The sequence below is a fragment of the Gossypium raimondii genome, chromosome 2 (assembly GCF_025698545.1).
Source record: "Gossypium raimondii isolate GPD5lz chromosome 2, ASM2569854v1, whole genome shotgun sequence".
In the NCBI taxonomy this organism is placed as follows: domain Eukaryota; kingdom Viridiplantae; phylum Streptophyta; class Magnoliopsida; order Malvales; family Malvaceae; genus Gossypium; species Gossypium raimondii.
Genome location: NC_068566.1, coordinates 46,365,509 through 46,509,687, shown reverse-complemented (window position 1 = coordinate 46,509,687; position 144,179 = coordinate 46,365,509). Strand labels below are relative to the sequence as shown.

At 32.5% G+C, this 144,179-nt stretch overlaps 9 protein-coding genes and 1 long non-coding RNA gene across 17 annotated transcripts; 5 read left to right on the top strand and 5 right to left on the bottom strand.

Annotated features, from left to right (window-relative positions):
- Window positions 1-2,859: 2,859 nt before the first annotated feature.
- On the top strand, window positions 2,860-4,924 carry LOC105789220 (hypothetical protein). The gene is made up of 2 exons (XM_012616497.2): window positions 2,860-2,953; window positions 4,121-4,924. Exon 2 carries the CDS (start codon window positions 4,133-4,135, stop codon window positions 4,673-4,675), a length of 543 nt encoding a protein of 180 aa, XP_012471951.1. The 5' UTR covers window positions 2,860-2,953; window positions 4,121-4,132; the 3' UTR covers window positions 4,676-4,924.
- A 9,678-nt stretch (window positions 4,925-14,602) lies between these two features.
- LOC105789219 (hypothetical protein) lies at window positions 14,603-15,269 on the bottom strand. Its single transcript, XM_012616495.2, has 2 exons — window positions 15,102-15,269; window positions 14,603-15,021 (listed from the first exon to the last, which is right to left on the bottom strand). The coding sequence occupies exons 1-2, from the start codon at window positions 15,203-15,205 to the stop codon at window positions 14,802-14,804; spliced, it is 324 nt and encodes a 107-aa protein (XP_012471949.1). The 5' UTR covers window positions 15,206-15,269; the 3' UTR covers window positions 14,603-14,801.
- Window positions 15,270-35,315: 20,046 nt separating this feature from the next.
- Window positions 35,316-36,902, top strand: LOC105789216 (zinc finger A20 and AN1 domain-containing stress-associated protein 1). Its single transcript, XM_012616494.2, has 2 exons — window positions 35,316-35,597; window positions 36,032-36,902. The coding sequence occupies exon 2, from the start codon at window positions 36,073-36,075 to the stop codon at window positions 36,571-36,573; it is 501 nt and encodes a 166-aa protein (XP_012471948.1). The 5' UTR covers window positions 35,316-35,597; window positions 36,032-36,072; the 3' UTR covers window positions 36,574-36,902.
- A 7,281-nt stretch (window positions 36,903-44,183) lies between these two features.
- On the bottom strand, window positions 44,184-45,637 carry LOC105789215 (AT-hook motif nuclear-localized protein 26). Its single transcript, XM_012616493.2, has one exon. It carries the CDS (start codon window positions 45,285-45,287, stop codon window positions 44,358-44,360), a length of 930 nt encoding a protein of 309 aa, XP_012471947.1. The 5' UTR covers window positions 45,288-45,637; the 3' UTR covers window positions 44,184-44,357.
- An 8,066-nt stretch (window positions 45,638-53,703) lies between these two features.
- LOC105789213 (putative disease resistance protein RGA3) lies at window positions 53,704-60,336 on the bottom strand. Of its 5 annotated transcripts, none has more exons than XM_052627684.1 (5): window positions 60,139-60,336; window positions 55,153-60,059; window positions 54,896-54,970; window positions 54,600-54,713; window positions 53,704-53,961 (listed from the first exon to the last, which is right to left on the bottom strand). In XM_052627684.1, exon 2 carries the CDS (start codon window positions 59,891-59,893, stop codon window positions 55,556-55,558), a length of 4,338 nt encoding a protein of 1,445 aa, XP_052483644.1. In that variant the 5' UTR covers window positions 59,894-60,059; window positions 60,139-60,336; the 3' UTR covers window positions 53,704-53,961; window positions 54,600-54,713; window positions 54,896-54,970; window positions 55,153-55,555. The 5 variants fall into 5 exon arrangements, with proteins under 5 accessions (XP_052483644.1, XP_052483642.1, XP_052483643.1 ...); XM_052627682.1 differs by having other exon boundaries at window positions 54,600-54,636; XM_052627683.1 differs by having other exon boundaries at window positions 53,704-54,713.
- Window positions 60,337-81,885: 21,549 nt separating this feature from the next.
- LOC105789217 (putative disease resistance protein RGA3) lies at window positions 81,886-86,137 on the bottom strand. Of its 4 annotated transcripts, XM_052627676.1 has the most exons (3): window positions 85,986-86,127; window positions 85,587-85,911; window positions 81,886-85,294 (listed from the first exon to the last, which is right to left on the bottom strand). In XM_052627676.1, exon 3 carries the CDS (start codon window positions 84,732-84,734, stop codon window positions 83,733-83,735), a length of 1,002 nt encoding a protein of 333 aa, XP_052483636.1. In that variant the 5' UTR covers window positions 84,735-85,294; window positions 85,587-85,911; window positions 85,986-86,127; the 3' UTR covers window positions 81,886-83,732. The 4 variants fall into 4 exon arrangements, with proteins under 4 accessions (XP_052483636.1, XP_052483638.1, XP_052483639.1 ...); XM_052627678.1 differs by having other exon boundaries at window positions 81,886-85,911; window positions 86,011-86,137; XM_052627679.1 differs by having other exon boundaries at window positions 81,886-85,911.
- Window positions 86,138-90,596: 4,459 nt separating this feature from the next.
- LOC128039268 (putative disease resistance protein RGA3) lies at window positions 90,597-95,994 on the bottom strand. Its single transcript, XM_052627675.1, has 3 exons — window positions 91,699-95,994; window positions 91,504-91,563; window positions 90,597-90,921 (listed from the first exon to the last, which is right to left on the bottom strand). Exons 1-2 carry the CDS (start codon window positions 95,925-95,927, stop codon window positions 91,557-91,559), a joined length of 4,236 nt encoding a protein of 1,411 aa, XP_052483635.1. The 5' UTR covers window positions 95,928-95,994; the 3' UTR covers window positions 90,597-90,921; window positions 91,504-91,556.
- Window positions 95,995-119,789: 23,795 nt separating this feature from the next.
- On the top strand, window positions 119,790-120,675 carry LOC128039267 (uncharacterized). Its single transcript, XR_008193784.1, has 2 exons — window positions 119,790-119,930; window positions 120,243-120,675. It is a non-coding gene; the product is annotated as an uncharacterized LOC128039267 (long non-coding RNA).
- A 12,727-nt stretch (window positions 120,676-133,402) lies between these two features.
- Window positions 133,403-135,847, top strand: LOC105789211 (protein DETOXIFICATION 56). The gene has a single exon (XM_012616490.2). The coding sequence runs from the start codon at window positions 133,844-133,846 to the stop codon at window positions 135,341-135,343; it is 1,500 nt and encodes a 499-aa protein (XP_012471944.1). The 5' UTR covers window positions 133,403-133,843; the 3' UTR covers window positions 135,344-135,847.
- A 4,127-nt stretch (window positions 135,848-139,974) lies between these two features.
- Window positions 139,975-141,892, top strand: LOC105789210 (protein DETOXIFICATION 56-like). The gene has a single exon (XM_012616488.2). It carries the CDS (start codon window positions 140,172-140,174, stop codon window positions 141,765-141,767), a length of 1,596 nt encoding a protein of 531 aa, XP_012471942.1. The 5' UTR covers window positions 139,975-140,171; the 3' UTR covers window positions 141,768-141,892.
- Window positions 141,893-144,179: the final 2,287 nt, after the last annotated feature.

Genomic DNA, 144,179 nt, shown 5'->3' with positions numbered 1-144,179 from the left:
ATTTAAATTATTAAGTATATTTTCATTATATGTTCATAACATAAAAATTTAATCATTATATTATCCGATACAAATTTTAATTATACTTTTTAATGCATGTAACCTTCCTATTTTTTTATTTGAAATATAAAATAATTTTATGTTTATTTAAATTATTTTACTTATATTATAGGAATTTTGACAATAAAATTTTGATTTTATAAAATTTTTGCGTCTACAACTTTACTTATTTAATATTAAAACTTTTATATCGTTATGAGAAATTTATATATAGTTTTCAATATTTATATGATATATAATATTCAATTTTATTATTTTCTTACTCAAATTAATTGTTTATCACTAAATCAAGTAAGTTTAAATAATAAACAATTTACTTGTCCAAAACCTAGTCTATCTTCTAAGAAATATGAATTTTTTAAAAATAAAATATATTATATAAGTATTTCAATATAAATTTACTTTTACTTCAAATATATATAATTCTCACCTTAACAAAAGTTGTGACTTTCCCCTACATAAAACCAAATATTGAAATGCAAGATTCTCATACTCTTTTTTGTCGTGCTTAAAATGATCACTTCCTCAAGATTGATTACGATTTGCTACCTAATTCAATAGTATATCCAATTTGGTACCTAAATTTGTCAATGTTATACAAATTACCTTACAATATTAATGGTGTTAGTTTTTTACGAGAGGACAAAAATAACTAATGTTTGACCAGCATGTGACAGATGATATGAAATTTAATGGTGGGAATAATTATATTTATTTGGAGTTTCCTTTATTTCATTAAATAATATGCTCAAATTTTACTCCTCATTGGAGCTAAATTTAATTTGACTGTTAATGGCAAAAATGATTCAAGAGGGATTATATGCTTAAAGTATGCTTGACCTTTACAAAACCCTCAGTTCAACAAAAATATCATTAGAGGAAATCCATATTAAAAAGTTGTGCTTTGAGTTATGCTTGATGAACAAATATTAAAGAAGAAAACAATAGTTCGAAAATCTCAAAATAAAATATTTTTTATGTTAAATTAAAAATAAATTAAACTAAAAGTAATTAAACATTTAAAATACAAAAAAATTCATACCATCTACCATATATCGGCCATACTTTAATTATTTTTACTACTTTATAAAAATATAACATTATTAGTATATTGAAATAATTTATATTAAATCAAAATAAATATACTGAACTAAGCTTTCAACAAAAAGAAAAGAGTACCAAGCAGTACTGAGAGTGTCTTTTAACACATTTAACTTTCAAGTACAATCAAATAATTAAGAAAATTAAAAAACCTTTGAGCAAGATGAAGGACCACTGTTCCATATATCAACAGTTGGCTATAAGAATGATAAGATATTGCCACACAAAATTTTTGTAGAATGATCTTTTGTGCAAAACAAGTGGCTAAGTATCCATAGCTTGAGCACATATGACATGATTTGGTGTTGAGCACTCCCTCCATTGATGTTTCTTTTTAATGTACTTTACACCTTGTCACCATTAATGGGGAGCTTTAAGGAAATTAAGAAAACTGTTCAAAAGCAAGCTGTCAGCACTCACCACCAATTGCTTTAATGCCATTTGTAAACAAGAACTTGATCATGGTGTTTTCTTTTAATTAACCATTTAGCTTTAACGTTGGTTTTTAGTGCTTTAAATGAAATTATTATCTAATTCAGTTTATATAGCCTAACAACCCCAATATGTATATTTATGTGTGAGGGAAATGGGGTGCATCCCCATTCTCAACAAAGCAAAAGTAGACTGTTGGCAAAATAAGGCATTAACACATGCTATGTGTTTTAATTTGTGACAGTGTTGGAAGAAAATGGTTGAAGTTGTAATCATGAGTTTCTCATTTGGTCATTTCCCTTGGTTGAAAAAAAAGGGATTGATAAGTGTTATAGCCATTGAGTTCACCTGCTCATTATTAGAGCATTATATGGTTGCATCAAACTGAGTTCGGGTCGGACTTAAGTATCATATTTATACATTTTATATTTATTCAAGCCTGACTCAAAATATACACTTAAAATTTTGTATAAGTCTACTCATATTTCTAAATAGTTAACTGATACTCATATTATTTTTATTAAATTTTAAAAATATTTATATTATTCTTAATTTAATATTTAATAAATTTATATATTTTTCATTTATTAGAATTTTATATACGTATCTTAACTTTTTAAATATTTACATGATAGTATTATATATTACTATAGATTTAGTTTTTATGTATTATAAATTTTAATATATATAACATAATATAATATATTATAAACATATAAAATTAGTCGGATCAAGTTAAATGACTGATTCATATTTTATTACCTAAATCTATTTTGTGAACATCATTTCTAAATATTGCCACCCAACCCAAACTTCGAAAAAAACTCAATTATGTGAGGATGTAAAAGAAGTCATCAAGGAGGCCATCAAAAACATGAAATCTGAGAGTAATGCCACTACTAATGTTTCTGACCCAAGTCCTATACTCAATTAGATGCATTCTTTTGGAGAGATCTAATTGATTTTTTCTTAAAAGAAATTTAATGAAGCCAAAAACACAAAATCAGAGAATAATGTCACTACTAACTAAGTAATTATTATCTTTTTTATACTTTGTTGCTCGGAGTAGGATGAGTTTTGGAGAGGCTTAATTGATTTTTTTTTTTTTTTAAATTAAGGAGTCTTTAGATGTGAAGCCAAAATCATACTAAAGGTTGAGGGTCTTTATTGGATTTGGGCTTGTATAATTTACCCAATAAGCATAAAACCCAACTTTAGGCCCTTCACTCCTTAATTACGAAGAACCTTGATTTCAACCACATCAGATATCTCCAGCACTAAAAACTGCACCGTTTTATTCCTTCCTAAACCGCTGAACACTCTTCCTTTGTTGGGTTTTCTCGCGCAGATCGAGCTCGAGGTAAGACTCCATGGCTTAGTTTCACAATAATCAATGATTCCTTAATTCCTTTTGCCTCTCTTTACAATTCTTTCATTTGAATCTTAGCCTTTACTGTATCTCTCTTTTATATGCTGTCTTTGTGTGGAATTTATGGAGGTTCATAGAGTAAATTGGTACAATGAATTGGTTTCTGAATTGGGATTTTTTGTTTTTTTTTCTTCCAATTAATAGAACGATTTTGGATGCTCAGTTCATAATGGGTTAGGGTTTCTTTGTCTTTGTTATAATTTATTCGTTTGGTTAGCCAAAACAGTTGATTAATTGGAGTAGCTAAGGAATATTGCATTGCTTGGCATCAAGAATGTACAATTTGCTTATCAATGGTCTCTTTAATCTTCAATCTTTTAACTAGCATAGATTCCCATTGTGAACCCTTCTTTAGTATCTAAGCTGTGACTTCTAGTTTGCTGGAACCTATGTTTCTCGTCGGTGAATGCACTTGACAGGTCCTATAATCTAAGATCAAATTAGTCATTCTACTATTTTACGAGTCAATTTAGTTCTTATACTATTAATGGTATCAAATAAGGCCAAATTTCAACACTGTTAACATTTATCCTTCAAAAATTCATTTACTGTTTAACAAGTTATATTTTGAAAACTTTTTAAAAATTCATTTTTTAAATAGTAAATGTTAATTCTGTTCCGATTTGACCTTATTTGTTTCTTTTTAATTGTACGAGAATTAAATTGATCCATTTAATAGTAGAGGGACTAAATTGATTCTGTCCCTATAGTAGAGGGGTTTTGCAAGTACTTTCACCTTTTCGTTAGTCTTTGTTTTCCGTTGGCCAACTGTTATTTTCGATCATAGATTCACATCTGTATACTAATTTTAATAATAAGAATTGATTTCCGGGTACTTTCCGTGTGTTGTAGGATGGATGAACTTTTTTGATAAATCACCCTAGGTCTTGTTTGTGGTTTATGTTATCCTTTTATTGTTCTCTGGTCTATAGCTGAGTTAGATGTGTGTTTTTGTGCTATTTTGGATGAGTTATTGTTGCTTCTTTTGCCTACTGCGTTGAGATAGTATCCTGATGAACTTGCTTTTGGAAATTATTGGATGGTAAGAATTGCCTACTGCGTGTTTTATTGTTGACGCTGTCAGGTATTGTGTCTCAGGTTGATTGCACCATGCATGATTTTTCAATCCAGATTAGTTCCAACCTTATCAACCGGCTTACTGAAGATGATGAGAAACTGAAGAAAAGAACAAAGAAAACTAAACCCCGAGTGCCTCGAGAGCCTCGACAACCACAAACAAAGGTAGATCAGAAGCAAATACCTGATGATTCTGAAAAACAGAACAAGACTACAGGCTCAGGATGGCCAGTTCCACCTCCTATGTTTCTACCGTTAAACCAACCTCCTTACTCTGCAACTGCAGAGTTAGAAGCGATTCAATCTGTCGTTAAAGAGAGTGAAAATGTTGTTGAGAAGTTGCGGAAGCAGGAGGACAAAATGGTGCAAGAAGTAACCCAAAGAGCTAAGGATCTCCATGAGAAAGAGTTCAAGATTCCAGAACAGAAACCTATGCCTTGTTTAGTTGAGAACAATGCTTGCATGGAATGCTACAAGGAGAATGTCAAAGACGTTACCAAATGCGCTCCTCTTGCTCAAAAATACGCGGATTGTGCTCGCCGAGTTCGGCAGCTAGTGAAATCATCTGGTAAGTAAAGACTCTGATAGTGACTAATTTTCATGTCATGCAAAGAGTGAAATCCATTTTGCCAGTTTGAGTGAAACTTGAATTTTGACAATGCAAATAAAGTTGTAGAAAACAAAAACAACTAAATTGTTCATCACCCTTACTGGGTTACATTTTGTGCCCTTTGGCCTTTTGTCTTCTGATTTTGTTATAATCTTGCGTTTCTCTTTAAACTCTTTGTTAATTCAAATAATTCAAAAGTGACATGATTTCCACCATTTGCACTTTGGTTAATGTTTTGTTCATTGTCTTTTCCTTAGCAAACATTAATAACTGTATTCATGGTTCAACAACTACCAACAATTCTTTAAGATTTGTATATATACATTTATTTAGGATTATATCACCAAAATCATCTCTAAGTTTTAAATTTTCCAATGGGCTAATGTCACAGTTGGTCCTTGAACTTTCATCCAATATGCAATTTGGTACTTGTAGGATAATGCAATTCAGCGCACTCAAACTCACGTCCTCCTTCATTGGCAACAATGCTCGTGCCAATTGAGCTAAGATTCAATTGACAATTTAATTCCATTTTATATTACAACATACCCTGCATTTGCTTCTTAATCGAAGTAAAAATAACCAAAATTAATTCTATACAAGTCAAAATTATTAACAAAATAAAATCACTTTGACAGTTGCAAATTGTTGTGTTCTAATTGTTGTACGAATAGAGAATGAAATAACTTTATGGGACACAGTCAAAGTTACTAACATTGGAATAGGCTACCTAATTCTATAAAATTATATGTTGAAACAGGCCCCCAAAATGAAAAGAAGAAAGAGGATAATTACAAAAGGAATTGGGAGATATTGGAACATTCATGGCCACTCTATCTGGTCCAAGTAATATAGCACAGATGTTTTCTGCAGTAGACACTGACTCCATTAGCACAACAAATTTAGATCATATATTGCACTAAAATAGGATAAAATTTTGCATTGGTTAAAAAAATAACTGAAAATGTAAGTTTAAAAAAAGTTCTAAAGGCAGAATATAAATAGCAAATATAAAGTTTTATCTGAGACTCAAACAAGTAGCTTATGATTATAAGAAGGATTAAGAAAGAAATGCAATATTTAGTGTCAAAAGATGCAGAGTTGTGGTTTAAGATATTGAACTTACATTTTGCCATTAAAACTTACTTGTGGAATGTGGGAAATCTCGAACCATTCAGGGCCAACATTGGCACATCTTGCTTCTAATTGAGGACAATGTGAAATATGAATTTCTTTTAATTTGGAGAGGTTGTGCATAACATCGTCAGAAGGCAGATATATGAGCTTATCGGATGAACTCATTTACAGACGAATAGAGAAGTGAGATTGCCCAACCACTCTGGCAAGGCTTCTATTCCTTTAATCCGTTTCTGATCTTGCTTAAAATTTCACATTCAAAAATACTTTGCTTTTCAAGAGAAGAACATTGTCCTGTCAATGGAGCACTTTTCAACCAAGGACAACCTGAAATATCCAGCCTCTCTAAGCGGGGAAACATGGTCGCATTTGTTGCTTTCATTGCAATCCATTCTTCTAGACTTTCCATCCCCTCTAAGGTGAATTCTTTCAATGCAGGAAACACCCTTATCACCTCATTCATACCATCAGTACTTCCACTGAAATAAAATTCATTACCCGTGTGTTTCACATTCGTTAAGTTTTCCAACTTAAGAAATTGGAGATTATGCAATTGGCCCAAAGGTGGAAGACTTTCACAGTTGATGCAATTGATAAATTCCAACTCTATCAAATTGTCAAGCAACAATAAACCAGTATTAGAATTACCAACAGGTCTGAACATCCATGAGGGAAAGGTTTGCAAATTTGTGTGGGGTTGGAGACCTTCCATCACTTCCTTATCATTATCGTTACCCCAGCTCCATTCAAATATCACCTTGCATAATTTATCTTTACAATGCATATTTGCTCTATTAGCATCTTGTTTGTCTATAACATCTTCAAGATTGGATATCCTTAATTCTCCACTAAGTTCGTTTAGGGATCCCAGCTCCTTAACTCGATGTCCCTTTTTCGAACCCACAAAAAATATGGGCAATGTTGAAGACAAGTTAGGTTTCCAATCATAGCTGGCTGGTGTTCTTGTTTATCAAAATGCAAGTGCATAAAGCTTATCAAATTTCTCAATCCATCAGGAAGTGTGCAGATTGTAAAGCTTGGTTGTGGACTCAGGAAGTGCATTGATAGAAGTATTTGAGATGTCCAAATACCTCAAGTGCTAAAATTCTCCGAGGAAAGTTGGTAACTCAAGAATATTATAATCATCAATAAACTTAGGACTCTCAAGCTTGTGAAGGTTCTTGATAGTTTATTAAACACATAAATCTCTGAAAACAATGAGTGCAATTTTGGAGCAACCATTGTTAAAATTTCTGGTAAGATTCCCCATCACAACCAATATTTAGATGATGAATATAAGAAAGTTCATTTGTGGTGAAACTGGAATTTTTTTGAAAAATCGAAGTATCAAACTTTGACACAGACAAAGCTTTTTAACTTTTTTCATAGACATTCTATGATATTGTCCTTGTTAACTTGATTTTAATGCATTTTCATCTTTAAGAGCTCAAAATACTTGATTTTATTCAGTATTTGGATTATGGGGAGTTAATTACTAATAAAGGGGGATTTATGTTCATCGATCTTTTATGTCTTGATTTTATTCAGTATTTTTAGATGCAATTGTAATGATAGTTGCAACTTGAGGCCTAGCTAGATTAAACCAAAATTTGCCTTATTTAAGTTGATAATCTTTTGAGCCAAAATAAGTTGGGCCTTAAAGTGATGATCCTTGTAAAACATATATGGCCCATCTATGATGATTACTGGTGTAAAATTTAATCTTAAAAGATTGGATTAAAGTGTTTCAATGCAATTTAAGTTTGTTGATCGAGATCGGATCATATTGACTTAGGAAATATCTCGAAAATCTCATTATTTATTCCAGCTTTTATTAGCATAATTAGAGACCTTTTTGTAAGGCTATTTATGGGGGAATTTGATTTGTAAGTTGAGCAAGCCAAAACTCATATATGATAGGCTTGTGCTAGGTAAATATGAGAAAACGAACATGTTTTTATTTTGTGCATTTTATAATTAAATTTAAGTGATTCATTTGATTTACAATTAAGCTTTCAAAAGAAAAGTGAGAGTGATCGGATTTGTGTATGAGGATGAGGTGATTGCATGGAAAGTGTGTAGAACTTAAATCATTATCCGTGCATAAGAGGAATTTGAACTATGTAACCAAACTTTTTTTTTATGTTCATTGTTATTTTTTTATACTTGCCACTCGATCTATTTGCAACTTACCTAATATCTGAACTTGTATCTACTAGCAAAAATCAACTTTTCTTTCAATGTGGTTGCTTCCGAGGAAACAACATTGCATGTTTTGAGGGATTGCCATGTTGGAAGGGCTCCGTAGATCAAGCTCAAACCAAAAAATGCCAAACACGGGTTCTTGATCTCTACTCTTAGATAACTGATAACATTGGCAATGTTTTCAATCTCCAAGTTGATGATACAAAATAGAGTACAACTTTTGGTTTAATTTGCTGGAGACTATGGAAGAATTGAAATTGTATAGTGTTTGGGATTGACAGTCACGACATTGACATATTACTTGCTTAAAGCCTAAGGTGGGCACGAACTATTAAACTGAACAAGAGACTGGCTTTTTCCAATCCTAAAAGAAGCATTCACAACATTGGTCTGAGAACTCCTGGAGCTGACTGGATAAAGTTAATCACAACAGGCAGTGATGACTTGCTCCCATTTTTTCTTGAATTAGATTGCTTTGCATCAGAAAATCACCCTACAGCTTAATTACTAGCAATCAGACTGCTTTGCATAATGGACTTCGCATGCTGGAAGCTTCCCAAATACTAAGAGAAGCAGATTTTCCCATGCTTGTTGCCGAATGACTATAGTTTTGAGTTTGGATCCGTGAATTTGTTAACCGACTAGTTTGACTTGTGCCTCTCATGGTGGGGTTAAATTACAATTTCAATTACTGCCATTAACATGTGACAGCCGCAATTCCTTGTCTGGCTATAATATCTGATTTTGAGTGGTCTTCTGCATTAACATTGAGATATCTTTGAAGAATGCTAAATTGCAATCATGAGAGCTTTTGACAGAAAATGAAATAAATAAAGGAAGAACCGATGTTTAAGAACAATAAGAAGAAACAAGGATATAGCAAATAATTAAGGATGATGAAGGGAGTTAGGCCTTCTATTTGCAGCAGCATGTCACCAAAGATTTAAGCTAAAGAATCCATCAAGGTCGATTGAGTGCTGAGCCTTTTGTTGGTTGGGGCGCCTACTATTGCTGACCTTTGCATTAATTTTAAACTATTCTTTTCTTCGATTCTTATCCTTAGTTTTCTTCTTGATTAGGAACTAGGAAGGAATCTATTTTAAATTATCAACATGCCACTTGCTTTGAAGGGTTTGAATCTTCTAATGCAACAGGCACAATAATAATAAAACAAAACAGCTATTTTTATGTACTTGTTATATTATGCATCATAAATAATTATCAAAGAAATTTATTTATCAATTCTTGTTACAAAATTTTCTATACAATTCACACATCTTTGACGGGAACATACCACGAGTGGACAATTCCTTAAGTCATGACCAATAAACCAAATGTACTACGGCAAAATATATATGTAACAGCGGAAATAGCGGCACTTTTAATGGAAGTGCCGCAAGTGTTTAGATTTTGCGAGCCACAAAAGGTTAATTTTAGTGACGTTTTAAAGCAAAACTCCATTAAACTAACGTGCCAATAATATTTTTTTTGGCAACAAAGAGGGAAATACAGCATTTAGTATAAGAATTAGTGGCGTTTTACGATAAAAGCGCCACTAATGATGAGTGCTAAACCAAAAACCGCCACAAACTTTTAGGGATTTTTTAAAAAAGAATTTGAAATTAAAAACGCTGGTATGTTAAAAAAGTTGCACTATGGTATTGTAGTAAATTAGAATTTTGATTCTTAATTGGTACGTGGATAATGTTATTAATTTTTACTGTAAATTATTATAATAGGTGTTTTTTTCTATTTTATATATTATTTTTAGGGTATTTATTTGGTACATGTAGTGAAATTTTTAACTTTTCCAGTGAGTTGAGATTTTGTCATATATCTTTTTTTTTAATTTTAAATACAACTTAAGGATACATGACATAATTTCAACCTTAATTATGGAGTTAAAAGTTCCACCGCAGATTAACCAAATAATTATACTTATTTTATTATCATTGTTAAAATGTTATACGTTAGTGTACTAATTATGATGTTAGTCTTTTTCCTAATGTTAGTAGTTTAAAATTTTAAGCCTCAATTCACAAACAACCAATTTATCGACTTAGTCCATTATAATGTATCAATTACAATCATTGATGTGTTATGTTTCAATAGAAGGATCCTATTAGCATAATTTTTTAGGAATGATTTCACTTCAAAAGAAATGAAAAATAAGATTCATAGGAAAATCCGAGCTAGAAATATTGTTGAAATATTTGAACTTGTTGCAATATGATAAGGGAAGTGTTCATTTCCTTCACCACTGTGGTAAAATAACAACTTGTCGTATTTAGAAGATTGTCAATTTATTGAACCAAATCTTAGGGTTGTGCTAATATCGTTAAATGATTCAATCCCATCAATGGAGATCAATTCACTTACAAAAACATATCTAGAAGATCGGATTGGATCGTTTATCGAATCCCTTAGATCAAGGAAGTTGGATTGGATCAAAACTTAAAGACTTACCTGCCAACCATCTATTTTACTTTGGTCATTAATATTATATTGAATTAGGTTATTTTAGCTGATTTTTACGGATTAGATCGTGATTTATCTTCATTATGTTAGCAAGTCTTGAAAGCCTTATATAATTGAGATACTTGTATAGGTTGATGTACTAATTTTTTTAGAGCACTTATCTGTTCGATGAGGAACATTGTTTTGCGAGAGTGTTTGTGATTGTAAAACCTTTATGTGGTGAGAGATCTACTTTTTGAAGTACAAGAGTGCTTCACTTAGAATTAGGATCATTGGTTGTATTTGTTTTTGGAGTCATCTCACTAAGCTAGGCTCCGCAAACATAAGAAAACCAAACTATGTGAACAACTTTGTTGTCCCTTGCTTTCATTATGCTTATCGTAGTTATTGCAAAAGTGCCCACTTCCGCAATCACTTCTACTTATACTTGGTTTCTTGTAAACTTAGCAACTATTTTAGGTCAACAACTGGTATCCCACTTAACACAACTAGTGGAAATTCCTAGTGTTGCTAACTACAAGATATGGAAGGATTATCAACATATTGTCACCCAATGTTGGAGATTAGTCATTATGTCTACTAGAAGGCACGCATGAAAGTCTACATTAAATCCATTGATGAAAAGGTTTGCCACTCAATCTTATTGGATAGGAGCCTCCTATGATTGACATTGAAATTGGAAAAGTGGCTAAACCCAAGGTAGAATGGACAACTGAAAGGGAATAACTTGCTAATGCCAACTTCAGAGCATTGTATTCCATCATTTGTAGAGCAGTTCTGCAAGAATTCAAGAATATTGCAAAGTGCATGATTGCCAAAACAACTTATGATATTCTATAGACTACCCATGAAAGAACTACCACATTCAAGTAATAAAAAATGTAGATACTAACCTCAAGCTTTGAGAGTTTGAGGATGCAAAAATCAGAGACCATAAGGGAATTCTACACAAAACTCTACAATTTGTCAAATAAGACATTTACTCTAGGAGAAGAATATTCCAATACCAAACTAGTTAGAAAGGTGTTGAGATCTCTACCTAAGAGATTCTCTATTAAGGTCACCACTAAAGACCTTGAAAGCCTAGAAATCGATGAACTCATTAGTTCTCTACAAACTTTCAAAATGAACTTTGATGAGGTCAAACGTAGTAGGACAAAGAATGAGAGAAATATAGCTCTCCAAGTGGGAGAGGAAGTGCCAACTTCCCACAACACTATAATTGAAGAACTTCAAGTTCAAATTACATTACTCACATATAATTTCAACAAGGCTTTTAAGAAGCAATCAAAGGGGATGGAGAAGTTCAAATCTAGCACGAATGCACTCAAAAACAAATCTAACAAGGTGATCATCAGAGAAGAATTTGAAAAAAAAAAAAAAGAATAAAGGTTTTCAGTGCCATAAGTGTCAAGAACATGGTCACATCCAGTCCAAGTGTAGTAACACTCTAAAGAAGAAGAAGTCACTATGTGTGACCCAAAATGATAAAGACTCATCTAGCAACTTAGATTTAGATGAAGACTACCTCAACAACTATATGGTTTTTACATCTAGTACAGTTAAAGGATTTGAAGTTGATTTAGATGAAGACTCTAATGGTGGATCTAATGAGGAATTCTTGAAGACTTACAAGATCATGTTTGGCAAATGGGAGCAAGTATGAGATATAAATACCTTACTGTTAAAAGAAAATGGTCAATTGAGAAAGGAGAATGCAAGGTTGGTAAAGCAAATCAAAGCTAAAGAATCACTCCTTACTGAAGAGCTTGACAATCTAGTAAAGACTCAGAAGAAGCTTGTTGCAGCCAAGCTTATGCTAGAGAGATTAAATTTCAACAGTAGCAAGCTTGATGAAATTCTTGCTATCGAGAGGAGAGGTCCAAGCAAATGAAGGATTGATTGTGTAGACAAGGGAAATGTTGTTATCAAAAGTCCCATTATTTTTGTGAAAGCTTCAAATTTTAGATAATCTAGAAAATGTTTGAAACTTGTGTTGATCAAGAATAATAAAAAGGTAATGACTCCCCAAGACGTAATCTATCATTGTTGTGGTCTCCCTAGACATACTAGACCCCGATGTTTCAAAATGCTACATGATATGAAGTGGAGACATGCAGTTCCGCGAAAGTGCCCACTTCTCATGGCACATTGCTTGTAATGAATCAGAAAGATGTTCTTTATTTTGGTACCAATCTGATACTTGGTGTAGTAAAAAGAAAAGTTCAATTTCCATACCTACAATAGAGATGGAGTACTTAGTTATAAGAAGTTGTTGTACTCAGCTCTTATGGATGAAACAAATGTTAGAAGGAGATTTGTCTCCAATTGCAACTATCTATTGTGACAACTCCAACACAATCAATATCTCCAAAAACTTAGTGTTGCATTCTAGAATCAAGCAGATTAATATAAGACATTGTTTCTTAAGGGAGTTGATAAAAGGTGGAGCTATTTAATTGAAGCATACTCCTAAAAAAACAATTGGCATGTTTGTTCACTAAGAGTCGATGCACATCAAAACTCCTATCTTTATGCCATTTTGTATTTTGGAGTATTTTAAAATTCCTTTAATGTCTTTTGGAGGGATTATTATTGCATTAATTGAGTTTTACTTTACCTCAACTACCCTAAAAGAAAATCCCTCTCTACATATTTTTTTGTTAAATTCTTACTCAAACCTTCTCAAAGAATTCTTCAAGCCCCTTTACAATTTTAGTAATGGCAAGAGTAAAACAAACTAAGACTCTTCTCCATCTACCTCAGTCAAAAGCTCTTAAGTAAAATCTCTCATCGTAACCATTAGTGCATAAAACCCAAGTGAAGTGCTCTATGGAATAGGGAACAAGCATTGTTGATCTTGTAGTTGTTGAATCATTTGCCATACCACCATCAGTCCCAACTACTCATTTTGACTTACTTGAAGGTATGGGCACAAATCCTCAAGAGCCTTTAGTTGATGACTTTGTTGATCTTGCTTATTACTCTTCATTTGAAGGAACCACTACCGAGGATCAAAATCTCTAAGAGATGGGTGAACAAGAGATTTTGTCAATTTACTTAGATTCTTTAAGAGAAAAAGTTATTTTTTTATAAGAATGTTGAGGAGATTGATTGCTTGATTGAATAAGGATCTCAAGATCAGGTGATAGATAAGATCATTGAGGGTTTGAAACAAAAGAATCCTCAAAGTGAGGAAGCTCCTAAGGTTCAAAAATCCCTGAGAAAGTGTCTCAAATAAATATTCAAAAAGGTTAGGATGTTGTTGATGAATTTAAGAAAGTTGCTGAAGAACCTGAAGAAAGTGTAACTTTAATTGCAACTGTCATTGTAACTAAACAATTTACTAGAGTAGTAGGAACAAAACTAGTGGAAGAAGCTTCTGCTCGAATGAAGACTGCATATAAACAAAGGCACTAGCCATTCCTAATGAAGTTGATGTCCCACTATCTACATTTGTACCTCAAGTTATAAGAAAAAGGACAAAGAGTCCAAATGTACCCCTTCCTTCCAAAGATCGAAACAAGTGACTAAAAAGGATTGGTGCTACGGAATTACCGACTTCACTCCTGAGCCAGAAAAGCCAAAGTTCTCGTACAATTCTTGCAAGAGAAGAATGGAGATTATGGCACAAAAGGACTTTACTAATTATGAGAAGAAAATCAAGAAGAAAGGATTTTAGAAGCACAATATTGATGTGATCTTAGAGTCTCAAAGCCTATTACATTGTTGCCTTTGTAAAGGCTTATGTCAAGGTTGTTGTTCTTGCTTCTGCTATAGATGATAATGCCTTGATGATTCTATTCATTGTGAAATATGTTTAAGGGGAGTTTTATTTCGAACTCCATTCATTCTTTTTCTTGAGAAAGTTTGTTACAAATTAAAATTGCAAAATAATTACTTTTATGCAATGTGATTTCGGATTGGCCTGGTTCGGATGTCTCATTAGTAATAACATGCTTTAAGATGGTTAATAATAGTGTTTGAACGTGGAACCTAACAATTCTCCCTTGAATTCCTCTTTTCCATGCTGAAAAAAGATAGCAAAATATATGCAAACATGACCATCAAGATTTTTTGTGAAACTTTTCAAATCCCATCATTTAATTTATCTTAATTAGAAGTTAAAACAAAACGTCATATGCTACAATTTTCCAGATTGCTAACAGACATCATCAAAGAAAAGGCAAAGGAAGCTTTAAAGAGACTAAAAGGGTATATATATAGTAGATAGAGAAGAGGGTTCGGATTGTTGTTTCTTGAAACCTCATATCAGTGTTTTTGCAGAAGAACCAAAAGGGTAGTGGAAAAACGATCCAAATGAGGAACCTTGTTCTGAAGCTCAGACATTAAAGCCAAGTTCTCTTGATGTAGAAGATTAGCTCTCTCCCTTAACTTCTCATTCTCTTCTATAATGCTTCGATTCTCCAAATACAGCTTCAAGTTCATTAGTTCCATGTCTTTCTTCACATCTTCTTCTTCACACCTTTTCCTGCACATATTTTGCATTGTTAAACAAACATATAGATTTTGCATGCATAGATGTAAAGTGAAACATATATATAAACCAACCTGGAAAGCCTGTAGATTTGAACTTTACTTTGTTTTGATCTATGCCTTCTCTTTGAAGAAACTAAGATGGGATGAGATGGGCTCCAAGTCATGTTGTTACACATCTTTGTATGATAACTTTTTTTTTTCTTTTGTACTGAAGAAACAAGATGAAGAAAATGGATGGTGATAGTGCCATATATATATAAGCTCCTACAAATATAGTTGGGTTCATGGGTTGTTTGTGACTAGCTTTTCACCATGTGGTGGGGTATGTAAATGAGAGAAAGGGAGAAAAAAGAGAGAGGGTGGGGAGGATTTTCTCTATTTAGTCCTAATGATGGCAACGAGAGACATGATTGCAAACAATAAATTAAAAAACCCCAAAACTAAGTTGATGGAAGGTTCTATGCTTCTCAGTACTCTATCCCCAGGCCTTGATTCCATAATTATCTTTCTTAATTAAGATAGAAAGCAAAGTTTAAATTCTCAAATCAAATAGCTTGGCCTATAGACAAGTAATTTTAAGTATTTAAATATGTGACTAATCCTAGTAATATTGTTTTTTTTTTTAAATTATAATCATATTGGGAGGCATCACAGTGTACACATGTGAAATATCTTCCAAATGGACAGAACCCCACAGCATTCTGACATGGCTATACATTCAACTTATAGATTAAGAGAAATTCTTGCATTTCCCATGTGCCCATCAAAATAGTGTCCCATGATCTTTGTTTTCCGACTGATTGAACCGCCCCTGTTTGAAACAATCATCTTTTACCTAATTGCTGGTATTAATTTATAATCAAATATTTTAATTGAGTTTTTAATAGATTTTTCCATCAACATGAAGCATATTTACACAAACTTGTACCCTGCTTCATTACCAGTTTAGATCTCACATAAAAAGAAAATAGCCCACACATAAGGTAGGCTTCTACATTTTTTTTCTATAGATTATATTCGAACTTACAATTATATAGGGTATACAGGGAAAAGCTAGGATATTTTGTTATGGGCCGAATAAAATTATTTTTTTTGGGGTCGCATGAATTTTTTAATAAAATAACCTTAAATTGATTTATAAAAAATTTGAAAAGATTAAAAAAATTAACAAAGCTCTCGTTTGCCTCTAGATTTGTCCTTTTGTCCTTGAGGGTAAACGCAGAGGCGAAATAATAAATATTTTTAGGAGAACGAAATTAAATTATAAATTTTACGATGAAAAAAATATAATTTTATTATTTTAATAGCTTGTATATTTATAATTTTTAAAGAATTAAATCGGAGAGGCTAAAGTACAATTTTAACTTTACTAATTTAAAATTTTAAAAAATTTAAAGAGCGTAAATAAAAATTTTTCCATCTTAAGGGGAGCGGGCCCCTGCCTATCCCTTTAGTTTCACTCTGGGTATACAAGTGTTTAAAATATACTCCATGTGTTTAATTTATTTCTATATGAAAATCGAACAAACATGTAATGCCCTAATTGACTGATAGATTGACAGAAAAAATTTATTGATAAAAATTAATATTTTAAAGAATTAATTAGAACAGTTTGAAATGTGATATCAATTTATAATCTAACATATAATTTTGAGATGTTTGATGCAATTAACTTAATTGTTTTTTTTCCTTAATTTATTGCCCATAATTCTAAGTGCATAATGTACTCGAGGAGATAAATAAATTGGGGGAAGATAGTTCAAGTAGCACAATTATTAATGGACAGCTGAAACCCCAAATGATATATGTAATAAATTGCCATTGTTATATTTTTCTAGCAAGCTATCTGCACTTCCATAGATTACTGTTCTTTTATTATTTTTCTGCTTCTAAGGCAAACTTGATGTAAAGTTCTCTCATTGTTAGAAATTGAAGCTGTCAATTTGCCATCATTTTAAACCATAAATCAATAGTTGGTCAGTGAGACATATTAGCTAGCTGGCTAAATAATTACAGCCTTCACTTGCAAAACTCTATCATTAAATTTGCCAATTGCAAGTAGTTTTTTTTTTTTCACCTTTAAAAGATGGAGGATGTGATTAATTAGTAATTAAACTTGGGGTTACAATATGCGGGTTAATTTAGGCTAAGTACAAGGGCCTCTTTCCTCCGTGGCATCACCTTGCTCCTTTTTAGGGACCCCATCAGCTTGAGAATTATATGACTATAGTTAAAGGTAATGGGTTTTAGAGGTTTGTGGACCATTAGAAGAAAGAAGGTGGCATTGGCATCTTCAAATTCATGCTTTCCCTCTCCCACTTCTTTTTTATATCTCTCATGATACTTGTTTTGAACACATATTTCTAAGAGTCAAACCTCATATTGAAGGCCTGAGAAAAGTTAACCCCCACCCTTCCTCAAATCCCCCATTCACCTATAAATTTTTCTCAACATTTCATGATAGATGATCATGATATTATGTTTGTATTCTTACAATTATCAAATAGGCATAGTACCAATGTATTTATAAAATGAGAAGAGGTAATTTTGTGTGTAGCCGCCATTTTTTTACAATAATGGATCTCTAAATTTAATCCTTTTTCCCTAAAAGTTTTAAAAAAAAAAACAATGATAACTGACGAATTTTAATTTTAGTTTCACCTAATTTGATTTTATTATAAAACAAAACAATTTAATTTAAATTCGAGCAAAAAGATAAATTAAACATGAAAAAAAACAATCCAAAACAACCAGACTCAAAATGATTTGGACCGGTAATGACCCCACTCAAAAACCCAAACCTCAAATAATTTTAATACAACTCAAATTTAAAATGACCCAAACCTGAAATCAGTATGAATTGAAATGAACTAAAACCATTTAAAATTCGAATTGACTCGATCCAGATTGATTCAATACAAAATTAATCCAACTCACTAATTTCACGTAATAAATCACAAGCATATTATAAAATCAAGCTTAATGGTTTAAAACCCACTCCAACATTAAAAAAATAAATTAAACTTTTTTTACCCTCAATTAAGTACTCAAACAATGAAAATGTTAATTGATAGGCAACTTCTCCATTTTTGGGTCTATTTGTACCATGTTGTAAAAACTCTGACGTGCCATTTTTTTACATGAAAAATTTTAAGAAATATTAAAATTTTATAAATTATAATAAATATTATAAAGCCAATGAAAAATATTACGAAATTCAAAAAATTTGCAAAATTATGAAAAATAAATTTATTTAAAATTAAAAAAAATAAAATGGTAAAATTTAAAAACATTAAAATTCATTTAAAGTTATTTAAAAATTCAAAAAAACTATAAAAAAAATTTTAAGAATAAAAAAATTATAACAATTACAACAGAAAATCTCCTCTTGGTCATCGTCGTTGTCAACTCAATAGCCTCTCCTCCCACGTCAAATCATCGGCAGCATGCACCAACTCTTGAATCGAAGTTAGCCTAGGACTGGTAATGGTGCTTATGGTTTCTTTCCTTCTTCGATTGTCGCCTTTTTCGACTAGCCATGATTTTCCTTCGATTTAATGATCAACGAAACCACGAAATTAAGCCAAGGGTCCGGGTTGAATTGGTAGAAATTGGTTTATAGTCTAGATGTAGATTAAAGATGAATGAATTCGAATTTTGAATAAAGTTTTTATAGTGTTTTTTTAGAAATTTTTAATATTTTTAGAAATATTAATTTTAAATTCATTTTATTAGTTTTATACTTTTTAAATAACTTTATAATTTTTTTAAATTTGAATTCTTTATAAAATTATAATTATTTGAATTCCTTAAAAAATTAAATTTTAAATTTTAATGATTATTTATAATTTTTGGAAGAAATATTTCATGTAAAAATTTAAAAAAATAATAAAAATACGTGACAAAAATAAAAAATAATTATTAACAATTAATATTATCGAATGAATTTAATTGATACATTTTCATTTTTGTTAAATAGAAAATAAAAAAACTTAACTAATATTTAAAAAAAAATAGAGGGAAAAGAGTGTGATCTGTCATGGTAGACTTTGTGAAGTGCTCATAGTTTTGCTGCTATTTGGCAATTATCACATAAACCGACACTCAAGATTTATGAAGATGACACCTCAATGATCTTTTGACTTATGCTGCTGCTTTATCATATGGTTGATGAATTTGGATACTAACAACAATATCAATCATATTATTCTTCACATTTGCCATTGCAACGATTTTGTGAACTGATAATTAATTAAAGACCCACACTATAATCAATGGATTTGAAACTGAAATTCTCGTTTGGTGAAAAAGAAAACCCAGTTAGGAGATGGCATCATTAATCCCCTCTTCTTACTTTATGTAGGAGAAATGGATTCAAATTTTTTTGATTAAATGAACTTAATTATTTATGGGCTTCCTTTTTTTTTCTCTTTCTTCAACACATTAAATGATGCCTAAAGCAATGGAAGATGTTAATTAAAAGAACATTGAAATACTCTAATCAGATAGCTAAGGTCGTTCATTCATAAAAGTTTTGGGTTGGATTTTTTAAGTTTGAAATTTATTTCAAGTTTAATTCATTTTGATTTCAAACTATTTTAATTGTAGTTTATTTCGAGTTAAAAAATTTTAAATTTAAATTTTTTATCATATCGAATTTGAAAATATCCAAATTTAAATTTTTTGAGTTTATACTTCACATTTGAATTTATTTTATTAATTTTAATAATATCGATAATGAAAATATACATGTAGATAGTATATTAAGAGAAATAAAGATAATGATTCAATTTTGAACTCTAAAAAGGTAGAGAGGCAAGTGAAGAAATGAGAGTACTAGACATACTCATGACCTTCACTTATTTCTTCATTTACTACAACTACTAAAATTGGTGATGAATTTGAGGCAAATATCATAGATACAATAGTCAACAATAAAATCAATACATATGCATATCTCCATTCTTCTAAAATTTCATATTCTTTTTTTTTTCTTATTCTTCTTTCTCTTCGAGTACATGCTGCCTTAAAAATTGTACCCTCCATTGTTTTTTAACGTATTTTGCTCGATCCCACACATGAGTCAATCATGGTGGCTGCCTATTTAATCCCACGTCTAGGGGTCCATCTCTCCCCTTCCACTTGATCATCCAAATCTCATCAATTGCTTGTCAAATCCATCCAAAAAAAACACCCAATTTTTTTCTCTCTCTATGCTATTGCACTGCAATCGATTGCTCTCTTTGGTATTGGTGTATGCATATTCATCATCAACATCATCATCTCTCCCATCTAGAGATATAGCCAAACCAAAGCATATTATCATATAACATCATAGTCAAGACATCATGGATTTGCCATCTTGATACTTGGGGAAAAAAAATTTGGAGGTTGTGTCTTGTTTGTCAACTTGAGTATTATGATATTTTCTTGTGAAAACATTATGCAATATTTTCGTCTTCTTACGCTATGCATTTGTCATAGTTGCTTTCACATATATCTCAACATATATATTTAAGGTATCTGAATTAGGGATCAAATATGCTTATAGTATATGATGAGAATTAATTAAGGATAAAATAAATTGTCTACGTAATCTCCATTATCAGAGCTCTCCTGGTTAAGGGTCAGAAACAATAGAGATTGGCAATTTCCAATGCACAATATTGATGATGTCAAGTTATGGGGCTGCTGAAAAACTCGAAATATTATTGCACACAACTTTTGTAACAGCATTTGTTTCAGTCAAACAAAAAAGGATTGCTATTGCTGTAGATTTCCTGTTCTTTTCAAAAGAAACAAAAGAATGCATGTTTATTAATTGATAATCAACGGCCCAAAAGGTGCAACTCCTATAGATGAAGCAACACGGCAATGGATAACCATTTAAATTAACCAACGACATCTAACGACAAATAGGTGATAGAGTCAATCCGGAAGAAATAGTTTTTGATGACACATACACCTGCCAACCAGGCAATGATCCCCATGAATACCCCAAAACAGCAAAATGGGGATAAAGGTACTAGATTTCCCATAAGAGGTATTAACTCTAGAATCACTGTTACTCTACTAGCCATTAATGTCTCTAATCTACCATCATCTAAATTTTACAGAGAGAACATCTTGAAGTAAAAGCTGCGACATCCCCCATAGTTCTTCCTTTGTCTTTGAAGGCCTAAAGCCTCTATCAGTGCAACAATCATCTTTAGCCATCCTTCTCAAAGAGACTAAAACATTTGATGTCGTCTATGAGAATCCTAAATAAAAAGCCATGGATTCTTGTAACATTCCTTACCTGACTCGGTCCCCATGTTTGAGCTACAATCGTTGTCGGAGTAATTACAAACATATAACCTTCCAACCAAAGCATAATACATACACACATAATCATATCAAACCATAGTCATGTTGTACAACCTTTCTCAAGTCTTATACGAACCTACATATGCTCTATAGTAAACTCAAGATCAAACTAGGACCAATTTGAAACATTTCAAAATTTCAAGTCGACGTCGTGACATGAGAGAGTTCCTCATCACAACGTGATATACTGACTTGGTCTCATTGTGACGACGGGATTCCTCATCATGTTGTGGCCTGAAGTCCAAAGCTCATCGCAACGACCATCGCCCGACATCGTGATGTGGACTATTTTTTTGTACATTTTAGGCCATTTGGTACCTATCTCTTAGCCATCTTTAATTTACAATTTTGGTGCATATGTACACAACCTTACCTGCACAAAAATATACCAAAATACATTCCAAACATTGCATTTAACTATTTTCCAATCAACCAATCCAATATACCATATGTACAAGCCCATTTGCCCGGGTCCAACAAATAAAACAAAAAATACCCAAAACCCAATAACCCCAAAACCTCAGCCCAATTCCAAACCCACCTAGACCTAGCCCAAACCCAAAGCCCAGTACCCAATAGGCCCAACGTCCCCCCAAAAAATCTGCCTAGGGTTTCAGAAACTGAAACCCTAGGCGCCGCCTCTAGGGTCTTTGACCCTTGGCCTTCTGACGCCATCACGGTCACGTCGCCACCGCCATGGTCACGTCAACCCCTCCACTTGCACCGCCAGACCTGCAAACAAGCAAGAAACAGCAACAATAGCAGAAACAGTAGCACAACCAGCTATAAAAAGCCAACAATATGTATTTTTTTTGGGTTCCTTTTTTGAGATTTCTGTAAGAACACTTTAAAAAAAATAATAGAAAAAAATATTCAAGGTGATTCTTTGGTCCTTCGATTTTATAGATTTTTTTCCTTTTTTTTTTGTGTTGATTATTTTCTTACACATATACATAAACAAAAGTAGCAAATAAAAAAGAAAAAAAAAGGGACTTACCGGACGACCGCAACCTCGCCGTTGGAGGCCTTCTTTTCCGCGTCCGATTCGGGCCTAAAGAGGGATTGAAGACCTTTTTTCTTTAGTCTCGCAGGTCGAGAGAGCTCGGCTCTCAAGGACGCCTTTCGGCGAAGGCTAAAAAAGCCCATTTTGTGCCTCGCCGGTCTTGGGTCACGGCGGCGGCGATTAAGGCCGGCCAAAGAGAAACCGAGAGAGAGGGAGAGAGCCTTCTCTCTGTTTTTAAAAAATATGTTGAAACTGTTTTTTTATTTTATTTTTAATATTTATATCAAATTAAAAACGGCGCCGTTTTGAGCCCCCCGTGACCCGCGTGGTGACCCGACCTGAGGGGAGGATCCGCGCATTTTCTAAAAGGGGGATATTTGCGCGTGCAGTCCCTCCGACTTTGCGGCATGTTGTAATTTGCCCCTCTTTCCTTTCTTTTCTTTTATTTTAATTTAGACGCGCAGTTTTATTTTTGTTTCAATTTAGTCCACTGCAGCGCTGCGTTTTGGGAACTCGGTCTATTTACTGTTTTGGTCCCTCTCTGTTTGGCGCGTGTTGCAATTTAATCTTTTTTGTTTTTTATTTCGAATTCGCCCAGTATTTTTATTTTTACTTTAATTTAAGCCCTTTGTAGCGTCTTTTATTATTATTATTATTATTATTATTATTATTATTATTATTATTATTATTATTATTATTATTATTATTATTATTATTATTATTATTATTAATGTTATTGTTATTACCATTATATTTCCATTTATATTTACTATGTAATTTTAAATCTATGTGCCATGTTATATTATCATTATTATATAAGTGTTTATATATATATTACATATAATTTATTTAATATATATAAATACTTTTATATATATATATATGCATATTTATATACGTATATCTATATACTCTTTTTTTCTCATGAATATATGTATACATACTTATATATATATTTTTACTTAATAGTTTTAAAATACACATATACATATTTTTCATATTTTTATAAATTTACGTGTGTACATACGTCTTTATAACGTACATATACTTATACTTTACATATTTTTGCATTTTATAATCTATATACATATACATGTAAATACTTATATTTTTATATCTTATAATTTATATATATTTTCACATTTTCATAATTTTATGTATATACATACATATATAGTCCCCTTATATGTACATATTTTTCATTTTATAATTTTCATCTATTTTCCTTCTTTTTTTATGTTCATTTATGTATTTATTTATATGTCCATTTTATGTTTTATTTATTTATTTATTTATTTATTTATTTATTTGTTATGGTATATACGATTTTTCTTTATTCGTTTTTGTTCTTATTATCTTTGTTCACATTATCATGTTTATTATCCCATCATATATAAATATCATATTTCAAAAAAGGAAAATATTTCTAATTAAGGCAATATTTAGTATTTGGAAATTCGAGAAAACATGCCCTAAGGTGCTGAGTGTCGTTTTTTCTTGTTCAACCAAATAGCTTAATATCCTTTTAAAAATTTTAAAATAAGGCAATATTTTGCGTTTGGAAATTCGAGAAAACATGCCCTAAGGTGCTGGGTGTCGTTTTTTCTCGTTCAACCAAATGGCTTAATATCCTTTTAAAAATTTTAAAATAAGGCAATGTTTTGCGTTTGGAAATTCGAGAAAACATGCCCTAAGGTGCTGAGTGTCGATTTTTCTCGTTCAACCAAATGGCTTAATATCCTTTTAAAATTTTAAAATAAGGCAATGTTTTGCGTTTGGAAATTTGAGAAAACATGCCCTAAGGTGTTGGGTGTTGATTTTTCTCGTTCAACCAAATGGCTTAATATCCTTTTAAAAATTTCAAAATAAGGCAATGTTTTGCGTTTGGAAATTCGAAGAACGGCCCTAATGTGCTGGGTTTCGATTTCTCGATTGACCGAATAGCCAAATATCCTCTTGAATTTCAATCCATATCATCCGAGTTTTTTTTAGGATCGTATTTTAAGTCTTTCTAAAGTTTTCAGTTTTTCGACACTAAGACATTAAGTAATCAACTAGGTACCAATTTTGGGCATATCTAGGGTGCTAATCCTTCCTTGTGCGTAACCGACTCCCGAACCTGTTTTTCTGAATTTCGTGGACCAAACTTGTTGTTTTAATAAAATCAAATCGTTTATTAAAAATAACCACTTTTCGAGGTGATCCGATCACACCTCATCAAAAAGGACCGGTGGCGACTCCCATTTTCGTTTTCATTTTCCAAAACCCAAGTCGACCCCGTTTTTCATCAAGGATATGGTGTCAACACCATAAATTGACACCAAAACATATCAATTCAACTTATACAAATTCAACCTATTCAAGTCTACATTTAGCCATTCAATACCATCATTTTACCATACAATTTCATACCCAAATTTGTCATTCAAGTGTCATATATATATATATATATATATATATATATATATATATATATATATAGCTTATTGTCGAAACCTTTTTTTTTTTGAAATCGACTTTATTTTGAAAACGAAGATGGGAGTCGCCACCAATCCTATTTTATGAGGTGTGATCGGGTCACCTTGTAAATTGATCGCTTTAATAAACGGTTTGATTTACTAAAACAAAGATTTTTGGTCTACAAAATTCAGGAAACAGGTTCGGGAGTTGGTTATGCACGAGGAAGGATTAGCACCCTCGTAATGCCCAAAATTGGTACCTAGTTGACTAATTAAAGTCTTAGTGTCATGAATTAAAAAATTTGAAGAGAATTTAAAATGCGATCCTTCTTTACATAATGTTATTTTTAATTAAAATCAATTGAATAAATCAAAACGTATGTAAAATGTCCTATTATCTTGAGGTAACAAAAGGTCATATCCCGTTTAGGATACGACATCTCGGATCCTTGAAAATGAGCTTGCCTTTTATTTTATTTTTCATTAAATCTCATATATTTTAAAATTATGTTTGGTCATCTAGATTCAACGAGAAAGTCGAACCCCGTAAGTTAGGGCACGACTTCTCAAATCTCTAAATACGGAACATTGCCCCCTTTTTTTTAATTTCCTTTTCTAAACAAGAACAAATGTAATGTTTAAAACAATATGTATTTATATTTGGATACGATACACCAATGAATAAATATATCTAAATTTAATGTGTAGTATAGTCGTAAACGGAATAATATATAATAGCTATATGGGTAGAATGTTAAGAACAAACAAGTAGAGAAATACTATAACATTACAAATGTAATTGTAATAATAACATCAATAAGATTAATGATCATATCATGATATTAATAAAATAAACAAGATGATCTTTAAATAAAGTAACATGAGAAATGCATGATAATAAAAATAAATAAACGTGACATGAAAGTATAAAAAAATAAAATAATAAAATAATGGGAATAATAAAAACATTAAAAATAATTTACTAATTTAATAATAAAAATACGCAAGTAAAAGAGTGTGAATAATCTATATTTTTAAGTGTAAAAAGGGGTAAAGAAAAATGATAAGTAAATAAATAAATAAAATAAAATGTGAAAAAGGTTGAAATTAAAGGTTAAAGATTAAAACGAAATTAGGATGAAATTAAAGGGATAAATTTTAAAAAGGGTAATTAAATAAACAGAATAAAGGGTTAAAATGACACACGCAAAAAGAACTTGGGGTAAACATGAAATTATCCCTAATTCATTATGCGCGTTGTTTCTTAGGTAGGCTAAAATAAAAGGCGGAAGGATCAAGTCCGCAAATAACCTATTAGACGCGAAAACACGTGAATCTTGGTCGCTCTCAGGTCAGTTTTTAGGATAATGTTAAAATGACACCGTTTTGGCGCCTGAAGCTTAGGCCCAAAACAACGTCGTATTGGTCATATTATAAATAATAAAAAACAAAAAAAATCATTTGAATAGCCCTTTAAAAAAATATTCTTTCTTCCTTTCTTTTTGTAACCCATAATTCGGCCATGGAGACCAGCGAGCCTCCCCGCCGTGGTCGGTGGCCGGAGCTGTACAAAAATGGGCCTTTTCAGCGCTTTTCAGTCCTCTCCCTTTTTTGAAAACTTTTAAATTCGATTTTTGGTTTAGAAATCAAAAAAGAAAATAATATGCAAAAATAAAAAACAACCCTCGTCGCCTTTTGAACCCTCATCAGAACCCATATAGGTTTCGAGGTATTCAGACGCCGACAGTGTTCGACGGCGAGGGGAGACGAACCAACAGGTAAAGTTTTTACTATTTATTTATTTATTTATTTCCAAAAAATAAAAATACAACACCTTTTGATATTTGAATCTATTTCAAAATCTCTGTTTTTTTTCATGTATTTCTCCCTGAACAAGGATACATTGGGTTCGCCTTTTATAGCCAAGTAATACATATTATTTTGTTTTTTCTTTCTCTGTTTGCTACTGTTCTTGCTGCCTCTGTGTCTATCTTCTTTTTGTTCTCTTTTGTAGGTTTGCGAAGTCAACAAAGGCAGAGACTCTGGCTTTTTGCCATTTTGGTGCAAGGGAGGCAAACCTCGGGCGGTGGGCACGCTAATGCGGCACGTGGAGCGGCGGTGCGACTGGATTTAGGGGTTTTTTAAAAAAAATTGTTTATGTGTTGTGGACTAGGGTTTTTTGGTTATTTTTGGCCATATTGGTCTTGGGCCTGCTGTTTTGTTTTGTAATTTGGACTTTTAATTTATATTTTTTTGGATTTTATTTGTCTTGGGCCCGGGCAAAATAGGCCCATTACACTTATCATATACCAAAATATACACATATTATCAAACATTAGCTAAGGTTCAAACCAAGACTATCATTCCCAAGTTAACATATATAACACCTATGTATATGTCACATAATTAAACTTTAGAGCTTTTGAAAGACTAGCGAATCAATAACGAGATAGTGTCAGCTTCTTGTAGATCCATTCGACACGTTCCACAAGTTAGCAATCTACAAGGAAAAAGGGAGGCAACGGAATAAGCATTTCGAATACTTAGTAAATTCATAGGTGTTAAATAAAAAAACTTACCTTATTAATCAATTAGGTACAACAAGGTACAAGTTTGATATAATCAACTAGACATTGTAAAACATAACATAACAAGGTGAGTTAGAACACATAATCAAACCATGTTATATTTCAAGCATATAACATACCATTATATAACATATTAAGTAACCTATTCAATCTCATTTCATTCATGAATATGGAAATCACATACTATGCCAAAACTTTATATTCAAATAGTTCAATCTCATTTCATTCATGAATATGGAAATCACATACTATGCCAAAACTTCATATTCAAATAGTTCACTAACAATTTATTTAACATTAACTGCATTTCGTGTCATCTCAATTTCTCATTTCATATCATCTATATTACTCGATAAAATTTAGTAAACGAACTTGAATACACAGGTACTAATCACATCTATTGCTCATTCGAGCTAAATATATATTCGTGTCAGGTTACCCGTCCGGGCTAAACCTTTATAATGACACATCAAATTGATTGGCCAAGCTGAAATATGCATGTCAAGTTACCTGTCCAGGCTAAACTTTTAAAACGATATCAGGTTACTCGTCCAAGCTAAACCTGTGTCACATGTATCTTCGAATCTGCAACAAATGTCGAATCTCAATAATCATGGATAATCAATCCATATCCATGTATACAAGACCTAAACTAAGTTCAACTAAGTACAAATCTCACATTTTGTATCAAATCTTAAACAATCCAAATTTCAATTAAACATGCATATATTCATAATTTTAAATACATAAAAATTTAAACACAAACACACCATATGAATTCACCTGGTCAATTCAGCAAACAAGTTGAATTTGTAAGGAGTAATCGATAATTTTGCCTTTTTCCCAGTTATCCTCAGTTTGGTTCAATTCCCGATCTATACGGTAATTCAGTTCATTTATCGATTCCAAATAGTTTATAATATTCTATTTTATGCATGGATCAATTCAATTTTCTTTTTGAGTGCCCCTAAAGTTTTTTATTTTATCCAATTTAGTCTTTAAAATCGAACTTGCCATAACTTTTAAATTTGAGCTTCAATTTCAAAATCGATCTCAAATAAATCCCTTTAGGACTCTCTATCATCAATAATTATAGAAATTTCACATCAATTTCGAAACCTATACACTTTAGTCCCTATGTTCAAAACTAACAATTGTTACTTTACAAACTAGTCATTTTTCACTTCTAAGCTTAAAATCTAACAATTTAATATCAATTTCTTTAAACATTCATCAATGACAACTTTTATAAACTTTAACAGTTTACAAATTGGTTCATGGGTTAGTTAAATCAACAAGATGAGTACCAACAACAGCAAGAGAAAAGGTATGCACCATTAAAGCAACAAGCATCAACAAAATCAGTAGTGCAAATTTCGCAAAGTTTATAACAACATACATCACCAAATCTATATCTCTTCTCGTATTTTTTCCTTTTTCTATTTTTCTATATTTTAAATTTATATTTTTTACCTTCTTTCTTTCTTTCAAATCCTTCCTTATTTTAGTTTTTCTTTTACTTTCGTTATTTATTTTTAACTTTATTTCCTTTATTTTCTATTTCCTATTTCTTTTTCTTTCTTTTTATGGTATAAACACAAGTGTCATTATCCATTTACGGTCTGAGTTTAGTCCTGCCCAGGCCGAAGGTAGTATTCAGGTAAAGTCTCCCTAATAGTGACAACTTTAGGATTCGAACTTGATCCAAATTCTTAGCAAAGAAGTCCACTTCTATTCTTTCCAACCACTCTTAACAATAGCTCTCTCACATGGCTTAAACCTTAAGTCAAGACTTGCACCTTCAACTTCCAGAATCTTTTATCTCTACCATCAAATTGACTTAGAATTTTGTTGGAGTGCCCTCCTTTTTTTTAAAGAAATTGTTCTTTATTTTATGGTCAAAGTGTGGCTTGTGGGAGAGGGATTAGCAAAGATATATTTTGATGTTGGGTGTTGAAAGAAGATACAGTAACTAACAGGTAGTGCTAGATAGTGACGATGATGCTGTGTGGGAAGGGTGATGGCAAGGTACAAGGGCATGGGTTAGTGCAAGTAGGGTGGCCAAGGCAGGTTAGGATATTTAAACCCGAGCTTCAGGTTTGGATCTCACGAAACAAAAAATGAAAAATTAAGCATAACCTAAACAAAAATTACTTACAATAAAGACGCATACGCCAGCCAACCACACATTAATGGTCCCATGGATTCTCGAAACAACAATGATGGGAATGATAGGCTGCAAAGGGATAAAGGTACGAGATTTCTCGTAGGCAATATGAGCCCTAGAATACTTTGGTAAGCCATTTTCTTTAATCTATCCATCTTTCTTCATCCCATCCTCCTTAGAGAGACTTAAATAATTATAATTAGAACTATTTGATAATATAAATCAAATAGGATTTAATTGGTTAAAAGTTAGAGATTTAATCTTTATATTTAAAAAGTAAATAATCATCCGAGATATTATTATACAACCATTTTTTTTTAAATCTCATTATAAGTTCTGATCATATATGCTCTTTTTGATACAAGACTTAGAACTACCCAAAGTCTCTACCCAACCCATAAATAAGAGGATAATGTGCTTCAACACAGTTGAACCCACGTTCTCCTATATTGACAACAATGTCCATGCTAATCGAGTTAAGATTTAATCGACTCATATAAACTTACTTTAATTAACTAAATTGATGTCACTTGATTAGTAATACTGAACTCAATTAGAGATTTTATTATTCCATACATCGATAAATTTTCATACAAGATAATGTTTTACTTCTATATCAAGATTAAAGGATGTTACAAATTTATATTTCCAACAATATAAGGGCCGTTCATATGGATGTTGTGATGTGGGCTTAAACATTAGGATTTCATTGATTGGCTGGCCTTATCGAACAACAGTCCAACCAAACATTAAAACTAAAAATGCATCATTAGACAATGAAATAAATATAACTATTTTGTTATTGTATTATTTAATAGTATCCATATAAATTCATTAGTAAAAATAATTCATTACAGTGTTATTTCATGTTACATATGTAATTTAAATTGTTGAATATAATTAAAGTATATTAATTATTTTGATAATTATAATAGTTTTATTTTTTATATAAGACTTAGAATTATTTATAAATTTTCCTTAACGTTTAAATAAGAGTTGATTTTGAGCAGATTCTAAAAAAATTAAATTATGCCGCTCACTCGTTGGTTGAAATGATGAAGCATTTTCCCGTTGGCGTTCAAATTTTCCATACAACTCCCCCTTTGATCCTTCACCAATTAAAGATGAATAGTATGTTTGTGCTTTCGATTCCTGTTACAAACTGTTAGTTGAATAATCTATTTTCTTATTACAAAAAAAAAAAGAGATAAATGTGCTTTAGCGCGCTCGAACTTATATTCTTCTACCTTGACAACAATATCAAATGTCAATTAAGCTACTAATAGAGTGAAATTCGAATGAAAATAATAATGAAATTCAATTTTTATTTATCTTTTAGCTACTAATGGAGTGAAATTAGATAAAGGTTGAATGTATTTTATGGTGGTAAGTTTTATATTTATATTATTAAAATGCGTGCAATTCAATAATTTAAATCATAAGAATTTTTAATACCATAGATTGAAAAGTGAAATTTTGATTTTAATAAAATGTTTATTTAATATATTCAAATTTTAATTATAAAAATAAAAACTTTTTAATACTAATGTAGTAATATGATAAGTAATAAAAATTTATTTTCATTAATTTAAAAATTTTTGAAAATTTTAACTAAATTAATATTACGAATCAAATAAATTTTAGTTTAATTGTGAATTTATTAAAATCCTATTATCTTTATAAAGTATTTAATACTATTTTAAGGGTAATGTTATTAGACTAGTTTAAAACCATAAGAGTGGTTGGTCTAAAGCATCTATCAATCTAAGAAAGTATCCACAAATGCATAAACAGACAAAAAAAAACATCCAAATAAATACTTTTCTCCGTTAGCTATAATAATTGTTGAGAAATTGTTTTGAAAAGTGAAGTAAATAATGTTATTTTTAAATATATTTCAAAATGATTGTAGGTTTCACTATCTAATGTTGTTATTGAAAACTGGTATTAGAAATATTGGGATTGACCCGTATAAATAACGAATAAGAAAAATAGAGAAGATCGAACATAAATATTGTACGTGAAAAACCCTCAAAGAGGGAAAAACTATGGGTAAAGGAGGTATCGACTTTTCACTAAATGAGTAAACAAACAAGAGTACAATATGGAGAAAATAAACCTAAAAGTACTAAACATGTAATACCACACTCCAAAAACAAAGTCCTAACTTGGGAACAAATTATCTCCATAGTTACCATGAAACTCTCACCAAAAACTCATCCGGGACTACATTTTGTCGCTCCCAAAAGCAAAGCCCTTGTTGATTAGCACGTCAAAATAGGGATACAATTGTCCCTTTAAATAGGCTTAGATTAGAGTTCTAATCATACTGAAATATCCCTAAAATAATCAGAGTCCAACTGGAAGAAGAAATCTTGCTTGAAATCTTAAAACGTGGCTATTTAACTTGGAGAAATCGTCGTGACGTCATGACGTCCCATGCATGTTAGTCACGATGTCGCGGCTACACTCGTTTGGGGTTTCATCGTGACATCGCTTATCTTCACGTCTCGACATCACCTCTATGTTACCTCTTTTTCGGTAAATCGTGGAGCATCTTCCTAAGTGCCTACAAAACGTTTGATAAATGCGAGGCACACCCCACAAATCATCTCCACCTTGATTTGTATTTATCATGTCTCTTTTTCCATGCCCCGCCATGGGCATAACTCAAATTTTGCAGAATGTCAGTCAAGCCTCAACTATTTCCACTTGACTATAACCTTCTGCGACCAACCTTGCCTCAAAACACTCTACTAATCATTCGTGTCCTAAAGACCAAAAGGGGATTAGATTATTCTCTAAACCAGGCACATGTCTGACAACTAACACAACTCCACCTTCAACCAAATTATGTGGAGAGTAATGAATCATCACCCTTGTCCTCGGCCATATTAGCTACCTTTGTAATTGCTAGAAACTAAAATTTGTGATTCTGTCTAACTTCTCGAAATCCAAATTCATTATTGTGTCAACAAACGAGTCGATCTGGAAAGTTGAACTATAACTCTTATACCAATTTGTTGGGGATCGACCCGTATAAACAACAAACAAGAAAAGCAAAGAAGATCAAACATAAATATTTTATGAGAAAAACCCTCAAAGAGGGAAAAATCAGAAGCAAAAAAGGTATCGACTTTTCACTAAATGAGTAAACAAACGAGAGTACAATATGGGAAAAATAAACCTAAAAGTCCTAAACGTACAGTCCCAAACCCCAAAAACAAAGTTCTAACTCGAAAACAAAATTCTCTCCATAGTTACCATGAAACTCTCACCAAAAACTCATCTACGACTACATCTTGTCGCACATAAAAAGCCCTTGTTGATTGACACGTCAAAACAAGGATACAATCGCCCCTTTAAATAGGCTTAGATTAGAGTTCTAATCATACTAAAATATCCCTGACATAATCAAAGTCCAACTGAGAGAAGAAGTTCTATTTGAAGTTTTCAAATGCGGCTGCATAACTTGGATAAATTGTTGTGACATCCCATGCATGCTCATCATGACGTCTCCGCCACATCCGTTTAAGGTTTTGTCGCGTCGTCGCTACGCCGCTTGTATTCACATTGTTGAATGTCTTCCAAAGTACCTAAGTAAACATCTGATAAATGCGGGGCACACCCAACAAAAAACATAAAAACGTTGTTTTTAGACATGATGTTTTAAAGAAACACTTTGAAATGATATTCAAATTCATTAATTTTATGATGTATAAAATTTAGTAACTTAGATTAGAATAAATATAAAATAATTTATTGTAGCTTATTATTTATATTTTGATATATAAAATATAATTTTTCAATATTTTTAAGCAGTTAATATATTTTTGTAAAATTTAATTTAATTATAAAAATTATATTTTAAATATTGAAATATGACAATTAATTAATGTGGGTTTTTTATTGATCTAGTAACAAATTTAGCCCTCAATATTTACAAAATATGTCATTTTATTTCTAATTCTAAAAAATTAAATAAATTTGGCCCTAAATTTTACAAAATCTATCAATTTATTCTTAACTTTAAAAATTCAAAAATATATTTAAATAATAATAATTTTTAGCCTTTTATAACCAATTAGCTAACTAGTGATGGCAACGGGCTTTTATTTTTATTTTTATTTTATTTTGTAAAATTGTGATTAATTAATTATTTTTAAATGAAAGCTTTTGACACAATTTCTTATTAGATTTGCTTAATGATTTATCTTTGGAGTTGTGTGCTACTGTATATTTGCACGCATGTTGTGATTACAACACAAAAGAAAAGAAGGAACAAATATTTCTTTAATAAATTGTTAAATTAAGAAGATAGAAAATAGAGGAAATAACCTTATATGTGTAAAAAGAGACTAGTATAGCGATGGTAGAATGAGACTAGTTGTGATAAATTTTAGGGACTTTTAATTTAATTGATATTAAATATGTATAGATGGTAATTTCATAAATATCTCAGGGTGGGGTGGGCGGTTTTATTCTAAACCCGTCCCCGACCCAACCTGACTATTTTTAAAAATTAACCCGCCTCGCCTCGCCACACCCCAACCCCCAACTTCAATAAAAAAAGCCCAACCCTATTGGGTCAAATTAGCTCATAACTCGTCAGATTCAATGTATTTTTCCAACCATACGGTTGCCCATGTGAGATATTAAAATAAGGAAACAAAAAGTACCCTCTTTCAAGTCACTTGCAAAAGAACTCTAAAAAGTTGAGATAAAACACACACAAAAATTAAGATCCAAAAGAAAAACGTTATTTGTTCATTTAGTAATGCAACCAATTATTCCATATAGGTTCTAAATCAATTGGTTTGGTCCAGTGTGAAGCCTAAATTATAGTAAAAAAAATTTGTTGCAAGTGACTTGAAAGAGGATGCTCTTTTTCTAATTTCAATATCTCATTTGGGTTACGCATGAGCTATAAAGAGTTAAAAATGATTTTTCAATATCTTTCTAAAATTTTTAGAGTTAGGACTAAATTGATAGATTTTATAAATATTAAAGGCCAAATTTATTAATTTTTAGAATTAAAACTAAAATGAAAAATTATGTAAACATTTAAGGCTAATTTGTTGAATTTTTTTATATTTAGGATCAAATTGATAGAATGCGTAAACATTAAATGGCTAATTTTGTTATTAGACCAATAAAAAGACCCACATCAACTGACTAAAATATTTAATTTCAGTAAAGTATATTGACTAAATTGAAAAAACTAATAGTTGGGTGACCATAATCGAAAAATATAATAACATATAATTGACAAACTTTGACAAAAACAACCAACGACAATAATGAGAGGACTAAAATTTTGAACTTTTAAAATATTGAGACCAAATCTCAAATTCTATACAAGTACAAGGATTAACATAAAAAAATTAACTATTATTTAATCATCCTTTATTGCATCGGAAGGAGACGTGTCAATGAAGTGAGTGCAAAAGAGAGCAGCGTAGCCTCCTTTTTTTTCCAGAACCAACTTTAATTATTATTAATTAATTAAAATTAACAACTTTCTAAAATCCCTTAAACACCCTTCCCCAAAAAATCAATTCCCACATTACTAACCGTCCGATAGTAATCTTAATCATCAAAGATTAAATCCAACAGCTCATATTCTCTCACTCCCATCAAAGTACAATGTACCCTTGCCATACCTACATAAAACCATGTGTATCGTAGAAACAAAACCAACCCCAACCTCCCTTCTCCCCCACCAAATAAAGCAAAAAAAAAAAGAAAAAAAACCAGAGAGTCTCCGTTTCGAGTTTGGTTTTTTAATATTTGTTTCACTTTTTCAGTTTCGTCCTTGTTTCTCCCCTCCTTTCGGTTTCTCTCCGCCCCCCCCCCAATAAAAACGAAATTCAGGGAATTAAATTCCCTATAAAATCGTTTCTCGTAAAATTCCTTTTCGTTTTAAATCAAACCCGATTTCCTGGTTTCTTTTTCTTCATCGATCGTCGCCGGCTTAAAAACAAGGTATGTTTAGGGTTTTAATTTGATTTTTTTATTTTTTGGTATTTTTTAATTTTTTAATATTATTTGGATTGTAATTATTGGTGGTGGTTTGAATTCTTTTTTCCGATGGACGGCTGTGATAAAATAAGGATTTTTTTTATCTAGATTCTTCGTTTAGGTTTTTGAAAGACGAGATTACCCTTTCGTTTAGGCTACGGTATTTATTAACATGACGACCATGCCCTTACTAGGTCGGTATAGACAGCTATAAAGGAGCATGTTGGTAGAGGGTATATTCGTTAATATAATAAATGTTAGGAATTAAAAAATATTAAAATAATCAAAAGCTATATAATTTGATTGATATACGCGTTTGGGGATAATTTAGCTTTTGACCCTTTCTAAAAGAATCCATCAGCAAAAAAATCCTTAATTTTGTTCATCTTTGATTGTAGAAAATCAAAAGCAAAAAGCTTGCAGAATTAGAAAAAAAATTATGGGTTCTGAACAGAATGAAGGAACAAGCTTTCCACCATCGGAGCCAAAGCTTTGTGCCAACGGTTGTGGGTTTTTCGGGACGGCAGCGAATATGAATTTATGTTCAAAGTGTTACCGGGACCTCCGTGTTGGGGAGGAGCAAGCGGCGAAGGCGAAAGCTGTTATGGAGAAATCTCTCAGTATCAAAACGAAGCATGAACCTGTTGTTGTGGAGACTTTTAAGCCTCATGTGGGTTCTTCGTCTACATCGATTGAGCAACAACAACCGGCTGTTGTTGCCGTTAATCAACAACCGGAACCAAAGGCGGCGAACAGGTGTTTTATTTGTAGGAAAAAGGTTGGGTTAACTGGGTTTAAGTGCAGGTGCGAGAATACATTCTGTGGGGAGCATCGGTACCCAGAAAAACACGAGTGTTCATTTGATTTCAAGGGTATTGGACGTGATGCCATTGCTAAGGCAAATCCCGTTGTTAAAGCTGATAAGGTGGAGAGGTTCTGAAAGGTGGGGGAGTTGTTTGTTGGATGAATGTGTTTCTTCGCTTTTCTTACTGCCTATCTCGGGGTTATCGAGAGAGCAGTTAGATTTAGGGTCAATGGAAATATTGTGGGGTGATTTACTGATTTATGTTGTTACTGGTGTTTTTGTTGGGGTTGGGGTTGTGGGATATGATTTGGGAGGGGGAGGGGGATGTTTTAAGGGTGAATGAAAAATGGATCAATGAATGTTTCTCGTTTTCATTTTTACTTAGATTGTATCTGCCTTTGATCTTTCATTATATCCATGTTTATTAGATGTAATGTATGTTATGCCATCTAGTTTATCTGCAATTGTCATGTGCATATGACATTATGGTATTAGAATCTTAGGGTTCAAAATCGATGGCCAAGGCCTCAGGAAGCAGTTAGAACACAACTGGCGTACTGGGAAAATGTGCGTAATGTCATAGCTTGTTCCTGCTGGAAAGAGATCGTGCAAGTTGGTCAAGATGGATCGATCTTGTTACTTAACCAATCAATTTCTTGTTGGTTTTGAACGAGTGGTAGATGTTTGGATTTTAATTTGGAGGATAAGAAAGAGTTTTTAAGAAAAAGAAAAGGTTAAAAATTGGGAACATCGAATCAAATTAAATGGATCAATTTAGTCGATTGGTGTGGTATAATTTGCTTATTTAATTTATAAATATTAGTCTAATTTTTGAAATATTTTAAAAGATGTTCAACTTAACTTGAATTGTAAGGATAAAATAATAATAAAGTTTGAATTTTTAGAACAAGTTTTGAATTTGAGACTTAGATGTAAGAGATTTAATTATAAGGGTAAATTATAAAAATAGTCGTTTTTGTTCGTCTTAGATGATATTTTAGTCACTTATGTTTGAAATGTTATGTTTTTTTTATTTATATTATCGTTTTGTTACAAAGTGGTTACTCTACTGTTAAGCTTTATTACCTCCCTAATTGCGCTCTTATGTTACAGTTTAAGTTGGCATTTAAAACTTATTTAGACCGTCATGTAGGACTGTTGTTAGTGAGGTATCGGAGTTTAACAGTAGAGTGACCATTTCGTATCAAAACGACGATAATGCAAATGACTAAAATATAATCTGAGACAAACAAAAATAACTATTTTTATAGTTTATTCTAATTATAAATAGAGGCTTTCTATAACTTCATTTCTATCATTGGACATTGAGAGGGTTTACTCTAAAGCTTTGTTGAGTTTTCTTCCATTTTTGCTTGATTTGTTTTAATAGCTTTTTAATTTTGGAGAATCTTTAAAGATGCTTAATTTTGAGAGATGAACCTGATTTAGACAATTTGAAGTGACTTCTTTACCTAAAACCAATCAGTTTGCTTAGTTAAAGTCCAAATATGTGACACCTGCATACACACCTTTTCTTAATAGTGTTTAGGTCATATTGTGCTTAAATATGCCATCTAACACAATATGAAAAAGAGTGTGCACTCTATTTTTGAATCTTTATTAGAATTAAATCAAGCTAGTTATTTATTAGGAGCTTATTCTCTAACTTTGGGATTGATTTAGGCCATTTCAAGCGATTTTTTAATCTAAAATCGAATAATTTATCTAGTTAAAGATTTTATATGGATAGTCATTCAATTATAAATATTTTTTAATATTATATATTTTATCAATTTAGTTATAATTTTAAAATTTTAATTAATTTAATTATCAATGTTTACAAAATTTATCAATTTTCTCTTAAAAAATTTAAAAATAGAAAATTACTTCAAAAAATGATTTGCTTCAACTACAGTTTCTTGTTGCAGTGTTCATTTTCTTGTTCTGTTTCTGAAACATTTTCTTCAACCTCAAGCTTGTTAAAATCAAATGAATCTTGGGGCAACATAATTTCTTCTTTAGATTCTTGGTGATCCTCTTCAACTTCTTGTTCTTGATCTTGACATTCTATAATTGTTTGAGTTTCTTCCCAATCTTTCTTCTTCAACTTCAGCTTTCATCGTTTACCGAAGCAGATTCAGTCTCTATTTCAGCTTCAACTTCATCAGCTATTGGGATTTATTGTTCCTCAATTGCTTCACAAGAAACAAATATTTCACTAACTTCACTAACCTCTTGATGTTCAATTTCTTATTTTTCTACTGCCACAACTTCCTCTTGAGCCACTTCTTCTTTTGGCAATGGACTTTCCATGAACTTATTCCAATCCTCACTACATCCTTATTTCTTCTTTGTCTCTTTGGTTAGCCATGCAAAAGACCTGCAAGGCAAAAACCAGTTAAAACCAACCCCAAATGCCCCCTAATGCTTCACAAAACAATCTCGCATAATTTCTCGGGCAACTTTGACTGGATTACTGTCCGGTTCCACTCATGGGTGTCGCTTCCATACTCTGCAATAAAGGCTGTTCCCCGTAATGAATTTTTTTTTTTTTTGAAAGTACAGCCATATCCAAATAGTATAAAGGCCTAAAGCTGAGTGTTGGGGATCGACTGGTATGAAGAAAGAAATAGAAATGGTAGAGAAATCAATCACAAATTTTACGTGGAAAATTCCTCTGAAGATGATAAAAATCATAGACAAAAAGAGGCTTCGACTTTTCACTAAATAAGCAAATAAACAAGAATATAATATGAAGAAAATAAACCTAAATATATTAAACGTACAAACCCAAACCTCGAAAACAAAGTTCTAACTTGGAAACAAAATTTTCTTCATAGTTATCACGAAAATTCTCACCAAAACTCATTTGCGACTATATATTGTCACCCCCAAAAGAAAAGCCATGTAGTACTACATCTTTAATTGTCTCTTAACTAGTCTCTCTAAATATGGATACAATAACTCTTTAAATAGGCTAAGATTAGAGGTCTAATCATCTTAAAATATCCCTAGAGTAATCAAAGTTTAAATGGGAAAAGATAACAGAGTTTAACTAGGAGAAGAAACCCGATTTATACGGAAAACACGTAGCCACGTCGCCATGTCGCAACGTCCCCATTCACGTCGTCATGACGACGTCTATCGTTGCAACATCGGGAAGCTTCTCGTCGTGACATCACCGTCTGTTTGGCCGAAAATACAATGCACACCCTATAAAATCTCCAAATTGACTTGTATTTACCATACATTCTTCTCCAGACCCTGCCAAGGGCCGAACTCGACCTTTGCAGAATGTCAACCAAGCTCTAACCGTTCTCAGACTTGGAAACCAAAAGACTCCTAGTCTTCAAATCAAAGTTGTATAATGCAACCAGGGCTAGTGATACACAAACGAACGTGTGCTTCACAATATAGGAGAAAACATCAAGGAAATCAAATCCCTCCACTTGACTGTTACCCTTTGTGGCCAACCTTACTTTAAACACTCTGCTTTATCCGAAACTGCTACAAATTGAAATCTATGATTCCATTAAACTTCTAGATATTAGAATCCATTGTTTCCATCCCTAAACGGGTCGATTGCGGAATCCAAACCAAATTCTGGTACCAATTTTTTGGGGATCGACCCATATAAATAACGAAAGAGAAAAATAGAAAATATCGAACACACAAATTTTACGTGAAAAACTCCTCCGAAGAGGATAAAAATCACATACAAAGGAAGCTTCGACTTTTCACTAAATGAGTAAACAAATGAGAGTACAATATGGAGAAAATAAACCTAAATTTACTAAATGTACATTACCCAAAACATAGAAGATAAAACCCTCTCTAATAAAGTTCTCTCGAAAAGGGTTTAAAGTTCTCTCCATAGTTATCATGAAAACTCTCTTCAAAACTCGTACGCGACTACATCTTGTCACCCCTAAAAAAAGCCCTATAGTAGTACATCTTTAATTGACCTCTCAAAATAGAGATACAACACCCCCTTAAATAGACTAAGATTAGAGGTCAAATTATACTAAAATATCCCTAGAGTAATCAGAGTTTGACTAGAAAAAGATAACAGAGTTTAACTGGAGAAGGAACTCGATTTATGTGGGAACCCCATTCACGTCGTCATGATGTCGTCTATCATGGCAACGTTGGGAAGCTTCTCGTTGTAGCGTTGTCATCTATTCGATCGAAAATACGCGGCACACCTCACACTAAGAAAATAAAATAAGAAGTACAATGGCTAAAATAGCCTAGCCCAACTTGAGAGGAGACAAACCCTAGTTCGACCACTTTCCATTTGTTGTCGTAAGCTGCAATAGGATGATGAGAGAAAACAAGAACCACAATCCCAAGTTGTTGTACTCACGACCAACAAGCCTGTTATCAAGGAGAAGTCAAGATCAAAGGGTCCAAAAGGGCTACCATTTACATCGTGGAGCATGTCTGGGCCATCGACCACCATAAATCTCGAGTTTTTGAGAGGAGACAAACCCTAGTTCGACCACTTTCCATTTGTAGTCGTAAGCTGCAGTGGGATGATGAGAGAAAACGAGAACCACAATCCCAAGTTGTTATACTCAGTTGTTGTACTCACGACCTACAAGCCTGTTATCAAGGAGAACTCAATAGCGAAGGGTCCAAAAGGGCTTCCATTTACATCGTGGAGCATGTCGGGGCCACCGGTTGCCGTAAATCTCGAGTTTTCAAGAGGGCATCAACATCCAAATCATAGAGATTTGGAGCAGCTCGATCAACACCACCATGCACGAGCCTTCGAAGCTAAAGGTCAACGGTGCTCCACCCTGTGTAGCATCCTTGCCAGAATGAACAAAAACGAGGTTGAGAAGGCTTCCAACCAGGCAAAATGAGGTAATGTCTTGGATAGAAGTTGTGGAAAGACTACATGAAAGTCGAGGGTCTCTACATCTTTTCGGTAATTGAAAGCTGAGTGGAAGTTGGGGAGACCAGGTTATTTTGTCAAAAACGAAGAAAAGGAAAAGAAGATGATAGGAAGGCAGATGGGAAAAGAGAGTAAAGGGAAAAAAGAAGGGAGAGAGAGAGGAAAAGGAGAAGAGGGTCAACAATCTGCCATAAGGTTGTCGACGATGGCTAAAGGACCGCAAAGTTGGTTCATAGGGATTACCAAATGTGAGAGAAAAGGACACTTTGTTGATTACTTTTTTTTTTTTCATTTGGATCCCAAAACGAATTTTTATTACTAGCATACCTCCAGCATTACTTCCTTAGTAGAAATAGGGTTTTAACTGCAGTGTCTGTAATGCCTAACCCTCCATCTGTCTTGCTTAAACATACATTCCTCTAATTAACTAAATTCATTTTTTTCTTATTATCTAGTCCTCCTTAAAAGTGTGTTTGGTATGAACTTATTGGGTGTACTTGTCGAAGCAAGCTATGATGACAAACAAAAACAAAATAGGAAAGAACACTAACAAATTTTTATGTAGTTTGGAGTAAATACGTCTTTTGGTTTATTGGGCCTTGACTAGAGATAAATCCATTGCTAAATCACAGTACAAATAATGATTTAAGCTTAACCAATTACTCAATTGTTATAAGAAGAAAATAACAATAGTATTGCATTAAGCAAAAGATATCCTATAAAGTAGATTTGATCTCTCAAATTTGTGCTCTTCATGAAAGATTGTAGTCTTTACTTATAAATTTCGTACCTCTAGCTAAACTTAACAAGATAATCTTCCAAATCTCTAAGATAACGATAATAATAGGATAATTCTTTATTCATGGATGATCATATACCAAATAATAATAGTAAAAGGACTCTCTATAATTTAGATTATCATTACAGATATAATTCATGTATTTATTTCACTAAAATTCAAAATAAATAAATAAATAAATAATACAAGTCAAAATTCTCAATCCAATCATATGATTGATAATGCCACACAAGTTGTTGTAATTATTGTTGTTTAACAAGTAGTACAACAACAAATTTGGAGTAACACTCCCCACAAGAACCATCTTCTAATTTTGTCAATGGCAGCCACAACACTTTTCGAGCCTAGAATGCCGATATACAGTACAATGATGAGGCGGATAATAAGAGAGCCAAGCTCTAGTATTTTAGGCTAAAGACCACTATAGCCATAGCTAAAGTGGTAAGATTGTTATATGTTGGCATAAATACTAGAGCTTAAGTCTTATGTCAGCATCTTTTATTTCAAATTTGTAATGTTAAAAAGAAAATTTTAAAGATTCAAAAACCCTCTTTAAAATGAAAATAATAACAATTTTTTCATTTAATTAATCCTTCAAACTGAAAAATATATAATATGTTTAATTGAAAGAGACGAACTTAAATTTTAACCGCATTAATCATGTATCATTAATAATTATTGATTTAACTAATTTTGATGATGTGATGGTTGGAGAAATGCTGATGTAGTACTATTTTTTATATGTTATGCTAATAAATAATTTAATAATTATAAAAAATTTAGAAATAAAAAAATTTTATGTGAATTTGCCGATTCCTAAAATGAAAAACTTATTATTGAGGCTTTTTTTAATTTATAAAATTTTAAATAAATAATAGTAAAATTGTATTTTGACCCTTCAAAATAATAAAAATTTGATTTAATTTTTAAATTTTATAAAATATAGGCTATTAAATTATATTTTTACTATAATAAAAATATACAATTTAATTCTTCCTCCTTCCCCAAAAGAATTTTTTGGTTTCATAGGGTTGTGGGAACTTGGAGGCAAGAGTTAGCTTAGGTGATATTGAAACTTAAAGGAAAGTCTTGCTTGTTACTATACTCAAACTTACTTAGAGTGCATATTTGTATGTGATATAGAGATAGAGGAACAAGAGGAATTTCGGTGCATCTTTCTTGACTGAAGATGCTGTCTTGGTGCATATTAAAGAGATTGTACGAGCTCGTTTAGAAGGAAGACCAATCAATACAACTCACCATGTTAATGCTTCACTTTGCGCTTCTTGAAGCATCATTGGTTAATTTATTTATATAACTTATAGTTACTATACAATATTTTTTGTTCTTTTGTAGCAGCTTAACTTCCATTTTTCATCAAAAATTAAAAAAAAAGTTACAAACTCTCATAAGATTTATTTTCTATTTTTCTTAAATCCCATTAATTTTTCTTAAATCCTAGAAATTTTATACTTCTTAAGAATTTCTACGTTATAAAATAAACTCAACTATTAAACAATCTTGGGCATATAAATTACAATAGAAAACCCAATTCAATGAAAAGAATACGGTAGATGATAGAGCGGATAAGTCTAACTAAGTTTAGCCTTTTAAGACAACAAAAGCCAGCTGTGGCCTGTGGGGAGTCTAAGACAAAGAGAGTTGCAGTGCAGAGAATCTGAACTGGATTTTAGCTAATTGAATCTTTCGAAACAGCTGTCCAATCCGCAGTTCTCTGAATCCAAAAACAAAATAGACAGGTAGGGAGAGAGTACTTAAATTTAAAGCCCCTACATTGTCATGGTCATTGCCTTTTCTATGCAAGTATTTCGTGGTATTACCTCGAAAAGGAGCTTTGTTCAGAGCAGTGCACGTGTATAACCAGTACCACAAATATTTTCATGTCTCCCTCGTATCTTTTAAAAACAACCCCAGTCTCCCCTTCTCAAAGAAACATAAATTTGTAATAGTTAACGACTATATATAAACAATCAAGATTTGAACACAACAATGTAATGTTTGATATAGCAGGTTTGGTTCAATGTGTAATGAAGTATTTGCTGGTTTAGCTTTCCATTGAAAGATAATAAAATGAAATGCACTATTAGAAAAGAGAAGTATTAAAGTAAAAAGAAAAAAGAAAAACGAAACCTAAAATGATTGCTTCTTGAAAACCCAAATTTCCTAACTAGCTACAAATTCAGTGCTGGAAACTGTTAGCTAAAATGGAGGACGACCAGAAGGCCAAAATGCTTCATTTGGTAATTGAATAGGGTTGAGAAGATTAGGTGCTAATCCATGAAAAAGAGGCACATTTGACTCAGCTAATGCTTGTTGTTCTTGTTGCTGTAGTTGCCCTCCACCTGCAGTTGGTGATCCAATTGCACCCCCTTGCATTGGAAGCTGTGGCTCTTCTTCTTCTAATGGGAGCCGCTCATAAGCGGCGTTACTAAAAGAAGCTGCCATGATTACAACGGGGCCTGAACATGTAAGTGTACCTACAACACTGCCACCTACAACTTGCCCTTGTCCACCAGCCAAATATATGGTTAATCCCGTAGCTGCAGGCGGTGCTGGTGGTGGCAAGAATGATCCTGCTAATGATAATATCTCGAATCGACCATGTAAAGTCACAACTGCACCTGCTGAAGCTGGTTGTCTAAGGGTTACATTTGTTACAGTCCCGGTTCCACTCATTATACAAACCCCTCTTTGGCGTCTTCTTGCAAATGTTGCAACGCTTTCAACAATGTCACAACCATCACCTATTTCCATAACATGAGTACGGAGAGCATTGGCACTGTCTCGGGTTACGATGATTGGTGGTTTAGGCTTGTTCTTGGAACCAGCAGGTCTGCCTCTTGGTCTTCTATTGATCTCTCCTTCACCAGTGCCTTGTAAACTAAGGTCTTTCTCTTCGTTATTTCCACCGCTGCTACTGTTGTTGTTGTTATCGTCTCGATCCCGTTTCTTTAAACCACTGCTGCTTCCACTTTGTTCGTCTTCGGAATTTTGGTGATGAAATTGATGTTGATGTTCTTGTTGTTGTTGATGCTGATGCTGATGCTGCTGGTGGTGATGGTGAAGATTGAAATCTCTAAAATTAAATGGAGGTGGAAGTGAAAGACCATGTGATGTAACTGGATCCATCGCTTGAATTTTGCACTCGTTCTACAATCTCTTCTTTTAATTCCCTAAACCAGAACCCATAAGCTGAATTGATTTGGGGTTTCACCAGCTGAATTGACCATATAGAGCCTGAGATAAAACTGGGGTTGGAAGAGGTTAGGGTTTGATATACCAAGAGAAAGGAATAGATGGGGATTGGGATTGATTTTTGACAAAGCCTGCGTGTTTAAGGGGTACCTTATGGGCGGTGGAGTAAGGTCCCCACTTCTTCTCTGATCTTAATTTGTCTGCTCCAGCAGCACCCCACGTTCTTTCTCTTTCTTTTCTTAATGTGCAATATAATAATACTATGGTGTCTACTTTAACTCACCTTAAATACCCCCCTTATTACACAGTCCTTATCTACAATGAATTCTTTTTCATCAACCCTTTCATTATGTATATCAAAGTTTAAAGCATATCCAAGTGGCATCTGCTATAAGTATATATATATAAACAAATACATAGGTGATAGGACCATATGCCATCCCTCTATTGCTGGAGTTAATTCTTATCTCAAACGTAAGAAGTTTGAACAATTCTAACACGTTCAACCCATTGTAGATAATATATATATAAACAAGTTTTATTTTGATGAAGGTTATGAAAACGATGACTACATTAATTAACATGTTAATGTTCGTATGTGAGGGGAAAGCAGGTGGGAAAGTGAAGGTTTGACCCCATAATCCAGAGTGTTTGGGGGCGTGAGAGTTGGTGAGAAAAGACGCGTGGGAGGCGCTGACAGAGAAAGCACGAGGCAAAGGGCAAACTGGCATCGCATTGCATTGAATTGCAGTGCAGTGCAGTGCAGGGAGCAGTTTTAGGCAGCAGGAGAGGCATTGGTAATATAGTGTTGTTGGATTGATTGCTAGGGTAGCTAACAGCTAGATTCAAGGAATAAAAACAAGGACAGCAAGCCTTAGTTTCAACTTTCAATCACCTTTCTAACCATTTTCTCACATATCAAGAAGACGCTTATCTCGCTTGAGTTGCAATGGGGACGAAATCCTATGTATCAAAAGATGCTCTTTGTCGGCTTTTTATCTCTTTCCTCATGCATGCAGATGGAGGCCATAATTTTTTTTTTAAATTATAGAATCATTATTATTCATTTTATGGTTTATAAAATTTAATATTTTTTGGATTTGTCCCTCAATCAGTATTATTTTCAAAATTCTAACTTGGGTTATTTCCTTCAAAATATAATGTATTTTCCTAATGCAGCAAAGACCTTCATTTTAATTTATACCTTTTGCGCAACACCCTTTATTAATTTTTTTATACGCTTCTTAAATTATCCTTAAATTCTTAATTAAACTCGTGCTGTAGCATCTATGATATCGATTGAGCTATTAATTACTACAATCTGAGATATATATTTCCTCTCTTTCTGTGCACATTAAATAAAATCTAACTTCGATAAATTAATATTTTTTAATTAAACAAATAAATTAATTGAATTTTATATAAATCAACCAAATTTTGGTTAATTCTATTAATCAACAATTGAATTGGTTTTAGTTTATGTAACTTTAGCAGTGACGGAGTCCATATGTTAATATTGGGGAGTCAAGTTTAAATTAGATGTATAAAAATATTTTTGGGAGGGGTCTACTTATATTTTTAGGAGAGCTATAATATATATACAAAGAAAGAAATTGTAAAAATCTTAAACTTTAGAGGACCTACTTATATTTTTTTAGAGGGCCATAGTATATTTACAAATGACTAAATTGAAAAAAAATAAATAAACTTTGGGGGGCTATGACCTCTGGGCCTCTACTTGGCTCCGCTGTTGACCTCTAGTACCCCATCTGCGGCTTGTGACATTTGCATGAACCATATCATTAATTAATTTAAAGTATAATTATGGAATTGCATTTTTTTTTGTGAGAAGAAATTACAAACAATTAACCTAAATCAAAAGGGTTGTTTGTAAATAAATGCAACCTATCCTCTTTATTAAAGTCTATTTTAGCCAATCTATTAGCTTCTATGTTTTCTTCCCTTGGGATGTACTCGGTTACCCAATCCTCTACATTATTCAAGAAATGATAGATCTACCTAATAAGCGTCGACCTAGAATGCATTGAGATCTAATCTTGGATATCTTCAATAGCTTCCAAACTATCTGTTTGAATTAACACTTTATTATGTTGCTTCTCTTCCACAAGTATCAGACCATCCAAGATACCCCCATAGTTTAGCCTTAAGGATTGAGCAGTTTCTCAATTGATGATTAAAGCCAATGATCCAACCCCATGGTTCTCCCTCAAAATTCCCTACAACAGCATAACCTAAATCTATTTTAACTAAACCATCCGTTCTTAATTGCATATGGAATTGCAAAGAGTCGCTAAATGTATCTAAAATACATAATACATGAACTTCTTTAAAATTTGACCTAATATTTTTATTACAAGAATAGGAACGTCAGGGTTTGAAGTATAATTTCTAATTAGTAAAATAAAATTTGATACTATCCTAAATAAATAATTTCTCAATCTCAAGAAAATAAAAATAAAAAGAAACTTATTGAGGTATTTATGAGAAGAGTGTCCAATAATAAGATTTTTATTATTTTTATTCTATGTAAAAGAATAAGAAACACAAGTCTATTATTTCACCCTTATCATGAAGATGTTATGATTTTTTTTAAAAATTATTGTTTTTCAAATGAATTAAATAAATCAGAGGTTATTTTTCATATAAGTTTTACCGTTCATATTGGAGTTTGTGATTGATCTTTCCAATAAGATCATTTTCAATGTTCAATTTGTATTTTCTTTTAGTAGTGCAATGTACGTTATCACTAAACTAAATTGGTAGAGGTTTTATTCTTTTGAAAATGAATTTAATTTGGTTAAAACATGTCATAAGTCATTGTACTCTTTAAAAATTTAGAATTTAATCTATGTACTTTTATTTTCAGAATTTAATCCCTTTACTTTTTAAATTTTTATAATTCAAGTATAACTATTAAGATTGTTACTTTTTTCTTTTGTTAAATTCAGTTAATTATAACATCATTTTTAATTACATGACTACCAAGTAAGTATTTTTTATTTTAAAATGTCACACCAACAAATTTAATAAAAAACTATATTAACAATTAGACATGAATTTTAAAATATGAAAAGTAGACGACTAAATCCTATAAATAAAAGTATAGAGATTAAATTCCAAATCTTAAAATTGTAGAGCAACCTATGGAATATTTTAACCTTTTAATTTCTTTTGTATTTGTGGGAAACTCAATCTTGTCGAAATTCATGTCATAGTTCAATACATAATTTATTAACTTGGACGTCTTGCAGCCATATACATATAAAACCTTGCACATTCCCTATTCTAAGGTTTAGTATATATTATGACAAAGATTCAATGGATATTATTAAACTCTAATAAATGTTATCCAAAAAGTAATAGCAATAATGAGTTGAAAGTGTAGATTTTGGAACACATTAAATATACTAAATCAAACGCAATTTGAGTATAAGTCAGAGGATAATTAAGCAAATTTGTAAAGTTTAGTCTCCTTTATATATACTAACCATACACCAACTCAACAACTCAATTAGCAAAACATTAAAAAGAACAAATTTTATTATAAGCCTTTATATCATTCAATAATTTTGTATTTTTTCTATATTAAATAGCTAAATTAAACAATAATTTTGAAATAAATATGGGAAGTTAAAATATTTAAAATTATTTGGATGTGGTTCAATTTTAGTGTTTATTTTATATATCTTTTCTTTGCTCATAATGTTTTAATATATTACCAAATCTTTGATTTTGGTGTTACAAATTAAGTGATCTGTGAATTTAGTTTCAATAAATTGTATTATAAAAGCACTTCTTTTTTAGTTTCAAATTTCTTTATATAAGATATTTTTGAATGCTAAAAAATTTATCTTTACACGAAACTTACAATTTATTTTGAAAACAATTAATTAAGTCTAGTAAAAATATTTATCATTCACTTAAAACACATCATTAATTACTTTAAAAATTCCTTTTCCTTTTACAGAGTCGTTCATATGATACTTGAATTGTAATTCATATGTATATATACAACTTTAATTTTAATTCAATGGTACACATTAAAAAATGAATACATATGTTTTCATATTTGATTAATATAAGTGTTTGTATATGCAATATATTAACATAAAATAATGTTAATTCGATAATATTGTTAGTGGTTAATTTATAAAATTGAATCAAATTAAAATTTCATATATATAAAATCACACAAAATTAAAGTTTATGTATGACATTACATATTAAATCAAAGTTTATGTATAATTTTGACATTTTGTCCCTAAATATAATCCCTTAATCAACTAAGTTGATACCAAGTTGAGGGTTCGAACCTTGACATCCACTTACGATACCCTTGATTAAATAAATAATTAAATATATATATATATATTTTTAAAAGCAGGCATAATGACTTATTTGATCCTCCAACTTTATAAAAAAAAAAAAGTCATCTTAGCCTTTCACTTAATTTTTACCTAATTTTTTTACCTATTTTAGCCCTGAAACTTACATTATTTGTCAAATCACCCCAAAATAGATGAAAAAGTTAACATTTGTTAACTTTGCTTACATGACATTCACGTGTATGCCAGGTTCACAATTCATTAATTTTTTAAAATTAAAAATATTTTTATAATTTTAATAATTTAAATAGATGATTAAAATTACTTTTTTATAAAATTAAAAACCAAATAAATTATTACACCTAAAATGGGACAAAGTCAATAGGACCATGCTTGATTAAATGTTGCGATTTCACTTTTAATCTCGCTTAAAAGTTAACAATACAAATTAACTCATTTTAGCTTAGTTTGAATGGAAAAAGAAAATAGATTTGTATGTCCTCCAAAATATTAATGATTCAATTTAACCTATTTCACATAAAATGTCTCTCTACATCTTTAAATATTATTTTTAACCCTTAATACCAAATTCCTTACATCATCGTTACATGCAAAGAAGTCTTTCTGATGAAAACTTAGAAAAGATCACAACTTTGAATGCGAACAAGTGACTCATACATACCATATTTTAAATCCCTTATCTTAATCAACTTCATATAATAATAATATTCCATTAAACAAATCAACCAGTCACAATCTTGCACTTCTTAATTATTAAGGAAGAAAAAGTTAAACGAAAGATAAGGAAGAAAACAAATAAATTAAACAACATGTGAAGTGCAACCCCATTGCCTGGAATCAGCTGTCAGATGCCATGGTTTATGCTTTTTCTCGTAGCTCTTACCAGTTCAACACCTATTAGCTTTCACATGTCAACAGAACTCAATTAAAGATTAGATGTTTCCCACCTCATTTGATCATATCATCACAAATCCCGGATTCAATGTTAATTTACTTCTCATTATATTACTATATTTTTTAAAAATTTTATGAGTCGGAAGTAGATTTATGTTTCATGTGAATATAATTAGTTAGGGTTTGAGAAATTAAAGATAGGGTTAATATCATTTTTAATCTCTTAATTTGGTAATCAGCTTTACTTTAGTATTTGTATTTTTTTTGTCTACTTTAGCACTTAAACTTGACAATTAAGAATATAAAATTTTGATGATATGGTACTTTGAGATTATGCCACATCATCACTTGAAAATTAAAAAAATTATATAAATTTTCAAGTGATGTTGTGGTACAATCTAAGAGTGTCACATTTAGTGTTTTAATAATCGAACTGGTACTTAAACAAGTTAAACCACCAGTTTTTTATTTAACTAGTTTGATCAGTCTAACTATTTGACAAAATTTAATTAAAAATTCATATATCTTTTTAAATTTAAAGTTGTTCAACTTGTTCAGTTGTCGATTTGTCCCGATTTTTTATTGTTGTAAATTTCAAGCAATTTCTTAGCCAATTGGTTCAATCCCTTTGTTCAGACTATTATATAAATCAGTTCTCAGTCCGTCCAATCTGGTATTATTCTAGTAACACTGGTCAGATCATCAAATTTTGACAGAATTTAGGTCTAGGGACCAAACCGAAATTAGTTGTCAACTTCAAGTACCAAAGTGGACCAATAAAAAATAAAGATATCAAAATAGACCTAATTACCAAATTTAAGGAGCAAAAATTATATTATCCTTTAAAGATATTGAAAGAGATGTTTAATTACATTAATTTCTTTTATGTTTAATTATATAGAATAGCTGAAGCAACTTTTTAGTTACAATCTAAAAATCATAGAAGTTGGCTTAATATACACTTTAGTTCTTGAAGTATATTTGTTTTTCTCATTTTGGTCATTTTTTTATTACTTCAATCCCTAACGTTATCAGCTATTCATAATTTAGTCCCTAATGATATCATACATTTTCTGTTCAATCCTTTAGGAGTTAAAAAAAAAGCCAACCAATTATATCTTGCCACATGCCATACCATGACATCACTGTGACACCATCATTTGAAAAAAACCTTAAAATTTGTAATTTTTAAAACTTACAAAAAAATATTAAAACTTTAAAATTTACAAAAAATATAAAATATAAAAATACTGGATTTGACTATTTAAAAATTAGAAATTTTAGTTTTTTTAGATTTTATAAATCACATTTACTAAAGCTTGAACATGAGATCATTGTCTTTTGGAATGATATTACTTATGGTAGTTGTTTTATAATTTAATTAATCGAAACTTATAGTTGGTAGTTTTTTCGGTAATAAATTTGGATAAGTTTTTTTCAAATTATTTAAATAATGAAAAAAATACTATTTTAATTAACATGATGGGAAAAAAATAACATTATTTTCATTATTTAAATAATTAAAAACTTATCCTAAATTTATCACCTAAATATTTTAAAATATTTAAATTTCTATTTTAAAAAATAATTATTTAATTATTATATTTTTGTATTGTTTTTGTAGCTTTGTTTTTTTCCCCTATTTTAATAATTTTTGTAAATTTTTCCCCTTTTAAAGGTTTTTTAAGATTTATCCAAAGATGATATCATTATCATGTGACACATGGAAACATATGATTGGCTAAATATCTCAACCTTAGTTCTTAAATGTCCAAAATAGTAAACTAGAAACTCTAATAACATTAGGGACTGAAGTGAGCAAAAAACTTTAAGAATCAAAATAGAAAAAGTTATATACTTTAGGGACTAAAATGTGAATTAAGTATTAAAAGTTTGACATTGTTAACGTAATGTAAAAAAACTTGGAAAAAGAGCTTTATAAAGTTTAATGTTAAAACTAAAATAAAAGAAACATTGCTAAAAGATTTGGTCACTTACTTCAAATATGTAAAGATTTGTACGGAAATATTCTAGATATTGAAGACCAAATTGAAGATTTTGAGACGATATGTTACATTATAAATACATTTTTTAGCCTTTTGGAAATATAAATTGTAATATTTTAATTACAAATCAATCTACAAATATCATCATATAATAATTATTTTAAAATTTACAAGTACAATATAATTAAACTATAAGTACAAATACATGTTTTAATAATCATTGGGTGTGATCAAATTACAAGTTAGAACAAATTCAAACTATAAATTAATCAATTAAATTAAAACTCACACATAACAATAATTTATAGTGAGAATTCAACATGTGAAGTTGGATTAATCATTTTATTTTATTTTTTTGGCATCAAAATTTTGGATGTGCAAGTTTTTGCAGCAAAATTCGTGGTCTGACCCATGAATTAAATAATTAATTAAGTGAGCCAAAATTAAGCTAAACTCAATTAGTGGATCCAAATTTTCATAGCAAGGCCGGCTTGTTTAAAAGCCTTTTACATGTTTGAGAAAATATAGTAATCAAGTTGAAACTTGAAGTAATTTATGATAATCCTTATCATCATCATCATCACCATTATTATCATCATCATTTACATTGGGGCATTTAGAAATATGAATAACTTTAGAATATATATTCAATATTAATACTGTACAATAGGTCAACCCAAATCTTAAGCTGCCATTCACGTGAGCACCCCTAACAGGATCTCCTAAGTTAATTATTAAGAGGATTTACAAATTTAAAACTAGTTTGGCATAAAAACTCATACTGTTTTTTTTTTATATCAATTAATAATTATAGTAAACTTAATAGCACAATATATCACCAATCAACATAAAATAAAACACAATAATCATAAAAAAATCAATTAAACGAGACAAGTGATTTTTTACGGGAAAAACCCAAACAAAAGATAAAAACCACGGGACTTGAAAGTCCACTCAAAAACTTCACTACATTCAAAGGTTCGCTACGAGATCAAATACAACGCCACAGTAAAAAGCATACAACTCTTAACAAGACTATCAACAAAAAAATCTCAAGCAAACAAAGGAAAAGAGTTGAGAATATCACCCAAATATGACTAACATTGAAAATAAAAAACCTAAAGATACAAAATCCGTATGAAAATGCCATCCTTGCACACTCGAAATCCGCGAGCCTACTAGCCATTGTCCAAAAATCATCTCAAACAGACATCAGATAAACCCTCGATCGAGGAGTTGATCAACACTGCATTGGTGAACCAAAGCTGTCTTTTATATTATAGCTCTTCAATGTTGAAAAGGAGAACAATTCACTCTGACTCAAGCCCTATCAGCATCTCCCTTTACATCCAAAGAGAAATCAGAAATTTCATGAGTGGATACTGGATAATTCATGGAACATAAGCAGTACTGGTTTTAATAAAAGGTTAAAACATGAAAATCTCATCGTCCTTAAATTAGAATAGCAGAAAAAAAGGATAAACAAAGCAATATATGACTTGTAGTTCCAAACTAAATGAATGTTTTATGGAGTTATGTGATTCAATTTAGTTGTGCATTGCAAATGACTATATATAGAAAGAGACTTACCATATCCACAAAATCTTTATCAAATAAAAACTTAAAAGCCAGTTTGTAAATGCAAAGATAATCACATCATAGAAAGAAGTGTCATAAATTGCATGAGAAGGAAATCGAAGTCATGCAAGAAACTTGCTCATTGATCACAACTTAACATCAGTTCTTGCAAGAAGACACAAATGCAATGCAAAACAAAATACAAGCTTCTGATTAGAATCCAAAGTATGGTGAATTTGTTGTCCATCACAATAGTACCAATCACAATTGCAATTCAAAGCTGTTCTTTATTGGTTGCATGATCTATGATTCTCAAATACAAAAGAATAAAAGTTCGGAAAGAAAAGAAATTTCGTAATAAAGCTAGTTGAAGTTATTCTCAATGGTCATACACCACTTACCTTAAATATGTCACCAAGGGCAGCATAAAACCGGGATCTGTGAAATGAATTTCATTTCAAATGAATATAGATAACTTACAATACAGTATGATTTGAGAACTTCGTAAGAGAGGGCTGCAATGAGATATTTGTGTAGGAAAGACAACAAATCCATGAAATCTTTATCAAAATTTAAAGTTAAAAATATGAGATATGAGAAAAGGGACTTATGATATCCATGGAATTATTTATCAAGGCAAAATCTAAAGGCATAATATCATAATTTTCATGGAAAGGAAATTAGAAGCACAGCTTACTTTTGTGTCCACGGATTCAATTCATAATTTGGTTCTCAAACTGATATCTCAAAAGATTCGATGCCCAAACTAAACCTGCAGCATTATGCCACAAAAGCCAAAAAAATTTTAAACGAAGGATTTGTATGAGACAAAATCAAGTAACTTAGGATGAGAAGAACGAAGGGTATAACTATAAAAAGTATCAAGAGAGGATTAGTATATTTTATATCAAAAGCCAAAAGATGCAGAGTTGTGGTTCAAGTAACTGAACTTACCTCCGATTATTAATATATACATGTGGAATGTGGGAAATCTTGGACCATTCAGGGCCACTCTCCCTCTCACATCGTGTCTCTAATAGAGGACACCCTATAATGCTCATTTTTTTTAATTTGGAGAGGCTTCGCATAACATCTACAGAAGGCAAGTACATGAGCTTATCACAAAAGTCGATCGTCAGCCACTCTAGAGAAGAGAGATTTCTAAACGAGTCTGGCAAGGCTTCTATTTCATGAAAACTGTTAATAGTCAAATATTTAATGGTAGTGGGGAGATGAAGTTGGTGAGGAAGACTTTAGCTTTCCAAAACCATACAAATATAGACGCTTTAGAGAAGAGAGATTTCCCAACCGCTCTGGAAAGGCTTCTATTCCTTGAAACCCCATGAATGTCAAATCTTCAAGGGCATTGGGGAGATGAAGTTGGTGAGGAAGACTCTTTAGCTTTCCAAAACCACTCAAATATAGACGCTTTAGAGAAGAGATTTCCCAACCACTCTGGAAAGGCTTCTACTCCTTCAAACCCTTCCATCCTCAATTCTTCGAGGGCAGTGAAGAACTGAAGTTGGTGAGGAAGACTCTTTAGCTTTTCCCAACCAGTCAGTTTTAGAACTAGAAGGGAGGCACTGAGATATTGAATGGAACTGGGCCACGGTAATTCTTGTAGCTCTTCTGAGAAACCACCGATAGCTAATTCTCTCAAGCAGTTAAGCCTACCAAGGCTGTCATCTTGAATCCATGTCGGATCAGGCAAATTTAATATTGTTAGACTGCAAAGGGAAACGTTGGATTGCAACATATTTGGTAGCAGACGACTCCATTCTTCGCCTACATTCTCAAATTCTAATTTTGTGAGAGAAGAGGGTCCATCTAAACTTGGAATGGGCTTCAAATTAGGGCAATCACCTATCCTCAATTCTTTAAGGGATGACAGTGGTGCTTTTAGTGGAAAGCTCTCCAATTTGTCACAGCCATCAACTGATAGATTTTGAAGAGATGAAAATCCTTCCAAATTTGGGATCGAACTTAAATCAGGACAACAGTATAGACGTAATTCTTTGAGACAAGTGGAGGTAGATAATCCATCTCCAATCTTGCTTAATTTTTCACAACCGACAATGCAAAGCTTTTCAAGAGATGAACACCCTCCAGTTATTGGAAGAACTTCCAATTTGTTGCACCATTTAACTGACAGATATTGAAGAGAGGAAAATCCTTCCAAATTTGGGATCGAACTTAAATCAGGACAATCGTCTAGATCTAATTCTTTGAGACAAGTGGAGGTAGATAATCCATCTCCAATCTTGCTTAATTTTTCACAACCGCCAATGCGAAGCTTTTCAAGAGATGAACATCCTCCAGTTATTGGAAGAACTTCCAATTTGTTGCACCATTTAACTAACAGATATTGAAGAGAGGAAAATCCTTCCAAATTTGGGATCGAACTTAAATCAGGACAATCGTCTAGATCTAATTCTTTGAGACAAGTGGAGGTAGATAATCCATCTCCAATCTTGCTTAATTTTCCACAACCGCCAATGTGAAGCTTTTCAAGAGATGAACATCCTCCAGTTATTGGAAGAACTTCCAATTTGTCGCACCAATAAACTGACAAATATTGAAGAGAGGAAAATCCTTCCAAATTTGGGATCAAACTTAAATCAGGACAATTGTCTAGACATAATTCTTTGAGACAAGTGGAGGTAGATAATCCATCTCCAATCTTGCTTAATTTTTCACAATCGATAATGCGAAGCTTTTCAAGAGATGAACATCCTCCAGTTATTGGAAGAACTTCCAATTTGTTGCACATTTCAACTGACAGATATTGAAGAGAGGAAAATCCTTCCAAATTTGGGATCGAACTTAAATCAGGACAATCGTCTAGATCTAATTCTTTGAGACAAGTGGAGGTAGATAATCCATCTCCAATCTTGCTTAATTTTTCACAATCGATAATGCAAAGCTTTTCAAGAGATGAACATCCTCCAGTTATTGGAAGAACTTCCAATTTGTTGCACCTTTGAACTGACAGATATTGAAGAGAGGAAAATCCTTCCAAATTTGGGATCGAACTTAAATCAGGACAATCGTCTAGATCTAATTCTTTGAGACAAGTGGAGGTAGATAATCCATCTCCAATCTTGCTTAATTTTCCACAACCGACAATGTGAAGCTTTTCAAGAGATGAACATTGTCCCGTTAGTGGAACACTTTTCAACAAGGGACAACGCTCAATCTCCAGCCGCTCCAAGCAAGGAAACATGATCATCTTTGTTTCCGCCATTCCTGTCCATTCTTCTAGACTTTCCATCCCACTTAAGGTGAATTTTTTCAATGCAGGAAACACCTTGATCACCTTATTCATACCATCAACACTTTCGTTGCAATAAAATTCATTACCCATGCGTTTCACTTTCGTCAGCTTTCTCAACTCAAGATACTGGAGATTGTGCAATTGGCCCAGAGGTGGAAGACTTTCACAGTTCATGCAACAGAAAAACTTCAGCTCCATCAAATTGTTAAGCAAAAACAGATCAGTATTAGAATCACCAACAGGTCTTAACATCCACGAGGGAAAGCTTTCACCTCTGTAATCCGAAACAGTTAAGCTTTGCAACTTTGAGTGTGGTTGGAGACCTTCCATCACTTCCTCACTGTTATAATCACTACTCCCACTATCACACCGTCCAAAATCAAATATCACCTTGAATAATTTTTCTTTACGGTGCAGATTTGCTCCTTTAGCCTCTTGTTCGTCTCTAACACCCTCAAGATGGCATATCTTCAATTCTCCACGCAGTTCGTCTAGGGATCCTAACTCCTTAATCGAATGTCCCCTTTCTGATCCCACAAAAAATATGGGTAATGTTTGAAGACAAGTTAGGTTTCCAATATTAACTAGTTGATGTTCTTTTTTATCAAAATACAAGTGCTTCAAGCTTGTCAAAATTTCCAATCCATCTGGAAGTGTGAGTCCCGGTAAACCCAAGAGCCTTAATGTTTGGAGATGGTAAAGTTTGGTTGCGGACTTCGGCAGTGCTTTGATAGAAGTCCTTGAGACATCCAAATACCTCAAGTGCTTCAATTCTCCAAGGGAATCTGGCAACTCACAAATATTAGCAGCGCCAACAAACTTTAGGACTCTTAATCTTGTGAAGCTTTTTGATAGTTTCTTGAACACATCAATCTCTGAAAACAACGAGTATAATTTCGGAGCAACCGCTGTTAAAATTTCTGGTAATGATTCCCCATCGCACCCAACTTTGAGATGACGAATATGAGAACAATCTTTTGAGGTGAGCCTGGATTTCTCTTGAAAAAACAAAGTATCAAACTGTGACACAGACAAAGATAAATCATGCACCAAGTCGTGCATCTTGAATGTGAGGATATTCCCGAATTTGTCCTTCTCGACATCTTGAAATAAGGAATTTGATAACAACTCATTCAAGTATTTGTCACCAATATCCTCCATTGCCATAGAGCTGCCAAGAAATCCTTCAGCCATCCACAGCTGCTTAGAGCTGCCAAGAAATCCTTCAGCCGTCCACAGTTGGATCAATTCCTCTTTCCCAAAGCAATAATCTTTAGGAAACATGGCACAGTATGCAAAACACTTCTTCACATATGGAGAAGACAAGTGATCGAAACTTAACTTTAACACACTTTCCATTGAACCCCATGCATCACTTATTTGAATTTTCGACCATGCGAGAGGACTCATTTCAATTTTGCGCATTATCCCTTCCATAAGTTTAGCTACCAACGGCACTCCTCGACATTGCTTAGCAATTTTCTTTCCAATTAACTCTAATTCGTGAGATATTGGAGAGTCCATCAATGCTCGTGGTTTGATTATGGACCAACATTCTTCATCTTCTAGTATTCCTGGTCGATGGCTTTGATCCGAAAGTGCTTGCACTGTTGATGCTACATCTTTGCGTATTGTCACAATAACTCCATTCCCGCCATTTGTACTGATTCCTTTCAGACTTAGATCCTCCCATTTCTTAACATCCCACACATCATCAAGTACAAGAAGATACTTGATCTGATCTTTTTCTCCTTTGGCCTCTTCAATCTTCTCCTTGAGCATCATAATCATTGCATCCCTGTTTTCTGGCATTGAGGTATCTCTAACACCAGTAAGCTGTTCAAACATCGCTCCTAAAATCTTGACATCAAAATTATCAGAAACACAGACCCAGGATTTGACACCAAAATGCCTTTTCACACGCAGATCATCATACACCAGCTTTGCCAATGCAGTTTTGCCAAGACCTGGCATACCTACTATAGGTACAACAGAAACAACCTGCTCACCTTTAGGATTGACTAACAGGTCAACCACCTTTGAGACTTCATTTTTCCTTCCAACAATGGGCGAGTCATCCATGACAGAGAACGTCTCCACATTTGATCTTCTAGGTACAGGAGACACATGTTCTGTAGCTCTCTGCTGAAGACCAAATGAACTGGCGAGGTTGTTAAGGCCCTCCAGTGTTTCAAGGATGTCCTTAATTTTATTAGACATCTTGAGACGAAATAAAATGCAATTGTTAGAAGAAAGGAAGTCGACTAGCTTCCTTCGAATTTGGTTCCGAATCTTCAGTTTCCTTCGGAGAATTTCATAGTCAAACTCATCAAGGACATCAGCAGCCTCTTCAGCAACATCTTTGAGCCTCTGCAACCAAACCTTCACTTGTTTTATTCTTTGTTTGCATTTCCTCTGCATCTTGCAAGAAAGCTTTCATCATTTCTAGTGAGTTACCCAGCCTTGTCAGCTCCTCCTTGAAATTCCATATACGGCTGATTTGGTTAGTGGCAATTGAATACGCTTTAGACACCGCTTTTTCCAAAAAAGCACCCAAAAGAGCTTCTGTTATCAATGCTTCTGCCATCTGAAAGGTTTGAAATGTTAGGAAATAACTTGAAAAAAAATATCATTGAAAATAAAGAGGAAAAGAAGAGATTTCTAACCCAGAAAATTAAAGCAACAAGATACCGAGTCCAGGAATCGAAATGGAGAGAAGAAATGAAAGATGAATTGCTTCAGTAAAATTAATTGAAGTGAGTTTTGTGTACTAAATGAATGACATTATTTTGGGATTTTTTAAAATTTCTTGTTTAGTTTATAGTATTATCTTCAAATATAATAATAAGATTAAAATAAAAATTATATTTTTATCATATATCAATGGCCGTGTCGTGTTGTCATATCATTGCAGCTTTGAAGCTTTTGTGTTCAAGTGGCAGGTAAGTGGTAGGCAAAATGTATGGTCTTAGAACAGTCCACCTTCTCTTTTGTTATCATACTACAGTGTCTTTTAAATGTCATCTCTGATCAAAGTTTCTCTAACATTTATTTCGCTTAAAATATCAACCGAGTTATATAAAATTAAATTTATTATAATTGTAAATAATATAATTATAATATAAATAATAAAAATATTAAGATGATTATATATTAAATTTTAATAAATATTAAATTAAAATTAATATAAATAAATTTTAAATTATTTAAAAATAAAATGGATAAGTCTAAAATGAGCTTGAGTTATCAATTTATAAATATTAGTAAATTTGAATAAAATTTTAGGCTCATATTTTGAGTTGGATTGCGCTTAGGCAAGTACAAAACGTGTTAATATCATGCCTAAGTTCGACCCATGTCGATCCTATCATACATGTGCATTGTGAAAGAAGATTCATGTCGATCCCGGCTTTCAACTAAATGACATTCTCTGCTATCTTTGTTCCACAAATTACATCGAGTATGAGTTTGAGTAACACGAACCAAATAATAGAAAATAAAATGATTTACTTACTTCTAGTTGGAAAGTTAGTTCTCTCCATAAAAATCGGTATATATCGAAATTCTCCGAAAATAAAATTTATTTTAAGTAAATAAATTCTCACTACTTTCTAGCAAAATAATGATAACTAGATAATTTATGAAGTGTGTTTTTAAGTCAACTGATGCTATCTATTTACAGGAGAGATACAAGAACCCTAGTTGAACAAGCCCTTAACAAATAATGTTATTTAAATAAAAATATGCTCCCACTCTAATTAGAGCAAGGAGGCGTGACACACCTTGTTAATTTTATTAGGGTTGTCGCCCCTTGTGTTCACACATGGGTTTAGATAGGCTTATTATGTATTGAGTTTAATTATATGTGTTTATTTAACTTTTGGCCTAATACTTTATAATTTAATCCAATCTAATAATTATTTTTATTTTCCAAAATAAATAAATAATAATTAATTAATTAATTAAATTAGTTTCTAAACTCAATTCTACTACTACTAAAATCATAAAAACATTACTGTAGTAGAATTAATAAGAAAATATATTTGATTCAACAAATCTATAATGACTAATTAATTTAAGGGTAAAGTACACCAACAGTCACTCAACTTTGATGTAGCTGGTAAAACAGTCACTGTGGTTCAATTCAGTCGCTCAACTTTAAAAAAATGACAAATCGGTTACTACCGTTATAGACGTAACAGAAAGCTGAGGTAGCCAATTAACTTGCCATGTTGGCATCCCACGTGGAAACGATAGTCTCTATAGCATCCCCCCATTAACTTGCAGTGGTAGAAAAAGAAGAATAAAGAAAAAAATTCCCCACTTAGGTCACATTTGATTCATCAACGACAACCTCTACACCATCCATAATCTCTTACCCTAAAAGTCTGTTTTAAAAAGTATTATTATTCAAACAGTAATATAGGCTTATTGGGTGTGAGATGCTTGGAACCGGGTTTGACATTTTTTTTAAGTTGAGCCTTGATCCGGTTCGACCCATGTATATCTCTAGGTATTATAAAGACATTAAGAATGAAACTTTTCAAGTTTTAAGTGTCATTTTGTGTAAATATTATATGCTAAGTTTCCTTTCAAATTTAAGTTGTCTCTGCTTCATGAAAAATGATTTATATATATTTTTTTTTACATTTTTCAAATTTGTTTCATAAAAATAATTTAATAAACAAAAATGAGATACAAGTCAATAAAAATAAATCATTTTTTTCTGAATCAATTCCTCTTTTGAAAAACATAAGTTGTTTTCCAAAAAAGAACATTTAAAGAGTAATATTATATTAACTTGAATCTAACATAATATTATATTAAGAGTAAACTACATTCAATGTCATTAAACTATTATTAAAGTTTATATTTTGGTTACCCAACTTCATAAAGTTACAAAATGATTACTAAACTATTCAAAAGTTTTCATTTAAGTTACTAAACTATTCGAAAGTTTTTATTTAAGTTATTAGATTGTTAAATTTTTTTTTAAAGTTTGGCTAGTGAACTACAATCTAACAATCAATGTCAAAAATATAAAAAATAAAAAATTTGTTTGAATTTTGATTCGCAAATTTGTAATGAAAAATTAAACTATAAAAAATAATGAAAATTGGAGCTTTTGATTAGTATAAGGAGTCTGAACAGATAAGGCTATACAATAATAATTTAATTGCCCATTGGCTGAAATGGAAACTCAAATAATGTAGTAATCATTTTATAACTTTTGAAGAATTAATTTATTTGTTTTTCAATAAAGAGACTAATATACAATCCAAAATATAGTACAAAAATTTTGTGATCTTCCCAACAATACTGCTATACATTTAACAACATCGCTACTTCATATAACCCTAATTTATTTTTAAAATTTCTTAAACCTTAAATAAATAAAATCCTAAATTATATTAACAAAATACTAACACTATAATCCTAAAACCTAAACCCACAAACCCTAGGCACTAAACATGCAAATAGCCCTAACACTAGAAAAACATGGGCTAAAGTGCGTCACTGAGGGAGCGATTTTGCCACGTTAGCAAAGCGCGTTCACGTCAGCGTATTCTGTGCTGACATGGCAAAATTGCTCCCTCAGGAACACGTTTTGCTAGAATTTCCCCTTAAAACGCTATTTTGTGGACGCGTTTTAGTGTTTTCAGCCCATTCCGGTAAATAATGAAAAAAGTGGTCTATTTTCGTAAATAAAGTTAGAAATGGGTCTTTATTGGTAAAATGGTCTAGTGTTTGGGTTTCAAGTAATATTGTATTTGATAATTTTTAATTTAACGAAAATATTTAAAGGATATATTTGGATAATTTAAATAAGAATATTATATATATTTTTAATTTTATTATTTTTTTTAAAAATGAAAAGAGTTTATTTTTGTTATCTTATATTTGTAATTTTTTTCTAACCAATCAAAAACAGGCAATTACTTCATCTGGTTTCAAAACATTTTACATAATCGTACTTCAGTTCAGTGCCACTATTGTGTCAGGTGGTACAAAAAAATCTTTTTTTAAAACACTGATGATTAATCATGATTAGAGAAAAAAGAAAGTGATACCGCCGATTGATTAAACGGCACCGACTAATACTATAACAAATGAGTCGTTTTTGCATATAATTTTTCCTCCAAGACTATTTGGGTTTTTTATAGGAATATATTTAAAAATTTAAATACCGAAATAGGTTGTCAGATAGATTAATTACCGAAATGGTATGTTTTTTTAATGCCGCCTATCTGACAGGCGCTAATGAATTTTTTATATTATTTTTTTCTTTTTAATGGCGCCTCTCTGACAGGCGCCAATGAATTTTTTATATTAAATTTTTTTCTTTTAATAAAATATTATTAATTTTTTTCGGATCAGTATATGACCCATTTTCTATATGAGTCAGGATTTGGATATAATTTTTGGTCTGAGCTCAGCTTGACTCTAGTATATTATGTTATAACAATATGATATTAATTATATATGTTAAATAATATTTATATTTATATTAAATCACTAATTCAATAACAATTGAATCCATTACCCAAAATCTAAAAAAACTTACCAAACTAAGTAACTCAACCCAAAATATAAAATTTTAAAATTATATTTAATACAATAAAATATTTATTATATTTATAATAATATTTTAATATAAATAGTTTTTAATGTATTTCTAATGTGTTAGAAAACTTTTATTTTAAAGTTTTTTAGTATTATATTTTTTAGAAATTTATTTTTAAATAAAAACTAATCTAAAAAAATCAAATATGAACGAGTTAGGCCAGACCCGAATTTACTTTTATTAAATTGAGTCAAATTTGGGCAAAAAAATAAATTCATTTTTTGAGCTGAGCCGAATCCAAACTTAAAAATTTGATCTAAATACATTACATAAACCTGACTCGATACCAACATTAATCAATAAGTTTAATTTTAATCTATTGCCGACAAGATAAAAGGGTTACAATTATATTATAGAAAATGGGTCATATACTGATCCGAAAAAAATAATATTTTATTAAAAGAAAAAAATTTAATATAAAAAATTCATTGGCGCTCATCGGATAGGCGCCATTAAAAAAACATACCATTTCGATAATTAATCTATTTGACAACCTATTTCGATATTTAAATTTTTAATATATTCCAATAAAAACCCAGACTATTTTGTAGTTAATTAATATTTTTAGATTGTTTATATAAAAAAAACATCATTTGGCCACGAAGAATGTAAAACTTAATAATAACAAACTTGTTAAAATTTTTATGTTAGTTTTATAATTTTATAATTTTCTATTTTAAATAATTTTAATAACTTTTTTTGTAATTTTCATTTTAAAGGTTTTTAAATGATAGCATCATATTTATGACATGTAGTAACATATGATTATAACATATGATTGGATGAATATTTCAACCATTAGCTTTTAACATCTAAAGAATTAAATTGAGATCATATAATATTAAAAATGAAATGAACAAAAAAAATTAAAGACCGAAAATAGAAATGCGATTTACTTTATAGAGATTCCTTATGCCTTTGAATAAGGTAACAATGTATAATATTATATTATTTAAATCTTAATTTTGATATTAAATTTATTGAATTAGGTTTTTCAAATTTATTGATTTGTTTTTGAAAATTAATCTTAAAAAGGGTTAAAATGGGAATTTATTATTATATTATTAGTGAATATTTAAAATTTGTCACTATATATTATTTTAATTAGTATTTATCATTATATTTTAAGAATAAAACTAAAATATAGTGGTAAAATTTTTTTTTTTGCTTTAAAGTATATTGATAAATATAACTTAAAATATAACATTAGGGTATAAATTTCAATTTGAGCTGCGAAATTTACACATTAACCCTTTTAAAAAAAAAAACTAGAGAGAATATGAGTGAGTGATAATGTGGAGACAGTTTCCATGTTTGGTCTGCATGGCGTTGGAAAGTCTCTCTCTCCTACCATTATTGCGATTGGGGCCGACTGAAACAATTACGTTGGAGATAAAAGAGGACCTTCAGTCATGGGTAAGAAACAGGGTGTCAGACAGGGAAATCAATGTATCAACAATGGCGGGTTTTAGGCTTCATCACCAATAAGAAGATGGATGATGCAGATGCAGATGCTGTGGAATGAGACCATTGCTGTAAATCATATATCAGTGCACCCTAAAATATTAATACCATGTACGTTAAGGTGATAGAAACAAATAAATGCCCGTTTTGTCATATCATTGCAGCTTCAAAGCTTTTGTGTTTAAGAGGCAGGCAAGTGGTTGGTAAAATGTATGGTCTTAGAACACTCCTTTTCTTTTGTTATGATTGTACAACAACGTGTTTTAAATGTCAATACTGTACCTCTTGATTCATGACTATATCCGTTGAAAGTTTGTCTAAAATTTGTGGAGATTTAAATAAAAAATTTAGATTTATTTTATAAAATTAATTAATTTTGTTTAAAATATAAATCGAATTCAAACTTAAATATATAATATTCGATTTAATTCTATTTGTTTTTAAAATTTTATAATGTTTTATATTCTATTATTTTTATATATTATGTAATTTATAATACATAAAAATTAAATCTATAATAGTAAATAATAATATTATAATATAAACATTAAAAAATGTTAATGTAACACATTTTACCCGTGTCCGACGTCGGAACAGGGTACAAGGCATTACCAGACTTAAACACAATCAAACACACAAAACCAGACCATTTAAGTCCACTTTTCTTACCTTCATACTATCCTCCTACACAAAAACACATTTATATACTAATAAAGTCCAACCAATCAACCGTTTCAAGCTAAAACATATATATTTCAATATCTAACACAACCATCACATTCAGATTTACTTTACATACTTAATTATTCATACTATTACTTTTTACTTCAACCCCTATGCATGCCATATAAATTAAAAAGTTGTTTAACAAAATCTACCGAGGTAAATCTGAATAGTGTGATTCTTGATGTAGACCTGATCCTCTGAACACATATACGTCAATCTACAAGAAACAATAAACACACGCATATAAGCTTAGAGAAAGCTTAGTAAGTTCATAGGCTCATAATAAAATCTTACCAAAATTTCACTAACAATAATAATAAACAAGTATAATACAATATTTCTTGCCAACCACGATCTTAAACAATGAATTTACTCAATCTAGCTCAATATCAGATACCAACTTATTTCCAACATTTAGCTTCAATTGCATTTACAAATACTTGTCAAATTAAGGACCGTCTTATGGATTTGAGTACGTCGTTTGCCCGGTGCCATGATTTGCTTGAATCCTTTACAATGCTATAACTCAGTATGATTTTCTTCACTGAAATACCATACCTACTTTTCACAACTTAGTATGGTTTTCTTTACTGAAATATCATACCTACGTTCCACAATTCAATATGGTTTTCTTTACTATAATATCATATTTACGTTCCACAACTCAGTATGGTTTTCTTTACTGAAATGCCATACCTACGTTCCACACTTTACCATGGATCCACCATGGACTTATTCGTTAATTCATCACTGGTTACTAAACGTACTCATTCTTGCGTATCCCTTAATTTGAACTTAAAATTTGATTTTTACTTTTTTTTTATAATAATCATAATTCAACTACAAAACACGAATTAATACATTATATCATTCCCCCATTTACAATTAATCATAAAAGTTCAACTGTATGAACTTACCTAGGCCAATTTGTAGGAGTTGTAATATTTCAGGAACTAATCAGCGACTTTTTCTTTTTCTTGTTTATCTTCAGATTCCCAATCTATAATATAATTTTTTTCATTCATTAGCATCTATTTCAATACTAATTCACTTCGCAATTTATGCCCTTCAATTTTTGAAATTATACTTTTACCCCAAAATTTATAGTGTTTACAATTTAGTCCCTACTCAATTAACACTTCAATTGAACAAATTTGTCCTCAAACAACACTTTGTCTAATCATTTTAGGCTATTATACAGCCTCTAATATTCAAAATTTCAGTACAAAACCCCAATTCCTAGCTTTTTCACAATTAGGTCCTAAAAATCATTTTCTACTAAAATCACTTAATAAAATCATAATATAATGAAATTAAAGCTTCAAATCTATGATAACTCATCATAAACTTCCATCACTTATTCATGGTAACTTACAAAATCACACATGGAATAAAAAACTAATGAATTCAATTGTTGAACCTAGTTGTAAAAATCACAAAACATAAAAATTTCAAAGAAAAGCAAGAGTTGAACTCACATGGTATAAAAATATGAGAAACCAGCTTGTTTCAGACCTCCTATGGTGTTTTTGCTGCTGAATTATGAAGAAATATCTAGATTTTTCAATTTTGTCTTTGTTTTATATGTTTAATTTGTAAAATTCCTAATTTTGCCCTTGTTTCTCCTTGTTTTCTTGCTGATTTTCTTGCCCAAACCGTCCAGCCCATATAATTTGGGCCTAATTGCCTTTTAAATCCATCCTTATTAGTCACTTAAGCTATTTAATCATAATTTAATAAATTTTGCACTATTCTTAATTTAGTCTTTTTTAATTAATTGACCATTCAAACGTTAGAATTTTCTAACGAAAATTTAGTCCCAACTCAATGACACTTTATAAATATTTTTAAAAATATTTATGGCTTGGTTTATGAGTTTGATGTTTCAATACCTCGTTTTAGACCCAATTTACTTATTAATTTCTTTTTAAATCACAGAATTCACTAATCTAAAATTCTTCTATAATCACACTTGACTCATATGTATTTATTTATTAAATTTTAAAACTCACTGGTCAGATTTAGTGATCTCGAATCACTGTTTTCGACACCACTAAAAATTAGGCTGTTACAGTTAAGATGAATATATATAATTTTAATAAATATTAAATTAAAAATAATATAAATATATTTTATTTTTTTAATTAACATGTACAAGCCTAAAATGAATTTGAATTAGCAATTTATTAATATTGATAAACTTGAGTAAAATTACGTTTGAATTAGCAATTTAAACTGAATTATGTTTAGTAAGTATAAAGTGTGTTAATATAATATCTAAACTCAACCCATAAACACCTCTAATCATGACTCATGATGAATGATTAGACATGTTGAGGAATTGGATGATCCACCCGAATTCAGTTTGATTTAATTTGGATAAAAATGTTTCCCTAACTTGATCTATCTAACCTGAGTTAAATAATTTTTAATTATAAAACATATAAATATTAATATAAAAGTGTGTTTTAAAAAAATATTATTATTCAAACCGTAATATAGGCTTATTGGGTGTGAGATGCTTGGAACCGGGTTTGACATTTTTTTTAAGTTGAGCCTTGATCCGGTTCGACCCATGTATATCTCTAGGTATGATAGAGACATTAAGAATGAGACTTTTCAAGTTTTAAGTGTCATTTTGTGTAAATATTATATGCCGAGTTTCCTTTCAAATTTAAGTTGTCTCTATTTTCATGAAAAATTATTTATAGATTTTTTTACATTTTCAAATTTGTTTCATAAAAATAATTTGGTAAACAAAAATGAGATACAAGTCAATAAAAATAAATCATTTTTTCTAGAAATTGAATTCCCTTTTGAAAAACATAAGTTGTGTTCCAAAAAGAACATTTTAAGAGTAAGCTTGATTTTTATGTAAAATTAGCTTGAATCTAACATAATATTATATTAAGGGTAAACTACACTCAAGGTCATTAAACTATTATTAAGTTTATATTTTGGTTACCCAACTTCATAAAGTTACAAAATGATCACTAAACTATTCAAAAGTTTTCATTTAAGTTACTAAACTATCGAAAGTTTTATTTAAGTCACTAGGTTGTTAAGTTTTTTTTTTAAGTTTGGCTAGTGAACTGCAATCTAACAATCAATGTCAAAAATATAAAAAAATAAAAAATTATTTAAAATTTGATTCGCAAATTTGTAATGAAAAATTGAACTATAAAAAAAAAGGAAAATGGGAGCTTTTGATTAGTGTAAGGAGTGCGAACAGATAAGACCATACAATAACAATTTAATTGCACATTGACTGAAATAGAAACTCAAATAGTTTAGTGATCATTTTATAACTTTTTGAAAGATTAATTTATTTGTTTTTCAATAAAAGACTAATATACAATCCAAAATATTGTACAAAAAATTTTGTGATGTTCCCAAAATACTACTATACATTTAAAATTTGTCACTATATATTAATTTGATTAGTATTTATCATTATATTTTAAGAATAAAACTAAAATATAGTGGTAATTTTTTTTTTTGCTTTAAAGTATATTGATAAATATAACTTAAAATATAACATTATGGTATAAATTTCAATTTGAACTGAGAAATTTACACATTAACCCTTTTAAAAAAAAAACTAGAGAGGATATGAGTGAGTGATAATGTGGAGACAGTTTCCATGTTTGGTCTGCATGGCGTTGGAAAGTCTCTGTCTCCTACCATTATTGCGATTGGGGCCGTCTGAAATAATTACGTTGGAGATAAAAGAGGACCTTCAGTCATGGGTAAGAAACAGGGTGTCAGACAGGGAAATCAATTTATCAACAATGGCGCGTTTTAGGCTTCATCACCAATAAGAAGATGGATGATGCAGATGCAGATGCTGTGGAATGAGACCATTGCTGTAAATCATATATCAGTGCACCCTAAAATATTAATACGGGTTTTTTACATAAATAGGTTGAAAAATAAAAAAATTTACTGAAATAGGGTGTCAGAAAAAGTATTTACCAAAATGGGTTACTTTTTTCATTGGAGCCTATTAGATAGGCGCCAATGAATAAAATAATAATAAAAAAATTTTTTTGAATAAAATATTTTTTTTTACTTTTTCGGGTTAGTATAAAACCCGTATAATACATAGTATTGGCGCCTATCTGGGAGGCGCCAATGGTGGTGCCTACTTGGGAGGCGCCAATGGTGGTGCCATTCTGAGAGGCGCCAATGGGCCGGGCCAGGCTTGGGCCTATGATTTTTGCCCGGGCCGGGCCTGGACAAAATTTCAAGCTCATATTTTAGGTCGGGTCCGGGCCTAGGAGTCGGGCCGAAAATTTTTTTGGGCCCGGCCCAGCCATGGACAGGTCTAGGCGCCAATGAAGGCCTCATAAATTTAGGATTATGTTATAAATTTTTGTGTTTGTAATTATTTAAAATTTAATTTATTAGTAATAAATTACTAAATTACTAATAAGTTACTAATAAATTTATAACATAATCCTAATTTACTAACAAATTAATTATAAAATAATTACAATATTCATACAAAAAATTACAATATTACAATATATACCGACATTACAATATTCATACAAAATTATAATATTACAATATTCATACAAAAAATTACAATATTCATACTAAATATAGATAATTTATAATTAATAATTAATAACAAAAATATTGCAATTTTATATGAATATTGTAATTTTGTAATTTTGTATGAATATTGTAATATTATAATTTTGTATGAATATTGAATGTCGGTATATATTGTAATATTGTAATTTTTTGTATGAATATTGTAATTATTTTATAATTAATTTGTTAGTAATTTAAGATTATGTTATAAATTTATTAGTAACTTATTAGTAATTTATTACTAATAAATTAAATTTTAAATAATTACAAACACAAAAATTTATAACATAATCCTAAATTTATGAGGCCTTCGGCGCCATAGACCTGTCCAGGACTGGGCGGCCCGGCCCAATGTCCCGCCCGAAATATAGGAGGGTTCGGCCCGAATACAATAAATATATTTTTATTTTTTATTTTTAAAAATTTTTTGGTGTTTATTTAAAAAATGGGCCGGGCCGGGCCGGGCTTGGGCATATGATTTTTTCCCGGGCCGGGCCTGGATAAAATTTTAGGCCCATATTTCGAGCCGGGCCTAGGAGTCGGGCCGAAATTTTTTTGGGCCCGGCCCGGCCCATGGACAGGTCTAGTAATGGCGCCTCTCTATAAGGCACCTTCATTGGCGCCTCTCTATGAGGCACCTTCATTGGCGCCTACCTGATAGGCGCCACCCGACCCGACCCGACCCGTTGACCGTATTTTGACCCGTATTTTTTAAAAATTATTAAAAAAATATAAAAAATATTTTATTCAAAAAAAAATTTTATTATTATTTTATTCATTGACGCCTATCTAATAGGCTCCAATGAAAAAAGTAACCCATTTTGATAAATACTTTTTCTGACACCCTTGAGTAATTTTTTTTTTCAACCTATTTATGTAAAAAACCCATATTAATACCATGTACGTTAAGTTGATAGAAACAAATAAATGCCCGTATTGTCATATCATTGCAGCTTTAAAGCTTTTGTGTTTAAGAGGCAGGCAAGTGGTTGGTAAAATGTATGGTCTTAGAACACTCCTTTTCTTTTGTTATGATTGTACAACAACGTGTTTTAAATGTCATCACTCTACCTCTTGATTCATGACTATATCCGTTAAAAGTTTGTCTAAAATTTGTGAAGATTTAAATAAAAAAATTAGATTTATTTTATAAAATTAATTAATCTTATTTAAAATATAAATCGAGTTCAGACTTAAATATATAAAATTTGATTTAATTTTATTTGTTTTAAAGATTTATAATATTTTATATTATATTATTTTTATATATTATATAATTTATAATACATAAAAATTAAATTTATAATAATAAATAATAATATTATAATATAAACATTAGAAAATGTTAAGATGAATATATATAATTTTAATAAATATTAAATTAAAATAATATAAATATATTTTATTTTTAAATTAATATGTACAAGCCTAAAATAGATTTGAATTAGTAATTTATTAATATTAGTAAACTTGAGTAAAATTTTAGACTCATATCTTAAATTGAATTACGTTTGGTAAGTATAAAATGTGTTAATATCATATCTAAACTCACCTATAAACACCTCTAATCATGACTTATGATGAATGATTAGACATGTTGAGGAATTGGATGATCCACCCGATTTGATCACTTTGATTTAATTTGGATAAAAAAGTTTCCCTAATTTGGAGTGAGTTTGGATGGGCGGTGCGTTTACCTGCGGTTAATGTAAAAACAGCGGTAGCGGTGAGATTAGATACTGTAACAACACTGTAGTGTGAGACAAAAAGTAGGCTAAACGAACTGCACCGCACCTAATCGCCCATCCAAACCCACCATTGATCTCTCTAACTTGAGTTAAATGATTTTTAATTATAAAAATATATAAATATTAATATAAAAGTGTGTTTTAAAAAATATTATTATTCAAACCGTAATATAGGCTTATTGGGTATGAGATGCTTGGAACCGGGTTTGACTTTTTTTAAGTTGAGCCTTGATTCGGTTCGACCCATGTATATCTGAAGGTATGATAGAGACATTAAGAATGAGACTTTTCAAGTTTTAAGTGTCATTTTGTGCAAATATTATATGCTGAGTAGAGGTGCTCATGGGCTAGGCGGTCCGGCCGGCCCGACGGCTCGCCCGAAATATGGGAGGATTTGGGTAAAAATATAGGCCCGAAATATGGGTTTGGGTAAAACAATGAGGCCCGTTTAGAAAACGGATCTGGCCTCGGGCACAACTTTTTTGGCTCGGGCCCTGGCTCGGTCCGAATATAATAAATATATTTTTAATTTTTTAATTTTAAAATATTTTTAAAATATTTTTTAATTTTTTTATTTTTAAAATAAATTTTTGGTATTTATTTAAAAAGTGGACCAGGTCGGGCCAGGCTCGAGCTTAGGATTTTTTCCCCGGGCCTGGACAAAAATTCAGACCCATATTTCAGGTCGGGCCGGGACCAGGCCTAGGACACGGGCTAAAATTTTTTTGGGCCCGGCATGAACCCGGCCCATGAGCACCTCTAATATTGAGTTTCCTTTCAAATTTAAGTTGTCTCTACTTCTTGAAAAATGATTTATAGATTTTTTTTTATATTTTTCAAATTTGTTTCATAAAAAATAATTTGATAAACAAAAAATGAGATACAAGTCAATAAAAATTAAATCATTTTTTTCTAGAAATCAATTCCTTTTGAAAAAATAAGTTGTTTTCCAAAAAAGAACATTTTAAGAGTAAGCTTGATTTTATGTAAAATTAACTTGAATTTAACATAATATTATATTAAGGATAAACTACACTTAAGGTCACTAAACTATTATTAAGTTTATATTTTGGTTTCCTAACCTCATAAAGTTACAAAATGACCACTAAACTATTCAAAAGTTTTCATTTAAATCACTAAACTATTCGAAAGTTTTTATTTAGTCAGAGGTTGTTAAGTTTTTTCTTAAAGTTTGGCTAGTGAACTACAATCTAACAATCAATGTCAAAATATAAAAAAATAAAAATTGTTTGAATTTTGATTTGTAAATTTGTAATGAAAATTTGAACTATAAAAATAAGAAAAACGAGAGCTTTTGATTAGTGTAAGGAATGCAAACAGATAATGCCATATAATAACAATTTAATTACCCATTGACTGAAATGGAAACTCAAATAATTTAGTAATCATTTTATAACTTTTTGAAGGATTAATTTATTCGTTTTTCAATAAAAGACTAATATACAATCCAAAATATTGTAAAAAAATTTGTGATCTTCCCAACAATACTACTATACATTTAACAACATCGCTACTTCATATAATTAACAAAAATGCAGTCAAAGATGTAAATCTGAAATGTGGGGCAATCTTGGAATTTTGATAGGATGAAATCGAATACATTCAACATTGTTTAGATCTATAATTGGTGTTCTTTTATTCTTAATAAATATTAATTAATAATTATGGCAAACTTAATAGTATAATATATCATGGATCAGCTCAAAATAAAACAAAATAATTATAAGGAACAAATTAAATGAGACATGTAATTTTTTACATGAAAAACCTATTAAATCAAAGGGTAAAAACCACGGGACTTAAAAGTTCACACAAAATAAAACACAAGAAAAATGATATATATGTATCACCAAATTATTATAGAACAAATTACTAGCTAGAACAAATTCAAACTATAAACTAATTAATTAAACTAAAATCAACCCATAACAATAATTTACGTTTGAGAACTGAAAATTCACATTTTAATTACGTGTGATGAGTTTCAAACTTGAATTAGTCATTTGTGGAAGTTGGATTAATCATTTTCTTTGATTTGTAATATCAAAATTTTGGATGTGCAAGATTTTGCAGCAAAATTCTTGGTCTGACCCATGAAATAAATAATTGATGAAGTGAGCCAAAATTAAGCTAAACTCAATTAGTGGATCCAAAAAGCCTTTGAGAAAATATAATAATCAAGTTGAAACTTGAAGTATTACTATTTGATAAGGTCAAATGAATTAATTAAACATAAATCATTATGTGAAAGGAGGTTTAAACTTTAAACATAAGGGTGAGCTTAGGGCATTTAGAAATATGAATGAGTTAGAAAAAATTAGACTAATATTTCGAATTCAACCCAACTTGGATAAATATAAGTTATATTAATACAGTATAATAACTCAATCCAAATGTTAAGCCGCCGTTCATGTGAGCACTTCTAATCAGGATCTCGTGAGTTAAATTTTTAAGAGCATTTACAAATTTAAGACTATCTGCATAAAAACTTATACTGTTTTTTATATCAATTAATATTTATAGTAAACTTAATTGCACAAAATAAAACTCAATAATCGTAAGGAACCAATTAAACAAAACATGTGATCTTTTACATGGAAAACCCCCTTGAAGCAAGGGGTTGAGGGTAAAAACCACAATAAAAAGCATACGACTCCAACAAAACTATTCGCTGGAAAGTAGAGGATATCACCCAAATATGACTAACATTGAAAATGAAAAACCAAAAGATACAAAATCCGAATGAAAAATCCAACCTTGCACAATCGAAATCCTCGAGGCTATTAGCCATTGTCCAAAAATCAGCTCAGACAGACATCAGATAAACCCCTGAATTGGTGAACCAAAGCTGTCTTTTATATTATAGCTCTTCAATGTTGAAAAGGAGAACAATTCACTCTGACTCCAGCCCTATCAGCATCTCCCTTCATATCCAAAGAGAATTCAGAAAGTTTATGAGTGGATACTGGAAAATTCATCGAACATAAGCAGTACTGGTTTTAACAAAAGGTTAAAACATGAAAATCCGTCCTTCAATTAGAAGCAATAAAATAGCAGAAAGAAAGAATAAACAAAGAAATATAAGAGACTTGTAGTTCCAAACTAAATGAATGTTTTATGGAGTTATGTTATTCAATTTAGTTGTTCATTGCAAATGACTATATATAGAAAGAGACTTACCATATTCACTAAATCTTTATCAAATCAACACTCAAAAGCCAGTCTGTAAATTGCAAAGATAATCATTGAATGAAGCGTCATAAATTGCATGAGAAGGAAATCAAAGTCTTGCAAGAAACTTCCTCCATTGATCACAACTTGACATCAGTTCTTGAAAGGAGACACAAATGCAATGCAAGACAAGATACAAGCTTCTGATTAGAATCCAAAGAAAGGTGAATTTGTTGTCAATCACAAAAGTACCAATCACAATGGCAATTCAAAGCTGGTCTTTATTGGTTGCATGATCTATGATTCTCAAATACAAAACAATAAAAGTTTGAAAAGAAAATAAATTTCCTAATAAAGCTAGTCGAAGTTATTCTCAAAGGTCATACACCAGTTACCTTAAATATGTCACAATATGATTTGAGAAGTTTGTAAGAGAGGGCAGCAATGATATATTTTTGTAGGAAAGACAAGAAGAAAAATATGATATCCATGATACCTTTATCAAAATTTAAGTTAAAAATATAAGATATGAGAAAAGGGACTTATGATATCCATGGAATTTTTAATCAAGGCAAAATCTAAAGGCATCATATCATAATTTTCTTGGAAAGGAAATAGAACCACAACTTACTTTTGTGTCCACACATTCAATTCATAATTTGGTTCTCAAACGGATAGTCTCAAAGGTATCCATGCCCAATCACAATACTGCAACATTATGCCACAAAAGCCAAAAAAAAAAAAATTTAAAACCAGGCTTTATATGAGACTAAATCAAGTAGCTTAGGGTGAGAAGAACAAAGGGTATTACTAAACTTACATCCGAAGATTAATAGATATACGTGGAATGTGGGAAATCTTGGACCATTCAGGGCCACTCTCCCGCTCACATCTTGTCTCTAATTGAGGACAATCTAGAATGTCATTGCGTTTTAATTTGGAGAGGCTTTGCATAACATCTACAAAAGGCAGGTACATGAGCTTATTGCATGAATGGATACACAGATACCTTAGGGAAGAGAGATTTCTGAACGAGTCTGGCAAGGCTTCTATTTCATGAAACCCCCTGAATGTCAACTCTTCAAGGGCAGTGGGGAGTTGAAGATGGCGAGGAGGACTCTTTAGCTTTCTAAAACTGTTGTGCGGAAGCGTGTAAAAGAGTAAAATTATTGTACTAAAAAATCACACTAAGTTCAATTCCCAGGAAAGAGAGGTATATCACAAGAATCGCTTAAGTACCAAGTCTTTCCTAGCCAGAATATCCCTCAATCGTAATTTAATAGCACAATAAATTACTACAATCACACTCACAATTCATGCAGAATAATACTATAAAGAACACAAGTATTTAACGAGGTTCAGCAAATTTTGCCTACGTCCTCGGGCACTACCAAATATATTTCACTCCAAAATACAAGTGAGAATTTACAAAGAGAGAGAGAGAGAGAACAATGCCTTAAGTAGAGAATGGCAAATATGGGATACAGAATGAGAGATGGTTATGCCTATTTATAGTTGAGGTTCAGGGATCAACTTGCAAAGTCACTTTACAATTAGGGACCAAATATTGCAAATATCTCAGATTTCTTATGCCAATATCTCGATACCGATATCTTTGACTTTCTAATATTTAATACCCATATTTTTGACTTTATTTGATACCCATATCTTTGACTTTATTTGATACCCATATCTTTGACTTTCCATAAATATGGATGATTTCTAATAATCTTCATCTTGAAGATTTGATTCGAATAATCTTATCTTCACACAATTCTCTCTGTCTTTGTCAACAACACTTGATAGTGCCTTCTTCAACTGTTAAACATGCAGAATATTGATCAAGTTCAAACAATGTTTGAACTTGATTGTTGTTACCATCTTGGTCATCATATCTGCGGGATTATCTGCAGTCTTAATCTTCTGAAGGTGAATTTTCCCCTTATCAATAATTTTCCGCACAAAATGGAAACGTACGTCGATATGCTTTGTATGTGCAGACTTGATTCTTTGCTAAATGAATAGCACTTTGACTATCACAATACACGTTAATATGTTCCTGAACCAATCCCAAGGTTTTAACCATACATTGTAACCAAATAGCTTCCTTTACGACCTCTATTATGACCATGTATTCAACACGTGGTTGACAACATGGCTGTAGAGACTGCAGTGTAGACTTCCAACTTATTGGTCCTCCAGCAAGTGTAAACACATAACCAGTGGTTGATCTTAGTTTGTCCAAATCACCGGCATAATCAGAATCAACGTACCCAATAACACCTTTACCAAGTGTAGTATCCTGCTTGAACAGTAATCCAATATCCATGGTATTTTGAATATACCGTAGAATCCATTTCACAGCTTGCCAATGTCCTTTTCCAAGATTATGCATATACCTGCTCACTATACTAACTGCCTGTGAAATGTTAGGTCTTGTACACACCATTGCATACATCAAGCTACCTACTGCATTAGAATACGAAACTTGTAACATGTATTCTTGTTCCGTATTCGTCGAAGGAGATAGTTGTGCAGAAAGCTTGAAATGAGAAGCCAACGGGGTACTTACAGCTTTTGTCTGCTCGTTCATTCCAAACTTCTGTAGTACCTTCTTCAAATATTGCTTCTGAGACAAACTAACTCTACCATGAACTCTATCCCTACATATTTCCATGGCAAGAATCTTCTTAGCTTCACCTAGATCTTTCATCTCAAACTCAAGGTTGAGTTGAGTCTTAAATCTCTCAATTTCAACTTTACTCTTAGATGCTATCAACATATCATCAACATATAAGAGCAAGTATACGAAAAATCCTTCTTGTAGCTTCTGAAAATACTCGCAATGATCAAATTTACTTCTTGTGTACCTTTGCCCTTTCATGAACTGATCAAATTGCTTGTACCACTGCCTCGGAGATTGTTTCAATCCATAAAGCGACTTTGTCAGTTTGCAAACCCTATTTTCTTTATCAGCAACCTTGAATCCATCTGGCTGAGTCATATAGATTTCCTCTTCCAAATCACCGTGTAAAAATGCGGTCTTCACATCGAGCTGAACTAGTTCAAGATCATATTGTGCAACCAAGGCTAGCAAATCCGAATAGACGAATGCTTCACAACTGGAGAAAACACTTCATTGTAGTCTATTCCTTCTTTCTGAGCGTAACCCTTTGCTACCAATCTAGCCTTGTATTGAACTTCATTTTTACCAGGAAATCCTTCTTTCTTTGCATATACCCATTTGCATCCAATTGCCTTATTTCCTTTGGGTAGTGTCACCAACTCCCAAGTCCTATTTTTATGAAGAGACTGCATTTCTTCATTCATAGCTTACTTCCACTTTACACCATCAGGGTTACTTTTTACTTCTGTGTAAGTAGAAGGAACATCATCATCTGCAATCGAAAGTGCATAGGCCACCATATCATCAAAGCGAGCAGGCATACGAATCTCTCTTCTTGGCCTCCTATATGCAATGGAATCATGTTGCTGTAGAAGTTCTTGGGTCGAAATTTCTTCATTATTTGTTCCTTCAATATTAGCTGGATCATCATTAACCTTTTCAAGCTCCACCTGCTGCAAAGTGCCACTGGTTTTGTTATCCTTTTGTGAATCCTTGTTCTTCATCATGGTTGATTCATCAAAAGTCACATCTCTACTAAAAACAATCTTCCTTGTATCAGGACTCCAAAGACGATATCCTTTTACTCCACCAGTTATACCCATGAATAATGCTTTCTTTGCTCTTGGTTTTAACTTAGATTCTTTTACATGATAATATGCAGTGGAACCAAAAACATGTAAAGAATTATAATCAGTAGCAGGTTTACCAGCCCACCTCTCCATAGGAGTTTTTCCATTTATTGCAGCTGATGACAACCGGTTAATTAGATGGCACGCATATATAACTGCCTCAGCCCAAAATTTCTTGCCCATTCCAGCATTGGACAACATACATCGAACTTTCTCCAGTATAGTCCGATTCATACGTTCTGCCATCCCGTTCTGTTGTGGTGTATCTCAAACAGTGAAGTGTCGCACAATGCCCTCATCTTGACATACTTGTAGAAATGGATCATTCTTGTACTCAGTACCATTGTCTGATCTAAGTCGTTTGACCTTTCGACCTGTCTGAGTCTCCACCATCTTCTTCCATTTCAGAAATACATCCAAAACTTCATTTTTTCTTTTCATTAGATACACTCATACTTTTCTTGAATAATCATCAACAAAAGTAACAAAATAGTGCATACCTCCTTAAGAAGCCACTTTAGTAGGTCCCCATACATCACTATGAACATAGTCCAGAATTCCTTTTGTATTGTGAATTGCTGAACCAAATTTTATCCTCGTCTGCTTGCCCAGAACACAATGTTCACAGAATTCCAATTTGCAAGAATTTGCACCTTTCAACAAGCCTTGCTTCGTCAAACTCTGCAAAGCTTTTTCACCAGCATGTCCCAATCGCATATGCCATAACCTAGTAGCCTCTGAATCTGCATCTTTCACAGAAGCTGTTGATGTTGATCCAATAATTGTACTTCCATTTAAATATTACAGATTATTCCTTCTTGTGCCTTTCATCACCGTCAATACCCCAACTACTACCTTTAGTAATCCATCTCTCAAAGTGATTGTGAGCCATTTAGATTCTAGGACCCCTAATGAGATGAGATTTTTCTTCAAGCTAGGTATGTAGCGAACATCTGTCAAGACTTGAATGGAGCTGTCGTGATTCTTCAATTGGATTGTACCTACTCCCATTATCTTACAAGCGCTGTCATTGCCCATAAAAACAACTCCACATTCTAGTTCTTTAAGACTAGAAAACCAGTCCTTATTAGGACATATATGATAAGTACATCCCGAATCCAAAATCCACTCATCTGTATGACATGCCATTGCAATGCCAACCAAGCTAAAGTCTGACTCCTCATCATGCTCCGCTACACATGCATCAGAAATAGCCTTGCCTTTTTGTAACTTAAGACAATTCTTTTTCCAATGCCCTTTCTCACGACAAAAAGCACATTCATCTTTGGCAGGTCTCCCTTTAGACTTACTCCTACCAGATTTGTTGTTGTGCGAACGACCTCTTACTGTTAAGACTTCTGTAGTTGTATCTCTGTGATCTTTTTTATCTTTCTTTCGAGTCTCAGATCTATACAACGCACTACAGACTGCATCAAATGTGATCGTATCCTTCCCATGAAGCAATGTGGTGGTAAGATGATCATATTCATCAGGAAGAGAATTCAACAACAGTAATGCCTTGTCTTCATCTTCAAATTTCTCATCCAAATTTAGCAAATTTGCTAAAATTTTATTGAATGAGTTCACATGGTTATTCATTAACATACCGGGTGCATACGTGAATCGATAAAGTTTCTTTTTCATATAAAGCTTATTTTCAAGACTTTTTGTTAGAAACTTTTCTTCCAGTGTATCCCACAACTTCTTCGCTGATGTCTCCCTCATGACAGAGTACTTCTGCTTTTTGGCCAAACATAGGCGAATTGTTCCACATGCCTGTCTATTGATCTTAGCCCACTTCTTGTCATTCATCTTTTTAGGTTTTTCTTCAAGGGCTATATCCAGCTCTTGCTAACATAAGACATCCAGGATCTCACATTGCCACATACCAAAATTATTGGTACCATCAAATTTCTCTACTTCAAACTTTACATTGGTCACAGTAGTCTTTGCTGATGACGATACCTTTTCTATTTTTCTCCTCAATCCCAACTACTGTAAGTGAACAGTGCCGTGAACGATTGTATTTCCCAAGTACGAATCTAGCTCTGATACCAATTGTTGTGCGGAAGCGTGTAAAAGAGTAAAATTATTGTACTAAAAAATCACACTAAGTTCAATTCCCAGGAAAGAAAGGTGGATCACAAGGATCGCTTAAGTACCAAGTCTTTCTTAGCCAGAATATCCCTCAATCGTAATTTAATAGCACAATAAATCACTACAATCACACTCACAATTCATGCAGAATAATACTATAAAGAACACAATTATTTAACGAGGTTCAACAAATTTTGCCTACATCCGCGGGCACTACCAAATATATTCCACTCCAAAATACAAGTGAGAATTTACAAAGAGAGAGAGATAACAATGCCTTAAGTAGAGAATGGCAAATATGAGATACAAAATGAGAGATGGTTATGCCTATTTATAGTTGAGGTTCAGGGATCAACTTGCAAAGTCACTTTACAATTAGGGACCAAATATTACAAATATCTCAGATTTCTTATGCTAATATCTCGATACCCATATCTTTGACTTTTCGATATTTGATACCCATATCTTTGACTTTATTTGATACCCATATCTTTGACTTTCCATAAATATAGATGATTTCTAATAAAAACCATGCAAACATAGACGCTTTAGAGAAGAGAGATTTCCCAACCACTCTGGAAAGGCTTCTGTTCCTTTAAACCCTTCTATCTTCATTCTTCAAGGGCAGTGAAGAACTGAAGTTTGTGAGGAAGACTCTTTAGCTTTTCCCAACCAATCAGTTTTAGAAATAGAATGGAGGCACTGAGATATTGAATGGAACTGGGCCATGGGAATTCTTGCAGCTCTTTTGAGAAACCACCGGTAGCTAATTCTCTCAAGCAGTTAAGCCTACCAAGGCTGTCATCTTGAATCCATGTCAGATCAGGCAAATTTAATATTGTTAGACTGCAAAGGAAAACATTGGATTGCAATATATTTGGTAGCAGACTATTCCATTCTTCGCCTACATTCTTAAATTCTAATTTTGTGAGAGAAGAGGGTCCATCTAAACTGGAATGGGATTAAAATTAGGGCAATCACGTATCATCAATTCTTTAAGGGATGACAGTGGTGCTTTTAGTGGAAAGCTCTCCAATTTGTTGCACCATTTAACTTGACAGATATTGAAGAGAGGAAAATCCTTCCAAATTTGGGATCGAACTTAATCATGACAATAGTCTAGATGTAATTCTTTGAAACAAGTGGAGGTAGATAATCCGTTTCCAATCTTGCTTAATTTTTCACAACAGAAAATGCGAAGCTCTTCAAGAGATGACAACCAGATAAATCTATCTTCGAGACAAGTGGAGGTAGATAATCCATCTCCAATCTTGCTTAATTCTTCACAACTGGAAATGCCAAGCTTTTCAAGAGATGAACATTCTCCAGTTATTGGAAGAACTTCCAATTTGTTGCACCTTTGAACAGACAGATATTAAAGAGGGGAAAATCCTAAATTTGGGATCAAACTTAAATTAGGACAATCTTCTAGATGGAATTCTTTGAGACAAGTGGAGGTAGATAATCCAGCTCCAATCTTGCTTAATTTTTCACAACTGGAAATGTGAAACTTTTCAAGAGATGAGCATTGTCCCGTTAGTGGAACACTTTTCAACAAGGGACAAACCCAAATCTTCAGCCGCTCCAAGCAAGGAAACATGATCATCTTTGTTTCCACCATTGCTGCCCATTCTTCTAGACTTTCCATCCCACTTAAGGTGAATTTTTTCAATGCAGGAAACACCTTGATCACCTTATTCATACCACCAACACTTTCGTTGCAATAAAATTCATTACCCATGCGTTTCACTTTAGTCAGATTTCTCAACTTAAGATACTGGAGATTGTGCAATTGACCCAGAGGTGGAAGACTTTCACAGTTGATGCCATTGAAAAAATTCAGCTCCATCAAATTGTTAAGCAAAAACAGATCAGTATTAGAATCACCAACAGGTCTTAACATCCATGAGGGAAAGCTTTCACCTCCGTAATCCGAAACAGTTAAGCTTTGCAAATTTGAGTGTGGTTGGAGACCTTCCATCACTTCCTCACTGTTATAACCACTACTCCCACTATCACACCCTTCAAAATCAAATATCACCTTGCATAATTATTCTTTACGGTGCAGATTTGCTCCACTAGCCTCTTGTTTGTCTCTAACACCCTCAAGATGGTGTATCTCCAGTTCTCCACACAGTTCGTTTAGGGATCCTAACTCCTTAATCGAACATCCCCTTTCTGATCCCACAATAAATATGGGTAATGTTTGAAGCCAAGTTAGGTTTCCAATATTAACTGGCTGAAGTTCTTTTCTATTAAAATATAAGTGCTTCAAGCTTATCAACTTTTCCAATTCATCCGGAAAGGTGAGTCTCAGTAAACCCAAGAGCCTCAATGTTTGCAGATTGTAAAGTTTGGTTGTGGACTTGGGCAGTGCTTCAATAGAAGTCCATGAGATGTCCAAATACCTCAAGTGCTTTAATTCTCCAAGGGAATCTGGCAACTCACAAATATTAGCAGCGCCAACAAACTTTAGGACTCTTAATCTTGTGAAGCTTTTTGATAGTTTCTTGAACACATCAATCTCTGAAAACAACGAGTATAATTTCGGAGCAACCGCTGTTAAAATTTCTGGTAATGATTCCCCATCGCACCCAACATTGAGATGACGAATATGAGAACACTCTTTTGAGGTGAGACTGGAATTCTCTTGAAAAAACAAAGTATCAAACTTTGACACAGACAAAGATAAATCATGCACCGAGTCGTGCATCTTGAATGTGAGAATATTCCCGAATTTGTCCTTCTCGACATCTTGAAATAAGGAATTTGATAACAACCCATTCAAGTATTTGTCACCAATATCCACCATTGCCATAGGGCTGCCAAGAAATCCTTCAGCCATCCACAGTTGCTTCAATTCCTCTGTTTCAAAGCAATAATCTTTAGGAAACATGGCACAGTACGCAAAACACTTCTTCAAAGATGGAGAAGGCAAGCGATCAAAACTTAATTTTAACAAACTTTCCACTTTTAACACACTGTCCGCTGAACCCCATACTCCACTTTTTTTAATTTCCAACCATGTGCGGCGACTCCTCTCTTTGCTCATTGTCCCTCCGATAACTTTACCTAACAATGGCACACCTCGACACTGCTTAGCAATCTCCTTTCCAATAGGCTCTCAATCGTGAGACATTGGAGAGGGTGTCAATGCTAGTTATTTAATTACGGACCAGCATTCTTCATCTTCTAGCCTTCCTGGTTGATGCCTTTGATCCGAAAGTGCTTGCATTGTTATTGCTACATCTTCTTTGCGTGTTGTCACAATAACTCCATTCCCGCCATTTGTACTGATTCCTTTCAGACAGAGCTTTAGATCCTCCCATTTCTTAACATCCCACACATCATCAAGTACAAGAAGATACTTGATCTGATCTTTTTCTCCTTTGGCCTGTTCAATCTTCTCCTTGAGCTTCATCATCATTGCATCCATATTTTCTGGCATTGAGGTATGTCTATCACCAGTAAGCTGTTCAAACATCGCCCCTAAAATCTTTTTGACATCAAAATGATCAGATACAAAGACCCAGGATTTGACATCAAAATGCCTTTTCACACGCAGATCATACACCAGCTTTGCCAATGCAGTTTTGCCAAGACCTGCCATACCTACAATGGGTACAACAGAAACAACCTGCTTATCTTTAGGATTGACTAACAGGTCAACCACCTTTGAGACATCATTTTCCCTTCCAACAATGGTCGAGTGATCCATGACAGAGAACGTCTCGACATTTGATCTTCTAGGTACAGGAGACACATGTTCTGTATCTCTCTGCTGAAGACCAAATGACTGGTGTCTTTGTTAAGGCCATCCAGTGTTTCAAGGATGTCCTTAATTTTTTTTAGCCATCTTGAGACGATATAAAATGGAATTGTTAGAAGAAAGGAAGTCGAGTACCTTCCTTCGAATTTGGTTCCGAATCTTCAGTTTCCTCCGGAGAATTTCACAGTCAAACTCATCAAGTACATCAGCAGCCTCATCAGCAACATCTTTGAGCCTCTGCAACCAAAGCTCAAAGCTTCACTGCGTCCTTCTTTGTTTGCATTTCCTCTGCATCTTGCAAGAAAGCTTCCATCATTTCTAGTGAGTCACCCAGTCTTGTCAGCTCCGTCTTGAAATTCCATATACGGCTGATTTGGTTAGTGGTAATTGAATTCGCTTTAGACACCGCTTCTTCCAAAATAGCACCCAAAAGAACTTCTGCCATCTTTGCTTCTGTAATCTGAAAGGATTGAAATGTTAAGAAATAACATGAAAAAAAAATATCATTGAAAATAAAGAAGAAAAGAATCTAACCCACAAAATTAAAGCAACAAGATACCGAGTCCAGGAAACGAAATGGAGAGAAGAAATGAAAGATGAGTTGCTTCAGTAAAATTGAATTGAAGTGAGTTTTGTGAAATCTCATTGATTCTTTACATGAATATTATATTTTTATATACATTCATATATTAAAGAATTATGCGTAATATTGATAAATGTATTAAAATTTTATTTTTATCATCTCTCAATGGCCGTGTTGTCATATCATTGCAGCTTTAAAGCTTTTGCGTTCAAGTGGCAGGCAAGTGGTACGTTAAACGTATGATCTTAGGTTAGAACAGTGCTCCTTCTCTTTTGTTATCATACTACACTGTCTTTTAAATGTCATCCATCATATACCTCTTGATTCATGACTCTGTTCAAAGTTTCTGTAACATTTATTTCGCTTAAAATATCAACCGAGTTATATAAAATTAAATTTATAATTGTAAATAATATTATTATAATATAAATATTAAAAATTATTAAGATGTTTATATATTACATTTTAATAAATATCAAATTAAAATAATATAAATATATTTTAAATTATTTAAAAATAAAATGGATGAGCCTAAAATGGATTTGAATTATAATTTATAAATACGAGTAAATTTGAGCAAAAATTTAAGTTCATATTTTGAGTCAGGTTACATTTGGGCAAATATAAAGTGTATTAATATCATACCTAAGTTTAACTCATGTCGATCCTATAATATATGTGCTTTGTGAGAAATGGATTCATGTCAATTCCTACTTTCAACTGAATAACATTCTCTGGTATCCTCGTTTCACGAATTACAGAGTTCAAGCAACACGAACCAAAGAATAGAAAATATTACTCACTTCCCGTAGGAAAGTTAGTTCTCTCTATAAAGATCGGTATAGATCGAAATTCTCTGAAAATAAAATTTATTCTAAAGAAATAAATTACATATACTTTGTAGCAAAATAATGATAACTAGATAATTTATGAAGTGTGTTTTTAATTCAACCAGTGCTCTCTATTTACAGTTAAGGTACAAGAACCCTGGTTGAACAAGCCCTTAATAAATAATGTTATTTAAATAAAAATATACTCCCACTCTAATTAGAGCGAGGAGGCGCAACACACCCTTGTTAATATTATCAAGGTTGTCGCCCCTTATGTTCACACAAGGGTTAAGATAGGTCTATTATGTATTGGGTCTAATATATGTATTTATTTAATTTTTGGCTTAACATTTTATAATTTAGTCATATCAAATAATTATTTTTTATTCTCCAAAATAAATATTAATTAATTTATTTAGTTTCTAAACTCAATTCTACTACTGCTAAAAATCATAAAAATTTTACTGTAATAGAATCAATAAGGAAATATATTTATTCAACAAATTCATAATGACTAATTAATTTAAGGGTAAATTACACCAACAACACTCAACTTTGATATAGCTGGCAAAACAGTCACTCTGGTTTCATCAGTCACTTAATTTTTAGAAAATGACAAATCGATCACTACCATTACAGACGTAACAAAAAGTTGAGGTGGCCAATTAACTTGCCATATTAGCATCCTACGTGGAAATGACAGCCTCTACAGCATACCCCATTTAACTTGTAGTAGTCCAAGAAGAATAATAATAAAGAAAAAAAATTTCTCCACTCAGGTCACCTTTGATTCATCAATGACAGCCTCTACATCATCCCTAATCTCTTACCTTACAAGAATGCGACCCTCTCCCTTAACGAAAAATGTTAGTGGGTGACTGATTTGTCACTTTTCGATAACGTTAGTGACCGATTTGTCATTTTTCAAAAATTGAGCGACTAAATTGAAACTAGAGTACTGTTTTGTCAGATATATCAAAGTTGGGTGATTGTTGGTGTAATTTACAATTAATTGAATTTAATTTTCAAGTTTCAATTATAATTAAATAATAACCCGAAAAACCTAAAATTAATTCTCAAGTCATTTTCTGTACTTAGCGAAAAAACCATGTTCACTGTAAATGCGATTCATTTCTCTTACTTCATCATTTCTTTTCATTTCTATTTATTTGGTTTTACATGCAATTTATTCATTGTTTCAACAAGCTAGAAGAAAGACCAATTAGATATGCAATGGGGACTAAAATAATTTATAATTAAGTTTCGACTTTTCACCTATTCATTATAAATTTATTTAGTCATGAATTCATTCCAATAAAGTATTGTGACTGAGCTCTCACTTATTGCATACCATTACGTAAGCTACTTAAAAAGTACTCGTTCAATGATCTTGTCAAAAGTGTGTTACTCTTATAAGAAAATTATTAATTAATTAATTAATTAATTATGTTTTACATTTTGCATTGTATAAAATTAGCATATGCAATTATTAATTAATTAAAAATTAATTAAAGATTTTAAATAAGTAAATTAAAATTTTAAAATCTCTCACATTCATTAATTATCTAATAATATTTATGGAAATTATATCTTAAGACTTATTAAAAGGTAAATTAATTTTCCATAAATAATATATCTTATATTTTCAATTACCAAGAAATAAATTTCGTGGAAATATGGAAGATATACTTTTAATTTTTTTACTAAAAATATGCTTTCAATTACCAAGAATTTATTCATGTAATTGTATAATTAAGACACAAATTTCATCGTGGAAAACATTAAGTTAGGAGGATAAAAAGTTATAAGTAAAGAGGCTTCAGTTTTTCTTTAGAATATGAGTAAACAAATAAAAGTACAATATAGATTACATTTAAACTTAAATGTACTAAATGTACAAAACCCAAATCCTAAATATAAAAGCCCTAACTTGGGTACAAAGTTCTTCTCGATGGCTATCACGAAACTTTCTCTAAAACTCATCTTACGACTACATTTTGTCTCTCTTAATTGACCCATCAAAATAGAGATACAATGACCCCTTTAAATAGATTAAGATTTGAGGTCTAATTATATTAAAATATCCTTGAAGTAATCAAAACTGGGAGACGGAACTTTGCTAGGAGTTTAAAAAGTGGCTACTTACTTAAGTAATATGTAGCATCGTCACGACATCCCATGCTTTCTCATCATGACATCGCACGTGTGTTGAGTGAGAAAATTCCAACAACAACTGTAGCATCCTATGGCTCGAACCTGACGGTCGGGTCAGACAAGAGATTTTATATTTTTAACCTTTTGGAAATATAAATTACGACCCATATAGTAATAACATATTTTTTTATAGTAATAATATTTTAACTATAAACCAATCTACAAAGGAAATGATATATTTAATAATATATATGTGAATAATTCATATAATAATTATTTTTAAAATTTATAAGTAGAATATAATTAAAGTATATATATAAATACATGTCCTAATAATCACTTGGTGTGTAATTAAATTATTATAGCATAAATAGATTAAGAATTAAAACAAAAAATCAATTATTATAGCATAAACTATGAGTTTGTCGAAATCCAGATTATAAATTAACTAACATAACTTAAACTTGAAAATCCACATATTTTAATTACGTGTGGTGAATTTCGAATTTAAATTAATCATTTATGTTTAAAGTTAAATTAATCAATTTATTTTCTTTTTGCGGTATCAAAATTTTGGATGTGGAAGTTTTTGCAGCAAAATTCGTGGCCTGACCCATGAAATCAATAATTGATTAAGTGAGCCAAAATTGAGCTAAACTCAATTAGTCTATCCAAACTTTCATAGCAAGTGCTTGAAGTAGTACTATTTGGTAAGGTCAGATGAGTTAATTAGAGATAAATCATTATGGTAATCATCATCATCATTTACATTGTGAATCGAGGTTTAAACATAAGAGTGAGCCTAAAACGAACGGATTTAGAATTTAAGAAATATGAGCGATTAAGAAATATGAATGACTTGAAAAAAATTTTTAAATTACATGTCGGATTAAATTCGACTTAAACAAGTATAAATATATTATAGATTGAGACTGTCTTTCGCATTACCACCTCTAACAGGGATCTCATGACTTAAATTTTAGGAGATTTTAATTAGTATATAACAAGTAGTAAATCATTTTCAAATTTAAAAATAGTTTGGCATAAAAACTCATGCCGTTTTTTATATGAGCACCTTTTGCTCCCAATTTCAGTGGTGCTGCATAGTAACTGTAGCTGTTTTAAAAACTTTTGAGAGGCCATTGGATCTTTCTATCAATAATGGTATATATATATATATGGTTGCTATTTCCCTTGTTGTCTGGACTGAAATTAGATAATTTAACAACATTGTTGCTTCATATAACTAACAAAAAATTGCAGCCAAGGAAAATGGATATCACTTGAATGTGGGGCAATCTTTGAATATTGATGGGATGGAACCCAATACATTAGTATAATTGGTGTTCTTTAGCTTTTAATAAATATCAATTAATAATTACGATAAATTTAATAACACAATATATCATTAATCAACATAAAATAAAACATAATAATCATGAAAAATAAATTAAACGAAACACATGATTTTTTACGTGGAAAACTCCTTTATAACAAAGGATAAAAACCACGGGACTTGAAAGTCCACATAAAAACTTTATTATATTCAAAAGTTTTGCTACAAAATCACAATCCAAAGCCAATAAAGAACATATAACTCCAACAAAGTTAATTATTTCATGCAGATTAAAGAGACATTTGTAATTCGTACATTACCCTATTATTGTAATTCATAAAATAAAAAAAAACCTAAAGTTACCCAATCCGTATGGAAAATCCAAATTGAAATCCTCAAGCCTACTAGCCATTATCCAAAAATCAGCACAGACAAACCTCAGATAAGCCCCCGATCGAAGAGTTGATCAACACTGCATTGGTGAACCAAAGCTGTCTTCTATATTATAGCTCTTCAATGTTGGAAAGGAGAACAATACACACTGACGCAAGCCCTATCAACATCTCCCTTCAGATCCAAAGAGAATTCAAAATTTTCATGAGTAGATACTGGATAATTCATGAAATATAAGCAGTACTGGTTTTAACAAAAGGTTAAACCATGAAAATTTCATCGTCCTTAAATTAGAAGCAATAAAATAGCAGAAAAAAAAAAAGATGAACAAAGCAATATATGAGACTTGTAGCTCCAAACTAAATGAATGTTTTATGGAGTTGTGGTAATGTTCAGGAATTAAATGAGGCTTATTTGCAATGTGATTGAATTTATAGTTGTACATTGCAAGTGACTATATATAGAAAGGGACTTACCATATCCACAAAATCTTTATCAAATAAAAACACAAAAACCAGTTTGTAAATTGCAAAGATAATCATAGAAAACTTTCAGTGCTTCAATAGACTAAAAAAACAGCCTACAAATAGTTCCATAGAAATCAATGCTAGGAATGAGATACTTCAACATGTATGTTGGAAGTGATTTGATGCAGCTTTTAACTATTAAATGATCAAGTTTCTGCCATCAGTTTTAAATACTGTCTACATATTTTGGAGTGGAGAAATTGGCCAATTTGTCATAAGAAATGCTTACTTTTCTATCCATAATTTTGCTCACAAACAGTCTTAAAAGTATCCGTGCCCAAACTAGATCCTGCAGAATAATGCCAAAAAGAGACCAAAAGAAAATCAAAAGGAAGTTTTATAAGAGACTAAATCAAATAGAAAGGGGATACTAATTATATGAAGCCTAAAGAGGTAGAGTTGTGGTTTAAGATATTGAACTTACCTCCGACCATTAATAATTATTTGTGGAATGTGGGAAATCTTGGACCATTCAGGGCCACTCTCCCTCTCACATCTTGTCTCTAATTGAGGACACATCAAAATGTCAATTGTTTTTAATTTGGAGAGGCTTCGCATAACATCTACAGAAGGGAGGTACATGAGTTTATTGCATGAATTGATATGCAGACGCCTTAGGGAAGAGAGATTTCCCAACAACTCTGGCAAGGCTTCTATTTCATGAAACATCGACATAGTCAAATCTTCAAGGGCACTGGGGAGATGAAGTTGGTGAGGAAGGCTCTTTAGCTTTCCAAAACCACTCAAATATAGATACCTTAGCGAAGAGAGCTTTCCCAACCACTCCGGAAAGGCTTCTATTCCTTGAAACTCTTCTATAGTCAAATATTTAAGGGTAGAAAGGAGCTGAAGTTGGTGAGGAAAACTCTTTAACTTTCGAAAACCACTCAAATATAGACGCTTTAGAGAAGAGAGATTTCCCAACCACTCTGGCAAGGCTTCTATTTCATGAAACCCCGACATAGTCAAATCTTCAAGGGCAGTGAGGTGTTGAAGTTGGTGAGGAAAACTCTTTAGCTTTCCAAAACCAATCAAACTTAGACGCCATAGAGAAGAGAGATTTCCCAACCACTCCGGAAAGGCTTCTATTCCTTGAAACTCTTGTATCAGAAGAACTTCCAATTCATTGCAGCTATCAATTGACAGATCTTGAAGAGAGGAAAATCCTTCCAAATTTGGAATCCAACTTAAATTAGGACAATTCTTTAGACCTAATTCCTTGAGACAAATGAAGGTAGACAATTTGTCTCCAATCTTTCTTAGTTTTTCACAATTGAAAATGCTAAGCTTTTTAATAGATGAACACCTTCCAGTTATCGCAAGAACTTCCAATTCGTTGCAGCTATCAATTGACAGAATTTGAAGAGAGGAAAATCCTTCCAAATTTGGAATCCAACTTAAATTAGGACAATTCTTTAGACCTAATTCTCTGAGACAAGTAGAGTTAGATAATCCGTCTCCAATTTTGCTTAATTTTTTGCAGTCGAAAATGCTAAGCTTTTCGAGAGATGAACACCTTCCAATTATTGGAAGAACTTCCAATCTGTTGCAGCTATCAATCGAGATATTTTGAAGACAGGAAAATCCTTCCAAATTTGGGATTAAACTTAAATTAGGACAATTCTTTAGACCTAATTCTTTGAGACAAGTGGAGGTAGACAATCCGTCTCCAATCTTGCTTAATTTTTCGCAACCGAAAATGTTAAGCTTTTCAAGAGATGAGCATGCTCCAATTATCGGAAGAACTTCCAATCCGTTGCAGGTATGAATTGACAGATTTTGGAGACACGAAAATCCTTTCAAATTTGGAATCGAACTTAAATTAGGACAATCTTCTAGATTTAATTCTTTGAGACAAGTGTAGGTAAATAATCTGTCTCCAGTCTTGGATAATGTTTTACACTTGGAAATGCTAAGCTTTTCAAAAGCTGAACATCCTCCGGATATCTCAAGAACTTCCAATTTGATGCAGCTATCAATTGACAGATTTTGAATAGACGAAAATCCTTCCAATTTTGGAATGGAAGTTAAATTAGGACACCACAATAGCTCTAATTCTTTAAGACAAGTGGAGGTAGATAAACCGTCCCCAATCTTTCTTAATTTCTCGCAATCGAGAATGCTAAGCTTTTCAAGAGATGAACACCTCCCAGTTATTGGAAGAGCTTCCAATTCATTGCAGCTATCAATTGACAGAATTTGAAGAGAGGAAAATCCTTCCAAATTTGGAATCCAACTTAAATTAGGACAATTCTTTAGAGCTAATTCTTTGAGACAAGTGGAGGTAGATAATCCGTCTCCAATCTTGCTTAAGTTTTTGCAATCGAAAATGCTAAGCTTTTCAAGAGATGAACATTGTCCCGTAAGTGGAACACTTTTCAACATGGGACAATCCCAAATATTCAGCTCCACCAAGCAAGGAAACATGATCGTCTTTGTGGCCGCCATTGCTGTCCATTTTTTTAGATTTGCCATCCCATTTAAGGTGAATTTTTTCAATGCAGGAAACACCTTGATCACCTTATTCATACCATCAATACCTTCGTTGCCATAAAATTCATTACCCATGCGTTTCACTTTCTTCATATTTCTCAACTCAAGAAACTGGAGATTGTGCAATTGGCCCAGAGGTGGAAGACTTTCACAGTTGATGCAATCGTAAAAATTCAGCTCCATCAAATTGTTAAGCAAAAACAAACCAGTATTAGAATCACCAACAGGTTTTAACATCCAGGAGGGAAAGCTTTCACCTTCATAATTCCTAACAATTAAGCTTTGCAAATTTGAGTGAGGTTGGAGACCTTCCATCACTTCTTCACAGTTATAACCACCCCCACTGTGCCTCCCTTCAAAATCAAATATCAACTTGCATAATTTTTCCTTGCGGTGCAGATTTGCTCCATTAGCCTCTTGTTTGTCTCTAACACCCCCAAGATGGCATATCTTCAGTTTTCCACGCAGTTCGTTTAAGGATCCTAGCTCCTTAATCGAACGTCCCCTTTCTGAACCCACAACAAATAGGGGTAATGTTTGAAGACAAGTTAGGTTTCCAATATTATCTGGCTGAACTTCTCGACTATCAAAATATAAGTGCGTCAAGCTTATCAAATTTTCCAATCCATCTGGAAGGGTGAGTCTCGGTAAATCCAAGAGCCTTAATGTTTGGAGATGGTAAAGTTTAGCTGTGGACTTAGGCAGTGCTTTGATAAAAGTCCCTGAGATGTCCAAATACCTCAAGTGCTTCAATTCTCCAAGGGAATCTGGCAACTCAAGAATATAATTAGCACCGACAAACTTTAGGACACGTAATCTTGTGACGCTTATTGATAGTTGCTTGAACACATCAATCTCTGAAAACAGTGAGTGTAAGTGTGGAGCTACCTCCTTTAAGATTTCTGGTAATAATTTCCCATCACATCCAACATTGAGATGACGAATATGAGAACACTCATCTGAGGTGAGAGTGGAATTTTCTCGAAAAACCAAAGTATCAAACTTTGACACAGACAATGATAAATCATGCACCAAGTCGTGCATCTTGAATGTGAGAATATTCCCGAATTTGTCCTTCTCGACATCTTGAAATAAGGAATTTGATAACAATTCATTCAAGTATTGGTCACCAATATCTACCATTTCCATGGAGCTGCCAAGAAATCCTTCAGCCGTCCACAGTTGGATCAATTCCTCTTTCCCAAAGCAATAATCTTTAGGAAACATGGCACAGTATGCAAAACACTTCTTCACATATGGAGAAGACAAGTGATCGAAACTTAACTTTAACACACTTTCCATTGAACCCCATGCATCACTTCTTTGATTTTTCGACCATGCGCGAGGACTCATTTCAATTTTGCGCATTATCCCTCCCATAAGTTTAGCTACCAACGGCACTCCTCGACATTGCTTAGCAATTTCCTGTCCAATTAACTCTAATTCGTGAGATATTGGAGAGTCCATCAATGCTCGTTGTTTAATTATGGACCAACATTCTTCATCTTCTAGTCTTCCTGCTTGATGCCTTCGATTTGGAAGGGCTTGCACTTTTGATGCTACATCTTGAATGCGTGTTGTGACAATAATTCCATTCCCACCATTTGTACTAACTCCTTTCAGACAAAGCTGTAGTTCCTCCCATTTCTCAACATCCCAGACATCATCAAGGACAAGAAGATACTTGCTCTGATCCTTTTCTATCCTCTCCTTGAGCTTCATAATCATTGCATTCATATTTTCTGGCATTGAGGTATGTCTATCACCAGTAAGCTGTTCAAACATCGCTCCTAAAATCTTTTTGACACTAAAATGATCAGAAACACAGACCCAGGATTTGACACCAAAATGCCTTTTCACACGCAGATCATCATACACCAGTTTTGCCAATGCAGTTTTGCCAAGACCTGCCATACCTACTATAGGTACAACAGAAACAACCTGCTCATCTTTAGGATTGACTAACAGGTCAACCACCTTTGAGACATCATTTTCCCTTCCAACAATGGTCGATTCATCCATGACAGAGAACGTCTCCACATTTGATCTTCTAGGTACAGGAGACACATGTTCTGTAGCTCTCTGCTGAAGACCAAATGAACTGGCGTCTTTGTTAAGGCCATCCAGTGTTTCAAGGATGTCCTTAATTTTTTTAGCCATCTTGAGACTAAATAAAATGGAATTGTTAGAAGAAAGGAAGTCGAGTACCTTCCTTCGAATTTGATTCCGAATCTTCAGTTTTATTCGGAGAATTTCATAGTCATACTCATCAAGGATATCAGCAGCCTCATCAGCAACATCTTTGAGCCTCTGCAACCAAAGCTTCACTGCGTCCTTCTTTGTTTGCATTTCCTCTGCATCTTGCAAGAAAGCTTTCATCATTTCTAGTGATTCTCCCAGTCTTTTTAGATCCTTCTTGAAATTCCGTATACGGCTGAATTGGTTAGTGGCCATTGAAATCGCTTCAGACACTAGTGCATGTAGGGTAGCATCTAAAAGACCTTTTGCTATCATTTCTCCTGCCATCTGAAAGGTTTGCATTGAAAATAAAGAAGAAAAGAAGAGATTTCTAACCCTGAAAATTAAAGCAACAAGATACCGAGTCCAGGAACCGAAATGGAGAGAAGAAATGGAGAGAAGAAATGAAGATGAATTGCTTCAGTAAAAGTGAATTGAAGTGAGTTTTGCGTATTGAATGTATGACATTATTTTGTGAATTTTTAAATGTATTTTGTTTAATATATGGCATCAGCTTCGAATATAATAATAAGGTTAATTTATGCAATAAATCCTAAACTCTTTATAAATTAAGAATTTAGCCCATATACTATTATTTTTAAGAATTTAGTGTTTTTTTCAAATTTCAAAATCAAGTTCAAATGTTAAATTTATTAACATTATTTTGTTAAATTTAAGTCCATACAACATTAATTACTGAGTATTTTTTAAATATTTCATATTAATGATTTTAACAAAAAATTAATGGTGTTAACAATTTAATTTGAATTTTAAAATCTAAAAATATAATTAAATTTTAAAAATAAAAATTTAGAAACTAAAATTTAAATTTATAAGAAGGATAGATATTATATTTTTACTACCATAAAAATTACAATTTAATTTCGTCTCCTAAAAGATTTTTAACTTTGTCCCTACGTAGAGTGAAATTTTTCGTAAAAGTTATGAAAAAAAATGCTTACGTTCATGTTTTAACTTGATTTTAAAAATATAATTTATACTCTAATGTTTGAATTCCTTCCTTAAATTGATAAAAAGAAAAGGCTTTTGTTAATTGGTATAATAGCACATTTAATCTTCAATATTTATTTATTCTATCAATTTGATCCTCAAACTGTTTTTAAAATAGAGGCATTCCACACCTATTAATTGTTTTATATAGGATTGAAATTATCCAATTTGGTACTAATCCTTTTTATTAATTGTAACAGCCTGATTTTGGGTCTAGTCAGAATAGTGGTTTCGAGACCACAAATCTGACGAGAAAAAATGTAATGACCTGAATTTTCAAAGGTGTCGAAACGGTGATTCGAGATCACTAAATTCGACAAATGAGTAGAAAATATTATTAATTTAGTGAATATAAGTTAAATGTGAAGTTAGGAAAAATTTTGAAATAGTGAATAGTGCACTAGAAATAAATATTAAAATAATTAGAATAAAAAACGAGGTATTGAGACCTCGAAGATTTTAAACCGAGCCATAAATATTTTTATAAATATTTATGGAGTGTTAAAAGTTAGTATTAAAGTTTCGTCAAGAAATTTTAAAGTTCCGATAATTAATTGAACAAAAAGGACTAAATTGTAACAAATACAAAATTATAGAAAATGATTAAATAGCTTAAATGATAAAAGGAAGAGGGCTTAAAAGGAAAATGGACCCAAGTTCTATTTGGGCTGGACGGTAAAGGCATGAAATCAGCAAGAAAGTAAGGAGAATTAAGGGAAAAATTAGAATATTGCAAAATTTGCTTAATAAAGTTAGGACCAAAGTGGAATTATCTAGATTTCTCTTCATTTTTCTGCATTCTCATCAGCTAAAACGCCATAGAAGGGTTTCTTCAAGCTGTTTCTTCATATTTTTACTGCAAGTAAGTTCAATTCTTGATTATTTCTTGAAATTTTTGTGTTTTTGTAACTTTTACAACTAGGCCCACTTGTTAAATTCATTGGTTTTTGATTCTATGTAAGAAGTTGAAAGTTGCTATGAATACATGCTGGAAGTATATGATGATTTAGCATGGCATTAGAGTCTTAAATTGTTCATATGCTGATTTTATTGAAAGAATTGAATATAAAGTGAATGTTTGGGACTAATAGTAAAAGAGTTTGAAGTTAGGATTTTATGTGGAAATTCTGAATTTCAATAGTTGTGAAATAACTTATAATGTCTAGGTAAAGTAATAATTGAGAAAAATTAGCTTAATTGAGGGGTTAATTGAGCAATGACTGAATTGTATGAACTGTGAAATTTGGGGCAAAATGGAAATCAATATTTTGCACTAAAACAGTTTTGGACAGCAGCAGTGGTTTAACTTTGAAAAATCACCAAAAATTGTGGGAATTGAATTAGAGGGTCAATAAAATATTAAATTAAATCTTATTGAGTCTAGTTTCTCATAGAAGAAACAGTGTAAGTAATGGATTTGTAAATTATGAGATATAATAAATTTTGTGAGACAATGTCAGAATGATTTCAGGTTCTCCTGTTCTGACTTTGGAAAATCATCAAAAATTGAATAAAAATAATTATGAGTTATAATTTATATGCTTATAATCCTTAATGAGTCTATTTTCAAAGGAAACAAACAGAAACATCATCCAAATTCTGTACAATTAGATAATTCATTTTTAGTGAAGAGTGGTCGGAACTGTCAGACAGTAAAACAGGGGAAAACTTTAAAGTATGAACAAGTGTGAATACGTGAATTGAGTATCGACTGAAAAGTGGTTTGAATTGAATCGAAGTATGATTACATGTGAATATCTGGAATATGTATTGGTAGATTAGAAAGTGGAAAGTGAATTTGAATTGAAATGTGATTATTGAATAGAAGTTGAAATGGTTTGAATTGAATTATTGAATTGAACTGGAATATTGAAATTGGTGAGTGATATGGATTTTATTGGAATTGAAATTGAGAAAGTGGAAATTGATATGTGAGACTAATACTGAACTGAATTATGGAATACTGAATACTGTTATGTGTACTGCATTGAACTGTGAAAATCCAGAAGTAATAAATTACTGCAATACTGTGAAACTTATTGAAATAAGGAATTATAATTGATACTGAACTAAGATGAAAATTGTACTGAAAAGTGAATTAAATGCCCTATTAACTAGTCGGATATAGTTGGCATGCCATAGGATATGGAAGAGTACGGGGTATTTGCCGGCTTACTGATTCGGCACTTTGTGTGTCGAACTGTTACTGTTACTGTTATCGATTCGACACTTTGTGTGTCGAATATCGTTATCTTATCTTTATTATGATTCAGCACTTTGTGTGTTGAATCTTTATTATTATCGCTACTGCATCGACATCATTTCTTGGTGTGTTTGGTTGGAATCCGTGTATCCGCCAAGTCCGACTCAAGTTAATAGGGGCAAATGAAATAAAGTTACTGATAAAACTAAATCTGAATGATATGACATATGTGAAAGGGTAAGAATTATGGTTCAAGAAACAGATAAGGATAAATTTTATGAAATAGATTTTGATAATATGAAATAATATAAAAATGAAAAGTGAAAATGAAATAATTTGAAATAGTGAAATACACTTGAATTTAATTGAATACAAGTTATTGAGATATATTTGTTGATTTAATGTATGAATTGAGTATTTAAAGATTACAATTGTAAATTGAGTATAAAAGAACGAATTGACAATGGAAACCGATGATGGATGAATTATTAAAATGTAATGGGAAATTGAAATGAATGTGAAATAGTCATTGAAAGACTAATATTGTAAGGTTTTAGATATGAAATAGGATAAGTTATTGAATTGAGATGTATAAATGAAATATATGAAATAATGATTTTATGAATGATTATTGGTGAAATGCATGAAATATATTAGGTATGTTCTAAGTATTAGTTTTGTGTTCAAATTATATTAGTAATTAGCCAAGAATTAATTTGGCACCAAATGTAATATTCTATATCAGGTTCCTTAAGTCAAACATGGTATAGGGTGTTACATTAATATTTTTAAGAAGTTAGTATTAGATATTAACTAAACAATATTAAAAATAATAGAAAATACAAATTTTAAAAATATAATATATGATAAAATTATATAAATAATTTAATATATGTAAAAAATAATTTTCACTTTCACTAACATAATTTTAGTTTTTAATTAATTTGATTAATAATTGTTATCACAAATTATAAAATTTTAAAAAAACCTTAAAACATTCAAAAATATGTTCTAGAAAATTTGTAATATTTTTTCCAAAAATTCTATAATCTAAATATTCAAAAATGAAAAAAATAGAAAAATAGAAAAGTTTAACTTAAAAAATCTTAATGTCTAGAATTTGAAAAATTTTAGTTGAATTTTGTTTTTAAAAAAGAAAAATATATAATTTTATAATTTTTATGTTTTAAAAATTTGAAAAAGGTATATATTTTAAAAAATTATGCAAATTTGAAAATATTTAAAAGCCAAAGAAAACATCGATCAACAAATGGTCAAAGTGAAAGTATTTTTAAAAATATTTAATTTTAAATATTCTTTCTTTTCTATTTTTAATTTTAATAAACCTATTGCAATATGACACATTCTAATTACCTAGATATGTCACATGACACATTTTAATTACTCCCACATGTCAATCGATTTTTAACTCGATTAAAAAATAAGTGAAATGGGAATGGAGGGTAGTTTTAACTAGCAAAGTGAGACAAAAAAATTTATGTATCAAAATGGGAACAAGTATAGTTTGAAGAACAAACTGAACATTAAACCTTATACAAAAATAGCCTCTTCAGAGTAAACTTGACTTTTTTATAGATATTAACTTGAATATAACATAATATTATAAGATTAATAATAAATTTTAAATTTTAAAGATTTAAAAATATTAAAATATTGATATCAAATACTATAATTTTCAACGTTATTAAAAGTACATACTTATATTTAATAATAAAATAAATTACTACTACAATTTATTTTTAAATAAAATTATTTAATATTAAAATTTTATTTTAAAATTAATTTTAAATATTAAAAATATTCTTAATATTTTATTAAAATATTTGTCTAAGTAATTGCTACCTTTATGTATCTTTTCAACTTTAATTGATCATTATTTACTCTTATATGTAATATATGTAACTTCAAATTAAGTTTTAATTAGACCTTGGTTATTATTGAGTGGATATAAGATATTAATTATTATAAATGATATTATCTATATTAAAATAAATTCTTCTATATTATTTTGTGACAAATATAATTTATATTATGTTTCACTAAAACAACTTTTAAAAAAAATTTACATAAAATTATTTAAACAAAATATTAGCTCTTAAAAATCAATATATTTCCCAAAAGTTATTTTCTGAAAATTGTTTTAAGTGAAACAAAACAAACGTATATAACTTCAAATTAAGTTTTAATTAGATCTAAATATAATTGGTTTCAATCCGGATATGTTTTGTACTTGAGTTAATTCTAGTTATTTTGCAAACACGTATCATTTGTAATTATATTATTTTTATTTTAATATTCTAGTTGTATTATTCTTAAAAAGATTGAAAATTGGTATTTGTTATTATTCTGCAATTAAATTTATCACACAGCTACTATGAGATTAAATTTACCTCTAATTTTGATTTCTAATTAAAGTTGACTGCTTACTAATGATTTTGACACACCATTTTTCTAAAATACGTGAAGCGAAGCTCTTTCTAAAAAAGTAATAGTTACTGAATAGCGAATACTTTATTTGAATCACATTTTAGCAATCTTGATTCTTGATCTTCATAAAATCACGTTTTTCAATTTTTTTTGATTTGTGTTTTTGAGGTCAATCATAATGTGGACACAGTTTCCATTATTTGCATCACTTTGAAAAGTCTAGTTGAGAAATGCGAGTGGGGTTGACTGAAATAACGAGGAAAGTGAGGTGAAAGTATTATGAAAATTATGAAGTGAATATTTTGATTTTTTATTATAAAATAGTAAATTAATTTTTATATATGTTAGATTAAAGCATAGTTTGTAGACTGATTTTTTAAATAATTATTTTTTATATGGTTAAAATTAATATAATTAATAAAGTAATCTGATAGTAATACGTATTTCATAATTTCTAACAATAAAAATAAAATTTTAATAAAATAATTAATTTATTTTTAATTTAAACAAAATTACTTATTTTAAATATAAACATCTTTGTTAGACATTTATTTGTAGGCGATCATAATGGACTTATGGTTGTTAAAAAAAGGATGGTCAACTGTGGCGGGTTTTACACTTCATTGATTTTACATTAATTTCAAATGCCGGCTAAATCATATTTTTAATGAGATATTAAAATATAAATTTTATAATGTATTACTTTATAATTTTGTAAAGGACTAGAACTGGAATTTTTCATTTTTTAGGGGTGAGGTCCCTTCTTGGGCCCCTTGTATTCAATCCTGTCAAGTGATACCTAAATTATTTTTTCTTTAAGTTGGTACTTCTTTTTGTTAAATGTTGGTTAAATCGTTAAGTTTATTTTTAAAAAATGCTTAAGCCATAATTCAGTATCTAAACTATGTCATTTCTCTCATTTTGGTATTTAGATATTTTTTATCACACGTGGCACTTAAACTGATTTTTTCACCCAAATCGGTATCGTTGTCACTAATCAAATTGTCAATTTTGAATATTGTTAGTATTGCTCGGTAATATAAAGGAATAAAAAATAAACAAAATAGTGAGGGAAATAATGTAAAAGAAAATAAAAGAATTAAAAATCATTTCTTAAAACATATATGACATGACAATTTGTTATTAATTAAATTTTTAACAAATATAATATTTTGGTGTAAAATAGATAATTAAAAAATACTACATATTTTTATATACATTCCTATGTTAAAGAAATGTGTATACCTAACTTATATTCATGAATGTATTATAAATATATAATTTTATAATATTAAATTTAAAAAATTATTAGTAAAAAAGGAAAGTGAAAAACTATGCCACCTTTGCTTCCACAATCCGTACTCTAATCTGCATTGTAATGTCTGTATAATGAAAATGTTGAATTGGATATATATATATTAGATTAAAGCATAGATTGTAGACTGATTTTTTAAATAATTATTTTTTATATTGTTAAAATTAGTATAATTAATTAAATAATCTGATCAACACATAACACGTCACACGTATTTCATATTGATGTATAATGATCAATTTTAACAATAAAAATAAAAATTTTAATAAAATAATTAATTTATTTTTAATTTAACATATTGACACAAAATTACTTATTTTAAATATAAATATATTCGTTACGCATTTATTTGTAGGCGATCATAATGGACTTATAGTCGTATAATTTAGATGCTAATTTAACAAAAAATAGATCTGTCATATCATTGCAGTTTAATGTTTGCTTTCTAACAATGCAACTTTAAAGTAGGCAAAATGTCTTGTTAGAACAGTCCTCCTTTCTCTTTTTTTCCAAATGAACAACTCGTTTCTTTTGCAATGGCAGTAGACCAACGTGTTTAAAGGGATTAGACCTGTCGACGAAATGGATGTGTTTTAGTTTGATTTGATTTCCCACAAAAATATATTTTAAAATATTATTATTTATTTAAATCATAATATGTTGTTTTTATTCACGTCCGAAATTTTTAGATCAAATTAGTATAGAAATTTTAATGAAGCAGTTAGAAGGTAAATATAAAATTATAAGATTGAATTATTAAGTGATTATAAATATAGTACAAATTGATTAAACTAGAGAAATTAGATGAATTATTAAGCAAAGCCTAAGCCCTAATGAAAACATGGTTAGTGGGTGGACCTAATCTCATCCATCAAATTCCACTAATGTTTTCATGGTAAGATCTCAATCATTAGATTTATTAATTAATTTTAATCTATTAGAAAAATATTAGGTAAAGTAGACGAAAGATGAATGAAGTTTCTTCTCCTGCAGCGCCGAAACTAGAAAGAAAAGAAAGGAGAAATGCATGTGTCGTGCACCATCTGCAAGGTTAGGAGCCTCATTCTTTTTAATTTTTGCTACATTATTAGTTTGTGACGCCAGATGAACAGAACTCCTTCGTTCACCATTATTGAATGCTTAGAAAAATTTAGAGAAAGAAGGCTTTTCATACCATTGATTATGGGTTGAATCGAGTTTTAAAGGCCCGTTCAAAAAGTGAAAGGATTTGGACAAAAATATAAATTCAGAAAATGGGTTTAGACAAAAAATAAGGCTCATTTTTTAAATAAGTTATGTTTTGGGTAAGCTTTTTCGGCCTGGATCCGGCCCATATTTACAAAAAAAAAATGTTACTGTTTTTTACTCTTTTTTGTTATTGTTTTGCTGTCATTTTGTTATTATATTGCTACTATTTTGTTGTTATTTTTTAGATATTATATAACTCTTGTTTTATTTTTAGTTTTTCTACTATTTTAGGGCATTTACTTATTAAGTTGTACATATGTTTGTTATTGAAGTATAATTTTTTTCATTTGCTAGGAAACATTTATTTTAATGTTTTTAATATATTTGACGTATTATGTTTTTTAAATTTATTTTATATAACAATTAATATAAAAAAATTTAAGACAGATAAGTCAGGCTCAAATTTTAATATTTTTATTCGAGCCGAGTTGAAATAAAATTTCAAGCTCATTTTTTAGTCCAACCCAAAAAATAGGGTTAAAATTTTGAATCCGGCCCAATTTATAATCACATGATCCATGAATGTTTTAGTAGTTTTCAAGCTTGAATTATGGAAAAACAAGTTGGAAATGAAATGGATTGTGTAGGAACAAGGTTTTATTAAGCTTAGTGTAGATGGTCATCTATGAACACTTATAAAGTAGAGAGAGAAAGTGACGAGGACTTTGGATAAAAAAATATTTTCTTATAAAATTTTTTTATTTTTTTCTATTTGTTGGGAAATATTTATTTTGATTTTTAATGTATTTGATGTATTATATTTTTAAAATTTATTTTTATATAAAAATTTTAATACAATCTAGCCGGACTCGAGTTTTAGCATTTTTATCCGCGTTAAGTTTTGACAAAAATTTAGGTCCACCTTTTCGGCCCAGGATTAGTCTGGCCCAACCCATTATCAATTCTAACCATGTCTCAAGACACAATATCAAATATCTCGAGATAGATTAATTTCAAATAAAAAATACATAAAATAAAAACAAGGTCAATCTCGAGACAGTCTTGAGACAAGAAGTTCCCTTTCTCAAGATGCAACATTGAAACTTGATAGTTGAATTTGGATTCAAGTCTTAACTCTAAATTCAATCTTTCATAACTTCGTAAAATGATGAATTTGAAACTTAGACATTATGAATGTATAATTGTAAATATGATTGATTGATTGATTAAATTGGTTTGAATGATAATTATAATTATAATTTTATGGTTATGTAATCAAATAAATCGAGTTGTTTCTACAATGTAATGTGACATTACACATTCGGATCCGACAATCAGATCAAGTATGAGATATAATATTTAGTGCTCTAATTAAACAAGTTAGAAACAATGCATTACACGTTTTGACTTTAATGAATTCAATATCTCATTTTAATATTCGAAACTATAATGTATAGTAGTAGTTTACCCTATTTATCAAAGAGCATTCATAAATAGCATACGAAAGCTTGATGTTTTTGGTAGTAATAATTTTTTCTAATTAGATTATTTTTTCTAAGCCAGAAATTTATTAATAATAAAAGAAAATTACAAAAATGGAAGTATGTTAGACACCCACCATAATCAACAAAGTACCAAAACATCACCCAAGACACTTATGATATTGCCAAAGCAGACCAGGCACAAAGCATCAGTGGTGAAGTGGGGCTGGTAGGGTACTGGTCCATCTAAAATAATTTTTTTATTTAAGTTTTTTCTATAATTTATAAAATTTAAATTATTAATGATAAAATTTTATTTTGATATCTTTAAAAATAATAAAATTTTAATTTAATTTTTTTAAATTTATAAATATATAAACTATTAAAATGGTAAAATTACTCAAAAAAATTTCTAACTTTGCACTTTAAAGGCGTACATATAACAGAGACAAATATAAAGCAAATATTCCTCAAAAAATTGCAGAAGCAATCATGGCCCCGGAAACAAGATGTCTTAACAAGTTCCTGCTTTAGGTCTGACATCCACACACCATAGCTGTCCTCCGATTCTTCACTAAGGCTAACGTTTCCACTCAACGAGTAAGGGTCTCGAGATTCTTCAAATCGACATAACGAAGATAATCAACACATCCTATTAAAACCAACATGTTAAAACAAACACTATAGTTTATACCACCCTCCAAGTAGCCACCACCATCCTACTCCTATAATCTTCTCATTTCTATTGCTGCCAAATCTTTGATCTCCTCACCCTCATCGCCCCAAACTCGAAGACCCACCATTTTACCAATCTCCCATTCCGTTTTCGCTTCTTTCAAAACCATCAGTTTTCCGTCCAAGAATTTCGAATCTGAAAGAGATGCATTAACAACTCTAATAGATTCGGGGATATCAACCACCCCACCTTTCCTTTATTTTCCATTTCTTCTTTTCAGCATTGTTTTTTTGTTTCTTCTCAAAAGAAGAAAGAAAAAGATCTTCTATAGCATTTATTGCCCTCACCTTATGATTGCATCCAGGAGATTCAATTTGCTGGTTCTGCAAATCCTGCCCCAACTCTTCATCAATGGAATTAGGCACTGCCTCTGCACTAACCATCCTTCCTTGATCATTCTTATCCAACCTGTCCTCGTACACTATTGGACCATCAATTTGTCCCATATTTCCATCTTCATTTTGGCTCGATTCAACCACCCTGCCCTTCTTTGGACAGGCGAGCCACATCCTCTATTGATAAATCTTCAGCAATTAAATCATTTTAGATCTGAAAATCGCCAAAAGTAACATGTTTTAACTTTATTCTTGATGCATTTTTGAATGATTATTCGATTTAAAATGGTAAGTTTTATGCTCCTAATTCTTTAAATTCATATTTCTATATTTAAGAGAGCATTTGAAAGAAAGATGAGTGAAAAATAAGCAAAAATCGGAAAATTAGAACAAGTTTAAGGAGCCACATGGGTTGGACATTTCCACACGGGCTAGACACACGGCCGTGTGAGCCACACTAGCTACCACAATATCATGTGCCAGACCATGTGGAAATCGCGAATTGCACTACAAACCTGCGGGAAAACATGTTTTTTAGGGTTTTTTTTGACCTTCTAAGAATTACATATGACAAAAATAAGAAGATAGGAGAGAGCTGTCAGAGAATATTGAAGAAAACAACTTGAAAAATATTATTGAAGCCGACTCTGAAGTAGATTTTCATTAAGATTGAAGATATCATTTTGATTTCTTTGAAGTTTATTATGAGTTTCTTTGTTTCTCGTGATTATACTGATTTTGGAATTTTTTTTTTGCTATTATGAACTAATTTTCTAAATACCTAGGGAGATGAACCCTATGATGAATTCTGTTGTTTGATTTCTATTCTACGCAATAAATACTTAGATATTTTTCTCAATTATATATGTGCTTAATTCTTGATTTAATATTTCTAGACTATTGATTCATGCTTGATGTGCTTAAATTAGAGGAGGAATAGACTATGTTTAAGAGTAGATCTAACGTAATTGAGTGGAATTGCATGCAATGCTCGATATAAACCTATCGGATTAGAGTCAAATCTAATATGAGAATTTATAAATTGAGTTAATACGATAATATGAGTTTTAATTAGAAAGAAATTTCAATTAATCAACTTAAAGTCAGTTACTCTTAGTCTTAAAAAAGATATTAGAATAATTTAGAAAAATACACTTGCCTTAGTCAAATTTTTAATTGTTTTATTAACATCAAAACCCCATTCACTTTATCAGTTGACACATTTCCAACACATGTCGGTACACCCATTAGAACATCCAAACCATAACTTCCAACATTTACCAAGGTATATATTCTCTTCCCTGATCACCACTACACTTTCGATCTAAGTGAAATCTTCTATATTCCTATTTAATGATATTCTCTTCCGTCATCATAGTAATTATTAGCTTGGGTTTTGCTATTGGTTTAATTTTCAAGTAAAGGAAAACGGTGACATTCCAAGCAAAGGCAAGATCAAAATGGTTGATTAAAAACCTTGTCGAGAATTTAGAAATTTGGATAGCCTAGCTAAGGTGTGTAGTCCATGAATTTAGTAGGAATATAGATTGTTGACACCATTTTTTGGATGGAAAACGGGGTCGACTTGGGTTTTGAAAAATGAAAACGAAAACGGGAGTCGCCACCAATCTTTTTTGATAAGGTGTGATTGGATCACCCGAAAAGTGGTTGTTTTTAATAAAAGGTTTGATTTTATTAAAACAACAAGTTTGGTCCACGAAATTCAGAAAAAACGGGTTCGAGAGTCAGTTACGCATGAGGAAGGATTAGCACCCTCGATACGCCCAAAATTGGTACCTAGTTGATTACTTAATGTCTTAGTGTCGAAGATTGAAAACTTTAAAGAAATTTAAATTACGATCCTTAAAAAAAACTCGTACGGCATAGATTTAAATTCAATAGGATATTTGGCAATTTGGTTAAACGAGAAATCGAAACCCAGCACCTTAGGGCACTTTCCTCGAATTCCCAAACGCAAAACATTGCCTTATTTTGAAATTTTTAAAAGGATATTAAGCCATTTGGTTGAACGAGAAAAATCGACTGTAACCTCAGGGAGATAAGACCTGGTGTGACCTGCTCTACTGTAACTTCAGAGAGATAAGATCCTTTATTTTAATCCGCTCCACTGTAACTTCAGGGAGATAGGATTATGTCTTCGATCTGCTCCGCTGTAACCTCAGGGAGATAAGATCTGAAAGTCTTCGGTCTACTCTACTGTAACCTCAGGGAGATAAGACCTGATGCGATCTACTCTACTGTAACTTCAGAGAGAGAGAGATAAGATCCTGTCTTCGATCTACTCCGCTGTAACCTCAGGGAGATAAGATCTGAAAGTCTTCGGTCTACTCTACTGTAACCTCAGGGAGATAAGACCTGATGCGATCTACTCTACTGTAACTTCAGAGAGATAAGATCCTGTCTTCGATCTGCTCCGCCGTAACCTCAGGGAGATAAGATCTGAAAGTCTTCGGTCTACTCTACTGTAACCTCAGGGAGATAAGACCTGACGCGATCTACTCTGCTGTAACTTCAGAGAGATAAGATCCTTCATTTTAATCCACTCCACTGTAATCTCAGGGAGATAGGATTACTAACTTCAATCTGCTCCGCTGTAATCTCAGGGAGATAAGATCTGAAATTCTTCAACTAGCTCCACTACAACCGAGAGAGGTAAGGTTCGTCTTCGACCTGCTTCGCTGTCAATGCAAGAAGGCAAGATCTGTTGTCTTCAACCAGCTCCATCACAACTGAGGGAGGCAAGGTTTGTGTTTTCGACCTGCTTCGCTGTCAATGCAGGAAGGAAAGATCTTTTGTCTTCAACCAGCTCCATCACAACCGAGAGAGGCAAGGTTCGTGTCTTTGACCTGCTTCGCCGTCAATGTAGGAAGGCAAGATCTTTTGTCTTCAACCAGCTCCATCACAACCAAGAGAGGCAAGGTTCGTGTCTTTGACCTGCTTCGCCGTCAATGTAGGAAGGCAAGATATTTTGTCTTCAACCAGCTCCATCACAACCGAGAGAGGCAAGGTTCGTGTCTTTGACCTGCTTCGCCGTCAATGTAGGAAGGCAAGATCTTTTGTCTTCAACCAGCTCCATCACAACCGAGAGAGGCAAGGTTTGTGCCTTTGACCTGCTTCACCGTCAATGCAGGAAGGTAAGATCTTTTGTCTTCAACCAGCTCCATCACAACCGAGAGAGGCAAGGTTTGTGTCTTCGACCTGCTTCGCTGTCAATACAAGAAGGCAAGATCTTTTGTCCTCGACCAGCTCCATCACAACCGAGAGAGGCAAGGTTTGTGTCTTCGACCTGCTTCGCTGTCAATGCAGGAAGGCAAGCTCTTTTGTCTTTAACCAGCTCCATCACAACCGAGAGAGGCAAGGTTTGTTTTCGATCTGCTTCACTGTTAACGCAGAAAGGCAAGATCTGCTATCTTTAACCAGCTCCACTGCAACTAATGAAGGCAAGGCTTTATTTTCGATCTGCTTCGCTGTTAACGCAGGAAGGCAAGATCTACTTCTTTAACCAGCTCCACTGCAACTAATGAAGGCAATGCTTTGTTTTCGATCGCGTCATTGTTAACGCAGAAGGCAAGATCGCTTTAACCAAACTCCACGCAACCAATGAAGGCAAGGCTTTGTTTTCGATCGCTTCATTGTTAACGCAGGAAGGCAAGATCGATATCTTTAACCACTCCACCGCAACTAATGAAGGCAAGGCTTTATTTTCGATCTTCACCGATCATTCTCCGGGAAACATGACCTGTATAATGAACCTAATTATGCCTAAAGATTAGGATGGAATGATCAAAATGAATCAAATGCTCCTAACTAGACATGTGTGAATAGTGTTTGCATGAATGCAAAATTTTATTTTTCCGAGAATGATCCCGCCGAGGTTGTCATTACTCGGAGTTTATTAAGGCTTTGTGACTGACGTGCTACAACGTCTTCTCACTTGACCGACTTCTCCAAAGCATCACTTCAGTCAGATTGCCCCCACTGTGAAATCCACTAGGACACAAAATTTGTACCATCATTCTCCCACTGCAACCCAATAGTAGAAATATGTGGCTTTTCCTCAATATTCTCCTATCACAATTCAAGGATACAGGACGCAAATCATTCTAGTTCTTCACACCATTCCCAAGGTGTCATACTCATGTGCAAATAAATGATCTCTTCTCCGAGGTAAGCTCTTACTATTACCTAATGATCATTGCTTGCTTGTTCATTTAAGCTTTGTCATTAACCCGTCATCTTATCATTTTGTTCAATCAATGCATTTGACAATGAAATCCAAAGAGAAAGTCCAAATTTAGACTATTCCTTCTCAAATCTCCAACCTTTAAATTTGGTGTGCTCAACGATAGTCCTGTTTCAGGTTCCTATATTATTTAGAAACTTTTCCGAGTAATATACAAAACTTCCTTTGTGAAAGTTTTATTAGCCCATTAACCATTATTCCAATGCAACATGTTTGCAGAAAAGGGTCATAACAATGGATAAGAATAAAGTTGGTTCTGAGCATAGCTCGAAAGAACAAATTATCAAAATAGTAAAGAAGGATGACAAAGAAATTAATTGGGAATGTATATCTTGGAAAAGAAAAAAGTATTCCAAGAACAACAAAAAATATGAGAATTGGGTGCCCCAGATATCGCAGCTTGAACTTCTTTGTACAAGCTTTCTGAAGACCATTTTGAGCTGGACATGCGTTTAAGAGATCTACAGTGCTCTGTCGATGCCCCCAAGATGTCGTCTATCCTTTCCTGTTGATTCAGGCATAGCAAGATCAACACATGCCCCAATATGATCAAAACTTGAGCAGCTTATATCACTTCAAGCCCCATTTCGATCAGTATTTGAGCCGCCTTTTTCGGGTTTTCAGCTCAGATCCCCTTTGGCCTAAGGCGCCCTTTGCGAGTTTTCCCTTAGCCTCTCCATTTTTACTCTTTTCTTTTTTCATTTTTCATTTTCCATTTTCATTCTTCATCTTTTTCTTTTTTGAACTTCATTGTCTTACAATACAGTGACAAACTGTGATGTCTGATTTTGAACCGATTACAGCCCTCAACTATCGTGTTGTCATTCCAGTTCAATACATTTTCCAATACCATCCTCTCTGGAATTCTATATTGGCATATGATGACATTGATGCATGCAGTAGCCTCTCAAAATGAAACAATGCCCATTAGAATTCTTCGATAATGGTGATGTCCATGCCCCATCTTGCTCAAAATTTGAGTCGCCCTTTTTTGGGTTTTCAACTCAGATCCACCTTTGGTCAAAGCGCCCTTTGCGGGTTTTCGCCTTGACCTCTTCTTTTTCTTTTTATTTTTCTTTTTCTTTTTTCTTTTTCTTTTTTCTCTTTTTGACTTTGATTTTTTTATTTTTTTGATTTTTTTTTGAACTCATGAGATTAGGCAAGTTTTGGTCATGTTTTTCGACCAGAATCAATGTTATTCTAAAGTCTTCCACATAAGATATTCCACTTTCATCTTGTATGTGAGAAACCTTCTTTGGTACCAGATTTCTTTCATAGAGCCCTTTTTAGGACGCAACTACGACAGAAAAATTTGGATCTTCCTCTTTAAACAACATCTTGAAGGGATGGAAACTCGACTTCAAATGGGCAAAGCTATGATGACTTAACGAGAGAGGCATTGCCCCGGCAAAGAATTGCATCGTTCGCACTGTAAATTTCTGATATCGTGCTGTTGTGCAGGTTTTATTATAATAATCGGGGCATACCCTGGTATGATCATACAAAGACATCTTTGAGCTCTAGAGGTAACTCAACAAGGTCTTGCTTCGTTTCTGTGGTCAAGTCAATTCTAGTCTTCACCAAGCTCACAATTTCTAATGATTCATTGAGAGGTAGGATCTGTTTATCCTCTTGTTCTACCATCCTCAACAAGTCCAGAGATAGGCTACAATCTATGTCATCTTCAAAGGCGTGAGATCCCTCTAAACACATGTCTCACTTAAAAGGATATTCTAAGTCTGTAGCAGTGTCATTCATGTCGTTGATATCCAGGGCCCTACTGTCGGTACAAAAGAATATACAAAGAATGTATGAATTTAAGAATAATTATCTGCACAGTATGATTATGAATGAAAAAAATGATTTGGATGAAAGAATAAAAGAATAATTGTAATAGCCCGATTTTAGGCTTAGTCGGAACAGTGGTTTCGGGACCACAAATCCGACGAAAAAAAAAATGTAATGGCTTGAATTTTCAGAGGTATCGGAACGGTGATTCGAGATCACTAAATTCGACAAATGGGTAGAAAATATTATTAATTTAGTAAGTATAAGTTAAATATGAAGTTAGGAAAATTTTTGAAATAGTGAATAGTGCACTAGAAATAAATATTAAAATAATTAGAATCGAAATGAGGTATCAAGACCTCGGGGATTTTAAACTGAGCCATAAATATTTTTATAAATATTTATGGAGTGTTAAAAGTTAGTATTAAAGTTTCGTTAAGAAATTTTAAAGTTCGATAATTAATTGAACAAAAGGACTAAATTGTAACAAATGCAAAATTTTGGGAAATGATTAAATAGCTTAAATGATAAAAGGAAGAGGGCTTAAAAGACAAATAGACCCAAGGTCTATTTGGGCTGGACAACAGAGGCATGAAATCAGCAAGAAAGTAAGGAGAATTAAGGGCAAAATTGGAAAATTGCAAAATTTGCTTAATAAAGTTAGGACCCAAGTGGAATTATCTAGATTTCTCTTCATTTTTCTGAATTCTCATCAGCTAAAACACCATGGAAGGGCTTCTTCAAGCTGGTTCTTCATATTTTTATTACAAGCAAGTTCAATTCTTGACTATTTCTTGAAATTTTGTATTTTTATGACTTTTACAACTAGGCCCACTTGTTAAATTCATTAGTTTTGATTTTATGAAAGAAGTTGAAAGTTGATATGAATATGTGCTGGAAGTATATGATGATTTAGCATGAAATTAGAGCTTTAAATTGTTCATATGCTGATTTTATTGAAAGAATTGAATAGAAAGTGAATGTTTGGGACCTAATAGTAAAAGAGTTTGAAGATAGAGTTATATGTGGAAATTCTGAATTTCAATAGTTGTGTAACAACTTATAATGTCTAGTAAAGTACTAATTGAGAAAATTAGATTAATTGAGGGGTTAATTGAGAAAGGACCGAATTGTATAAACTGTGAAATTTGGGGCAAAATGGAAATCAACATTTTGCACTAAAGCAGTTTTGGACAGTAGCAGTAGTGTAACTTTGAAAAATCACCAAAAATTGTAGAGATTGAATTAGAGGATGAATAAAATATGAAAATAAAGCTTATTGAGTCTAGTTTCTTATAAAAGAAATGATGTGAGCAATGGAATTGTAAATCATGAGATATAATAGATTTTGTGAGACAAGGTCAGAATGAATTCGGGTTCCCCTGTTCTGACTTTGGAAAATCATTAAAAAATTGTAAAAAAAATGATTATGAGTTATAGTTTATATGGTTAGAATCCTTAATGAGTCTATTTTAGAAGAAACAAGCTAAAACATCATCCGAATTCTGTACAATGAGATAATTAATTTTAGTGAAGAGTGGTCGGAACTGTCAGACAGCGAAACAGGGAAACTTTAAAGAATAAACTGTACTATTTGGCTGAACCAAAATTATGAAAATTTTATGGTATGAAGATATGTGAGTCTAATTTCAGGAAAATTAACGGATCTTAATTTGGAGCTCTGTAGCTCGGATAAAAATAATTTAGTGACTCTGACTCGGATAAACAGCTTTGAATATACATGTTAGTGAATATTGAAATTATGGTTAATGTTGTTTAAGTGTGTTATACACATTAAGGATGTTGAATGGAGAGGAGGAGGAGGAAAATTGGGAAATATATGAATGATTCGTGTATAAATGGTCATATGTTTGATTATAACTCATAAACGATGAAATATGAATGATGCTTATTTTTGTGCATTATTGGTCATGGTTTAAGCTCATGTGTGAAAATAAAGTTTCATAGTATGTGTGTATGGTATATTCAGATATGATTTGGCATGAAATAATACCATGAATGGTTTATGAATTAACACATGTTGGTAAGCCCGATATATGAATAAATGATCAAATTGAGCGAACGCGCGGATTTGAGTACTTCGATCAAGTGACAAAGTGATAAGTGGTAGCTTTAGCTACACTTATCCGATCAAGTGACAAGTGGAAAGTGATAAGTAATAGCTTCGGCTATACTTATCTGATCAAGTGACAAAGTGATAAGTGATAGCTTCGGCTATACTTATCTGATCAAGTGACAAAGTGATAAGTGGCTACACTTATCTGATCAAGAAACAAAGTGATAAGTGGCTACACTTATCTGATCAAGAGACAAAGTGATAAGTGGCTACACTTATCTGATCAAGAAACAAAGTGATAGGTGGCTACACTTATCTGATCAGGGACAAGTGATAAGTGATCATACGTAAGACCATAGTTATACTATGGCAAAGTGAAAGTGAAGTACTCAATTTTCCGTGACTGTTCCCTAATTTGATTAAGGATGGTAAGTGACAAATGGGCCCGAAAGAATTAAAGTAAATGGATAAGTGGTAGTGTATTTATATCGGAGACGATGTTGTTATTCAAACTAAAGTGATATTTTCATTGCTAAATTGAGAATTTCATAAATGTGTTATTGAATGGTATAATCAATAAACATTGAGTTAAATGGTAAATACGTATTAGTTTTGAATTTGATGTCATTGAATTGTACGTGAATTAAATGGAAATTGCTAGTGATATGATTTAAATTATGAGCATGAGAAATTGCGAATTGAATGAAATGGAAATGAAGCATTAAATTGCATGAGTATGTATCGGGTCTCGCAGGCCCTAATTATTATGATTATAATATTTTGAGGATATATTGTGAAAAGTTATAGAAACATGTTAATTATTTTGAAAGTTTTAATTTTGATGAAATTTTATAACTCGGTTAAATACGTTTACAAGTGTATGTGTTTTGGTAAGGCCTCGTACCCTATTCCGGTGTTGGATACGGTTAAGGGGTGTTACAATAATCATTCAAGAAATGAAAGAATATTGGTTCAAAAGATCGCAAAGATGCATTCCATTAAAATAATGACGTTCAGACATGAGCCTATTTCACAAAAGACTTCTTGTTGCCTCTAGGCTAAAAGCAACAAGTGTGTTTTAAATATTACTCTGAGTAAGCTCTAAATACTACAGGGGTTCCTTTAGAACTCTCCCAAGTTTATAAGGGAGAACATCTAATAAGATCTCTTCTCCGGTTGCTTCTTCGTATTCGGCACTGATGTGAACGTTTCCCAACATCTCTTCATTCATCGCATTCCTTTCATTGTCCATATGATTGAGTAGCAGGTTTTCTGTACTGAGTGAATCCTCAAATTTGACGATGCCCATATTGATAAACCTTTCGACTAGCTTTTTAAAGGCCGTGCAGTTTTCTATAGAATGCCCCGTAATTCCCGCATGGTAGTCGCATTGTGCGTTCGTGTCATACCATTTGGGATACGGAGGCTGTAAAGGCTTCAAGTAGAAAGGGGAGACAACATGTGCGTCAAATAAACTCTGATACAGCTCCTGGTACGACATTGGGATTGGTGTAAATTGAGACTTCTTAATGCTTTACTTAGTGCGGTAATCGGCTTTGAATAACCCTCATTATGCCTACCCGCATTGCTCACCTCATTTTTCCTCTTCCTCGAGACCTTTGAAGTATTGTTTTGGGAGTTCCATTCTTGCCCTTTCTGTTTGTAATGATCTTCGAATTGTTTTGAGAACTCTACCCTTGCCTGTTTTGTTCCCGCTAGATCATCAAGGACAATAGAATTAGTTAGATTGCCCCTCAGATTGGAACCTGAACCTGTCGCGAAATTCACCGGTGTCGAGGTATTGGTTTGGATGTTGACAGTTACCCTTTGTGGATATGTGTTTGGTTGTGCTTGGATGTCGGTTGGAGTAAAGTTTGGAAGATATGCAGGACCTTCATTATCATTCCCAAAGTGGACCACGGGGTTTTTTCCTTTCTCCAACCTCATATCCAACAACTGTGTTAACTGGCTCATCAGATTTCTCTGGACTCCTAGCATCTGATCCTTCACATCTTGTTGAAATTTGGCCAATTGCTCTAGCATCTGTATCTGCATTCGCTCTAATCTCTCCAACCTTTGGTCCATTCCTTTAGTCTTTGCTTGGATATCGTAAGGGTGTTTGGTTGGTTGGCTTTCCAGGTTAGCTGAAATAAATTTACTCGTTTAGACTCTTTCAATGGATTTTAATGCATGTAATGCAATGTAACAGATGCATGAAATGAATGCCTAAAGAGACGTTGATTCTGATTCAATTACATTTAGGAAACTTTTCTAGAAGGTAAATTCCTTTACATAAAATGGATACATGTACGGCCTCACCCTTATATTCCAAGAAACAACATCTATCATTTTCTTCATCTGCATGCTTGAGGTAATCTCGCCAATAGATGCCATTGCTAGCTCCTTCTCTTGATCTTGGTTGCAATCCATCACCTACCCATCCTCATAAGGCTCGTCTGCCTCTTTAAGGGTTGGAATGTTGAAGGCTCTTAGACAATTACCTTGAATCCTCGAGCCACAAAGCAGGTCACGAACTCTTCCATTGCCATTCTTGTGTTTCTCAGAATATATTCGGAAAGTCGTATTGTTTTCCACTTTATCAAGGAATCCGTATTCCATGACAAGCTTTCTAATTTAGTAATCGAACTTGAATCAATATCTCTTTCCTAAGATGCAAATGCAATGTAATGCAATCATAACCAAAACACAACAAGAGGGGTTAGAACAAAACATAAGCAAGCACGAAAAACAATAAGTACCTAATCAGGTAAATACTAGGGATTTGGAGTGGCTCTACCTAGGTTAAGTTCCTAAGTCCACTATATGAGGGTTGGTTCTAAAGATAAGGTACCCGAACTAGCAGATTCCTCGATCTTCACCCATTATAGGCTTATAATGGACCGAGTTCGGTTCAGGGGAATACATTTCCCTATGGCTGCACGGAGATGAAAATCTCACGAAGACATAGGTACGGATGTATCCCGAAAGCGATCCACTATCCTGCACGGAGGTGAAAACCTCACGAAGGAATAGTTTCTCACTCCCACTTAAAAGGTGTTACCAACGGTCATGCAATGCAATGCAGAAATAAAAATTTAAAATACAAAACATGATGAAAACTATAACTCAAAACAAATGAAATGCAATGAGAGGATCGTATATTTAAATCAAATTTTCAACTTTCGACAAAAAGACAAAAAGTAATCAACTCGTGGCTCGACTCACTTATTTTGAAAAAGTCCCCAGTGGAGTCGCCAAGCTGTTGACACCATTTTTTGGATGGAAAACGGGGTCGACTTGGGTTTTGAAAAATGAAAACGAAAACGGGAGTCGCCACCAATATTTTTTGATAAGGTGTGATTGGATCATCCGAAAAGTGGTTGTTTTTAATAAAAGGTTTGATTTTATTAAAACAACAAGTTTGGTCCACGAAATTCAGAAAAAACGGGTTCGGGAGTCGGTTACGCACGAGGAAGGATTAGCACCCTCGATACGCCCAAAATTGGTACCTAGTTGATTACTTAATGTCTTAGTGTCGAAGATTGAAAACTTTAAAGAAATTTAAAATACGATCCTTAAAAAAAACTCGTACGATATGGATTTAAATTCAATAGGATATTTGGCAATTTGGTTAAACGAGAAATCGAAACCCAACACCTTAGGGCACGTTCCTCGAATTCCCAAACGCAAAACATTGCCTTGTTTTGAAATTTTTAAAAGGATATTAAGCCATTTGGTTGAACGAGAAAAATCGACACCCAGCACCTTAGGGCATGTTTTCTCGAATTTCCAAACGACAAAACATTACCTTATTTTGAAAAATTTTCCTTTTTGAAGTATAGTGTTAATAGGCATAGTGGGATAATAGATATGATAATGTGAACAAATATTACAAAAACGAATAATAAAATAAATCAATCATGCATATATCATAGCAAATAAATAAATAAATAAACTAAAACATAAAAATGGACATATAAATAAATACATAAATGAACATGAAAACAATAAAGGAAAATAGATGAAAATTACAAAAATGGATATGTGCATGTACATCTAAGGAAATATATATGTATGTACATAAAATTATTAAAATATATACATAAATTATAAGATATAAAATATAAATATTTACATGTATACGTATGTAGATATATATATATATATATATAAGGGACGTGTATGTGGAATAAAAGCTTATTACAATTTATATGGATATAGACATAAAGTAATATTGTATAAAATATTTGTGATTTAAAACATAGAAGTATATATGAGAAAACCTTTTGTTAGAAGAACGTATTTATAAAATAGAAGATACATAGACAATATTGAAGTAATATAAAACATAGATTAATATATTATAGAATATAATATATAATAAAAGAGTTTAAACAATGGCACATAATGAAATAAAATAATATATGAAAACAATAAACAAATTTATGAACTAGTATAATAATAATAATAATAATAATAATAATAATGAAGAAGAAAAATAATAATAATAATAATAATAATAATAATAATAATAATGCTAAAAAGGACTAAATCGAAGTAAAAATAAAAAACACTGGGTGAATTTAAACATGGAAAATACAAAAGGGACCGATTTATAACGCACGCGAAGCCCAGGGGATCGATTTGGAAAATATCCCAAGCCCTATACGCAGCGTTTTGACACGGGCTGAAATGAAACATATGAGAAATTATGCGACCGAATTAAAAAAACAAAACAGGACTAAATTGCACCAGGGCGCGAAGGAGGAGGGACCTCGCGCGAAAATATCCCCTCCAGCGAAAACACGCGGACCCTCCGGGTCGGATCGGGTCGACGCGCGGATCTGGGGGCAAAACGGCGACGTTTTAACGCCTGGGGCTATGGCGCAAAACGGCGCCGTTTTAAGTGCTTATAAATTCAAAGTTTTTTTAAACTTCATTTTCTGCTCTTTCAAAGAAAAAAAAATGATTTCTCTTCAAAAAAATCCTCTCTCCCTCCAGCACTGCCCAAAATCCAGCGAGGGAAACCGCCGTCGACACCACCGGCCGCCGTCGTACGGTGGCCGGAAAATCCCAAAGGTAATTTTTTTTATATGCTATATATAGTTTTTTTTTAAGTAAAAGAAAAATAAAAATGAAGGATACAAACAGTTCGAAAGGAAGAAAAATCAAAAGAAAAATAAAGCTTATACCAAAAATTTTCTTCAATCTCTTTTTCTTTTCCTTTTTATCTATTGAAATCTGATACAATCGGTTTTAGAATCGTTTTTTTTACCGAAAATAAAAACAAAAGCCCCTTTACATGTTCTTAGTTTCGGCTTTTAAAGCCGATTTACATGAAATCCCTAGTCTATGCCTATGCCTGTCTCGCTTGCCTTGATTTGTTTGCAGGGATCAACGCACGTGGATGGAAGTGACGGTGGCAGTTGGCGGTGGTTGCTGGCAGAGCAGGTGGGCAGAAGACCAAAAGTCAGAAGACCCTAGGAGCGGCGCCTAGGGTTCTTCTGTTTTCTGCTAGGGTTTTCTGTTTCCTTTTTTTTGGTTGGGCCATTTGGGCTGTTTAAGTTAGTTGGGTATTGAAAGTTTGGGTTTAATTTGTTTTGGGTTTGTATTAGTTTTGATGGGCTTTGGGCTGGGGGTTTATTACTGGGCCCGGGCAAAATGGCCTGCAACATAGATAGTATTATAGTAGGTGGTATAATGTTGATGTAAGCCTAAAGAATGAACCATATTTGTCTAAAAGCTAGGCAATATCGGAAATAGAATTATGGGAATTTATTTTAATAGAAAAAGAAAAAGAGTATATTTGCTATGAAATTTAAAAGACATGGAATTGGTGACTGATAAATAGATGATTTAAAATAAGGCATAAGCTAAGTAATTTTGATTATCAGTTGATGCTCTTGAAATCTCATGTTATTAACGAAATTTGTGCTTTCTACATGCAACGACAACCTTGAGGTAAGTGCATTGCCATTATTAATTACAAGTGTTAAGTAATTCGATGATTGATTTGTATAAATTATTGAATAGTTGGGTTAAAGATGTATCGATGGAATATAAGTTTTTGTAAACTGTAGGGTGAGTTTTGTCGAGTATATTTTTTATTATGATTATTGTGCGGGTTGCTTGTGCCCCTGGGAATTCTATTAGCATTTCACGCGCTGGTGTGTGGTTGATTTATTGTTAGCGCTTTCTGCTCCCGAAATTTTATTATTGTTTATTGCTAGAATTTTTTTTTATGGAAGTAAAAATTACGGCACGTCGTAAAAGTTTCACTATACTCAAAAGTTTTGCTACAAAATCACAATACAAAGTCACAACAAACTTTAACAAAACTATCAACAAATAATTTCAAGCAAAGAGAAACAAGAAAACCTGAAGCTACAAAATCCTGATGAAAAATCCAGCTGTACACAATCGAAATCCTCAAACATTCCAACCATTGTCCAAATATCAGCTGATACATATATCGAACGAACCTCCGATCGAAGAGTTGTTCAACGTCGCATTGCTGAACCAAAGCTGTCTTTTATATTATAGCTCTTCAATGTTGAAAACAAGATAAATTCACTCTGACTCAAGTTCAGAAATTTCATGGGTGAACACTGGATAATTCTTGAAATGTTAGCAGTACTTGTTTTAACAAAAGGTTAAAACAGAAAATCTCACCGTCCTTAAATTAGGAACCACAAAATCTTTATCAAATAAAAACATAAGTCAGTTTGTAAATTGCAAAGATAACCATAGAATGAAGTACCATAAATTGAATGAGAAGGAACTCGAAGTCTTGCAAGAAACTTCCTCATTGATCACAACTTAACATCAGTTCTTGCAAGGAAGCTTCTGTTTAGAATCCAAAGTATGGTGAATTTGTTGTCAATCCCAAAAGTTCCAATCACAATTGCAAATCAAAGCTGGCCTTTATTGGTTGCATGATCTATGATTCTCAAATACAAAAGAATAAAAGTTCGAAAAGAAAGAAATTTCCTTATAAAATATCCATGGAAATTTTATCAATGGTCATACACCACTTACCTTAAATGAATATAGATAACTTACAATACAATATGATTTGTGAAGTTCGTAAGAGAGGGCAGCAATAAGATGGAAAGGAAAAATGTCATAATTTTCATGGAAAGGAAATTAGAAACAGAACTTACTTTTGTGTCCGTAGATTCAATTCATAATTTGGTGCTCGAACTGATAGGCTCAAAAGTATCCATGCCCAAACTAAATCGTGCAACATTATGCCACAAAAGCCAAATAATTTTAAAAGAAGGTTTTATATGAGACTGAACCAAGTAGCTTAGGAGGAGAAGAACAAAGGGAATAACTATAAACAGTATCAATAGAGAATTAGTATATACTATATCAAAAGCCGAAAGATGCAGTTGTGAACTTACATTCGTAAACTAATACATATATGTGAAATGTGATTCCCCATTCACGGCCACTCACTATACTCGAAGGTTTTTCCTTAAAATTATATATGCCATTAAGGCACCAAAACGTCTTAGAATGAAAAGAACAAATGGAATAGATAATTATAAGAAGGATTCAAAGTGAAAATGATATATTTTTCATCAAAGGCCAAAAGATGCAGAGTGTTGTGGTTTAAGATATTGAACTTACCGCTGATCATTAATATATATACGTGGAATGTGGGAAATCTTGGACCATTCAGGGCCACTCTCCCTCTCATATCTTGTCTCTAATTGAGAACAATTTGCAATGTCAATTCTTTTTAATTTGGGGAGGCTTCTCATAACATCTACAGAAGGCAGGTACATGAGCTTCTTGCATGAACGGATTCTCAGCCTCCTTAGAGAAGAGAGATTTCTGAATGACTCTGGCAAGGCTTCTATTCCTTGAAACTCTTCTATCGTTAAATATTAAAGGGTAGAAAGGAGTTGAAGTTGGTGAGTAAAACTCTTTAGCTTCCGAAAACCACTCAAATATAGATGCCTTAGAGAAGAGAGATTTCCCAACCATTCTGGCAAGGCTTATATTTCATGAAACCCCTGCATAGTCAAATCTTCAAGGGCAGTGAGGAGTTGAAGTTGGTGAGGAATCTTTAGCTTTCCAAAACCACTCAAATATAGACGCCTTAGAGAAGAGAGATTTCCCAACCAGTCTGGCAAGACTTCTATTCCACCAAACCTTTCTATCGTCAAATCTTGAAGGCTTTTTTGGCATTCTAAAGTCTATAAATACCAAATAGAAGAAGAGAAGAGGAGGCGATCAGAGAGTATTTAAGAAAATAACTCGAAGAACATCATTGAAGCCAACTCTGAAATAGATTTCCATCAAGATTAAAGACATCCTTTTAATTTCTTTGAAGTTTTTATGAGTTTCTTTATTTTTTGTGGTTATTCTGTCTTAGAGATGTTTTTATTTACAATTATGAACTAATTCTCTAGATACCTATGATAAATTTTGTTATTTGATTTTTGTTTTATGCGATAAATACTTGAATTTTGTTATCAGTTATGTGTGTTTATTTCTTGTTTTAATATTATTAAGATATTAATTTATGTTTAATGTGTTTAAATCAGAGGAGGAAAAGTCCCTATTTAAGAGTAAATCTAGCATAATTAAGTGAAGTTGCATGCAATCCTAGAAATAGGACGACATAAATCTACCGTGTTAGACTCAAATCTAATAGGGGAATCCATAGATCGAATTAATGCGATAATAAGGGTTTTAATTAGAAAGAAATTTCAATTAATCAACCTAGAGTTAGTTGCTCTTACTCTTGAAAGAGATATTAGCATAATTTTAGGGTTTTTTACGAATCAAGATACCAAGTGAATAAATCATTTAATTCAGATTCATAATGATAGATGAGGTATAGGTGGATTCTTTCCTATGTATTGTTTGTCTTCTTGGTTATCATTGAATTATTTTTTTGATTTATTCTCTGCTAAGTTCTCCAGTTGAAATTTTCTAACTTTTTCCTAAAATTTTTAAATGTTTCCGATTTAGTCTCAAAACATTTTTAAAGTGATTTTTAGGCCTCGAAGGCTTGAATGAGGGATGTTTTGCATGTTAATGATGAATTATATTATGATTTTTGAAATGTTTTGAAATGAATGAATTAGATTATGGTTACTCGGCAATGCTCCGAAACCCTATTCTGGGGACGGATACGAGTTACGACAATGTAATTTTTCAGTTTCATCACTACCAAGTAAGTAATTTTATTAATTACAAAATATCACACCAACAAATTTAATAGAAAAGAAAACAATACTAATAGTTTTACATAAATTTTGAAATATAAAAAGTAGAAAGATTGAATTCCTAAAATTAAAAATAAATAGATAAAATTCTAAATTTGTAATGAGGGCATGAACCTACGTCATAACCTAATAATAACAACCTTTATTTGGCTGATCTGCCTTTGAAACTAGAGGTACGTAGGCAAAATATTACTTGGGTTTCAAATAATATTATATTGGTTAAAATAAGTTATAAGTCAGTCAACTTTTCACAAATTTAAATTTTAATCATTATATTTTTATTTTATTTTATTTTAGAAATTTAATCTCTACTTTTAGATTTTAAAATTTAGGTTCAATTATTAATATTATTAATTTTTAGGTTAAATTTATTGGTGTGCCAATGTAACTAAAAATGGCGTTAATATATAATGATATTAAATAATTATTTATTATATTATAACCATACTTTAAATTAATATCTTTAATAATCAATTTTCATTTCTACTTCATCGCATTTGGATCTAAACACACATCCCACGTTGATTTTAATTTCACCGCTACAATATTTAATTTTATTTCTCGATAATTAATCTCATTATAACCATTATTTTTAACTTCACTTAAGATAAACACATCAACTATCTGAAAAAGCCTTAATAATATTATTTTATTAGTATTTATTCGATAACGATTTACTGAATAGTGAAAACTTTATTTGAATCATATTTAAGTAACATATCAACATGTAATATTACATAGTATTTCAATCTTAATTATTGGTCTTCATAAAATCATGATTTTCTATTTTCAAATTTAATTTTTTTAAAAGAGAGAGAGAGAAAATGAAGTTAATTATAATATGGAGACACTTTTTATGTTTGGTCTGCATCAAGGGTAAAGTTAGAAATTATTTTTAGGAGGAGTCGAAATTAAATGGTAATTTTACGATAGTAAAAATACAATTTCATCATTTTAATAGTTTATATATTTATCATTTTTAAAATATTAAATCAGATTTGAATCATTTTTAGAACGTCAAAGTGAAATTTTATCTTTACTAATTTAAATTTTTAAAAATTTTAAAAGACCTAAATAAAAATTTTCAATTTTAAGGAGTATTGGGGCCATTGCCAACCCCTTGGCGACGCCCTTAGTTTGCATGGCTTTGAAAAGTCTGATTGAGGAGCCATTCTCTCTCTCCCTCTTGCTATTATTGCGATTGGGGCCAATCGAAATAATGAGGTGAGGTAAAAGTTTTATAGATTTATGTAATGAGAGTCGATTGTATTTTTTTAAAATGAGTAAATTAATTTTTATATATTAGATCAAAGAGTAGATTTATTTTTTGTTAAAAATTTTATCTATTTGTACTATTAAAAACTAATATAGTTGATAAAATAATCAAACAGTAACATATGGCATGCCACACGTACTTCATGTTGATGTACAGTAACTAGAAATAAATAAAAATTTTAACAAAAATAACTAATTTACTATTTGATTTAATATGTTTTATTTTAATGATATTCTCTCCCCTCATCATAGTAATTATTAGCTTGGATTTTGTTATTGGTTTAAATTTCAAGCAAAGGAAAGTGGTGACATTCCAAGCAAAGGCAAGATCAAAATGGTTGATTAAAAACCTTGTTGAGAATTTAGAAACTTGAATAGCCTAGCTAAGGTGTGTAGTCCATGAATTTAGTAGGAATTTTATAATGACCATTGAAAAGTAGACAGCATCATTAGGTGCTATAATGTTAAGAAGCATTGATGTAAGCCTAAAGAATGAACCATGTGTGTTTAAAAGCTAGGCAATATCTGAAATAGAATTATGGGAATTTATTTTAATAGAAAAAAGAGTACATTTGCTATGAAATTTAAAAGACATAGGATTGGAGACTAATAAATATATGATTTAAAATAAGGAATAATCTAAGAGTCAACTTTGATTATCAGATGCTCTTGAAATCTCATATTATTAAGTAACGAAATTTGTGGTTTCTACACGTGCAATGACAAAACCGTGAGGTAAGTGCATTGCCATTATCAACTACAAGTGCTAAGCAATTCGTTGATTGATTTTTATGAATTATTAAATAATGTGGTTAATGATTTATCGACGGTGTATAATAAGTTTTCGTAAACCGTAATGTGAGTTTTGTCGGGTATAATATTGCATTCTTGATTATGATTATTGTGTACAATACAATAACACATTAATGTAAGTATTTGTTGAACTGATTAGTATGTATATTCATGAAATGAATCTGATTTGCAGCAAAATTATTTGTTAAGTGGCCCAAGATTGAGACGAATCCACTTAATTGATCCAAATTTCCATAGCAAGAACGGCCCATTTAAAAGTTCATTACATGATTTGTCCTGTTGAAATTTGATTTCTCAAATGAATTAATTACAGATAAATCATTATCATCATAATTGACACTGTGAAATGTTTGAATGTAGCTTTAATTAAATCATGAAGTAGCTTTCTTCCACAATTATTTTGCTATCAATAAATGTTAATGGGTACAATATTCATTATCAAAATCTATCACTAATAACAATTAAAATGCAGATACTTGGAGTTCATTTTAATTGATAGATAACTTATATGGGATCATTTTCAAAATTGAAACCAATAAAACTCTTGCATTCTTGTTTTTTTGTGGCAATGATCAAAGATTTAAGAGGAGTACAAGAAAATTTGAACTTTATTTTTCTTCTTTTGTGTTACGTCTCTGTCTATCTTTTTAGCGTTTCCTTCCTTGACTCAATTGGCAAGTAAATCCAGCTGTGTTGTCATCATGCACCCATCATTTATGGAGTGAAACAAAGTTAAGAGGTACAACTTTGATTCCACTAAAAAATTAAATCAAAGACTATAATAATAATATCATGATTGGTTTGCCCCCATTAGTGTCAATGAGCTTGTATACTTTGATTAAGCTTTACCATAAACTCTCATGGAAGTTATTGATGTTTTTAGTCACAGATTGGGTATGGAGATAGCTTATTGAGAATGGTGGATTGAATTTAGGTTATTGGTCTTTATCCCTGCAATCAAAACTAGAGAATTGGTAACACTATGGGGTATCCTTGGTCTTTGCCTTAATCCCTTTTCATTGCTTTGACTGATTCTTTTTGTAATTTATGGGGTCGGAATTGGCCATTTGACAGTGTGGCTTTGCACAAACTTCACAATCTTCAAAGCTTAATTATTAAAGCTTCCATATAATTGCAATTTGGGACTTATCTGAATAGCCTACGAGTGCTTAATTAGATAAAGAAAACAAAAGAAGTTGGAAGATGAGGTGGCTTTCCAGCCAGATATTGCTCAATCATTTCCGACCATGCATCTTTCATCAAATAAGGCCCTTATAGTGCAGCAGCGAATCCTGCCAATCATTAACTTCAAGAGTATGTGTATACAGGCTTGAACTTTGATTGCATCAAAACAGCTCATTATTGTAAAAATTTGTGTAGAATCAAATGATAGAGGATTGATATGGTGTTGAGTTATGTCAACATACAAAGATCAAAAACAATAAAATTTGTGTTTGAAAGATGAAAAACAAAAGCAAAACAGGCGTTGATTGAGAGGAAAAATTGACAACTCTCATTACTTGAATAATCAACATTACATGTACATAAGTAGCTTCATTACATTGGAAGAAAACAAAACATTACTTGTGCTAGTATCCAAACTATAAAATCAGCTTAATGATAACCTAAGGCTACTAAATCAGCTAAGTACTTGACTAATCCTTGGTAAAACAAAAATTACAAACAAACTAAACATAAGTCACATGTTACAAAAAGTTTTAATCAACCAATTACACATTGGACATTTGCTTGTTGTTGCATTGTTGCCAACTTTCAACACTCCTCCTTGGCCCCAAAGCAGCAGACTCCAATTCCTTTCCTCAAATACTCAAACCTTGCATTAACTAGTGGCTTGGTCAGAATGTCTGCAAGCTGAACCTCCGAACAGCAGTGAGTCAAATTGACTTCCCTTGATAGTTCTGTCTCCCTTACAAAATGATACTTGATCTTGAAGTGCTTGGTCTGCCAACTTTCAACACTCCTCATTGGCCACAAAGCAGCAGACTCCAATTCTTTTCCTCAAATACTCAAACCTTGCATTAGCTAGTGGCTTGGTCAGAATGTCTGCAAGCTGAACCTCCGAACAGCAGTGAGTCAAATTGACTTCCCTTAATAGTTGATCTTAAAGTGCTTGGTCTTGCCATGAATTACAGGATTCTTGGCAATAGCAACAGCTGACTAGTTATCCACTTTGATCTCTGTTGTTTCCTCTTGATCAACATTCAAGTCACTCAAAAGTTTTCTAAGCCAAATGGCTTGATTAACAGCAGTCACAGCTGCAATGTACTCTGTCTTTGCAGTGGATTGAGTTACTGTTTGTTGTTTCTTAGAACTCTAACAAAAAACCCCTGAACCTAAAGTGAAAAAATAGCTCGATGTGCTCTTCATGTCATCAATTGAGCCTGCCCAGTCACTATCTGAATAGCCAACCAGTTTCAGCTCCTCAACCTTCACAAACTTCACTCTATAGCTTAAGGTCCCTTTGACATACCTTAAGACTCTTTTTGCAGCCTTGAAATGAGCAACATTTTAACAATGCATGAACCTTGATAGAAGGCTGACTGCATACATGATATCTGGCCTTGTTGCTGTTAAATAGAGCAGGCAACCAACTAGACTTCTATAGCCCTTCTCATCCACTCGTTCATGGTCACTATTGCTGGAGAGTTTTTCTCCTTGTGCCACAGGAGTGCTACCAGGTTTGTTGTTTTCCATGCAAAACTTGCTTAAAATCTTTAGAGCAAAAGCATGTTGGCTTATGAAGATGCCATGCTCATTCTTATTTACTTTCATACCAAGAAAGCAGGTCATCAAACCTACATCAGTCATCTCAAAGACATCTTGCATCTGTTTCTTGAATTCTTCAATCAATTCATTCCTACAACCAGTAACTAGTAAATCATCCACATACAATGACACAATCAGTAAAGTTTCTTTCTCAAATTTCTTCACATAGAGTGTAGGCTCACTAATGTTTTTTTCGAACCCCAGCTTTGACAAGTAGGCATCAATTCTGTCATACCAGGCCCTTGGAGCCTGTTTTGGGCCATACAAAGCCTTCTTGAGCATGTAAACCTTGTGCTCTTCACCAAGAACCTTGAATCCATCTGGCTGCTCAACAAAGATCTCTTCCTGGAAAAATCCATCTGCCTATCAACCAACTCCCATGTATCATTTTTGTGAATCATTTCCATTTCTAACTCCATTGTTTTTTCCAGCAACCCTCCTTTGTAGCCTCATTAAAGTTGAAAGGCTCAACAATGGTCATATCACATCTTTCAGAGATGTCCATAATAGTCCTTGTAACTCTGACAGGTACATCATCATATACTTCCTCAATTTCAGCTTCATTCTCAATATGTTGCAAGTCAAGATCTTACTGGTCTTGCTCAGACAGGCTTGCATCTATTCCATCCCATTTCCAACAGTTGCCTTCATTGAATTTTACATCTTTGCTCACAACAATCCTTTTAGTGGATGGATTAAAGACCCTATACCCTTTCTTTATGCTACTATAGCTAATAAAGACTCTAGGCATGGACCTCTTTTCTAGCTTGGTTTTCTTTTCAGCTGGCACAAGTGTGTAGCATATGCAGCCAAACACCTTCAGGTGTAAGACAGTAGGCTTGTGTTCAAACCAAGCTTCAAATGGTGTTTTGCCTTTGACTACATTTGGTGGTAGTCTATTGAGTAAATACACAGAGGTATTTACTGCCTCAGCCCAAAAAATGTTACGCATTTTCCCTTCAAACAACAAACACCTGGCTATATTAAGAACAGTTTTGTTCTTCCTCTCACAAACACCATTTTACTATGGTGTGTAGATGATGGTTAACTGATGCTGAATTCCAGCTTCATCATAAATCTCCTGAAACTTTTGAGACACATATTCAGTCCCATTATCTAACCTCAATACCTTCAACTTACAACTTGCTTGATTCTCAACTAAGGCCTTAAACTTGCAAAAGAAACCAGCCACCTCTAACTTTTGATTCAAAAAACTCACCCAACAGAATCTGGTGCAATCATCAATGAACAACACAAAATACTTGCTGCCATTTAAAGAGGAGGTCTTTATAGGTCTACAAATATCAGTATAGACTAGTTAGAGCCTCTCTTGAGCTCTCCAAGCTTTGTTAATAGGAAAAGGTAGTCTAGTCTACTTGCCAAGCTGACAGGCCTCACATACTTCATTTTTAGGCTCAATATTGGACATGTCTTCAACTAGGCTCATCTTATGCAGTAAATCAAGTGACTTATAGTTCACATGTCCCAATCTCTTATGCCACAAACATGATTCATCAGTTAGAGTAATATATGCCTTTGCTTCTAACTGATTCACATCTAGAGTGAAGGATCTGTCATGCATAGCTACTGTCACAAGCACTTGACCAAAAAGATCCTTAATCACACAAGTTTTTCCTTCAAAAATAAGGGAATAACCCTTCTCTAACAACTGACCAACACTAAGTAAATTCTGGTCATTATATGGTACAAAAAGAACTTCTGAAATTGTTTTATTACCTGATTGAGTGCAAATCACTGCTTTCCCTTTGCCTTTGGCCTCAATGAATTCACCAGTCCCAATTCTGACCTTGGACACAAAGCTGGTATCTAGTTCCCTAAACATGCCTTTGTCTGATACATAAGTGCAACCACTGTCAATCAACTAATTATTTCTGACCTTGCTCGAACTTGCAAAACAATAAGCAGTCTAAATATGCTCCTCCTGAGCTTGAACATCCTCAATAGCTTGAGCTTGATTCTATTGCTATGACTGTGTTTTTTCCTTGTTTTTACAAACTTTTTCCATGTGACCAAGTTGCTTGCAACTTCTACATTGAATGTCAGGCCTATACCAGTAATACTTTTCTAAATGAGTGGACTTCTTGCAGTGAATGCATGGTGGAAACTTCTTTTTTGCAGCATCTTTATTTTCCTTTTTCTTTCTTTTCAAACCAAGGTTTCTTGCCCTTGTAACTTGAGCTCGACCTTGATCTTTCTTTGATTCTAGCCTGAAAGGCTCTTTCAGAATGCTCCTCCATCCTGTTTGCCCTTTCCTACTCTTGTACATAGAGAGCATTTATCAACTATGTCAAAGATATAGCTAATAGGTCCCTAGAGTCCTCCAAGGAAGAGATTTTTGACTCATACTTCTCAGAAAGAGTTGTAATGACCTTTTCAACTATTCTTTTGTCACTGAAATCATCCTTAAGAAGCCTAATATTGTTAACTGTAGCCATAATCCTGTCAAAATACTGCTTGATGGATTCAGACTCCTTCATCTTCAGATTCTCGAAGTCCCTCATTAGGTTGATCAACTGCTGCTGCCTAGTTTTATCTGACCCTTGAAACTCTTCATTGAGTCTGTCCTAGGCCTTCTTTGGAGTGTCACAAGCTATTATCCTTGTGAAGATTACATCTGAGACTCCATTTTGAAGGCATGACATAGCCTTATACTTTTTGGCACAATCCTCATTGTGCTGCCTAATTTGAGCTGGTTGGATTAGCTCTCAAAGGTGGTGGCTCTGTGTCAGCTTGAACAACACTCCACAGATCATAAGCCTGCAGGTATGTTTTCATTTTCGTAGCCTAAATATTGTAATTTTCACCAGCAAAAACAGGTGGTGCTGGTGGTGGTGGTAAGAAACTCATTCTTTTGCAACAACTAAACAAACCAACAAAAACAGCTTATGTTTCTTTTCTTTCAAGCACGGATCACTCAAAATGAACAACACACAGCAAAAGGCCCTCAAAGATGACAGGCTCTTGATACCATTTGTTGAGTTATGTCAGCATACAAAGATCAAAAACAATAAATAAAATTTGTGTTTGAAAGATGAAAAACAGAAGCAAAACAGGCGTTGGTTGAGAGGAAAATACAACTCTTATTACTTGAATAAGCAACATTACATGTACATAAGTAGCTTCATTACATTAGAAGAAAACAAAACATTACTTGTGCTAGTATCCAAACTGTAAAATCAGCTTAATAATAACCTAAGAGGCTACTAAATCAGCTAAGTATTTGACTAATCTTTAGCAAAACAAAAATTACAAACAAACTAAACATAAATCACATATTACAAAAAAATTTAATCAACCAATTACATATTGGACATTTGCTTGTTGATGCATTGTTGCCAACTTTCAACATATGGTCTATTAATTAGATAATAACACTATGCTGCCGTGCATGCATCTCCAACCTACTCGACTCTGCAACATCTACATCAAACCAAATAAGATTGGTGTCTATCATTTCTTATCTATGTTATTAAAAAGTGAAAATGAAATTAAAACCAGGTGCCTCTTCTTTTTTCTAAAAAAATAAAGATACCCTTTTTTGGGATGTGGTGCATAGTTGTTTGAAATCCCAATGATTGAATATTTTACTCTCACTATGATAAGATATGGTAATTGGGGTGTTGTTTATCTCAAAAAGTCTTATGTTATCCTACCTTTCAGGCTACTGAATTAAGCCAATAACATAATCTGTTTGCACAATGCTTCCGTTAAAGTAGCACTCCTTACATTCCTCCTATATGTGATTAATTCCTTAGCGTTTTGGCAGTATATTCCTAAGAACTTTTCACATAAAATACTACTGATTTCATTGAACTTATACTCTAATTCTGCCTAATTGCACGACTCTTAGAGAGAGGTAAATTTTTTTTTTGTATAATGAAAGTATCCTTCATGTTCGTTTTATGATTTAAATTATTAATTTTACAAATATATGATTTTCTCTTTCAACAATTTCGTCTTCAAAATTTTAACTTGAGTGCTCTAAAAGGAGATGCAATACTTTTTATCAATGCATCCAACAGCTTTAACACTGAAGTTATAACTTAGTTCTGTTTTATATATATCCTATAAAGTTGTATGTAAACTGATAAAATATGAAGTGATAAGAATGTTAAATAAACTATTACATACTTTAGAAAATGAAAGCAAAATACTTAGATATGGACTGGCCTACCTACCCCACTTTTGATTCCTTATAGCATAGAATTTTCAGCAAAACCCCATTCTTCATCAAAAGCCACAGCATTATTGCTCCCACCTTTTACACCAAATATCCCACCTTCATTATATTAATCCTCCAATTATTGTACACCTTTATAATTGCAATGCAATGGCAACTGAAACCAGATGTCAACATTCTGTTGTTTTTCTCTCGCAAATTATGTGATCATGTTCTTTATTTAGTTTTCTTTTGAAACTTCTCACATAGGGATGAGTTTTCAATTACCCTTGTTTCAAAGCTATATTCGCCCTATATGAACAAAAGAAAGCATGCAAAGCATCTGATTGGATGCCTTACACGACATCCTAGTTACTAGTTAATCAAATGAATCAGGTGCTAAAGAGAATGGTTAATTAGATAGTAAAAGTAAACGTTCTAATGAAAGAAAAACCAATGAAACGAATATCTCACGAAATGTGAAGATGTTTTGCCTTATCATCACGCACTATAAATCGACCACCCAACTCTCTCTTCATTAATTGGCTGTAACGAGCTTGCAATAATTGATACCCTCACGAAACTCATGCACTAGCAGGCATTCAGCCATCAATTCTTTCTTATTTAAACAAACCAGATTTCCCATCTTATATATTCGGATTTTGGAGCAACCCCACCAATTTACTTCCATAATGCCTGCAACTGCAACATCAAGAGTGGTAGAGATCCCAACTGACAAACCATCTCAGTCACCTTCAGTTTCATATCCCACCAAGAAATGGCAGGCCAACCTATTGCAGATAATGCTTTCAGAGCTGAAAATACAGAGAGGACTAGCACTTCCATTGGTGGCCATGAACTTAACCTGGTTTGTGAAGATCGCGGTGACTACAGCTTTTCTAGGCAGGCTTGGGGAGCTCCAGTTAGCCGGTGGCACACTCGGTTTCACCTTCGCTAATGTCACCGGTTTCTCCTTCCTCAATGGACTTTGTGGTGCCATGGAACCTATCTGTGGTCAAGCTTTTGGAGCTAAAAACTTCAGGCTCCTTCACAAGACACTTTTGATGGCCATAATCTTGTTACTGTTAACTACACTACCTGTTTCGTTCCTGTGGCTTAATGTTGATAAAATTCTAATCCATTTTGGCCAAAAAGAAGACATTTCAGCTGTTGCAAAGACGTATCTTTTCTATCTTCTACCTGATTTGGTTGTCACTTCATTGCTATGCCCTCTCAAGGCCTATTTGAGCTCTCAAAGCATAACTATCCCCATCATGTTTAGCTCGGCTTTAGCGCTTGCTTTTCACATCCCCATCAATATCTTTCTTGCAAAAGCTAAGGGTATTGAAGGGGTTTCGATGGCAATCTGGATAAGCGATCTCATAGCTGCAATCCTTCTGGTCTTGTATGTAGTGGTGAAAGAGAATAGAAAGGGAGAGAACTGGAATGAGGGAGGATGGTGGGATCAACGAGTTGAAGACTGGCTTAGACTGCTCAAGCTTAGTGGACCATGTTGTCTTACCACCTGCCTTGAATGGTGGTGCTATGAGATTCTAGTCTTGCTTACCGGAAGGCTACGGAATGCCAAGCAGGCAGTCGGAGTGATTGCTATCGTTCTGAACTTCGACTACTTGCTCTACTCTGTGATGTTATCACTTGCCACGTGTGCATCTACTCGTGTATCTAATGAGCTCGGTTCAAACCAGCCCATAGCCGCCTACCAGTCTGCATACGTAACTCTTGCAGTGAGCACAATTTCCGGTTGCGTTGGTGCATTGGCAATGGTGGGCGCGAGAGGCGTTTGGGCTCCTCTGTTTAGCCATGACAAAGGAATCATAACAGGAGTGAAAAAGATGATGCTGCTAATGGCAGTGATTGAAGTTGTAAACTTCCCCTTAGCTGTTTGTGGAGGAATTGTTCGTGGAACAGCTCGGCCATGGTTGGCAATGTATGCAAACCTTGGGGGCTTCTATCTCTTAGCTTTACCGTTGGGTGTTGTTTTGGCATTCAAAGCTGCACTTGGACTGAGCGGGTTATTGATAGGACTTTTAGTTGGGATGGCAACATGTTTGGCATTGTTGTTGGTGATGGTTGTGAGAATAAAGTGGCATGAAGAAGCCGATAAGGCGCATATACTTGCCTCTGATGGGAATCTGGAAACAGTTAACAAGGTAAATGACAACGAAGTATGAAAAGCACACGATGATAAGATTGTTAGAGCTTCAATGCCATGAATTCTACATATGAAGAACTTCATATGACCTTGAAGAATGTCCTAGACAAGAATTTGCAGAATGCAACAGCTTTACAGGGATGCTGGAGAACAATGGTCATGCTCATATGTCCATTCAGAATACAGCTCAAAGAAACAAGCTAAACAGGGAAGCAAAGTGCTAGGTTTCCCAACATGTCCAGCTAAGCTTACACTCCATTGAAGTTCTGAATATGCAATGAATCTCTTTAAGTGCGGTGAGGTGTTGAAGATGATACCGCACAGAGCTTAGATTTTCCTAGGCCATCCCAAAAATGTCTATGGAACCATTTAATTTGTATACAAGACTTAAGGGTTGAGAATTCACACATAACACTAAAATGCAGATAGTTGGAACACTTTTGGGTGCATTTCAATTGATAGATAACTTATATGGAACCATTTTCAAATTTGGCAAAGAAAACCCATCCATTTTGTTTGGCAATTATAAGAGTTAAGTGGAGACCAGAAAATGAGAGGCCTTAAACTTGAGTACAAGAAAATTTTAACTTTATTTTTCGTTTTGCTGTCTCTGTCTTTTTAGTGTTTCTTTCCTTGACTCACTTGGAAAGTTATTCAAGTTGTGTTGTCATCATGCACCCATCATTTATGGAGTGAAACAAAGTTAAGAGGTACAACTCTGATTCCACTAAAAATCAAATCAAATACTATAATAATAATATCATGATTGGTTTGGCCCCATTAGTGTCACTTGATTAAGCTTACCATAAATTCCAACCAATATTTAAATCAGTAAAGAGTGGAATTGGAACAAGAAAGCTAATTAATTATTGGGTGATATAGGTGTAGTTAGCTAGGATAAGAATCGTAGCATTTGAGGGACCAAGTATAAATTTATTTTTATTAATTTAAAATTTTATAAATTATAAAGGAATTTTTTATTTTATGGGCAAGACCCTGTCAACCCCTTTAGCTTCGTCACTGGAATGTTCAATTGAGTGAGTGGTTGGATTCATCAAGGGAAATGGTATTTAAACGATCTACGCAGTTGAGGTTGTTGATTTGAGTTGGGCCCTTCTAGTTCGTAAGGCTACCGAAGAGTTAAATCGTGGATACGTGTTTTGTGGTTGTTCATTCAGTAAGGGTTATATGTCGAGCATTCGCGCAATTAATTTACACATGGAAGAGTTATTGGTCTAAAGCATCCTCGATCACTATAACTAACTTACCAATTAAATGAGAAAACTTGTTATTAAAGATTGGTTTAAAACCGGAGCTAAAATCGAGCCTAAAGTTAGAACATCGTCACATCAATTTAGTCAATATAATTTCATTTTTGTTTATTTTACTGCTATTTTGATTTTAATTATTTCTATTGTTTTCATTTTAACTAGATTTAATACTCCCTTTTTATTTTCACACAGATTGTCACACATCTTAGGCACGACAGTTGCCTAACATACAACTTGGTTAAATCGAACAACAATTTTAGATATCCCAGTTTTTGTGGGATCAACCCTACTCCATATATTACTATTTATATACTATTTAAGTGTAGGAATATTATTTTTAGTGGACTCGGAACCCATCAAGCACGCATGAGAACTAGGCTCAAAAGACCAATGTAAATTGATCGATCCCCGCCCCTTCGCCAAGACGTGATACATCACGGCATCCAAACCCTTTTGTTTCTAGACTTTTATTTACTAAATTTCTAAAGGTTAAAGCTAAAATAGCTTATCTGAAGCTATATTTAGTCAAGTCTAAATTAGTTAAACCATTTTTAAAATTATTTTTGTTTAAGGGAAATCCTCTTACTTTATTTTACTCAACTTACATTTGCTATTCTAAAATATCTTGGCTCACTTTCATTCTAAACACACCATAAAAAACTCTATTATTCCTCTCTTGCTCGTCCTCTTCATTTTTTGTGATTGTTAAGTACTTTTCGTCGTGATCTATTGTTGATTCTTTTCCGTATTTTTATAACGAATGAGCTTGTTGAGTCCTAAAATACACATTATGACAAAATATTCTTAAAAGTAGTGCCTAACATGCCTCAAATTATTTAACTCGTATTCCTGATTTATCAACTTAGTGCAATGTTTACCAACAGGAGTTGGCCCTTTGACAGTGTGGCTTTCACTAAACACATAATCTTCATGGCTTAATTATTATAGGACCGATATAAATTGCAACTTGGGACTTATCTCCGAATAGCCTAAGATTGCTTAATTAGATGAAGAGAAACAAAAGAAGTTGGAAGATGAGGTGGCTTTCCAGCCAGATATTGCTCAATCATTTCCGACCGTGCATCTTTCATCAAATAAGGCCAATGCCTCTCGAGAAAGCACACAAAATTTTCTTGAACAATTTCAAGAACATATCTTAATAGAGATTATAAATCGACTGTTTACTACCCTTTTGCTCTCTAGTTCACTTGCTGCTGCTCATAGTAATAATATCTGCCGACATACCTATTTCGTATATTTCGTATCCTTTTAGAACTTTTGAGAGGCCATTGGATCTTTCCAACGATAGAAGTATATGGTTGATTTTTTTTCCCTTGCTGCAGTGAAGGGCGATGTATAGAGATTAGAGACTTGAATTTTCATTGCATCCAAACAGCTCATTATGATAAAATTTGTGTGCAATCAATGATAGAGGATTGGTAGTTCATTAATTTGTTTGATAATAACACTATGCTACCGTGCGTACATCTCCAACCTAGTGGACTGCAACATCTGCATCAAACCAAAATAGATTGGTTTCTCTATCTTTTCTTTTCTATACAATTAGAAAGTGAAAATGAAAGTGTTCTGAGAGCCCATTCATGCAACAGCTCGCACATTTGGCGGACAAGCAAAGTGCGAACAAATCAAGAACATGCAGTCCCGTGAACAACAATGGTGTAAGTCATCCGACGGATAGGCCAAATGCAAGAAGAATGGTGGATTGTCAGTTGGAGAACTATCTAGCTGACAACCTTTGGCGGACTATCTGGCGGATTGTCCAAATACGAACAAGACTCGCGGATACACAAGACGCAAGCTGCCTAGCTATTGCCAACTGACTATCAAGATGCTAACTGACTATGCCAAGTTGAGGTACTATAGACTATCCCGATGTTTGATACATGTTGGCAAGTTGCCAACTTGTTTAGAAAAGTTGTTAGCTTATTTTATTTATCTTAAATTTGATAGGATAATTTTAACGGTGCTATTGCCAATGTGTAATTTCAAGTTCTTAGGCTTTCCAACTTGTCAAATTGCAGTTGGTAATATTTTTCCTATATAAGGCTACACTTTGTATGTAAATTATGTACTGAAACTGAAAAATGTAACAAGTCACAAACTTTGGTTTGTCTTTCTTTTCTTCCTTACAAAGAAAAGCCAACAGAAAGAAAACCAGGTGCCTCTTCCTTTTTAGGAAAAAGTACCCTTTTTTCTAATATTGGGAAGTGGTGCATAGTTCCTTGAAATCCCACTGATAGCATATCTTACAAAGTTGTATTCTTAGCCCCTTTTACTTCCACTATGATAAGATATGGTAATTGGGATCCTGTTTATCTCGAAAGGCTCAATGTTTTCTTCCCTCTCAGGCTACTAAATTAAGGCAATAACATATAATCTGTTAGTGAACAATATGGCTGAGAAAAAATTTGAGAAAACCGAACGGAATCAAACCTCGGTGAAAAGCCATTACTTTCTACAATGCTTCCGTTAAAGTAGCACTCCTTACATTCCTTCTACATGTGATTCCTAAGAATTTTCACATAAAATACTATTGATTCCATTCGACATATACTCTAATTCCTCTTTTCCACAGATTAAGTAGCCATGTCTCTGCACTTATCTGTAAGAATACATGTAACTGATTTATTCAACCTCATATTCTCCTGCCTAATTGCACGATACAAATGTAGAGAAGTAAACTCAGTTGAATGTAAACTGAAGAAATATGAAGTGATAAGAATATTAAATAAACTATTATTTACTTTAGAAAATGAAAGCAAAAAGCTTAGATATGGAGTGGCATAGCTACCCCACTTTTGGTTCCTTATAGCTTAGAATTTTTAGTGAAACCCGATTCATCCTCAAAACGCAAAGCAGCTAACAGATGAAGGACCACCGCATTATTGCTTACGCCTTTTACACCAAATCTCCCACCTTCATTATATTAATCCTCCAATCATTTTACCCCTTAGAATTGCAATGCAATGTAAAGGGTAAATGAAAACCAGATGAAAACATGTTGTTTTTCTCTTGAATATTATGTGATAATGTTCTTTATTTAGTTTCCTCTTAAAACTTCTCACATGGAGATGATTTTTCAACTACCCTTGTTTCAATGCTATATTCGCCCTATATGAACAAAAGAAAGCATGCAAAGCGTCTGGTTGATTACCTTACAGGACAATCTTAGTTACTATTTAAGCAATGAATCAAGTGCTAAATAGAAAGGTTAGTTAGATAGTAAAACTATTCCAAAGCAGCAATAGTAAATATTCTAAGGAAAGAAAAAACCACTGAAACGAATATCTCACGAGATATAAAGGTGATTTGTCCTTTGGAACTTTGCCTTATCATCACGCACTTTAAATCAACAGCTCAACTCTCTTTTCATTAATTGGCTGTTACGAACTTGCAACAAATAGGCACCTTATTTGCTCCTTCAGAAACTGATATCCTCACAAAAAACTCGTGCACTAGCAAACACTAAGCCTTCAATTCATACTTATTTAAGAAACCAGATTTCCCATCTTATATATTCGGATTTTGAAGCAACCCCACCAATTTTCTTCCATAATGCCTGCAACTGCAACATCAAGAGTGGAAGAGATCCCAACTGACAAACCATCTCAGTCACCTTCAGTTTCATATCCCACCAAGAAATGGCCGGCCAACCTAATACAGATAATGCTTTCAGAGCTGAAAATACAGAGAGGACTAGCACTTCCTTTGGTGGCCATGAACTTAACCTGGTTTGTGAAGATCGCGGTGACTACAGCTTTTCTAGGCAGGCTAGGGGAGCTCCAGTTAGCTGGTGGCACACTCGGTTTCACCTTCGCTAATGTCACAGGTTTCTCCGTCCTCAATGGACTTTGTGGTGCCATGGAACCTATCTGTGGTCAAGCTTTTGGAGCTAAAAACTTCAGGCTCCTTCACAAGACACTTTTGATGACCATAATCTTGTTACTGTTAACTACACTGCCTCTTTCTTTCCTATGGCTTAATGTTGATAAAATTCTAATCCATTTTGGCCAAAAAGAAGACATTTCAGCAGTTGCAAAGACATATCTTTTCTATCTTCTCCCTGACTTGGTTGTCACTTCATTGCTATGCCCTCTCAAGGCCTATTTGAGCTCTCAAAGCATAACAATCCCCATTATGTTTAGCTCGGCTTTAGCGCTTGCTTTTCACATCCCCATCAATATCTTTCTTGCAAAAGCTAAGGGTCTTGAAGGGGTTTCAATGGCAATCTGGATAAGTGATCTCATAGCTGCAATCCTTCTAGTCTTGTATGTAGTGGTGAAAGAGATTAGAAAGGGAGGGAAATGGAATGAGGGAGGCTGGTGGGATCAACGTGTTGAAGACTGCCTTAGACTGCTCAAGCTTAGTGGACCATGTTGTCTTACCACCTGCCTTGAATGGTGGTGCTATGAGATTTTGGTCTTGCTTACCGGAAGGCTACGAAATGCCAAGCAGGCAGTCGGAGTGATTGCTATCGTTCTGAACTTCGACTACTTGCTCTACTCTGTGATGTTGTCACTAGCCACATGTGCATCCACTCGTGTATCAAATGAGCTCGGTGCAAATCAGCCTGTTGCAGCCTACCAGTCAGCATACGTATCACTTGCAGTGAGCACAATTTCTGGTTGCTTTGGGGCATTGGTAATGGTGGGTGCAAGAGGCGTTTGGGCTCCTCTATTTAGCCATGAAAAAGAGATCATAACAGGAGTGAAAAAGATGATGTTGCTAATGGCAGTGATTGAAGTTGTAAACTTCCCCTTAGCTGTTTGTGGAGGAATTGTTCGTGGAACAGCTCGACCATGGTTGGCGATGTATGCCAATCTTGGGGGCTTCTATCTCTTAGCTTTACCGTTGGGTGTTGTACTGGCCTTCAAAGCTGCACTTGGACTGAGCGGGTTATTGCTAGGATTTTTAGTTGGGATGGCAACATGTTTGGCATTGTTGTTGATGATGGTAGTGAGAATAAGGTGGCATGAAGAAGCCGATAAGGCGCATATACTTGCCTCTGATGGGAATCTGGAAACAGTTAACAAGGTAAATGACAACGAAGTACGAACATCACACGATGATAGGATTGTTAGAGCTTCAAAGCAAGCCACACAGCATAACATAGACACTAACACCAATCTCCAATCTGCTTTCACCCATTAAGTGTAATACAGAGGAATTTTTAATCCTCGTGAATTATCATTCAGGCCTATTTTAATGAGCCTAAATTCTACATATGAAGAACTTGATATGATCTTGAAGAATGTTGCAAACAAATATTTGAAGAATTCAGCACCTTTCTTTAAATGCTGGAGAACGATGATCATGTTCATATGTCCATCCAGAATACAGCTCAAACAAACAAGCTAAACAGGGAAGCAAAATGCCAGGTTAAAGCATCCTCGATCACTATAACTAACTTACCAATTAAATGAGAAAACTTGTTATTAAAGATTGGTTTAAAACCGAGCTAAAATCGAGCCTAAAGTTAGAACATCGTCACATCAATTTAGTCAATATAATTTCATTTTTGTTTATTTTACTGCTATTTTGATTTTAATTATTTCTATTGTTTTCATTTTAACTAGATTTAATACTCCCTTTTTATTTTCACACAGATTGTCACACATCTTAGGCACGACAGTTGCCTAACATACAACTTGGTTAAATCGAACAACAATTTTAGATATCCCAGTTTTTGTGGGATCAACCCTACTCCATATATTACTATTTATATACTATTTAAGTGTAGGAATATTATTTTTAGTGGACTCGGAACCCATCAAGCACGCATGAGAACTAGGCTCAAAAGACCAATGTAAATTGATCGATCCCCCCGCCACCCCCGCCGCACGTGATACATCACGGCATCCAAACCCTTTTGTTTCTAGACTTTTTATTTACTAAATTTCTAAAAGGTTAAAGCTAAAAATAGCTTATACGAAGCTATATTTAGTCAAGTCTAAATTAGTTAAACCATTTTTTAAAATTATTTTTGTTTAAGGGAAATCCTCTTACTTTATTTTACTCAACTTACATTTGCTATTCTAAAATATCTTGGCTCACTTTCATTCTAAACACACCATAAAAAAACTCTATTATTCCTCTCTTGCTCGTCCTCTTCATTTTTTTGTGATTGTTAAGTACTTTTCGTCGTGATCTATTGTTGATTCTTTTCCGTATTTTTATAACGAATGAGCTTGTTGAGTCCTAAAAATACACATTATGACAAAATATTCTTAAAAGTAGTGCCTAACATGCCTCAAATTATTTAACTCGTATTCCTGATTTATCAACTTAGTGCAATGTTTACCAACAGGAGTTGGCCCTTTGACAGTGTGGCTTTCACTAAACACATAATCTTCATGGCTTAATTATTATAGGACCGATATAAATTGCAACTTGGGACTTATCTCCGAATAGCCTAAGATTGCTTAATTAGATGAAGAGAAACAAAAGAAGTTGGAAGATGAGGTGGCTTTCCAGCCAGATATTGCTCAATCATTTCCGACCGTGCATCTTTCATCAAATAAGGCCAATGCCTCTCGAGAAAGCACACAAAATTTTCTTGAACAATTTCAAGAACATATCTTAATAGAGATTATAAATCGACTGTTTACTACCCTTTTGCTCTCTAGTTCACTTGCTGCTGCTCATAGTAATAATATCTGCCGACATACCTATTTCGTATATTTCGTATCCTTTTAGAACTTTTGAGAGGCCATTGGATCTTTCCAACGATAGAAGTATATGGTTGATTTTTTCCCTTGCTGCAGTGAAGGGCGATGTATAGAGATTAGAGACTTGAATTTTCATTGCATCCAAACAGCTCATTATGATAAAATTTGTGCAATCAATGATAGAGGATTGGTAGTTCATTAATTTGTTTGATAATAACACTATGCTACCGTGCGTACATCTCCAACCTAGTGGACTGCAACATCTGCATCAAACCAAAATAGATTGGTTTCTCTATCTTTTCTTTTCTATACAATTAGAAAGTGAAAATGAAAGTGTTCTGAGAGCCCATTCATGCAACAGCTCGCACATTTGGCGGACAAGCAAAGTGCGAACAAATCAAGAACATGCAGTCCCGTGAACAACAATGGTGTAAGTCATCCGACGGATAGGCCAAATGCAAGAAGAATGGTGGATTGTCAGTTGGAGAACTATCTAGCTGACAACCTTTGGCGGACTATCTGGCGGATTGTCCAAATACGAACAAGACTCGCGGATACACAAGACGCAAGCTGCCTAGCTATTGCCAACTGACTATCAAGATGCTAACTGACTATGCCAAGTTGAGGTACTATAGACTATCCCGATGTTTGATACATGTTGGCAAGTTGCCAACTTGTTTAGAAAAGTTGTTAGCTTATTTTATTTATCTTAAATTTGATAGGATAATTTTAACGGTGCTATTGCCAATGTGTAATTTCAAGTTCTTAGGCTTTCCAACTTGTCAAATTGCAGTTGGTAATATTTTTCCTATATAAGGCTACACTTTGTATGTAAATTATGTACTGAAACTGAAAAATGTAACAAGTCACAAACTTTGGTTTGTCTTTCTTTTCT

Coding starts and splice junctions, on each gene's coding strand:
- LOC105789220 (XM_012616497.2), top strand. CDS start 4,133: ATGCATGATTTTTCAATCCAGATTAGTTCCAACCTTATCAACCGGCTT.
- LOC105789219 (XM_012616495.2), bottom strand. CDS start 15,205: ATGTGTAACAACATGACTTGGAGCCCATCTCATCCCATCTTAGTTTCT. Junction 15,022..15,101: donor CAAATCTACAGGCTTTCCAG/GTTGGTTTATAT, acceptor AAATATGTGCAG/GAAAAGGTGTGAAGAAGAAG.
- LOC105789216 (XM_012616494.2), top strand. CDS start 36,073: ATGGGTTCTGAACAGAATGAAGGAACAAGCTTTCCACCATCGGAGCCA.
- LOC105789215 (XM_012616493.2), bottom strand. CDS start 45,287: ATGGATCCAGTTACATCACATGGTCTTTCACTTCCACCTCCATTTAAT.
- LOC105789213 (XM_052627680.1), bottom strand. CDS start 59,893: ATGCAGAGGAAATGCAAACAAAGAATAAAACAAGTGAAGGTTTGGTTG.
- LOC105789217 (XM_052627678.1), bottom strand. CDS start 84,734: ATGAGCAAAGAGAGGAGTCGCCGCACATGGTTGGAAATTAAAAAAAGT.
- LOC128039268 (XM_052627675.1), bottom strand. CDS start 95,927: ATGGCTAAAAAAATTAAGGACATCCTTGAAACACTGGATGGCCTTAAC.
- LOC105789211 (XM_012616490.2), top strand. CDS start 133,844: ATGCCTGCAACTGCAACATCAAGAGTGGTAGAGATCCCAACTGACAAA.
- LOC105789210 (XM_012616488.2), top strand. CDS start 140,172: ATGCCTGCAACTGCAACATCAAGAGTGGAAGAGATCCCAACTGACAAA.